Source organism: Salvelinus alpinus, chromosome 18 (genome assembly GCF_045679555.1).
Source record: "Salvelinus alpinus chromosome 18, SLU_Salpinus.1, whole genome shotgun sequence".
Taxonomy (NCBI): Eukaryota; Metazoa; Chordata; class Actinopteri; order Salmoniformes; family Salmonidae; genus Salvelinus; species Salvelinus alpinus.
This window is the reverse complement of record NC_092103.1, coordinates 1-121,504: the sequence shown is the minus strand read 5'-3', so window position 1 is coordinate 121,504 and position 121,504 is coordinate 1. Positions and strand designations below refer to the sequence as shown.

The window sequence follows — 121,504 nt, the reverse complement described above, 5'->3', positions numbered from 1 at the left end:
ATTGTCCAGAGGTGTAAATGATTTACAACTTCAGTAGATGGTATATTTTAGGGATGTCCCCAACGGGAAAAAATCTGGGTTGACTTAGTCTTCCTGTTCTTTCCACCAATCGATTGGTCTAAATGTTAAAATGTATTTTTACATATATAGACACACACCCTATGTGTTTGAAGAAACCCACTAAATATGCACTGAGCTTGTCTGATGCTTAAGCACACTGTTTGATGAATTCATTTTGCTGTTGCATGCTCCATGCTCCATGTCCGGCAGGATCTCCAGCGCCTTCTGGAGCCACTCCACCAACACCTCCTGGTGTTTATCCAACTTTTATCGCCACTTTATCTGGGATTACAGCATCCTTGCCGGCCGCTGACCGGGCATTCCGGGACCTGAAATAGCGCTTCACCACAGCTCTGATCTTGGTTGATCCGGACCCTTCCTGTCAGTTTGTGGTGGATGCTAATGCTTCGGAGTGGGGACTGTTCTGTCGCAACGTTCTGCCCTGGATTGGAAGTTGCATCCCTGCACCGCATTCTCCCACCGCCTCAACGCCACAGAGGAATTATGGCAATGGAGGCACTGGCTTGAAGGGGCGGAGCATCTGTTCATTGTGTGTACAGACCACAAAAATCTATAGTATCTCCACTCCGCCAATCGCCTCAACTCCAGGCAAGCGAAATGGGGGCTGTTTACCCAGTTCAACTTTTCCCCCTTCTACCGGCCTAAGAACGTCAAGCCGAATGTTTTTTCTCACCGCTATAACCCCACTGCTACCACCCCGGAGCCCAAGACAACCCTTCCTACCTCTTGCCTGGCGACGCCACTCAGCTGGGGTATAGGGGAACAGGTCCTAGCCAAAACCTGGGGGGGGTCAAGAACCAGATGTTCGTGTCTAACGCTTTCCGCTCCGCGTTCTTGAGTGGGCCAATTCCTCCAGGCTAGCCTGTCACCCCCACAACCCCTGGTCCAACATATCCCTGGATTTTGTCACCGCACACTTCATTCCTCTCCCCAAACTCCCATTGGCCAAGGAGACGGGCCAGCCCATGGTGTAGCACGTCTTCCGGATCCATGGACTGCCGGTGGACCTGGTCTTTGACCGGAGGCCTCAGTTCTCATCCCGGGTCTGGAAGGCATTCTGTGCCCTCATTGTGTCGTTGGCCAGCCTGTCCTCTGTGTTCCACCCCCAGTCCAATGGCAAGTCGGAGCGAGCAAACCAGGATCTAGAGACTACTCTGCACTGCCTGGTCTCGGCCAACCCCACCACCTGGAGCCAGCAGCTGTTGTGGGTCGAGTACGCCCTCAACACCCTACCCTGCTCTGCCACGGGCCTATCTCCGTTCAAGTGTGTCCTGGGGTATCAGCCTCCGCTCTTCCCCGAGCAGGATGAAGAAGTTGGCATACCTTCTGCCGAGAGGTTTGTCCGCAGCTGTAGTTTTACCTGGAGGAGAGCCCGATTGGCCCTCAATACCCCCTCAAGGTATCGAAGACAAGAGGATCGCTATCGGACCCCAGCTCCCCAGTATCGGCTAGGGCAGAAGGTATGGTTGTCCAACCGGGATCTGCCACTCCGGGTGGATCTCCCAAACTCTCCCCCCAGGTTATTGGCCCATTTCCCATCTCCAAGATTATTAGGTCCTCTGCTGTTCATCTTCTGTTGCTCCGTACTCTTCGTATATATCCCACCATTAATGTTTCCAGAGTTAAACTCATATGTCACAGTTCTTTGTCTCCTGTTTCTGACCTCTGCCTACCCAAAACCTGACCCAAAACCTGAGCCTGCCTGCCGTCCGGTACCGTTGCCACACCTCTGGTTACTGACCGCTGCCTGCCTTGTACTGTCAAATCAAATTGTATTAGTCACATGCGCTGAATACAACAGGTATAGATAGACCTTACAGTGAAATGCTTACTTACGGCCCCTAACCAACTGTGCAGTAAAAAAAAAATACATAAGAATAATAGATAAAAGTAACAAGTAATTAAAGAGCAGCATTAAAAAATAACAATATATACAGGGGGGTGCCGGTACAGAGTCAATGTGCGGGGGCACCGGTTAGTTGAGGTAGTATGTTCATGTAGGTAGAGTTAACTTAAGTTACTATTGCTTGCCCCTGTTTGAGTATTAAACTATTGTTTCTTCGACATGGTCTGCATCTGGGTCTTACCTTCACACCTGATAATTTTGCACATGCTAGTTTAATTTCGATTTAAAAAAACAAGCTATGTTTTTTTGTTGTTGTGACAATTGGTAGCCAGCAGGAAGCCTACATAGCTACAGTAGGTATTTTCCTTTCTGCAACTTCTACAGAGAACGTTAACCATTATATTGATGAAAAGGAATTTGGACACAAAGTTGTTGTTTACCATCAGTGGCATTAAAAAGCCTTAATTACCATAATGGTATAAAGTAATTGACTCATGATTAATGTATTGGAAGACTGTACTAAATGTCTTGATGATGATGCAGCCCAGCCTCACATTCAATTCGCGCATATATGTACATAATGTATTTCAGCAGATTTCGTGCGTTTTTGTGCATTTTTGGGGTGGTTCAATTCGTTTGAAAATACACAAATTTCTGTGCTACTTAATTCGTGCGAAAAGACACGAATTTAACCAGTAGGCGACACACAAGCCGTTGCAACAACCATAGACACGATCGCCTGTATTTATTTATTTTACGTTATGAATATATAGATTTTTTTATTTTTTTTAACCATATAACCATAAGAGGTTATATATATATATATTGTCTTTTTCTAATCCCTATTAAAACATTGTGGTTTTATGCCTATATGTACTGTTTTCGATTTTTCTGAACAGACTTTTCAGTATAGAATGAATGTAAGCAATGCATGATGGTTAATGGTGTTTTATTCTGTTGTAGTTCCATGTATTTCTTAAAAAATAAACGTGTAAACCATTTTTATTGACCAGAATGTAACTGAAAATACAATGGCAGCCTTGCTGTATAACATTTGGGGAAACGTATGCAGTCATTGTAGTCTTACATTTTGTTGGCCAACCAAAATTACCAAAACGTTAACCCGTAATAAGGCTAGGGTGGCTGAGTGTAAATACATGGCTCTGAGTGTAAGCACCTTTTCACTAGAAACGTTCTTGTGTTCAAATTACCGTCAGTGCGAAATAGCTAGAAAGCTTTCATATTTCCACTTGGCTGCACCTACGGTTACGATAACGATAAATCAAGTGCAATACCTGCGTCGACCTGTGTCGAGCAGCAAAACACCGGAAAGCTTCTAGCCTATCGGAAAGTTACAAGAAGAACAAGAACAGTTACCTTATCCGGTCATGTGACACTCTGGATGCCCCCTAAAAGCAATTTCAACCGTTTTGAAAAATGACGCCTGGTAACCCAAAAAAAATACCAGGTGCACGAAAAGTTTGGGACTTAGAATATTTTTTGAAAACCTCCATAAATCACTCAGGCCATTGACTCGAGAAGAAAAAACATAAAATATTTTCCAGAAGAAAAAACATAGAATATTTTTTGAAAACCTCCATAAATCACTCAGGCCAGCACCCATTGATTTGGGGCGGTAGTATAGCGCTCCCAGAGCGGGTATGGAAGTCTGGATCCCCCCTAAAAGCATTTAAGGCTCTGTGTGTCTTTAAGCACCATACTTTTTCACTCCATCATGTGTGTGTGTGTGAGAGAGCTTTTCTTTGACATCTGTTTAGAGAAATTACTGATTTACAATTCATGAGGGTTGACCGATTCACATATTTAAAGTTTTGGAAAAATCTGACTTTTTTAAACCTTCGGAACAGCACCTATGACCCCATTTTAAGGCACTTCCGGTTGGCACAGGAAGCTATAAGTAAATACATATCCTGATCGGTGTATGCTTTTACAGAATCCTGAGTTTTAAGTCTATACGTTAAGAACTGACTGATTTACACAGGGTTGAATGCACTATATATCACAAACTGCAGGTTGGGTATGGCAAACACTTTTAGGGTGATTTAACCACTTCCGGTTGCTCCAGGAAGCTTAGAATCGACACAGGTAGACCTCATAGTGGCCTGATGGATTGTCATCGAAGACAGGTTCATAAGGCATTATTAACCCACATAGGTTTCAGGTTGAATTTAGGGGAGCAGGGAATGTATTCCTATGGGGAGACATGTCATTGTAAACTGTTTGATGTAAACACCTTCTTTTAACTGTTAAGGGTTAATGCCACACGGTCAATGTTGGGCTTGCACAGATCGGGAGGACCTTAGGAACGTTCCTGAGGTCAAATTGTGCTTCTAACCTTAACGGTTCTCTCTCTGTCTCCCCAAAGCAAAACAATATGAAATTGAGGTCAAAGGGTCATTTGGGTCCTTCTTCTTGTCCCTGTCGCTGCACTCAGACCGAGCGAGCTACGGTCAAGCGGGGCATCTCGTTGAACTCGGCACGGCATGTGTCTTTAAGCACCATACTTTTTCACTCCATCCTTTTATCCCCTTTTCTTCATGGTATCCAATCGCTAGTAATTACTATCTTGTCTCATCGCTACAACTCCCGTATGGGCTCAGGAGAGACGAAGGTTGAAAGCCACGCGTCCTCCGAAGCACAACCCAACCAAGCCGCACTGCTTCTTAACACAGCGCGCCTCCAAACCAGAAGCCAGCCTCACCAATGTGTCGGAGGAAACACTGTGCACCTGGCCCCCTTGGCTAGCGCGCACTGCACCCGGCCCACCACAGGAGTCGCCAGAGCGCGATGAGACAAGGGTATCCCTACCAGCCAAACCCTCCCTAACCCGGACGACACTAGGCCAATTGTGCGTCGCCCCACGGACCTCCCGGTCACGTCCGGCTGCGGCAGAGCCCGGGCGCGAACCCAGAGACTCTGGTGGCGCAGCTAGTACTGCAATGCAGTGCCCTAGACCACTGCGCCACCCAGGAGGCAGATCTGACCTTTTTAACCCTTCGAAACTGACCCTATGGCACCATTTGAAGGTACTTCCGGTTGACATAGGAAGCTGAAAGTGAACACATATCCTCCTTGGGGTAGGCTCTTATATAATATTGAGATTTAAGTCTTTATGTTAAGAACTGACTTATTTACAGAGGGTTAAATGAGTGTGTGTTATTTCATAAAATCACATAAAATCACAGAATTCTGGCAGAGCTTCGAGACCCACTTAAAAAATGTTCGTCTGAACACACTGCAACTGGATCTGTAACTTTTTTTTTTTTACTCCTTTTTGTGAACATTACCAATTTGTCGATGTACGATTTCTTTTAAATTACGATAGATAAATGTCTGGTTCTTTTTTTCCTGACACCGTATGCTTATGTACTTTGACGTGAAGCGGTCAAATTAGCACCCTACTGCGTTTTTGACCTTTAATCCCAGAAAAATGGCCATAACTCAAAAAGTGTTGAGGCCTCGACGCCATCTTGTTCGGGCCCAACTGTCCATTACGTCTTCGAAATATTTTCAGTTTCGGAGAAAAGGCCACATGCATTTGCAATGTGCTTGTGCATTTGCAATATTATTTATTTTCCCTCTGGTGGGAATTTCCGAGACTGCGGAAAAATGACCAAAATTTGTTGTTTTTATAAAACGGAAACCGAACGTCCGAGAGATTTCGTTTGATGACTTCCTGAAAGATCTCTCCCCCGCGCACGGCCCGACGCCGTCCGCGAATTTTAGAAACCTTGCAGGTCGTCTAGTAAGGGACCGTACATTTGCAATGTGGCGTTTCTCACTAACCATATGGCGAGTGCTAAAATGTTCCCTTAAGGTATGGAAAGGCCATAAGTGTAAGTCAACATAATTCATTATTTTACATTAACATGTAATACATGCATTATGAAGAAAATGGTGTAATTTAGGCTCCACGAAATATTAAATGGGTTATGAAGAAAATCGTGTATGGTTGCCTACATGACGAAAAGGCGTTCTGATTACAAGTGCACCGATATCCAAAGTATTAAGCGAATTCAAGCACAGAAAACAGCATTGGCATTAATAAAACAATATTTCCCACGAATTAAGTCGCACGTAAATGTGCCTCTTTTCTCAAATTCTGTTCAGCAAGTCTAAAACAGTACATATAGGCATACAACGACACATTTTAAAACATGGTTAAACAAAGACAACATTTCTGTATATTCATGACGTTGAATCAGCCATTAAGAAAAACAAAAATGAAATACTAATTATCGCGTCTATATGGTTGTTGCAAAGGCTTGTGTAGCCTACTGGTTAAATTTGTGTCTTTTCGCACGAATTAAGAAGCACATCAATTCGTGTCTTTTCTCACGAATTAAGCCAGACGAAAACGCACAAAAACGCACGAAATCTGCTGAAATACATTTTGTACATATATGCACAAATTGAATGTGAGACTGTGTTGGATGATGGGATAAGTTATACTATCCTGACTGTATTAGTCTCAACCTACCATTTCTGAATTTAACTATATGGTAAAAAAAATATTTGGTACAAGGTGACTTATATATTTTTACTGTGCTTCGGGAAGTATTCAGACCCCTTGACTTGTTTGACATTTATTTACGTTACAGCCTTCTACAATTGATGACATTGGTTTTCTCACCAATATACACACAATAGCAAACAATGTAAAAGCAAAAGCAGGTTTAGTATAAGAGCAAGGCGAGACCTAGATGCAGACATGGGAGAGAGATGGTTTGAGTCTTGATATTTATTAAACAATCCAAAAGCGCTAGGCAAGAGAATGGTCGTGGAAAGGCAAAATGTCAACCAGTTCAGAGTCCAGGAGGTACAGAGTGGCAGGCAGGCTTGAGGTAAGGGCAGGCAGGCGGGTACGGAGTCCAGAAAACGTGAGGACTAGCAAAAGAGAATAGAAGCAGGAGTAAGGGAAAATGCTGGTTGCCTTGAAATGCATACAAGACAATATATATATACACTAGGGATAATAAGTGACACCTGGAGGGGGTGGAGACAATCACAAGAAAGGTGAAACAGATCAGGGTGTGACATTAAGAAATTATTTCAAATTTATTAAATCAAAATGTGATTAAATTTACATAGGTATTCAGACCCTTTACTCAATACTTTGTTGAAACAGCTTTGGCAGTGATTACAGCCTTGTGTCTGATGCTACAAGCTTGCCACACCTGTATTTGGGGAATTTCTCCCATTCTTCTCTGTAGATCCTCAAGCTCTGTCAATTTCGATGGAGAACGTTGCTGCACAGCTATTTTCAGGTCTCTCCAGAGATGTTAGATTGGGTTCAAGTCAGGGTTTTGGCTGGCCCATTCAAGAAAAGTCAGAGACACCTCCTGAAGCGTAAATACAGGACTAAGATTGAATCCTACTACACCGGCTGTGATGCTTGTTGGATGTGGAAGGGCTTGAAAAATATTCATGACTACAAAGGGAAATCCAGCCACAAGCTGCTCAGTGATGAGAGCCTACCAGATGAGCTAAAAGCCTTTTATGCTCGCTTCGAGCAAAGCAACACTGAAGCATGCATGTGAGCACCAGCTGCTCCGGAAGAATGTCTGATCACGCTCTCCGTAGGCGATGTGCGCAAGACCTTAAAACAAGTAAACATTCCCAAAGAGGCGGGGCCAGACTGATTACCAGGCAAGTGTCTTCACTGACATTTTCCACCTCTCCCTGACCGAGTCTGTAATACCTGCATGTTTCAAACAGACCACCATAGTCCCTGTGCCGAAGAAAGCAAAGGTAACTTGCCTAAATAACAACCGCATCGTAGCACTCACATTGGTAGCCATGAAGTCCTTTGAAAGGCTAGTAATGGCTAACATAAAGCAATCATGCCGGAAACCCTAGACCCACTCCAATTGCCATACTACCCCAACAGATCCACAGATGATGCAATCTCTATTGTACTCCACACTACCCTTTCACATCTGGACAAAAGGATAACCTCTGAGAATGCTGTTGATTGACTACAGCTCAACATTCAACACCATAGTGCCAACAATGCTGATCACTAAGCAAAGGACCCTGGTACTCAACACCTCTCTCTGCAACTGGATCCTGGACTTCCTGACGGGCAGCCCCCAGTTGGTAAGGGTAGGCAACAACACATCTGGCACGCTGATCGTCAACACTAGGGCCACTCAGGGGTGAGTGCTTAGTCCCCTCCTGTACTCCCTGTTCACCCATGACTGCATGGCAAAGCACAACTCCAACACCATTACGTTTGCAGATGACAACAGTGTTAGGCATGATCACCGAAAACGATGAGACAGCCTATAGGGAGGAGGTAAGAGACCTGGCAGTGTGGTGCAAGGACAACAACCTCTCCCTCAACGTGAGCAAGACAAAAGGAGCTGATAGTGGACTATAGGAAAAGGAGGGCAGAATATGACCCCATTAACATGGACAGGCCTGAAGTTGAGAATTTCAGGTTCCTTGGTGTCCACATCCCCAACGAACTATCATAGTCAAAACAAACCAACACAGTTGTGAAGAGGGCATGAAAACACCTTTCCCCCCTCAGGAAACTGAAAACATGGGTCCCCAGATCCTCAAATATACCCCTGCACCATCAAGAGCATCCTGACCGGTTGCATCACCGCCTGGTATGGAAACTACCCGGCATCGGACCGTAAGGCGCTACTGAGGGTGTATCGTCGGACGGGGCCACAGTGTCTCCCGATCACTTCTGTCTCATGCCCCAGTATTTACGTTGCAATAGTTTGTGTAGGGGGGTTAGGGTCAGTCAGTTATACCTGGAGTATTTATCCTGTCTTATCTGGTGTCCTGTGTGAATTTAAGTATGCTCCCTCTAATTCACTCTCTCCCTCTCCCTTCTATCCCGGAGGACCTGAGCCCTGGGACCATGCCTCAGGACTACCTGGCCTGATCACACTGTCCCCAGTCCACCTGGTCGTGCTGCTGCTCCAGTTTAAACTGTTCTGCCTGCGGCTATGGAACCCTGACGTGTTCACCGGACGTGCTACCTTATCCCGGACCTGACATTTACTCTTGAGGTGCTGACCTGTTTCACCCTCTAGAACCACTGTGAATATTATCATTTGAGCCTGCTGGTAATCTATTAACGTTTGGCCATGTTCTGTTATAATCTCCACCCGGCACAGCCAGAAGAGGACTGGCCATGTTCTGTTATAATCTCCACCCGGCACAGCCAGAAGAGGACTGGCCACCCCTCAGAGTCTGGTTCCTCTCAAGGTTACTTCCTAGGTTCCTGCCTTTCTAGGGAGTTTTACCTAGCCACCGTGCATCTGCATTGCTTGCTGTTTTGGGGTTTTAGGCTGGGTTTCTGTATATCACTTTGTGACATAGGCTGATGTTGTAAGGGATTTATGAATAAAATTTGATTGCTTATGTCCGAGTACATCACTGGGTAGAAGCTTCCTGCCATCCAGGACCTACTGTATATACTAGGCGGTGTCAGAGGAAGGGCTAAAAAATAGTGAAAGACTCAAGTCACATTGTAAAGAATGTCATTTCAATAGTGTTGTGGTATCAGATTATGTCATGGAGTAACAATAAACCTTCATTTGCATTTGATACAAACCTTGTCTGCAAAAAGCCAACTTTGACCTGGGGGCATGCTTTGTAGACCATTCAAAAGCGTTCCGATACCTTGTCCCCAAGAAAAAACCCACATGTCATGATAGCTTATAGACAGTAGTAGGCAAATGAAGTGACAAAGTTCCAATATTAAGATTTTTAAATAACATTTCTAGGGTTTATTTGCTGGTAATTGGAAACACGTCCCTTTTGAATTTCGTCCCCCGTTCCTAAACACATCCATCCTATAGTGTAGGTTTTGAAGATTCATAATCTATGTTTGTAGTCATCAGAAGAAGATTGAGGAACGGTTGGTGGACCCAAGAAGTACAAGCCCCCACGCCATTCTCCAACCTCTGAAATGTTGTCTTTGATGTGTGCATTTTGAAGTAGACCTTAACAATTATTCTCTGTCTGTCTGGTAGAGTAGTGGTTATGGTGTTTGCTCCCCATACCAGAGATTGAGAGTTCAAATCTGAGGAGAGCAATTTTTAGAGAGACATTTCTGATGTTGCCTTTTGTTGGCATGAAAGAGCTAACTTGAGGTGTGTAGGGGGGTAGGGGCTATTTCCCATCAAATAGAAGGACTGAAGTGACACCTTGTATAGAATGTCCTTTTAATAGAGTTGTGATAACATACTATGTCGTGGAGTAACAATGTCTGCAAAAAGCCAACTTTGACCTGGGGGCATGCTTTGTAGACCATTCAAAAGCGTTCCGATACCTTGTCCCCAAGAAAAAACCCACATGTCATGATAGCTTATAGACAGTAGTAGGCAAATGAAGTGACAAAGTTCCAATATTAAGATTTTTAAATAACATTTCTAGGGTTTATTTGCTGGTAATTGGAAACACGTCCCTTTTGAATTTCGTCCCCCGTTCCTAAACACATCCATCCTATAGTGTAGGTTTTGAAGATTCATAATCTATGTTTGTAGTCATCAGAAGAAGATTGAGGAACGGTTGGTGGACCCAAGAAGTACAAGCCCCCACGCCATTCTCCAACCTCTGAAATGTTGTCTTTGATGTGTGCATTTTGAAGTAGACCTTAACAATTATTCTCTGTCTGTCTGGTAGAGTAGTGGTTATGGTGTTTGCTCCCCATACCAGAGATTGAGAGTTCAAATCTGAGGAGAGCAATTTTTAGAGAGACATTTCTGATGTTGCCTTTTGTTGGCATGAAAGAGCTAACTTGAGGTGTGTAGGGGGGTAGGGGCTATTTCCCATCAAATAGAAGGACTGAAGTGACACCTTGTATAGAATGTCCTTTTAATAGAGTTGTGATAACATACTATGTCGTGGAGTAACAATGTCTGCAAAAAGCCAACTTTGACCTGGGGGCATGCTTTGTAGACCATTCAAAAGCGTTCCGATACCTTGTCCCCAAGAAAAAACCCACATGTCATGATAGCTTATAGACAGTAGTAGGCAAATGAAGTGACAAAGTTCCAATATTAAGATTTTTAAATAACATTTCTAGGGTTTATTTGCTGGTAATTGGAAACACGTCCCTTTTGAATTTCGTCCCCCGTTCCTAAACACATCCATCCTATAGTGTAGGTTTTGAAGATTCATAATCTATGTTTGTAATCATCAGAAGAAGATTGAGGAACGGTTGGTGGACCCAAGAAGTACAAGCCCCCACGCCATTCTCCAACCTCTGAAATGTTGTCTTTGATGTGTGCATTTTGAAGTAGCCCTTAACAATTATTCTCTGTCTGTCTGGTAGAGTAGTGGTTATGGTGTTTGCTCCCCAAACCAGAGATTGAGAGTTCAAATCTGAGGAGAGCAATTTTTAGAGAGACATTTCTGATGTTGCCTTTTGTTGGCATGAAAGAGCTAACTTGAGGTGTGTAGGGGGGTAGGGGCTATTTCCCATCAAATAGAAGGACTGAAGTGACACCTTGTATAGAATGTCCTTTTAATAGACTTGTGATAACATACTATGTCGTGGAGTAACAATGTCTGCAAAAAGCCAACTTTGACCTGGGGGCATGCTTTGTAGACCATTCAAAAGCGTTCCGATACCTTGTCCCCAAGAAAAAACCCACATGTCATGATAGCTTATAGACAGTAGTAGGCAAATGAAGTGACAAAGTTCCAATATTAAGATTTTTAAATAACATTTCTAGGGTTTATTTGCTGGTAATTGGAAACACGTCCCTTTTGAATTTCGTCCCCCGTTCCTAAACACATCCATCCTATAGTGTAGGTTTTGAAGATTCATAATCTATGTTTGTAATCATCAGAAGAAGATTGAGGAACGGTTGGTGGACCCAAGAAGTACAAGCCCCCACGCCATTCTCCAACCTCTGAAATGTTGTCTTTGATGTGTGCATTTTGAAGTAGCCCTTAACAATTATTCTCTGTCTGTCTGGTAGAGTAGTGGTTATGGTGTTTGCTCCCCAAACCAGAGATTGAGAGTTCAAATCTGAGGAGAGCAATTTTTAGAGAGACATTTCTGATGTTGCCTTTTGTTGGCATGAAAGAGCTAACTTGAGGTGTGTAGGGGGGTAGGGGCTATTTCCCATCAAATAGAAGGACTGAAGTGACACCTTGTATAGAATGTCCTTTTAATAGAGTTGTGATAACATACTATGTCGTGGAGTAACAATGTCTGCAAAAAGCCAACTTTGACCTGGGGGCATGCTTTGTAGACCATTCAAAAGCGTTCCGATACCTTGTCCCCAAGAAAAAACCCACATGTCATGATAGCTTATAGACAGTAGTAGGCAAATGAAGTGACAAAGTTCCAATATTAAGATTTTTAAATAACATTTCTAGGGTTTATTTGCTGGTAATTGGAAACACGTCCCTTTTGAATTTCGTCCCCCGTTCCTAAACACATCCATCCTATAGTGTAGGTTTTGAAGATTCATAATCTATGTTTGTAGTCATCAGAAGAAGATTGAGGAACGGTTGGTGGACCCAAGAAGTACAAGCCCCCACGCCATTCTCCAACCTCTGAAATGTTGTCTTTGATGTGTGCATTTTGAAGTAGACCTTAACAATTATTCTCTGTCTGTCTGGTAGAGTAGTGGTTATGGTGTTTGCTCCCCATACCAGAGATTGAGAGTTCAAATCTGAGGAGAGCAATTTTTAGAGAGACATTTCTGATGTTGCCTTTTGTTGGCATGAAAGAGCTAACTTGAGGTGTGTAGGGGGGTAGGGGCTATTTCCCATCAAATAGAAGGACTGAAGTGACACCTTGTATAGAATGTCCTTTTAATAGAGTTGTGATAACATACTATGTCGTGGAGTAACAATGTCTGCAAAAAGCCAACTTTGACCTGGGGGCATGCTTTGTAGACCATTCAAAAGCGTTCCGATACCTTGTCCCCAAGAAAAAACCCACATGTCATGATAGCTTATAGACAGTAGTAGGCAAATGAAGTGACAAAGTTCCAATATTAAGATTTTTAAATAACATTTCTAGGGTTTATTTGCTGGTAATTGGAAACACGTCCCTTTTGAATTTCGTCCCCCGTTCCTAAACACATCCATCCTATAGTGTAGGTTTTGAAGATTCATAATCTATGTTTGTAATCATCAGAAGAAGATTGAGGAACGGTTGGTGGACCCAAGAAGTACAAGCCCCCACGCCATTCTCCAACCTCTGAAATGTTGTCTTTGATGTGTGCATTTTGAAGTAGCCCTTAACAATTATTCTCTGTCTGTCTGGTAGAGTAGTGGTTATGGTGTTTGCTCCCCAAACCAGAGATTGAGAGTTCAAATCTGAGGAGAGCAATTTTTAGAGAGACATTTCTGATGTTGCCTTTTGTTGGCATGAAAGAGCTAACTTGAGGTGTGTAGGGGGGTAGGGGCTATTTCCCATCAAATAGAAGGACTGAAGTGACACCTTGTATAGAATGTCCTTTTAATAGAGTTGTGATAACATACTATGTCGTGGAGTAACAATGTCTGCAAAAAGCCAACTTTGACCTGGGGGCATGCTTTGTAGACCATTCAAAAGCGTTCCGATACCTTGTCCCCAAGAAAAAACCCACATGTCATGATAGCTTATAGACAGTAGTAGGCAAATGAAGTGACAAAGTTCCAATATTAAGATTTTTAAATAACATTTCTAGGGTTTATTTGCTGGTAATTGGAAACACGTCCCTTTTGAATTTCGTCCCCCGTTCCTAAACACATCCATCCTATAGTGTAGGTTTTGAAGATTCATAATCTATGTTTGTAGTCATCAGAAGAAGATTGAGGAACGGTTGGTGGACCCAAGAAGTACAAGCCCCCACGCCATTCTCCAACCTCTGAAATGTTGTCTTTGATGTGTGCATTTTGAAGTAGACCTTAACAATTATTCTCTGTCTGTCTGGTAGAGTAGTGGTTATGGTGTTTGCTCCCCATACCAGAGATTGAGAGTTCAAATCTGAGGAGAGCAATTTTTAGAGAGACATTTCTGATGTTGCCTTTTGTTGGCATGAAAGAGCTAACTTGAGGTGTGTAGGGGGGTAGGGGCTATTTCCCATCAAATAGAAGGACTGAAGTGACACCTTGTATAGAATGTCCTTTTAATAGAGTTGTGATAACATACTATGTCGTGGAGTAACAATGTCTGCAAAAAGCCAACTTTGACCTGGGGGCATGCTTTGTAGACCATTCAAAAGCGTTCCGATACCTTGTCCCCAAGAAAAAACCCACATGTCATGATAGCTTATAGACAGTAGTAGGCAAATGAAGTGACAAAGTTCCAATATTAAGATTTTTAAATAACATTTCTAGGGTTTATTTGCTGGTAATTGGAAACACGTCCCTTTTGAATTTCGTCCCCCGTTCCTAAACACATCCATCCTATAGTGTAGGTTTTGAAGATTCATAATCTATGTTTGTAATCATCAGAAGAAGATTGAGGAACGGTTGGTGGACCCAAGAAGTACAAGCCCCCACGCCATTCTCCAACCTCTGAAATGTTGTCTTTGATGTGTGCATTTTGAAGTAGCCCTTAACAATTATTCTCTGTCTGTCTGGTAGAGTAGTGGTTATGGTGTTTGCTCCCCAAACCAGAGATTGAGAGTTCAAATCTGAGGAGAGCAATTTTTAGAGAGACATTTCTGATGTTGCCTTTTGTTGGCATGAAAGAGCTAACTTGAGGTGTGTAGGGGGGTAGGGGCTATTTCCCATCAAATAGAAGGACTGAAGTGACACCTTGTATAGAATGTCCTTTTAATAGAGTTGTGATAACATACTATGTCGTGGAGTAACAATGTCTGCAAAAAGCCAACTTTGACCTGGGGGCATGCTTTGTAGACCATTCAAAAGCGTTCCGATACCTTGTCCCCAAGAAAAAACCCACATGTCATGATAGCTTATAGACAGTAGTAGGCAAATGAAGTGACACAGTTCCAATATTAAGATTTTTAAATAACATTTCTAGGGTTTATTTGCTGGTAATTGGAAACACGTCCCTTTTGAATTTCGTCCCCCGTTCCTAAACACATCCATCCTATAGTGTAGGTTTTGAAGATTCATAATCTATGTTTGTAATCATCAGAAGAAGATTGAGGAACGGTTGGTGGACCCAAGAAGTACAAGCCCCCACGCCATTCTCCAACCTCTGAAATGTTGTCTTTGATGTGTGCATTTTGAAGTAGCCCTTAACAATTATTCTCTGTCTGTCTGGTAGAGTAGTGGTTATGGTGTTTGCTCCCCAAACCAGAGATTGAGAGTTCAAATCTGAGGAGAGCAATTTTTAGAGAGACATTTCTGATGTTGCCTTTTGTTGGCATGAAAGAGCTAACTTGAGGTGTGTAGGGGGGTAGGGGCTATTTCCCATCAAATAGAAGGACTGAAGTGACACCTTGTATAGAATGTCCTTTTAATAGAGTTGTGATAACATACTATGTCGTGGAGTAACAATGTCTGCAAAAAGCCAACTTTGACCTGGGGGCATGCTTTGTAGACCATTCAAAAGCGTTCCGATACCTTGTCCCCAAGAAAAAACCCACATGTCATGATAGCTTATAGACAGTAGTAGGCAAATGAAGTGACAAAGTTCCAATATTAAGATTTTTAAATAACATTTCTAGGGTTTATTTGCTGGTAATTGGAAACACGTCCCTTTTGAATTTCGTCCCCCGTTCCTAAACACATCCATCCTATAGTGTAGGTTTTGAAGATTCATAATCTATGTTTGTAGTCATCAGAAGAAGATTGAGGAACGGTTGGTGGACCCAAGAAGTACAAGCCCCCACGCCATTCTCCAACCTCTGAAATGTTGTCTTTGATGTGTGCATTTTGAAGTAGACCTTAACAATTATTCTCTGTCTGTCTGGTAGAGTAGTGGTTATGGTGTTTGCTCCCCATACCAGAGATTGAGAGTTCAAATCTGAGGAGAGCAATTTTTAGAGAGACATTTCTGATGTTGCCTTTTGTTGGCATGAAAGAGCTAACTTGAGGTGTGTAGGGGGGTAGGGGCTATTTCCCATCAAATAGAAGGACTGAAGTGACACCTTGTATAGAATGTCCTTTTAATAGACTTGTGATAACATACTATGTCGTGGAGTAACAATGTCTGCAAAAAGCCAACTTTGACCTGGGGGCATGCTTTGTAGACCATTCAAAAGCGTTCCGATACCTTGTCCCCAAGAAAAAACCCACATGTCATGATAGCTTATAGACAGTAGTAGGCAAATGAAGTGACAAAGTTCCAATATTAAGATTTTTAAATAACATTTCTAGGGTTTATTTGCTGGTAATTGGAAACACGTCCCTTTTGAATTTCGTCCCCCGTTCCTAAACACATCCATCCTATAGTGTAGGTTTTGAAGATTCATAATCTATGTTTGTAGTCATCAGAAGAAGATTGAGGAACGGTTGGTGGACCCAAGAAGTACAAGCCCCCACGCCATTCTCCAACCTCTGAAATGTTGTCTTTGATGTGTGCATTTTGAAGTAGACCTTAACAATTATTCTCTGTCTGTCTGGTAGAGTAGTGGTTATGGTGTTTGCTCCCCATACCAGAGATTGAGAGTTCAAATCTGAGGAGAGCAATTTTTAGAGAGACATTTCTGATGTTGCCTTTTGTTGGCATGAAAGAGCTAACTTGAGGTGTGTAGGGGGGTAGGGGCTATTTCCCATCAAATAGAAGGACTGAAGTGACACCTTGTATAGAATGTCCTTTTAATAGACTTGTGATAACATACTATGTCGTGGAGTAACAATGTCTGCAAAAAGCCAACTTTGACCTGGGGGCATGCTTTGTAGACCATTCAAAAGCGTTCCGATACCTTGTCCCCAAGAAAAAACCCACATGTCATGATAGCTTATAGACAGTAGTAGGCAAATGAAGTGACAAAGTTCCAATATTAAGATTTTTAAATAACATTTCTAGGGTTTATTTGCTGGTAATTGGAAACACGTCCCTTTTGAATTTCGTCCCCCGTTCCTAAACACATCCATCCTATAGTGTAGGTTTTGAAGATTCATAATCTATGCTTGTAGTCATCAGAAGAAGATTGAGGAACGGTTGGTGGACCCAAGAAGTACAAGCCCCCACGCCATTCTCCAACCTCTGAAATGTTGTCTTTGATGTGTGCATTTTCATGTACCCCTTAATATTTAGTCTATGTCTGTCTGCTAGAGTAGTGGTTATGACGTCTACTTCCCGAACCATGGTGGATGCTCCCCAAGCCAGAGTTTGAGAGTTCAAATCCCAGAGAAACAGTTAATGTAGCAACTTCTTTCGTGTTGCCTTTGTGGGCCTGAAAGAGCAAACAAGAGGTATGTAGGGGAAAAGGGGCTAGTTCCCATCAAATAGCAAGAATGAAGTGACACCTTGTTTCAAATGTAATTTCAATAGAGTTGTGATAACATACTATGCTGTGGAGTAACAATACAACCATACTCTGCAAAAGCCAACTTTTACCTGGGGCCATTCTTTGTAGACCATTCAAAGGTGTTCCTAGTCTTGGTCCCCCTGAAGAAAGCCACATGTTAAGATAGTTTAAAAATAGTTGTAGTAGTAGTTATGGTGGTGAATTCCCAAAGGAGAGGTTGTGAGTTAAATTCCTTTCAAGAGCATGCCAACTTGCTTTTGTTGCCTTGACAGAACAATGTTGAGGTGGGGTTCCGGAAGGACATAGACAGCAAGGGAAATTGGATTATAAAATGTTAGGGTACAGCAACTGGTGTTGAGTAGGAGTGCTGATCTATGATCAAACCCACCCCTGTCCATATAATCTCATTCCAGAGACAACTGAGTCAGAATGATCTAGGCAAAGCTGATTGTAAAAAAGTGCTCCTCTGTACGCATTTATGAAATGTCTCAGGCTAAGAGTGCTGAACTGGAATCACTACCCCCCTCCCCCCGTCAAAGTAATGTTATTCATTCTACTCACAAATGCTAAACAGATCCTAGTTCAGCACTCCTACTTCAAGCCACCAAGTGAATGTTGGATATTGGGTGCTAAACGTCTTGAACAGTGGTTGAAAAAGTACCCAATTGTCATACTTGAGTAAAAGTAAAGATATGTTAATAGAAAATGTCTCAAGTAAAAGTCACCCAGTAAAATACTAAGTAAATGTCATTGCTAAAAGATACTTAAGTATCAGTGGTAAAAGTATAAATGATTTGACCTTCCATATATTAAGCCAACCAGACAGCACAATTCTCTTGTATTTTTATTTAAGAAATAGCCATGGGAACACTCATAATTTACAAACGAAGCATGTGTTTAGTGAGTCTGCTAGATCAGAGGCAGTAGGGATGTTCTCTTGATAAGTGTGTGAATTGGACCATTTTCCTGTCCGGCTTAGCATTCAAAATGCAAAAAGTACTTTTGGGTGCCAGGGAAACTGTATGGAGTAAAAAAAATATTATTTTCTTTAGAAATGTGGTGAAGTAAAATATAATGTTCTAAAGAAACAGAAAGAGTAAAAGTACAGATACAAAAAAAAAAAGATATAAACGGAATGTAGTGGAGTAGTTTAAATACATTTTTGTTAAGTAATTTACACCACTGGACTTGAAAGGAACACCTCAATTACCTCGACTAACAGGTGCCCCGACACATTGACTCTGTACCGGTACCCCATGTATATAGGCTCGCTGTTTTTATTTTACTGCTGATCTTTAATTATTTGTTACTTTTATTTCTTATTTTTCTTACAACTAAATTGTTGGTTAAGGGCTTAATTTCAGCATTTCACTGCAAGGTCTACACATGTAGTATTCGGCGCATGTGACAAATACAATTTGATTTGTGACACATGAAAACATGTTGTGAACCTGGTGTGACATTATTGAAGCTGTGCTGACACCTAGTGGACATCAAGAGGACCTACACTACACACACATATACACACACACTATAACCTTAAAACAGATAGGATGCTTTACATACGTTGCTCTTTTTTATTAGACACTAATATATATATCCAATAAACAGACGTTCAAAAGTCGCAATGTAAAGCAAAAACGACTGGAAAGTTATTCAAAAGCAGGTGTAGTGAATCAAGCATCTTGGGGTTACCTGAAATAGGTCAAAGTATATATTTTAAATGTTCTAATTTATTTAATCTTTATTTAACTAGGCAAGATGAACTCAACAACATCGACAGACACAAGTTACCTGCTATATTTGGGAAACAGGATTAACACAGAGAGAACTTGGCAAAATGCATGTTTCTGTAGTAAGAGTAGGTATATACAGTATCATCGGTAACAATTGTGTACAAGCCACCTAGCTACAAAAATACTGGGACTAGCGGTCATTAGTTACATTTCAACCACAGCGATTCCCTAATTGAGGCGCAACAGAGTTCACCGGCAAATGCAGGAACACCGGAAATAATAACTAAACCAACGAACGAGAAATGGTGGAGGCTAGCAGAACGAAGAGACATTTTTCCGAATAAACGTGGTGAGTGAAAAACGTAATTACATAGCTCACTCCCTACCCGGTATGTCATTCTACTGTTATACGACTGTATGCGTTTTTTGTTGGCAACCTTGATATTTACGGAGTTTTTGGAACGGATTCCTGTTGGAACGTTCCACAAATTATACCCACCCGTCTTGCAGCTTTTGAAGATAGTTAGTTAGCTAGCTACCTCTGTACTTTTCGTTCGAGGTCTCAAATATGAACTTGTAAGTCGAAAAACGAATCAGACAATAGAACATGTCAGGTTAGCATTGTAAACAACAGCAGCGAATAACCAGTCAAACATCACATCATCATGGAGGATGAGGAAGATCTCGAGGTACTTGGCGAACAACTGTACGATTTAATTTACCCCAAGCACGCTGAGATCGCCGGGAAACTCACAGGTGAGTCACCCATAACGTTTTACATTTACACTCACATTCAAATGGCAAAGCATTACGCAGCTATGTAGGCATATGCATTACTACCAATATGTTATAGCTAGGTAGTAGATTACATTTTACAACATTGTTTCATGGTATATTGAGATGGCATTGTAATTGGGTCGGAGGCATGTTGCTGGAACTACCTGGTCCTGTCCTGACTCGGATGCAGCAGGATGAAGCTATGCTGACAGAGGCCCTTGAGAAAGCCCTCCGAGCTCTGCAACTACCTCAGGGCCCCAGGTAAGACTGATAATACCACATTCTTAGACGCTAGCGTTAACTACTTTAGCGCCTATTAACGATAGTATCTTCTGATCGGAGGAGTTTTGTTAAGAGACCGGAGTCTTGCTTAAATAGGCTGGACATTACATATTTAACTACGCATTTTTTCAAATAAAAACTTGTTCATTATGTCCGCTGTGGAGCCCAATTTCATAATATTACCATCTGTCCCAACTGCTTGCCGTAGTCTTGAAGTAATCGTGAAAAAACGGGCCTTTTTTAGGGCATTTTTCAACCTGTCAGCACCTATTAGTTATATTGAGCACCGTGGCACCAACTCACCTTCTGAACGTTCTATTCCCAGCTCATTGTTCAATGTCACAATGCCAAATAATAATACTTATTGTGAATTCCAGTACCTAGCTGGTTGATGAATGTGACAATGTATTAACTAGGAAAATGCCCTATTTGTATTTTATTTATTTACATTGATTTAACTAGGCAAGTCAGTTAAGAACAAATTCTTATTTACAATGACGGCCTACCAAAAGACAAAAGGCCTCCTGCGGGGACGGGGGCTGGGATTAAAAATTTGAAAAAAAATATAGGATAAAACACACATCACAACAAGAGAGACAACACTACATAAAGAGAGACCTAAGACAACAACATGGCAAAGCAGCAACATATGACAAAATAGCATGGTAGCAACACAACATAACAACAACATGGTAGCAACACAAAACATGGTGCAAACATTATTGGGCACAGACAACAACACAAAGGGCAAGAAGGTAGAGACAACAATACATCACACAAAGCAGCTACAACTGTCAGTAAGAGTGTCCATGATTGAGTCTTTGAATGAAGAGATTGAGATAAAACTGTCCAGTTTGAGTGTTTGTTGCAGCTCGTTCCAGTCACTAGCTGCAGCAAACTGAAAAGAGGAGCGACGTGTGGGCTTTGGGGACCTTTAACAGAATGTGACTGGCAGAACGGGTGTTGTATGTGGAGGATGAGGGCCGCAGTAGATTATTTAGATAGGGGGGGATTGAGGCCTAAGAGGGTTTTATAAATAAGCATCAGCCAGTGAGTCTTGCGATGGGAATACAGAGATGACCAGTTTACAGAGGAGTATAGAGTGCAGTGATGTGTCCTATAAATAGCATTGGTGGCAAATCTGATGGCCGAATGGTAAAGAACATCTAGCCGCTCAAGAGCACCCTTACCTGCCAAACTATAAATTATGTCTCTGTAATCTAGCATGGTTAGGATGGTCATCTGAATCAGAGTTAGTTTGGCAGCTGGGGTGAAAAAGGAGCGATTGGAGCCTTGGGGTACTCCCTTGGTGACAGGCAGTGGCTGAGATAGCAGATTCTCTGACTTTATTCACTGCACTCTTTGAGAGAAGTAGTTAGCAAACCATGCCAAAGACCCCTCAGAGACACCATTACTCCTTAGCTGGGCCACAAGAATAGAATGATCTACCGTATCAAAAGCTTTGGCCAAGTCAATAAAAATAGCGGCACAATATTGCTTAGAATCAAGGGCAATGGTAACATCATTGTTGTCTTAGGTCTCTCTTTATGTAGTGTTGTGTTGTCTCTCTTGTTGTGATGTGTGCTTTGTTCTATATTTATTTTCACATTTTTAATCCCAGCCCCCGTCCCCACAGGAGGCCTTTTGTCTTTTGGTAGGCCGTCATTGTAAATAAGAATTTGTTCTTAACTGACTTGCCTAGTTAAATAAATGTAAATAAATTAAATAAAAATAGGGCATTAGGCCTTATATCCAAACAGATTACAGAACCATTCTGGAGAGTTCTTGGAAAGAAAGAACATTTCCTCAGTGTTGTGTTGTCTCTCTTGTTGTAATGTGTGTTTTGTCCTATATTTATATATATATATTTTTTAAAGCCCAGGCCCCTGTCCTCGCAGGAGGCCTTTTGCCTTTTGGTAGGCCGTCATTGTAAATAAGAATTTGTTCTTAGCTGACTTGCCTAGTAAAATATAAAAAATAATTTGAAGTGATGCCCCATTTTTTGCATGTTCTGCAGACAGGGTGACCATCTTCGATTAAGTTCCCCTCAGCACTCTTGTAAAACCCAAAATTCAACCACACTTTTTGGTCCAGATTTGGTCCTCTTAGAAGGCTGAAAAATCTCCCGAGCGCTGTCACTTCCTTCCGCCATGTTTTCACACAAAACAAAACCCACGTTGCATGCTGCGCCTGCATCAGACTGTTGCTAACTTTGGTTGATGCTGGACAGTATTTACCGTGAGATTTTCAAACCGTGGTAAGCAAACACGGTTTTAATGATAATTAAAATTTGAAACGGTAACACTAATTGTCAGGGAATTTTATCGTGAAACCAGTAACCATTTCACCCCTGACCTATTTATGCTGTTTAATATGACATGTAGCCTATTTGAAATTATGTGCAAGTCTTACATTCGCCTTTTTCATGTTTATTCAAATACTTTTCATTCAAATTATATGGTTTGGTTTCAATACTTCAAAACCAAATGGTAGGTCCAGGTTGTCGTAAAAATAGATGGGTGTGAAATTGTGATTTTAATTAATTAAGCATATTTGGAGCTGCAGCTTTTTTCCTGTGAGTACAGAGTGGTTTTTAGCTAAGTGGTTGGAAAAAGCCCGGAGTGGTTGGATTTCTAACCACTCAACTCTGCTCACATACCCTGATCTGTAGACACCTCCGCCACACCTTCATTTATTTGATCTCCACCCCAAACAAAGTGTTTTTAAAGGCAGTAAATGAGGCTGAATGTAGAGAGAAAAGTTAATAAAAAGGGAATTGCGCTCCATTTACACATGCTTTTACACATGCTTTTACACATGCATTTACACATGCAACTCGGGTTGAACTCCGCCCCATGTGAGTTTCTGTGTCACAATTTGGTTGAGTTTGATCTTAACTAACCTCCAGAGCCCAGGCTTCTCGTAGTCTAGTCAATGAGACGGATTTGGAAGGATGGCCATGTGAGACTAGACCTGAACTAACTATGATCTCTCCATGACTTCTGTCCTGTCAGCAATACAAGGATGTCAAAGGAGGAAGATGAAGCATCTGCCTCTTCTGACTCGCTTGGGGAACAGCTGTTTGAGCTAGTGGACATCTACAACACTGAACACACACAGAAAATCACTGGTAATCAACCTACTGATCAGTAAGCCAATCATCTCTCCTCCCTCCAAACGTATGATTTATTTTATTTACTTAATCCTTATTTGACCAGATTAGTCTCATTGAGAGAAGAAATCTTGCCAAAAAAGCAACACACAAAGTTTGACACTTTTCTGCTTGACCGAAAAGGTCGACAACCTGAGTTAGGCTCTGCATAAATTAATTCCTTAAATCTCCTCCAATGGCAAACAACTGGTTGTGAGACACTCACTCCCTGCGTGTATTTCAGGGGGAGTTGGATATGCAAGAAATACATTTCCATTACACCCTTCTACAAGTGCTTAACTGGACAAATATAGGCACCCCCCAAATTATTATTATTAGGTGTTAACAAATACCAGGTGTAGGCAACTAGATTCAGCTGCGGGACTATTTTTGTTGGACCTGATTTTTGCTGAATTCCTGGTGATTTTAGTATTTTTTGATCTAAAACTAAAATTCTGTTTTATTTAAAACATTCCATTTTTATTACAAAAATATGTTTGGGACCAAGAAAATCACTTGCTGGCCACCTGTTGCTGACCCCTGCCGTATACAATGCGAATCCACACAGTGCAAGCGCAGGCTGATCCTTTATGAACCAACAGCTTATAATGCTTCCCTAACATGTGCCACTCCAGGCATGCTACTGGAGCAGCATAAAGAAGTGGTGCTGCATCTTCTCTCAGAACCCTCACTACTGGAGGAGCAGGTGAACCTGGCCTTGAAGACACTGCAGGAGTGAGTGTGGAGCTGGACATCATTGTGGGGAAGAAAGATATTATGAAGGACTTTGTTTGTATATCCAGACACAACGCTGATGAACCTCTGAATGGATGGAAACTAGACTGATGAGGCTACTTTCTGTTAATGGCCGTCATTCATTTTAGATCTGTCAGTCAAGCAGACTGAGGCCCTGTCCAAATACATCCCATATTACCCTAGAGTTGGGTAGGTATATGTTAGTAGCCACTGATGAACTAATTATATTTTTCCGCCATATTGGTTACACCTACCGTATCCACACTCAGATCTACCTAAAAGCCTTGAGGATACAGGACTAGGGGTTGTTTCTGAATGGGCCATTGGTCTCGAAAGGAGAGCCTAGAAACCTGACACAGAAGGCTAAGACGGCGTTCCTCACTTATACAGTAATATAACATTATCCATCCATTTTATGGTGTCATTATTGTACATCCAATAGTAAACACATGGTGATACCAGAATAATATCTAACACCTCTCTAGTCGCAGGCCATAACGTGTGGGATACTTAGCCTATAATGTGCAGTTTTTTTAACGATATTCATGGCGTGTTATGTTCCCCCTACCCCGTTTTGCTGTAGGCTGGGTGTGGAAGAGACAGATGCGAGTGACTCATCAGATGCCGATGACACTGAGAGGCTGGAAGAGAGGCTGTTTCTACTGGTGAAGGAGATGAACGCAGTGCACTCAAATGACATTACAGGTTAGCCCTGCCACTAGCCAGTCCCAATTTGATCCCCACTCACCCTTTGGCCCTTCAATATTTGCAGATCTGTAAGGCGGAAAAGCAATATGGTGGCAGCTTTACCACTAAACTGTTTAAACATAAGTCTCTAGAACGAAATGTCTCATTGAGTGAACTGTAATATCACAGATACTGCTAATGCCGTCTTTCATAAACCATTTTAGTGGTCTGTGATGGTTAGAATTGAGAAGGACTCTGTCTCGTAGGCATGCTTTTGGAGATGGACCCTGCCGCTCTCAGACAGATGCTGAGCGACCGCGCCATGTTGGAGGAAGCCGTTCAAAAAGCACAAGCAGCGCTGGTAACCTTCAACCGAAACTACCCACGTCAACATATTGATTGTTTGGTACACTAATTAGTGCCCCGCCCATATGGTCTTATAAGACACTATTTCATCAAGTATGTGTCCACAGAGCACAAAACTAAAAACTACATTTAACCTTATCCCCAGGCTATTGCGCACAGCACATATTATAAGCCTGGGATATCAACGATTCAAAATTGGCCTTAGTGGGAGTGACCTTACTGAGTAAATTATTTGGAGGTAAGACACTTATGGGGGAGGGTAGCCTCAGCACTGTCATAAAACAACCATATGCTCCGGTTTTCAAGGGAAATTGAAGAGAGAGCCTGTGACTCTCGCTTTCAGACGTTAACAAGGCGACACTCCATTTTACTGGATTGGTTGAACACTGCAGAAAAGAACATCGACAGTTTTGTTACTCTCGTCAACAAGAGCAGAATGTGGGGGGGGGGGGGATCTAGTTCCAGGCATTTGTATTACACCTGCCAAGTTAGGAGGAAGGTGCTGTGGGAGATAATTGGTTGGTAGATTAAGCCGATTAAAAGAATGCTGATGCGGAGGTAGTTTATCCCAGCCTTTCTGTTGTGCAATGTCAAAAACTCCCATATACACATGAATTACAATCTAGCTTTGTTAGCCTATAGATTCTAACTACATTTATTTGGGGATTTTTACAGGAAAGCCTTTGGATCCAAGAGGACAAAGAAATCACCAAATCCAAATGAAGTTGGCCCAAATACTGTGACATTTCAGCTGAAGAAAACAAGAACATTTATGTGCCACTAACCCACAGAATCATAGCTGCCATGAAGGGGTGTATGTATATACTGCATTCTAAGTGGCGCTTCCTGATATTTTTCTCACTCTAACTCCCAACACTTGTCAGTGACTTGTTTCGGAGTGCAATGCACTTTAGTTAAGGCCACACTCATGATTGGACAGGAAGGGGAAAATGAGCCAGTGAAGTGTGCTGCGACGCCCTCACACACTTGCTAAAAATAAAACCAGGCACCCTACACTCCTTGAAATATACATGCAAATGCTCCTTTAGACTGCAGACTTCAGGAGTGGAGAATGGAACAGGCCTATAGTCTTTTTTTGTTGTTGCTTCCAATGCTATAGGAGAATTTGACCACTGTCGGGGTTGATTGGATTGTTCTACTTGCCAGAGTTGTCAATGAGGGATAGGTAGTGCTGGTCCAAAATACTTTCATCCTGCAGAAACTACATCTGTAGTGCCACAGTGATGCCAACAGACTTGATATTGCACACATTTTAGGCCCACTGGTAGTTTTGGGGATATTTGTTTGTACTTCACTCAATAATAAAAATGAATTCAGTAACATTACACAAAGATGATAATATTCCATATTCAGACACTGTTGGGATGTACTGCAATAATGTGTGAATAGGAAATGTATTTTGATATGTAGATAAAACACGACACTCCATGATGATCCTTGGATACTAATTAGAATAGAATGCACCCTTCACTAGACATAAAACAAAATTAAACATTCTTTCAAAGTGCTAAAGAGCGCAAAGATATCTTTATTACCATTTTACAGGGTTGAATTCTAAAACAGGAAAAATCAACAGCTTTTCTCAGACAAAAAGGGGACCTTTGGAAAAAATAATTGGGTGTTCAACACAGAAACAAAGTCAAGAACACAAAGGGGAAGCAAGGAATTTTGGATAACAAAATTGACAAAAGCAACAGCAAAAAAGAAAGAAAAGGAAAATGGCAGTTTTGAGTCAAATTTGCTCTCCTTTCACAGATGTATTTAATGATGGGCTAGTTAATCTGCAGAAGCAGCCGATACAAACGTGAATCCAGGTATTATATCATCTATTAATGACATTTCAAAGCTAAATCAGCGAAAACAATAGTTGCTCTCCACACTTTTGCTCATGACTATAGCTCATAAATACAATCGATCAGATAAATATTTGGATAGATTAATGACATTTCAAAATTGTAGTCAAATGACACCATGACTATTCCCTATAAAGTGCACTACTTTTGACCTGAGCCACTTAGTTGTGCACTATATAGGAAATAGGGTGTCATCTGAGACTTGACCGATATAGTCCTGGGGCCTCATTTATAACTGTTCACACATTTCCACATGAGACACATTTCTGAAAATTCAGCGGGAGTACAAAAATATTTAGATTCATACATTTGGTGCACACCCTATATATGCATGATTGTTTCCTGTTTATAAATCGGACCGGTTGTAAAACTGCACGCATTAAAACTCTGCTTGGAAAACACCTCCATTCAACTTTTATGGTGACAATAACACCCTTTATTTGCTGTATAATTTTGAATTAGGCCATGGCAGTATCTAAAATGGGCAATTGCAATTTTGATCACATTTCTGTGGGAAAAATGTTTTGCAGTTATTCAAACTAAACATGCATGTTGCCTATAGCGAGTGCCTGATGTCTGCAAGGTTGATTGTAGCCTATATTTTGAAAACACTTTAAAAGTAGGCTAAATGCTACAGCTCACACTAAAGTGCAAATTAGATACATTTTCAATATTTTGTTTATCAATAGATAGAAACAATGTCGTGCCTTAGTATAGGCTCGGATTAAATTGGCAATGTTGTGCTTCTATCTCACAGCAATACAATAGCTTACCCTTACTCAAATATTTTACATAAACTACTGTGTTGGCAGAATGTTCCAATACAGTTTATGAAAGAGAAAACAAATAGCAAATTGTGGACCTGTCAGCAGAACTTTTAAATTCAATGTTTTGCATCGACTTTTCACCTAAATATGATGGGACTGGCCGTGAATTCTGAAAAATTGTCTAAGGAAGGCTACCAACTTTTTTTTATTACAGTAGCATACATAGGCCTACTTCAATGTAAAAGAAACTGTTCCCCTTTTAAATTTGACTGTAGGCTATATTATTAACCGCACTGCCTATGGGATTGCACAACTTAATACATAGCCTATCTATTTACTAGGCTCCTAGGTCCAATTAAATGAGATGCACATGCTAATTTGTTGTATGGCTACTTCGGGAATATGAACCTATTACGGCTAGAAAAGGTGAGAAATTTATTCTGCAATGGTTATGAAAATAGAAAGATTCAAATGTTTATTTTAGATTAAATAAAGAATTTTGCTCTTCTCACTAATGGCTGCATTTGTGTTAATGTTGTCCTGTTTTTAGTTTTTTTATGAATAAGCTTTTCATCATATCCCCCATTTGCACAAAATACTTACTTGCCAGCTTGCAATACAATATTTCAGCCACTAGTAGATGTGCTTACGCATGGTCTAAACGGGGAGCTGAGCACATTCTCACATCACGTTACATTTTTAGAAATGCCAACTTGATCGTGAAAACTGCCGCATGCACATTTTGGGGTATATTGTATGCACGCACGGTTTATAAATGAGGCCCCTGAATCCCAGCTCACTCCTTGTTCCTCTAAAGGCCTGCTTCTAAACTCAGTTGGGAGAGGAAGCCTAGTTGAGACTTAAGACCTTTGTGCATGATAATGAGGTGTTGGTAGGCAGCAACATTTTATAAATATCTAAAGAACATTCCAACACTCAAACTTCTAAACTCCTAGGGTAGCGAGGCGTGACAGTCACTCCTATTGCCTCTGCTGGACCCCACATCACACCTGAGCACATCTGAATGAGGGAGAGTGAACACAGCAGGCATTGCACTACTGATACTCCACACACATCAGCGCTACAGTACCTTCAGTATCTGTACGGGAACACCGAGGAGCCATATACACTAGTATAAACAAGTGAGCTGAGCTCCCGAAGTGCTACGCTCTTTTACACACTAACACACTTACGTAAGGGGCCAAAGACACACGTAATAGATACAAATAGGACCAGAACAGTCCTATGTCTCAGCATGTGTGTAGAGGGAATGTTGTCTAAGAGCTGAACACACTAGCATGTCTGTCTCCACAGTAGGTTGTCACATACAGTATAATCAAGCTAAGTATGTGCATTAAGATCCATTGTACCAACTAACTCAGTTTGGACACATGAAAAAGCCCTTTATGACAATCTTGCCTGCAAATAATTAACAACTATTCATATATGTTTTTTAATTAGTGAAAGAGTTGTATAGTCTTTTGACGATGATAGTACTGGTGGTAGTGTTCGTCTGGGGTGTAAGGGGGGGTCCATCAGAGGGGGAGTTGAGATGTCTATGCGCTTCCCAGGGGGTGGTTAAACCCATAAAGTCTGTTTTAGGATGAACTAGGCTGGATATCTACTTCAGCACTGGGTATGCCCTCTGGCCGCCCAACCTCCCAGACAGAAGCCGTCCCGATGGAGTACTCGCCTGGGGAGAAGGAGAGAGGGATACAAGGGTTGATTTGACAGTGTTAACATAGCTACTGGTGTGTCCTAGCACCTCAATGGTGGAACAAGCCTTACTTATTTTCTTACTAGCACTGATTTCACAGCTTTATTGAGTCAAGTTTTACTTGCAATGACTGATGTGGTTGTACCTTTCGGCTAAATTACCTTAAATGTAAATGGTGTCATCACAACTTCACTTGAGATCCTCGATTTTTTCCACAGATGTCAACGTACACATTTACATAAGTGTCAAGTCTTATTGGGAACCCTGGCCTAACCGTTTTCAACTAACCTACCTGTGCAAACTGGGCGGGGTTATAGAACGTCACGCCTCCAGAGGGTGGAGCTCCCTGGGGAGGAGGCTGCGGAGTCAGGGGCACCTGGAAGGCATAGATGCAGGAGTTACCATGGTAACCAGGCAGTGAGGCAAGGCAATAATCCCCTTTCCTCCATGGCTACGGAGGACAATCTGTGACCACAGGGTCATGTTCATTAGGGCACACAATGGAAAAGTTTTGCAATGAAAAGCGAAAATGAGCATTTTTTGTTGGACAAGTACAGGTAATGTTTGGTACCTAATGAACATGACCCAGGTTTCCTCTTCTGGGTTAATGATGTAACTATGGGAACAGGCCAGGAGAGGAGCAAGTCTCCAGCATGCCTCTAGTTTGTAATCAAAGGTACTTTATCAGTTTTTGTATTATCGTACTTGTGATATGCACTGAACAAAAATATAAACGCAACATTTTCAAAGATGTACTGAGTTACAATTGACTGATTTCCTTATATGAAGTGTAATAAATAAATTAGGCCCTAATTTATGGATTTCACATGACTGGGAACACAGATATGCATCTGTTGGTCACAGATACCTTTTTAAAAAAGTAGGGGCGTGGCTCAGATAAAGTCAGTATCTGGTGTGACCACCATTTGCCTCGTGCAGCGCAGCACATCTCCTTCGCATAGAGTTGATCAGGCTGTTGATTGTGGCCTGTGGAATGTTTTCGCACTCTCCAATGGCTGTGCGAAATTGCTGCATATTGGCGGATGCTGGAAAACACTGTCGTTTGTGTCAATCTAGAGCATCCCAAACATGCTCAATTTGTGACATGTCTGGTGTTTACGTAGGCCACGGAAGAACGGACATTTTCAGCTTCCAGGAATTGTGTACAGATCCTTGCGACCATTATCATGCTGAAATATGAGGTGATTGCGGCAGATGAATGGCACAACAATGGGCCTCAGGATCTCATCACGGTATCTCTGCATTCAAATTAGCATCGATAAAATGCAATTGTGTTCGTTGTCTGTTGCTTATGCCTGCCCTTACCAGAACCTCACCATGGGGCCCTCTGTTCACAACGTTGACATCAGCAAACCGCTCGCCCACAAGACGCCATACACGCTGTCTGCCATCTGCCCAGTACAGTTGAAACTGGTATTCATCTATGAAGAGCACGTCTCCAGCTTGCCAGTGGCTATTGAAGGTGACCATTTGCCCTCTGAAGTCAGTTACAATGCAGAACTGCAGTCAGGTTAAGACCCTGGTGAGGACGACGAGCACGCAGATGAGCTTCCCTGAGATGGTTTCTGACAGTTTGTGCTGAAATTCTTTGGTTGTGCAAACCCACAGTTTTATCAGCTGTCCGGGTGGCTGGTCTCAGACGATCCTGATGGTGAAGAAGCCGGAGGTGGAAGTCCTGGGCTGGCGCGGTTACACGTAGTCTGCAGTTGTGAGGCCGGTTGGACGTACTACCAAATTCTCTAAAACGACATTGAGGCGGCATATGGTAGAGAAATTAACATTCAATTATCTGGCAACAGCTCTGGTGGGCATTCCTGCAGTCAGCATGCCAATTGCACGCTCCCTTTGCTGTGTGACAAAACTGCACATTTTAAAGTGGCCTTTTATTGTCCCCAGCACAAGGTGCACCTGTGTAATGATCATGCTGTTTAATCAGCTTCTTGATAACCCACACCTGTTAGGTGGATGGATTATCTTGGCAAAAGAGAAATGCTCACTAACAGGGATGTGCACACCTTTTGAGAGAAATAAGCTTTTTGTGCATATGGAACATTTCTGGGATCCTTCAGCTCATAAAACCAACACTTTACATGTTGCGTTTATATTTTTGTTCAGTGTAGTATCTTAACATTTCAAAATTGAGTCAGACACCATCAGAACAGCTCTAATTGGCTGCATTCTCCTCCAATCTGAGGGATGTTGAGGGATACCTCCAATCGGTTGAGAGAGTTCAGTGTGTCAAATCGGAGGGCATGTTGTCCGGACCTCTGTCAGTCTCTATGGGGATACCACAGGGTTCAATTCTCGGGCCGTCTCTTTTCTCTGTATATATCAATGATGTCGCTCTTGCTGCGGGCGATTCCCTGATCCACCTCCACGCAAACAACACCATTCTGTATACTTCTGGCCCTTCCTTGGACACTGTGCTAACTAACCGCCAAACGAGCTTCAATGCCATAAAACACTCCTAACATGGCCTCCAACTGCTCTTAAACGCTAGTAAAACCAAATGCATGCTTTTCAACCGTTCGCTGCCCGCACCCGCCCGACTAGCATCATCACCCTGGACGGTTCTGACCTAGAATATGTGGACAACTATAAATACCTAGGTGTCTGGCTAGACTGTAAACTCTCCTTCCAGACTCATATTAAACATCTCCAATCCAAAATCAAATCTAGAATCGGCTTTCTATTTCGCAACAAAGTCTCCTTCACTCACGCCGCCGAACTTACCCTAGTAAAACTGACTATCCTGCCGATCCTCGACTTCGGCGATGTCATCCACAAAATAGCTTCCAATACTCTACTCAGTAAACTGGATGCAGTCTATCAGTGCCATTCGTTTTGTTACCAAATTACCTTATACCACCCACCTGTATGCTCTAGTCGGCTGGCCCTCGCTACATATTCGTCGCCAGACCCACTGGCTCGAGGTCATCTATAAGTCTATGCTAGGTAAAGCTCCGCCTTATCTCAGTTCCTTGGTCACGATAACAACACCCACCCGTAGCACATGTTCCAGCAGGTATATCTCACTGATCATCCACAAAGCCAACACCTCATTTGGCCGCCTTTCCTTCCAGTTCTCTGCTGCCAGTGACTGGAACGAATGATAAAAATCACTGAAGCTGGAGACTTATTTCCCTCACCAACTTTAAACATCAGCTATCTGAGCAGCTAACCGATCGCTGTACATTGTCCATCTGTAAATAGCACACCCAATCTACCTAACTCATCCCCATACTGTTTTTATTTACTTTTCTGCTCTTTTGCACACCAGTATCTCCACTTGCACATCATCATCTGCTCATTTATCACTCCAGTGTTAATCTGCTAAATTGTAATTCTTCGCTACTATGGCCTATTTATTGCCTACCTCATGCCTTTTGCACACACTGTATTAGACTTTCTTTTTTTTCCTACTGTGTCATTGACTTGTTTGTGTTATTGGCTTGTTTATTGTTTATCCCATGTGTAACTCTGTGTTGTCTGTGTCACACTGCTTTGCTTTATCTTGGCCAGGTCGCAGTTGTAAATGAGAACTCGTTCTCAACTAGCCTACCTGGTTAAATAAAGGTGAAGTAAAAAATTTGAAAATGTGAGTCTTTTACATGTCGTCCTGCCCAGGTGTTAGCATGGTTATGAGGCCCACACAGGAAAATAAAGGCTGGAAGTTGAAACATGCTCCCACAAACAAACACGCACGTACCAACCATCACTCAACCAAGCTAGATGACTGTTAAAAGTGGAAGGTCATTTGTTTCAATGGGGGGCATGAGGGTTTATGATAGAGTAGCAGGGGTGTATTACAGTCCTCTAGGAGGATCGAGGTGCTTCTACCTCTCCTGGCGGGGACCCAGCGGCAATAGGAGGCCCCACTGGACCGGGCGGTAACAATGTTGGGTTGAACATCTGGACAGATCAAACATCTTAATTCAGTCTAATCTGATGGTCAGTTGGTGTGAAATCTAGTATATACAACTATAACCATCACTGGGAGTGTAATACGGTACCTGTGGCACAGCACTGGGGTTAGGGTCGCTCTGTTCCTGGTTCCCTCCTGTCTCTGGGACATTACCCTCCATGGGCTGCTGTTCCTCTGGAGCCAGACAGGAGAGAACACATTAGATTACAAATACAGTACACTCACACACCGGTATCAAAACAACACGCAAACAAACTAATATCCCCAACCCAGTCACACTCATAAAGACCTATGATGACCATCGCTAGAGTACATTGATATATTTATTCAAAAGGTTAGCATACCTGCTCCGGGCACAAACAGGTTGGCTGGCATGGGCATGGGAGCCAACGGGGCAAAGAAGTCTGACGGGGCAGGTGCCGATCCACCGGGCTTGGCACGGGGTCCACCTGGGTTCAGGACATCCACGTAGCGGCTCTTTGTACCTGAGATGGGTGAGAACATACTTTTTTTGATCTGCTAAAAAAAATCCCCCAGAAAATCTGACGTGCCAAAATGACACGCACTATTAGTGTGGTTCCTAGAGGTTTGTAGCGGTTTCAAGTGCAATGTGACATGTATCATTATTTTCCTTCACATTCCCGAAAGCCAGGAACATGCACCTGCCTCTATTTCCCTCTACAATGCTCACAATTCATGCAGGACTTGCTAGAACTGGGAGTGTGACAAACACACCTGGCTAATTCAAAGCATACTCCCTTCAGACAATATCCTGGTTGCCAAGTGTGAGCAGGGAGTGATGCGCTCCCATAGTAGTCAATGAAACCTGATACACTGGTCATCTGAGCAGCAGCACAAGTGAAATGTAGCCGTAAGAGTTTTGCAGCACTGCATTGAATCTAAAACCTGTATCAGCTAAAAACCCACAATGAGGGGCTGCTTACGTCATGCCAACACGTGTAAATCTCACCTGCTCTCCTGGAGAACATGTTGACAGGCGGCCCACCAGTAGGGGGACCTCCAGGACCCCCTTGTCCCGGTATGGGTCCCAGCATCTTAGGGAAGCCCGAGGGAGGAGGAGGAGGGGGCTTGTACTGGTTACACAGACACAAACACACATCAATACTTTATTATTAGGATCAATGATATCTCTGTGTTAGTATGATAAACCAAAATACTGTATAAATACAGATGGTCATACACGTGCTAGGACACTGATATAAACCTCTTATTATGAGGACTAGGAATGCACATTTTGGGAAATGTTGCTGCCGACTAACCGACCCTCATTAAACGGTCAACAAACGGTTAAATTTTTTCCAAACAGTGATTTGATGTGACCAATTTGTAAGTCGCTCTGGATAAGAGCGTCTGCTAAATGACTTAAATGTAAATGTAAATCAACGGGAAATACTACGCATGCATGCAAGGAACGGACGTTTTTCATTAAGAGCATAATGGAAGCATGCAACAATAGCACGCCTATCGTCTTCCAGTCAAAAGGCTATATAGCCTATTATTCGACATGCAACTCCTGTAATGAAGCAGCTAATAAAACATAATTTCAAACATTTACCAAAATGCAATTTGTGGGAAAACACTGTTCTAAACAGAGATCCTAATGCGAGCGGTTCCGTATGTGACAGAGACGACAACACTGTTCTAAACAGAGCACCTAATGCGAGCGGTTCCGTATGTGACAGAGATAACACTGTTCTAAACAGAGCACCTAATGCGAGCGGTTCCGTATGTGACAGAGATGAAAACACTGTTCTAAACAGAGCACCTAATGCGAGCGGTTCCGTATGTGACAGAGATGAAAACACTGTTCTAAACAGAGCACCTAATGCGAGCGGTTCCGTATGTAACAGAGATGAAAACACTGTTCTAAACAGAGCACCTAATGCGAGCGGTTCCGTATGTGACAGAGATGAAAATCTGTTAGAAACTTAGAAAGAGCGGGAATCTAAAGATGCAATAACTAGGTCGAGTTGCTAATATGACCAGGATTGTGCCATTGGCATGTAGAAGTCTTTATAACTTTTTGATGGATGGATTTTGGCTAGGCTACATTGATGCAAGGTAAGACATGCTTCATTATTTGAAGTGAAGTAAAATAGGTTGCAAACAATTATACTGCCTCACACTCACATTGCAAAGTTTAACATGTGATTGCATGTCGAATTGTTATTTGTTGCGCAGTGGGTGGGCTTCTAAAAAAATACATTTCACTCCAGTACCAGCTTTTTGAGGAGCTGCTGTTGCGCTGTCTGACAGGAGATAGGCTATTCTGCTCTTCAAACTAGGCTCTGTAGCTGTACGCGTATGATAAATAAGATACATGAAGACTAACAGAAAATACACGCTGCAATTTAAACCACTAAATTATGCATATTAACCTATAGACCGATAAGCATGACCGGTCAAATTAAGTTTCGCCAACTACCGATGAACAGATAACCGTTAACATCCCTAATGAGGACTAATAAAAACAACAATACATATAGACATGCTAATCATAATGGCTGGAACGCACGCACACAAAAAACTAACCTCCTCCTCTGGCTCATCCAAGTTGACCCATTTCTGTTTCTTCTCGTCCCAGACAATCTGACAGAACAGACCAGTCAACTGAAACCACTCATCAGCTCCAATACACACACACACACACACACATACTGACCACACTGCCATGTATAAACTGTGAGCTTTTACAGACAGGACTCAGTATAGTAAGGAAGAGTATGTACAAAAATGACTGGAAAACAAGGAGTGTTGAAGAGTTGACTTACAGATTTGTTCTTGTCATCCGGAAGGTGGGCTTCATTCTTCCCCTTCCTATAGAGCCAGTTGAGCCAACCGCCACCACCACCCCCCCCTCCCTGAGAGAGAGAAAAATAAAATCAGAAATGGTTACAGAAATAAAGAGCATTTATATGTGTGTGTGTGTAAGAGCTGAAATGATCAACCGAAAATAACCAACACCAACCACTAATCAAAGACATCTTGCTGATATCAATAATTACTATAATTAGCCTATATTAAAAAAAATAGCTATTCTGGGCGATTGCTAACGGGACAATTGATAGCTACAAAATTCAAAGTAGTAGTAGTTTTAAGTAAGTAAGTAGCCTTGCATGAGACTTGGCTTATACCAGCTGTAGCGCGAGGCAGCTTGATGTACAAGTACACCCCCTGGACAGGACGCTAGTCTAACACAGGGCCTTACCCACAATCCATCTCCTTAATGCTGAACTCACAACATTCCAATCTCAGGATGGACACTAACCACAAGGCCATTGGGGTAATAATAAAAAGTAACTGTGGCGTGTGTGGGATTGTGTGTGAAAAGGACACAATACGTAGTGTGTGTCTGCATAACCTTTTTAGGTGAGTCCTTCTTGGCCTGCTCAGGGATGGAGGGTGGAGGCGGAGAGGACTGCTTGGCTGCCGAGTTGCTCCTCTCTCGTCCTCCGGAGTGTGTGGAAGATTCCGACATGGTGCGGGAGCGGCGACCTGGAGGCTGCTGCAGACAAAACAGAGCCAGTCAGACTAACACATGCACACACACTGCCAATGGTAACAGTGACCTGACACACACGCATGCACACACCCTACCATTTGCATTGAGGACTGTGAAGTAGTCCTGGATCTTCTTCCTGGGCCCTGTGCAAACAAGACAAGAGTTAGTGACATCAGCATATCTCCTCAAACTATTCAAACAAGGCTGAATGCACGTAACACACACACCATGTGAGCCATTTGGTCATAGAAGTCCATCTGAGGCGTGAAGGTGTTCCTCTGTGGAGAGGTGGACATGGGAGGAGGCTGTAGTTCCGGTGGACCCGTCAGCTGATAATCGTCAGAGGGCATCTTTTGTGGCTGCTGCATTTGTGGGGGCATCATTTGTTGCTGATGCTGTGGTGGGGGCATCATCTGTTGCTGATGCTGTGGTGGCGCCATCTGCTGGTGCTGGGCTCCAGGAAACATGTCATTTTTGTCCGGTTGGGGCTGCTGGGGTTGGTAAGGTTGTACAAAGCCAGAGCCTTGGGGAGGGAACCCTGATAAAGGGATCTGGCCAGGTGGTCCAGGGAGACTGGGGGGTACTGGGTAAAACTGGACCCCCTCGTTGGGGTGTGGTGGCTGGGAGACCATTCCGTCCTGGAGGATAGTTGGGGGAGCTAGATGGGAGGAGAACGTTTCTGTGTTTAGTGGTGGCTGCTTAGATTTGTGAATTGCTTTGGGACAGTGGTCATTGCATTGATTAGGAGTCAACAAGATCTAAAACATACATGAACAAACACACACCTATCGTGTTACAAGGTGGGCTTGTTGCTCACCTGGAGGCATCAGCTGCACCCCTTGCTGAGGCGGTCCAGGCATGAGTGATGTCATCAGAGGGTTGTCAGAGGTGTGGCCAACCATGTCCAGAGGCTGAGCATATGGCTCAGGCGGGCTGGTCTGGTCTAACTCAGAATTGGGGGTGCTGCAGTCATACTGCTGAGGAGTATCCCTGTCTGCATTGTATGCAATCACTCCAGTCTATGGGGGAAACAAGAACAGCCCAGTCAGTTACAGACACACTTACAGCAACATGAATAGGCTTCTCATACACATTAATAAACACACACACCCTCATCTGCCCATCCAGCTGTCTCAGATGAATCAGCCACTCTGGCTCGTTGAAGAGCTCCTGATCTGCCTTCTCCTTCAGTTGTGGATCGAAGAATCGCATCTTCTCAGACATCTATAATTAACAGCAGACCAGACATTCAAAATTCTCACACATAGTAACAATCAACACCTAAGAGATAGGTGTGTGTGAGAGTGAGTGAGTGATTGAGTGTGAGAGAGTGTGAGTGAATAAGAGAGAGAGAGAGACTCTGCGTGTATGAATGAGGGTGTGTGTGTGTGTGTGTGTGTGTGTGTGTGTGTGTGTGTGTGTGTGTGTGCGCGCACGTTTGTATTTGTGTGCAAGTATGAGTGAGTAAGTACATGTGTGTGACATTGCGCTTGTGTGCGTGTTGTGAGAGCGATTGTATGTGGGTGTGTCTACCTGTATCAGCTGACTGGTGAACACAGGAGAGTGGTAGGACGGCTGCATGAGCACGCTCCTGGAGATAACCTCACAGTAATGGAAGGCCTGAGCACACAGGCCGGCCTCGGCCAGGCGACACGCATAGATCAGCTTGAACACCTAGAGGGAGACAGGAGGAAGAAAGGGCAAAGGTCATGATAGCTGATTTCATCGCACAGAGGCCGGGCACATTCACTTTACATTAGGAGTGAAGAGGAAGAAATTCAGCATCTCTTGGAGGGTGGCGGAAGTTGATCAAAATGCTTCTTTAATGATAAAACCAATGTGTTTCATCCCTTCACATCAGGGTTTTACTTAAGTTCAGAGAACAGGGATCAGACGGCACTACTCATAGAAATAGAATGACTAGAAGACATTTCTATGCAGCTACTGCCATGCTATACAGCATCTCTAGATGACCATTCAGTCCATTTCTGTAATATCAAAGGGGGAAAGCTTCAGGAGGTATGTCTATGGTGTGTGCTCAAGTTCAGATGTTTGATATGTGTGTGTACTCACCTGGAAGTTGGGCAGGGAGCAGGGCTGGGAGCCCAGAGACTGGGCATACTCATAGGCCTCCGTCCTCTGGATCGCTTCGTTAGACGCAAACTGGAAGAACGACAGACTAGCAAGAAAGAGGTCATTAAAGCCTTTGTATGCCATATGCATGAAAGTTCATATTTCTATGTAAGATTATATGCCTGTGAGTTTGTTCCACAGTGTGGCAGCGAAAGCAGAGCAGAGATGTGTGTGTGAGAGAGTGAGAAAACTGACTGTCCGTGTCCAAATATCCATACCTGCATTCTAAATAATAGGCATTTTGGTTATGTAAGAAAAGATTGTTTTACATTGTGAAATTTCAAAAAATGTGTATGTGTTAAATGCCAGGATGTCATACTCATTTCAGCTATTCATCTAGTAGAATTCACTGTACACCATTGAGGAAGAGAATAGTCTTTCGAGCCTCAAATGTGTTTGACAACAGCTGATAATCAGCTGAGGGGACGCGCTATTCCCAAATTAACGAATGGCGGGAATCAACGCAATATGTAGTATGTAGTCTGATTACTACACAGTAAGCAGTTTAAGTAGTAGGGAAGACATTTCCACAACGGCCAACAAGTGAGGAAGGGACAGAGCAGCAGATGTCTAACCTGTGGTTTGAGCCGATTAGAACCATCTTGGTGCTCTTTTTGGTGAACACCCCCAAACCAACCTGGGCCATCAGGTAACAGAAGTGGGCCGCATCGGTTAGCCCCTTGGAAGCTGTAACACACGTCAATGGACTGTTGAAAAGAGCCTGACTACCTCAAATTCAACTCAATTTATGAATAACGCAGAACTATGTTCTGACTGTTTTCGGTCAGGATTGCAGCAGGTAGTTATATTGCATTTATTATCATAATATATAGTTTGTCATCATCATAACCATTAGTGATGGGTGGGGGAAAAAAACGATAGTTACATATCGCAATATTACTTTGACCAATATCATATAGATACTTTGACTCCAAGTAATGATTTGTAAAAAGGTAGCGTTAGCTAGCGCTAGTCGGATGTACCTGCGTCAATATGCTGGTATTTTTCATCCTATAGCTTGGTCTCCATCTTTCCCAAAAAATTATAGTACGCCAACATGTTTTCAGCACTTTTTATTTTCGTGACTGATCAAAACTTGTTTATTATGGCTCTTGTCTCTGCAGCAGACATATAGTGAGCAATATGTTTGGAACATCAAATCACAAAATCAAATGGCAACAATGGAGGCTCCTCAGAAGAGGAAGGAGAGGACCATCCTACTCAGTGAATTTAAGAGAAATAAAAAGTGAAACATTAAAAGTTATTAAATTTACTACACTACCAAAAGTACCAAAAACACTAACAAAAGACAGCTGCTCGTCGAACATCTCATTCAAAAAAATTATGGAGTCAGTCGCTCATTTGCTGCTATAACAGCCTCCCACTCTTTTGCGAAGGCTTTCCACTAGATGTTGGAACATTGCTGCGGGGACTTGCTTCCATTCAGCTACAAGATCATTAGTGAGGTCGGGCACTGATGTTGGCCGATTAGACCTGGCTCGCAGTCAGCGTTCCAAATCATACCAAATGTGTTCGATGGGGTTAGACATCGCTTTGTGCACAGGGGCATTATCATGATGAAACAGGAAGGGGCCTTCCCCAAACTGTTGCCACGAAGTCCAGAATATCATTGTATGCTGTAGTGTTAGGATTTCCCTTCACTGGAACTAAGGGGCCTAGCCCGAACCATAAAAAACAGCCCCAGAACATGATTCCTCCTCCTTTACAGTTGGCACTACGCATTGGGCAGGTAGTGTTCTCCTAGCATCCACCAAACCCAGATTCGTCTGTCAGTGTGTGTGATTCATCAATCCCGAGAACGAATTTCCACTGCTCAAGTCCCCAATGACGGCGAGCTTTACACCACTCCAGCCGACGCTTGGCATTGCACATGGTGATCTTATGCTTGTGTGCGGCTGCTCGGCCATGGAAACCCATTGCTTGAAGCTCCCGACGAACAGTTATTGTGCTGACGTTGCTTCCAGAGATAGTTTGGAACTCGGTTGTGAATGTTGCAAAAGAGGACAGGCGATTTTTACGTGTTATGCGCTTCAGCACTCGGCGGTCCCGGTCTTTGAGCTTGTCTGGCCTACCACTTCGCGGCTGAGCTGTTGTTGCTCCTAGACATTAACACCTCACAATAACAGCACTTACAGTTGACCGGAGCAGCTCTAGCAGGGCAGAAATTTGACGAACTGACTTGCTGGAAAGGTCAGATTTTCTAAAATAGCCGAATCCACTAATTCTTCCACATACTTTTATATATATTAGTGTATATTCACGTCACCAAATAACTGATTAAAACACACCGTTTTTGCAATGAAGGTCTACAGTAGCCTCAACAGCACCCTCTATGGTAGCACCATGGTGTAGCCGGAGAATAGCTATTTTCAGTTCTCTGGGTACATTGATATCAATACAAAACCTAGGAGGCTCATGGTTCTCACCCCCTTCCATAGGTACACAGAAATTATGACGTCTTCTGGAGCATTATGACGTCTTCTGTTTATTGCAACACGTAGACATTTGTTTCATGTTTAATAGGCATACGATATATTTTCATTTAGCCAACCATTTATTAGCCTGCTATGAGTGGACACAATGTTTATAGTGCACATGAATGTTAGCAAGACTCATGAGGTAGAAGTTCTGTTCATTTGATTCAATGTATGGTTTCCTTTGTTCATATTTCCTGTGTTATGTCAGAGTTCCTCGTGTCTGTGTCCTACAGTGCATTCGGAAAGTATTCAGATGCTTTCACTTTTTCCACATTTTCCAGTATTATTCTAAAATGTATTAAATCATTTTCCCCCTTCAATCTACACACAATACCCCATAACGACAGAGCAAAAACATTTTTTTAATTTTTTTTGCTAATTTAAATATCATATTTACATATGTATTCAGCTCTTTTACTCAGTACTTTGTTGAATAATTTTTTGCAGTCATTACAGCCTTGAGTATGACGCTACAAGCTTGGCATACCTGTATTTGGGGAGTTTCTCCCCAAATGACAAGTAATTTTTCCAACAATTGTTTACAGATTATTTCACTTACAATTCACTGTATCGCAATTCCAGTGGGTGGATCAGACGTTTACATACACTAAGTTGAATGTGCCTTTAAACAGCTTGGAAAATTCCAGAAAATTATGTAATGGCTTTAGAAGCTTCTGATAGGCTAATTGACATCGTTTGAGTCAATTGGAGGTGTACCTGTGGATGTATTTCAAGGCCTACCTTCAAACTCAGTGCTTCCTTACTTGACATTATGGGAAAATCAAAAGAAATGAGCCAAGACCTCAGAAAAATAATTGTAGACCTCCACAAGCCCAATTCAGGCAATTTCCAAACACCTGAAGGTACCACGTTCATCTGCACAAACAATAGTATGCAAGTATAAACACCATGGGACCACCCACCCGTCATACCGCTCAGGAAGGAGATGCGTTCTGTCTCGTAGAGATTAATGTACTGTGGAGCGAAAAGTGCAAATCAATCCCAGAACAACAGCTAAGGACCTTGTGAATATGCTGGAGGAAACAGGTACAAAAGTATCTCTATCCACAGTAAAACGAGTCCTATATAGCGACATAACCTGAAAGGCCGCTCAGCAAGGAAGAAGCCACTGCTTCAAAACCGCCACAAAAAAAGCCAGACTAGGGTTTGCAACTGCACATGGGGACAAAGATCGTACTTTTTGGAGAAATATCCTCTGGCCTGATGAAACAAAAATAGAACTGTTTGGCCATCATGACCATCATTATGTTTGGAGGAAAAAGGGGGATGCTTGCAAGCCGAAGAACACCATCCCAACCGTGAAGCACGGGGGTGGCAGCATCATGTTGCTTTGCTGCAGGAGGGACTGGTGCACTTCACAAAATAGATGGCATCATGAGGAAAGAAAATTATGTAGATATATTGAAGCAACATCAAGACATCAGTCAGGAAGTTAAAGCTTGGTCACAAATGGGTCTTCCAAATGGACATTGACCCCAAGCATACTTCCAAAGTTGTGGCAAAATGGCTTAAGGACAACAAAGTCAAGGTATTGGAGTGGCCATCACAAAGCCCTGACCTCAATCCTACAGCAAAATGTTGGGCAGAACTGAGAAAACGTGTGCGAGCAAGGAGGCCTACAAACCTGCCTCAGTTACACCAGCTCTGTCAGGAGGAATAGGCCAAAATTCACCCAACTTATTGTGGGAAGCTTGTGGAAGGCTACCCGAAACATTTGACCCAAGTTAAACAATTTAAAGGCAATGCTACCAAATACTAATTGAGTGTATGTAAACTTCTGACCCACTGGGAATGTGATGAAAGAAATAAAAGCTGAAATAAATCCTTCTCTCTACTATTATTCTGACATTTCACATTCTTAAAATAAAGTGGTGGTCCTAACTAACCTAAGACAGGGAATTTTTACTAGGATTACATGTTAGGAATTGTGAAAAACTGAGTTTAAATGTATTTGGCTAAGGTGTATGTAAACTTCCGACTTCAACTATGTTTTTTAAATTTATTTAACTAGGCAAGTCAGTTAAGAACACATTTTCATTTACAATGACAGCCTATTGGGGGAACAGTGAGTTAACTGCTTTGTTCAGGGGCAGAACGACATATTTTTACTTTTCAGCTCAGCGATTCTATCCAGCAACCCTTAGTTTACTGGCCTGCCGCCCCAAAATAAGGTATCCGTTTTTTATTTTTAATACATTTGCAAAAATGTCTAAAAAACTATTTTGCTTTGTCATTATGGGGTATTGTGTGTAGATTGATGAGGGAAAACATTTAATACATTTTAGAGTAAGGCTGTAACGTAACAAAATGTTGAAAAAGTGAAGGGGCCTGAAAAATTTCCGAATGCACTGTATGTTTCTATAATTTTTGTCGTGCGTAATAGGAGGACGTGCTACCCAGTGCGCATAGAAATAGGCTACGTGGCCTACACTCCACACTATAATAGAAAAGTATTGTTCCCATGTATGCATGGTGTTGAAATATCAATAATCATCATCACGTCTGATTAAGACGAATGTACCAATGTAACAATGGATGTCGAAACTGCCTTTTACATTGTAGAACCAGTTTATTGGTTGCAATTGCCAAATTGGGTAATTGTATGGTCCTGGGGTCCAAGTGCTTATGTTATTGTAGGCCTACCTGTTTGAGCTCCTGTTAGACAGATTCGATTTGGTTTCTCAAGGGGAGTCTGTACATTCTAGCCCTCTACCGGTGTCCGTTCAGATAGGACAGGTTAAGCCTGATACAGAGGCTATTTCTTTTGGGGGCCCATGTATATTTGGGGGCCCAGAGGCCCATGTATATTTGGTAAATCTACTTGTATATTTTGTTTGGTTTGGTGCTTTCACCATTGGATCACCAATACTACATGTCAACCTGCCTTACCTTCTGCTGATTTCAGGCCATTACAACTGCTACAAGGTCCCCATTTTACAATTACATAGGTTAATCAAAATGTGTTGTAGACAAAATAATGAAAATGGCTGTCTGGTAGCCTCAATAAATAGACAAAGATTTATAGTTGAACAAGCATGTATAGATTAGTTTTTTAGACTCAACTTGAAAACTTGACTCAACTTGATTGGCTCTTAGAATGGGTGACTTGGACTTGACTCCAGTCTTGACCTGTTCTACTTGGGACTCGACTTGAGACTCGGACCTTGTGACTTGAGTCTTGCTTGTGACTCAAATAATAGTGAGTGACTTGGTCCCACCTCTTTCTGCCGGTGTAACTGCTAGCTGTACAGTGTACTGCGTGATAGTAAACCCACAATCCAATCGGTGTACAAATGCGTTAGTTCCAGTTTGTTGACTATAACGTTGAAATGGTGACAGTATAGGCTGTGTAGCGGTTAGCGGCTATGGTTTGAAGAGGTTTTTGTGCCTGATCACAAACAGCTGTTTTGTTGTGCACTGAAGTCCACAAGCGAAGGGAAAAGTTGAGGAGAGCCCATAGATGCAAGGAATTATACACAAGCAAAGTGGTAATGCTGTGGCTGCAATGAAAGTGAACTGTGTGTGCGGATGATCAGCGGTGTATTAATTTAGCCGATTCTGTTGCAAAACGTTTTGCAAACGGAAGCAAACGGAATGAAACGGGGAGAGATCTACTTGAATTTGTCCAATAGAAACTATCGTTTTAGTTGGAAAACTGAGTGTTTTTGCAACTGTTTGGACTAATGATTACACCCTAGGTCACCTAGATGCAGGCAAGAGTGTGCAAGGCGATATTGAATGTGTCACTGTCTGTCACCTTGATTAGTTCAATGTCTCTCAAATCAAATATTTTTTGTCATATGCACAGAATACAACAGTGAAATGCTTAATTACAAGCCCTTAACCAACAATGCAGTTCAAGAAATAAAGTTAAGAAAATAATTAATAAATAAAATAAAAAGTAACAATAAAATAACAAATGAGGCTATATACAGGGGGTACAGGTACAGAGTCAATGTGTGGGGGTACAGGTTAGTCGAGGAAATTTGTACAACTTCTGGGATGCCTACAAGGCCCTCCCCCGCCCTCCCTTCGACAAATCTGATCACTAATTTATTTTGCTCCTCCCTTCCTAGAGGCAGAAATTCAAAACAGGAAGTACCCGTGCTAAGGACAATTCAACGCCGGTCTGACCAATTGGAATCAACTTTTCAATATTGTTTTGATCACACGGACTGGGATATGTTCCGGGTAGCCTCCGAGAATAACATTGACGAATACATATATACGGTGACTGAGTTTATCAGGAAGTGTATAGGAGATGTTGTACCCACTGTGCCTATTAAATCCTACCCTAACCAGAAACCGTGGATAGATGGCAGCAATTGTGCAAAACTGAAAGTGCGAACCATTGCATTTAAACATGGCAAGGTGACTGGGAATATGGCTGAATACAAACAGTGTAGTTATTCCCTACGTAAGGCAATCAAACAGGCAAAACGTCAGTATAGAGACAAAGTGGAGTCGCAATTCACCAGCTCAGAAACAAGACATTTGTGGCAGGGTCTACCGATAATCACGGACTACAAAAGGAAAACCAGTCACGTCGCGGACACGAACAAGCTAAACACCTTCTTCGCTCGCTTTGAGGATAACACAGTGTGCCACTAACGCGGCCTGCAACCAAGGACTGTGGGCTCTCCGTCTCCATGGCCGACCTGAGTAAGCCATTTAAGCGTGTTAACCCTCACAAGGCTGCAGGCCCAGACGGCATCCCTAGCCGCGTCCTCAGAGCATGCGCAGACCAGCTGGCTGGAGTGTTTACGAACATATTCAATCTCTCCCTATCCCAGTCTGCTGTCCCCACATGCTTCAAGATGGCCAACATTGTTCCTGTACCCAAGAAAGCAAAGGTAACTGAACTAAATGACTATCGCCCTGTAGCACTCACTTCTGTCATCATGAAGTGCTTTGAGAGGCTAGTCAAGGATCATATCACCTCACCTGACACCCTAGATCCACTTCAATTTGCTTACCGCCCCAATAGATCCACAAACGATGCAATCGCACTGCACACTGCCCTATTCATAGGCTAGGTTGTAGCAACCTCCTGATGGGTATAGGGAAAATTAGAGTATCATGTAGTAACCTAAATCTATCGATGTTACATTAGGCTGGGTGAATGGAATAAGAATGACAGTCATCCAAATTATGCTGTAATAGAAATAAGTCCATGCTTATAAAATGAATAAATAATCGCCCTCCCTAAGCTTAAAAACAGCACTGACCACCACTGAATCGCAATACATATAGTACAATGAGGTTCGCCATACATATTGTACCGGCACCTAAGTATTGTGATCATATCCTAAGGTCCCTAGCAATTCCCAGCCCTAATAACCATCATAATTCTCATGATGATGACGGTCATGGTTGATGACAAACTATTATATACTATGATGATAAATCTTCATCTTATATTCATGATAGGGAACATTTAGATTACATTTTCACTTGTCAGCGTACAAGAGTTCAGCAACAAACATCCTCCATACATCCTATGCATTTAATGTGATTAAGGACCAGAGTTTCTCCTGACCACATGTGACCTAACCAAGAAAACTATGGTCAGGTTACGTGGTCAGGGAAAACTTCTGGCCCATAAACGTGTCCTTTGATGTCTCACCCAGAGTGTCTCCCATGGTGGTGATGGTACGTGTGTCCAGGTCCAAAGTGTGGGTCAGGTTGGACAGCACCATGGCCAGATGGGGGCGCCAGTCGCCCCACTTCTCATCTCCACAGCACTGCAGAAACACTTATGTAACTTTTACAGTATAGTGCTAACACCAAATTTACTTTTTTGATCCGTTCTTCAATAAGTGCAGTTCAGTATTGAACAGCCAACTTTAATTTCGCATTGCTTAAAGATCACTTTTTTATGACTTGAAAATGTTCATTAAGCTACAAGAACAATTTAATTTTAAACATTTAATGTTAAAGGTCAAATGCAGCCGTTTTAATCTAATATCATATAATACCTGGGTAACAATTAAGTAACTTACTATGATTGTTTTCAAATGAAATGGTCAAAAAGAAACAAAAATAGGTTAGCAAAGAGCAATTTCTTATGCAAGAATTTTGCTAGGACTGAGTGGGGAAGGGAAAACTGAAATCTAACAGAGGTTTGGAATTCTCTCTTATTGGTCTATTAACTAATTTACCACCTGGTGATGTCACCAGGCAAGCCAAAACTCCATCCCACCAAAACAGAATGAACTTCCAGGCAACCTTTTCAAAAAGCTATTACACTAAAAGGGCATCGTCATAATTTCCCCAATTTCACAGTATTATTCCAACCTTATAGTGTGGAAATATATATTAAACACAAGACAGTCTCATTTTTGAGATTGGGCCTTTAAATCTAAATTCCTGTTAAATTAATAACGAATTTAATAAATTTAAATAAATTTAAAAAAATCCTCCTTTTTGATGAATTTAAAAAAAATCCTCCCTTTTGTTTCTCAAAATTGTAATTCCTAAAACAAGAGAAGTGTGGTTCTGTTATCAAATTAGAAAAGGTATCACAGGGTCATACTCACAGTGGCTGAGGCGGGCATCCTCCCAGACATCAGTTGGTACACTGTCTGCAGAGGATCGTTGATGGGCAGACTGTTCGCAAACCTGACCACCCCAAGAAAAAAGGATCACAAGTTTCATATTTTTCGGTCAATACATTCACCTCTTTTTTTGGATAGCTAACGTCTTCTGGCCTCCTGACTAATTTTTCCTGCCATTTTGTGTGTTTTTTCTACGTTGAGCAACTTTTTTGTACATACAATGCCTTCAGAGAGTATTCCTACCCCTTGACTTATTCCACATTTTGCTGTGTTACAACCTGAATTCAAAATGGATTGAATATATTTTCTTCTCCCCATCTACACACAATATCCCATAACGACAAAGAGAAAAATGTTTAGAAATTAGCACATTTATTGAAAACGAAATACAAAAATAAACTAAATGACCAAAAGCTTGTGGACACCTGCTCGTCCAACATCTCATTCCAAAATCATGGGCATTAATATGGAGTTGGTCCCCCCTTTGCTGCTATAAAGCCTCCACCCTTCTGGGGAGGACCTTCCACTAGATGTTGGAACATTGTTGTGGGGACCTGCTCCTATTCAGCCACAAGCGCATTAGTGAGGTCGGGCACTAGCTCAGTCGGTGTTCCAATTTATCCTAAAGGTGTTCGATGGGGTGGAGGTCAGGGCTCTAGGCAGGCCAGTCAAGTTCTTCCACACCGATCCCGACATACCATTTCTGTATGGACCTCGCTTTGTGCACGGGGGCATTGTCATGCTGAAACAGGAAAGGGCCTTCCAAACTGATGCCACAAAGTTGGAAGCACAGAATCCTTTAGAATGTCATTGTATACTGTAGCGTTAAGATTTCCCTTCACTGGAACTAAGGGGCCTAGTCCGAACCATGAAAAACAACAGCCCCAGACCATTATTACTCCTCCATCAAACTTTACAGTTGGCACTATGCATTGGGCAGGTAGCGTTCTCCTGGCACCCGCCAAACCCATATTCATCTGCCGGACTGCCAGATGCTGAAGCGTGATTCATCACTCCCGAGAATGCGTTTCCACTGCTCCTGAGTCCAATGGCGGCGAGCTTTACACCACTCCAGAGCTGAAGCTTGGCATTGCGCATGGCGATCTTAGGCTTGTGTGCGGCTGCTCGGCTATGGAAACCCATTTCATGAAGTTCCCGACGAACAGTTAATGTGCTGATGTTGATCCAGAGGTAGTTTGGAACTCGGTTGTGAATGTTGCAACTGAGGAAAGACAATTTTTACATGCTTTGTGCTTTAGCACTCAGCGGTCCTGTTCTGTGAGCTTGTGTGACCTACCACTTGAGCCGTTGGTGCTCCTAGACGTTTTCACTCCACAATAACAGCACTTACAGTTGACTGGGGCAGCTATAGCAGGGCAGATATTTGACGAACTGATTTGTTAGAAAGGTGGCATCCTATGACGGTGCCTCGTTGAAGGTCACTGAGCGTTCCATTAAGGTCAAGCTACTGTCAATGTTTGTCTTAAATAGTACCCGCAAAACACCAGTCTCAACGTCAACAGTGAAGAGGCAACTCCGGGATGTTGGCCTTCTTGGCAGAGTTGCAAAGAAAAACCATTCTCTGTCCAGTGTTTGTTCTTTTGCCCATCTTAATCTTCTCTTTTTATTGGCCAGTCTGAGATATGGCTTTTTCTTTGCAACTCTACCTAGAAGGCCAGCATCCTGGAGTCGCCTCTTCACCATTGAGACTGGTGTTTTGGGGGTACTATTTAATGAAGTTGCCAGTTGAGGAGTTGTGAGGCATCTGTTTCTCAAACTAGACACTCTAATCTACTTGTCCTCTTGCTCAGTTGTGTACTGGGGCCTCCCACTCTTTCTATTCTGATTAGAGCCAGTTTGCGCTGTTCTGTGAAGGGAGTAGTACACACCATTGTACGAGATCTTCAGTTTCTTGGCAATTTCTCGCATGGAATAGCCTTCATTTCTCAGAACAAGAATATACTGAAGAAAGTGATTTGATTCGGGCCATTTTGAGCCTGTAATCGAACCCACAAATGCTGATGCTCCAGATACTCAACTAGTCTAAAGGACAGTTTTATTGCTTCTTTAAATCAGAACAGTTTTCAGCTGTGCTAACAATTGCAAAAGGGTTTTCTAATGATCAATTAGACTTTTAAATGATAAACTTGGATTAGCTAACACAACGTGCCATTGGAACACAGGAGTGATGGTTGCTGATAATGGGCCTCTGTACGCCTATGTAGATATTCCATAAAAGATTTGCCGTGTTCCAGCTACAATAGTCATTTACAACAATGTCTACACTGTATTTCTGATCAATTTGATTATTATTTTAATGGACTTTTTTTTTTGCTTTTCTTTCAAAAACAAGGACATTTCTAATTGACCCCAAACCTTTGAACAGTAGTGAATATTTTCAAGGAAGCATGGATCATAATTATTTTGACCGTATAGGTCAACAAGCCATATCTGTTTATGGTCCAATAACATATTTAAAATCATCCATCTACCTTCAGGATATGTTTGCACATTTGATAAAAATGTATGTTAATTAATATCACCCCCTTTGCCCATGGTGGTTGAATCGGTACAGAGATGAGGTAGTCATTCAAAAATCATTCTAAACACTATTATTGCACACAAAGTGAGTCAATGCATCTTATTATGTGACTTGTTAAGCAAATGTTTACTCCTGAACTTATTTAGGCTTGCCATTGTTGGATTCGGGGCAAACTTTGAACATTGTTATTAGAGGTCGACCGATTAATCGGAATGGACGATTAATTAGGGCCGATTTCAAGTTTTCATAACAAATCGGAAATCTTTTTTTTTTTTTAACACCTTTATTTAACTAGGCAAGTCAGTTAAGAACACATTCATATTTTCAATGACGGCCTAGGAACGGTGAGTTAAATGCCTTGTTCAGGGGCAGAACGACAGATTTTTACCTTGTCAGCTCGGGGATTCGTTTTTGCAACCTTCCGGTTACTAGTCCAACGCTCTAACCACCTGCCTTACATTGCACTCCACGAGGAGCCTGCGTGGCAGGCTGACTACCTGTTACGCGAGGGCAGCAAGAAGCCAAGGAAAGTTGCTAGCTAGCATTAAACTTACAAAAAACAATCAATCTTCACATAATCACTAGTTAACTACACATGGTTGATGATATTACTAGTTTATCTAGCGTGTCCTGCGTTGCATATAATCGATGCGGTGCCTGTTAATTTCTCAACGAATCACAGCCTACTTCGCCAAACGGTGATGATTTAGCACTGTCATTGCACCAAACCTAACCATAAATATCAATGCCTTCCTTTAAAATCAATACACAAGTATATATTTTTTAACCTGCATATTTAGTTAATATTGCCTGCTAACATGAATTTCTTATAATTAGGGAAATTGTGTCACTTCTCTTGCGTTCCGTGCAAGCAGTCAGGGTATATGCAGCAGTTCGGGCCGCCTGGCTCGTTGCGAACTGTGTTTAGCACATTTATTCCTAACAAAGACCGTAATTAAATTGCCAGAATTGTACATATTTATGACATAACATTGAAGGTTGTACAATGTAACAGCAATATTTAGACTTAGGGATGCCACCCGTTTTTCACTGAATAAACGTTTTGTTTTCGAAATGATAGTTTCCGGATTCGACCTTATTAATGACCAAAGGCTCGTATTTCTGTGTGTTATTATGTTATAATTAAGTCTATGATTTGATATTTGATAGAGCAGTCTGACTGAGCGATGGTAGGCAGCAGCAGGCTTGTACGCATTCATTCAAACAGCACTTTCGTGCGTTTTGCCAGCAGCTCTTCGCAATGCTTCAAGCATTGAGCTGTTTATGACTTCAAGCCTATCAACTCCCAAGATTAGGCTGGTGTAACCGATGTGAAATGGCTAGCTAGTTAGCGGGGTGCGCGCTAATAGCGTTTCAAATCGGTGACGCCACTCGCTCTGAGACTTGGAGTAGTTGTTCCCCTTGCTCTGCAAGGGCCGCGGCTTTTGTGGAGCTATGCTTCGAGGGTGGCTGTTGTCGATGTGTTCCTGGTTCGAGCCCAGGTAGGGGCGAGGAGAGGGACGGAAGCTATACTGTTACACTGGCAATACTAAAGTGCCTATAAGAACATCCAAGAGTCAAAGGTATATGAAATACAAATGGTATAGAGAGAAATAGTACTATAATTCCTATAATAACTACAACCTAAAACTTCTTTCCTGGGAACATTGAAAACTCATGTTAAAATGAACCACCAGCTTTCATATGTTCTCATGTTCTGAGCAAGGAACTTAAACATTAGCTTTCTTACATGGCACATATTGCACTTTTACTTTCGCCAACACTTTGTTTTTGCATTATTTAAACCAAATTGAACATGTTTCATTATTTATTTGAGGCTAAATTAATTTTATTGATGTATTATATTAAGTTCAAATAAGTGTTCATTCAGTATTGTTGTAATTGTCATTATAACAACAACAAATTTTCCACAAAAACGTTTTATTTATTTTTTTATAAATAAATAAAATCGGCCGATTAATCGGCATCAGCTTTATTTGGTCCTCCAATAATCGGGAAAAATCATAATCGGTCGACCTCTAATTGTTATACGCATAAGCATAATACAGTATATCAAAAAAGTGGAAGAGACTGGTTTTTATGTCAGAGGTTAATGGTTCTCTGTAGAAAGACCGATGGCTTCGGAATGTGTTGGGTGGACGGGAGGAAGTAACAGGATTGCTATAGGGGAAGCGGATGGACATCTGTGGATTAGGCGAAGGAGGGGTTGAGGTCAGGTCAAATCCCCTGAAGGGAGAAAGTATGGTTTATTATCCTATTACCCTCTTCCTGTCAAACCATAAAATGTAAGGATTGGAGAGAAGGAGGAGTGCCTAAAGTGGAAAATGGGGGGTGTTGAGCCATGACCAGCCTTTCATAGCTACAGATTTGAGTGCTACGGGGCGATAGTCATTTAGACAGGTTACTTTGCGTTCTTGGGCGCAGGGCCTATAGTGGTCTGCTTGAAACATGCAGGTATTACAGACTGGGTCAGGAAGAGGTTGAAAATGGCAGTGAAGACATTTGCCAGCTGGTCAGCACATGCTCCGAGTAAGCATCCTGGTAATCCGTCTGGCCCTGCAGCCTTGTGATTGTTAATCTGTTTAAAAGGTCTTATTCACATTGCCTACATTGGCTATGGAGAGAGTGATCACACAGTTGTCCGGAACAGCTGGTGCTTTCACGCATGGTTCAGTGTTACTTGCCTCGAAGCGGGGATAGAAGGTATTTTTCTAGTCGGGTAGGCTCGCGTCACTGGGCAGCTCGTGGCTGGGATTCCCTTTGTAATCCGTGATAGTTTGCAAGCCGTGCCACATCCGACGAGTGTCAGAGACGGTGTAGTAGATTGGATCTCAGTCGTAGAGATGCTTTGCCTGTTTGATGGTTCGTCGAAGGATTTCTTTTAAGAGTCCAGATTAGTGTCCCGCTCCTTGAAAGCGGCAACTTTAGCCAAATAGTAAAAAATGTATAAATAGCTATTTGGTAATTTCACCTTTATTTAACCAGGTAAGCCAGTTGAGAACAAGTTCTCATTCACAACTGTGACCTGGCCAAGATAAAGTAAAGCAGTGCGACACAAACAACACAGAGTTACACATGGAATTAAGAAACGTACAGCCAATAACACAATAGAAAAGTCTATATACAGTGTATGCAAATGAAATAAGATTAGGGAGGTAAGGCAATAAATAGGCCGTAGTGGCGAAATAATTACAAATACACAAATAAACACTGGAGTGATAGATGTGTAGAAGATGAATGTGCAAGTAGAGATACTGGGTTGCAAAGGCGCAAAAAAAATAAAATAACAATATGGGGATGAGGTAGTTGGATGGGCTATTTACAGATGGGCTATGTACAGGTGCAATGATCTGTAAGCTGTTCTGATAGCTGATGCTTAAAGTTAGTTAGGGAGATATGAGTCTCCAGCTTCAGTGATTTTTGCAATTCGTTCCAGTCATTGGCAGCAGAGAACTGTAAGGAAAGGCGGCCAAAATATGAATTGGCTTTGGGGGTGACCAGTGAAATATACCTGCTGGAGCGCGTGCTACGGGTGGGTGCTGCTATGGTGAGCTGAGATCAGGCAGGGCTTTACCGAGCAACGACTTACAGATGACCTGGAGCCAGTGGGTTTGGCGACGAATATGAAGCGAGGGCCAGCCAACGAGAGCATACAGGTCGCAGTGGTGGGTAGTATATGGGGCTTTGGTGACGAAACGGATGGCACTGTGATAGACTGCATCCAATTTGCTGAGTAGAGTGTTGGAGGCTATTTTGTAAATGACATCGCCGAAGTCGAGGATCGGTAGGATAGTCAGTTTTACGAGGGTGTTTGGCAGCATGAGTGAAGGATGCTTTGTTGCGAATTAGGAAGCCGATTCTCGATTTAATTTTGGATTGGAGATGCTTAATATGAGTCTGTAAGGAGAGTTTACAGTCTAGCCAGACACCTAGGTATTTGTAGTTGTCCACATATTTTAAGTCAGAACCATACAGAGTAGTGATGCTAGCCGGGCGGGCAGGTGAGGGCAGCGATCGGTTGAAGAGCATGCATTTAGTTTTACTTGCATTTAAGAGCAGTTGGAGGCCACGGAAGGAGAGTTGTACAGTGTCCAAAGAAGGGCCAGAAGAATACAGAATGTTGTCGTCTGCGTAGATAGAGGTGGCTCAGAGAATCACCAGCCGCAAGAGCGACATCATTGATGTATACAGAGAAAAGAGTCGGGGCCCAAGAATTGAACCCTGTGGCACCCCCATAGAGACTGCTAGAGGTCCGGATAACAGGCCCTCCGATTTGACATACTGAACTCTGTCTGAGAAGTAGTTGGTGAACCAGGCGAGGCCGTCATTTGAGAAACTAAGGCTGTTGAGTCTGCCGATAAGAAAAGGGTGATTGACAGAGTCGAAAGCCTTGGCCAGGTCTATGAATACAGCTGCACAGTACTGTCTTTTGTCGATGGAGATTATGATATCGTTTAGGACCTTGAGTGTGGCTGAGGTGCACCCATGACCAGCTCGGAAACCAGATTGCATAGCGGAGAAGGTACGGTGGGATTCGAAATGGTCGGTGATCTGTTTGTTAACTTGGCTTTCGAAGACCTTAGAAAGGCAGGGTAGGATAGATATAGGTCTAACAGTTTGGGTTTAGAGTGTCTCGCCCTTTGAAGAGGGGGATGACCGCGGCAGCTTTCCAATATTTGGGGATCTCAAACGATACGAAAGAGGTTGAACAGGCTAGTAATAGGGGTTGCAACAATTGCGGCGGATCATTTTAGAAAGAGGGTCTAGATTGTCTAGCCCAGCTGATTTGTACGGGTCCAGATTTTGCAGCTCTTTCAGAACATCAACTATCTGGATTTGGGTGAAGGAGAAATGGGGAGGCTTGGGCAAGTTGCTGTGGGGTGCGCAGAGCTGTCGACCGGGGTAGGGGTAGCCAGGAGGAAAGCATGGCCAGCCGTAGAAAATTGCTTATTGAAATTCTCAATAATCTTAGATTTATCAGTGGTGACAGTGTTTCCTAGCCTCAGTGCAGTGGGCAGCTGGGAGGAGGTGCTCTTATTCTCCATGGACTTTACAGTGTCCCAGAACTTTTTGGAGATTGTGTTACAGGATGCAAATGTCTGCTTGAAAAAGCTAGCCTTTGCTTTCCTAACTTCCCTGAAAAGTTGCATATCGCGGGGGCTATTCGATGCTAATGCAGTAACGCCACAGGATGTTTTTGTGCTGGTCAAGGGCAGTCAGGTCTGGAGTGAACTAAGGGCTATATCTGTTCCTGGTTCTACATTTTTGGAATGGGGCATGCTTATTTAAGATGGTGAGGAAAGCACTTTTAAAGAATAGCCAGGTATCCTCTACTGACGGAATGAGGTCTGTAACAAGCGGCAACAGTTAGAGACTTATTTCTGGAAAGGTGGATTTTAAAAGTAGAAGCTCGAACTGTTTGGGCACAGACCTGAATAGCATGACAGAACTCTGCAGGCTGTCTCTGCAGTAGATTGTAGATTGGCAGTTCTATCTTGGCGGAAAATGTTATAGATGGGGTGGAAATTTCTGAATTTTTGGTGGCCTTCCTAAGCCAGGACTCAGACACGGCTAGGACATCAGGTTTGGCGGAGTGTGCTAAAGCAGTGAATAAAACAAACTTAGAGAGGAGGCTTCTGATGTTAACATGCATGAAACCAAGGCTTTTACTTTTACAGAAGTCAACATATGAGAGCACCTGGGGAATAGGAGTGGAGCTAGGCACTGCAGGTCCTGGATTAACCTCTACATCACCAGAGGAGGAGTAGGATAAGGGTACGGCTAAAGGCTATAAGAACCGGTCGTCTAGTGCGTTGGGGACAGAATAAAAGGAGCAGATTTCTGGGATGTGGTAGAATAGATTCAAGGCATAATGTACAGACAAGGGTATGGTAGGATGTGAGTACAGTGGAGGTAAACCTATGCGTTGCGTGATGAGAGGTTTAGTCTCTGGAGTTATCAATTAACATAGGTGAGGTCTCCACGTGTGTGTGTGTGTGGGGGGGGGGGGGCGAAAGAGCTATCTAAGGCAATTTGAGTGGGACTCAGGGCTCTACAGTGAAATAAAGCCATAAAAACTAGCCAAGACAGCAGTACACAAGCAGTAGACATATTGACAGAGAGAGGCATAAAGCAATCACAGGTGTTGATCAGGAGAGCTAAGACAACAACGGGTAAATGGCGAAGAAAGGGCAGAGCGGGTCAGTTAGATACATACAGGACCTGAGTTTGAGACTGGGGCCGACACGTAAACAAAATGAGGTACCGTGTTATTGAAACAGTCCAGGGGGCATCAGCTGTGTAGCCGAGTGATCATAGGGTCAAAGGAAGCAATAGGTGAGACAGGGTGCTATACGATATTCACTACTACACTGGGCGAGCAGGGGACACAGCATTCAGAAAAAGCTAACAGGCCGGGGCTAGTAGATGGTTTTGTGGCGATATCGTAACAGAATAGATGTTGTTGTTGAGACCACATCGGGCGATCACGTCGGCAGTCCAGTCGTGATGGATCGGCGGGGCTCCGTGCCGACAATAAAGGGTTCAGGCCAATTGGCAAAGGAGGTAATTGTAGCCCTAGAATTAGTTGGTATATGGCCTCGCTCGGGGCTAGCTGGTGCATGTTTTGGGACAGAGGCGTTAGCTAACAGTAGCCACTTGTTTGCAGCTAGCTAGGAGTAATGATCCAGTGTAATGATCCAGGGCGGCAAGAATCCGGTGATATGGTAGAGAGACGCAGTCCGATGTGATCTGGGTTGATACCGCGCTGTGCAGACTGGCAGGTAATTGTCCGAGCTAAGGCTGGCTGATTCCGGGGAAAAAAGGCGAGGACAGCTAGCTAACAAAGACTAGTAGCTAGTTAGCTGGCTAGCTCCCAATGGAAGTTCCATTTATAAGGAAAAAAAATAACAGATCCGCACCACACTGGGTGAGGCGGGTTGCAGGAATCCAGTGATATCATAGAGAAGCAGTCCGATATGCTCTGTGGGTTGCGCTGTGCAGACTGGCAGGTAATTGTCCGAGCTAAGGCTGGCTGATTCCGGGGAAAAAAGGCGAGGACAGTTAGCCATGGCTAACAAAGACTAGTAGCTAGTTAGCTGGCTAGCTCCTGATGGAAGTTCCAGTTATAAGGAATGAAGCAGATCCGTACCACATTGGGTGAGGCGGGTTGCAGGAAAGTATATTTAGTTCGTAGATAGAAGTGAGATTAAGATATATACAAAATAACAGGCTATTTACAAGCGATAAGACAAAGACAGATATACACGTCCTACTGCCCTGCCATCTTGGTTTACCCTGACTATCTGTAGTAACCTCTTTGCACTCACTTTTGGCTCATCACATATGCTGCTGCTCCTGTTAATTATCTATCCTGTTGTCATGACGTGCCCCTTTCTGGGTGTAGATCCCAGCTGTCAGGTTTACATTTAAATATTGTGAAAAGTATGTGATTAAACATGAAACTATTGGTGAAAAGATATGTGATATTAACCTTCTAAATGAGAATATGGATTTTCATATAAAGATTAACTAGTCAGTGGCCACACCCCCGTGAGCCCAGACATCACATTAGGCGTCATGGATCGCCCTTTTCTATTGCAATGTATAAAACCCACTCCTGATGAAATTCACACCAGACCACGCAAACCATGGTGTAAACTAAGGTTGCAAATGGTTGTATTTCTAAGACCAAAATATGCCGGGTGACGCTGGCGTGTGAAGTGGTTTAAACTACAACTCTACCAAAAGGACAAGACTATACCAAGTGGAGCATTGGCTACACGGCTGGAAATGGTTAAACTCTGAGACTATCGATCCCTACAGAATAAGAGAAAATCTTAGACACGAATTACTAGTCTGCAGCTAGAAATTACATAAACCTGGAACGAGAATACAGACAACCGCCGAAACATCTATTCTATGAGAACATTTTTGAACGTACTCTGAAATATCCATTCTAACCACCTACAACCACGAAAAACAGACTGACTTTTCCTTTGTATCATTGTTAGTAACCAATATCTACTTTTTGTTATGTATTTCTGTGATTATTTAGTTAGTTAGTAAATAAATAATTAAGCCAATTTGTATATTGCTGATTCATAATTTATGCTAGGGTTCGTACAGATAACCAAGAATTTTATGACGTTTGGAATGAGACTAACAAGGCAATTAATAATCATTAATGGAAGACTGTAATTGATAAGATATTAAAATACCTGAAGAGTTCTAGTCGGAAAATTATTACTCTAAACATTTTCCCGTGGTGCACCGACTTCCTAGTTAATTAATGATTACAGGATTAGTTTAATCGCGTAATAATTAAACCTAGAGAACTGATTTGATAAAATAACAGTCTTCACATTTAATGATAGTAAAGACACAACACTGTTGCCTAGTCACTTATCCCCTACCTAAATGTACATATCTACCTCAATTACCTCATACGACTCGGTACTCGTACCCCGTGTATACACTGCATTTGGAAAGAATTCAGACCCCTTGAATTTTTTGTGAGATTACAGCCTTATTCTAAAATTGATTAAATCAATCTACACAGAACACCCCAAAATGACAGAGCAAAAACAGGTTTTTAGAATGTTTTTGCTAAATTTGGTAAAAATAAAAACAAATGCTTTACATACAGTGAGGGAAAAAAGTATTTGATCCCCTGCTGATTTTGTACGTTTGCCCACTGACAAAGAAATTATCAGTCTGTAATTTTAATGGTAGGTTTATTTGAACAGTGAGAGACAGAATATCAACAAAAAAATCCAGAAAAACGCATGTCAAAAATTTTATAAATTGATTTGCATTTTAATGAGGGAAATAAGTATTTGACCCCTCTGCAAAACATGACTTAGTACTTGGTGGCAAAACCCTTGTTGGCAATCACAGAGGTCAGATGTTTCTTGTAGTTGGCCACCAGGTTTGCACACATCTCAGGAGAGATTTTGTCCCACTCCTCTTTGCAGATCTTCTTCAAGTCATTAAGGTTTCGAGACTGACGTTTGGCAACTCGAACCTTCAGCTCCCTCCACAGATTTTCTATGGGATTAAGGTCTGGAGACTGGCTAGGCCACTCCAGGACCTTAATGTGCTTTTTCTTGAGCCACTCCTTTGTTGCCTTGGCCGTGTGTTTTGGGTCATTGTCATGCTGGAATACCCATCCACAACCCATTTTCAATACCCTGGCTGAGGGAAGGAGGTTTTCACCCAAGATTTGACGGTACATGGCCCCGTCCATCGTCCCTTTGATGCGGTGAAGTTGTCCTGTCCCCTTAGCAGAAAAACACCCCCAAAGCATAATGTTTCCACCGCCATGTTTGACGGTGGGGATGGTTTCTTGGGGTCATAGGCAGCATTCCTCCTCCTCCAAACACGGCAAGTTGAGTTGATGCCAAAGAACTCCATTTTGGTCTCATCTGACCACAACACGTTCACCCAGTTGTCCTCTGAATCATTCAGATGTTCATTGGCAAACTTCAGACGGGCATGTATATGTGCTTTCTTGAGCAGGGGGACCTTGCGGGCGCTGCAGGATTTCAGTCCTTCACGGCGTAGTGTGTTACCAATTGTTTTCTTGGTGACTATGGTCCCAGCTGCCTTGAGATCATTGACAAGATCCTCCTGTGTAGTTCTGGGCTGACTCCTCACCATTCTCATGATCATTGCAACTCCACGAGGTGAGATCTTGCATGGAGCCCTAGGCCAAGGGAGTTTGACAGTTCTTTTGTGTTTCTTCCATTTGCGAATAATAGCACCAACTGTTGTCACCTTCTCACCAAGCTGCTTGGCAATGGTCTTGTAGCCCATTCCAGCCTTGTGTAGATCTACAATCTTGTCCCTGACATCCTTGGAGAGCTCTTTGGTCTTGGCCATGGTGGAGAGTTTGGAATCTGATTGATTGATTGCTTCTGTGGACAGGTGTCTTTTATACAGGTAAGAAACTGAGATTAGGAGCACTCCCTTTAAGAGTGTGCTCCTAATCTCAGCTCGTTACCTGTATGAAAGACACCTGGGAGCCAGAAATCTTTCTGATTGAGAGGGGGTCAAATACTTATTTCCCTCATTAAAATGCAAATCAATTTATAACGTTTTTGACATGCGTTTTTCTGGATTTTTTTGTTGTTATTCTGTCTCTCACTGTTCAAATAAACCTACCATTAAAATTATAGACTGATCACTTCTTTGTCAGTAGGCAAACGTACAAAATCAGCAGGGGATCAAATACTTTTTTCCCTCACTGTAAGTATTCAGATCCTTTGCTATAAGACTCGAAATTGAGCTCCAGTGCATCCTTCTTCCATTGATCATCCTTGAGATGTTTCTACAACTTGGACTCCACCTGTGGTAGATTCAATTGATTGGACATGATTTGCAAAGACACACACACCTGTCTATATAAAAAGAACCACAGTTGACAAATGCTTGTCAGAGCCAAAACCAAGCTATGAGGTCGAAGGAATTGTTCGTAGAGCTCCGAGATGGGATTGTGTCGAGGCAGATCTGGGGAAGGATACCACACGATGGTCACTCTAGAGTTCCTCTGTGGTGATGGGAGAACCTTCCAGAAGGACAATCATCTCTGCAGCACATCACCATTCAGGCCTTTATGGTAGTGGCCAGATGGAAGCCACTTCTCAGCAAAAGGCACATGACAGCCCGCTTGGAGTTTTCCAAAAGGCACCTAAAGAACTCTCAGACCATGAGAAAACAAAGATCGAACTCTTTGGCCTGAATGCCAAGCGTCACGCCTGGAGGACACCTGGCACCATCCCTACGGTGAAGCATGGGTGGCAGCATCATGCTGTGGGGATGTTTTTCAGCGGCAGAGACTGGGAGAGTAGTCAGCATCGAGGGAAAGATGAACGGAGCAAAGTACAGAGAGATCCTTGATGAAAACCTGCTCCAGAGCGCTCAGGATCTCAGACTGGGGCGAAGGTTAACCTTCCAACAGGACAACAACCCTAAGCACACAGCCAAGACAACGCAGGAGTGGCTTCGGGACAAATCTCTGAATGTCCTTGAGTGGCCCAGCCAGAACCCGGACTTGAACCCGATCGAACATCTCTGGGGAGACCTGAAAATAGCTGTGCAGCGACACTCCCCATCCAACCTGACAAAGCTTGAGAGGAACTGCAGAGAAGAATGGGAGAAACTCCCCAAATACAGGTGTGCCAAGCTTCTCGTCATACCCAAGAAGACTTGAAGCTGTAATCACTGACAAAGGGTGCTTCAATAAAGTACTGAGTAAAGAGTATGAATACTTATGTATATGTGATATTCTTTGGGCTCCCGAGTGGCGCAGCAATCTATCTCAGTGCTAGAGGCATCACTACAGACCATGGTTCGATCTCGGGCTGTATCACAACCGGCTGTGATTGGGAGTTCCATAGGGCGGCGCAGAATTGGCCCAGCATCGTCAGGGTTAGGGGAGGGTTTGGTCGGGGTTGGCCGTCATCGTAAAGTAAGAATTTGTTCTTAACTGACTTGTCGAGTTCAATAAAAGGTTAAAATAAATATAAATAAATATACAGTACCAGTCAAAGGTTTGGACACACCTATTCATTCCAGGGTTTTTCTTTATTTACTATTTTCTACATTGTAGAATCAAAACTATGAAATAACACATATGGAATCGTGTAGTGACCAACAAAGTGTTAAAGTGTTAAACAAATCAAAATATATTTTATATATGAGATTCTTAAGATTCTTAAGAACCTAAGTGTTTGAGCTTCGAGTTGAGGACCAAACAAATTAGATTCCCTCCATCTCGCAAAGAGTGCATCATCCCTTCATTCTCCAGACCATTTTTGAGGAAGACAAATTAAACATTTCAAATGGTGTGTTAAAAATAGTTGTATCCAAATACAAAATCACACCACCCATTTATGACAGGGTGAATATGAAACTTAAACCGCAATGAAACTTTCATATAACTTAATACAAAAAAAATCTTGATAGAGGGGATAAAGGTGCTTGTGCATTTCACACCAAAGACGGCATTAATGACACGAGGAATAAAAGAAAGAGTGCTCTTCTAGTAGCCTATTTCCCACCTTAGCCTGCTGAATAACTTTTTTTTTTTTTTTTTCGTAAAGAGTTTGGCGTTTGACTAGCTGGGGTGTCCACGTGCAACATGTATGCACAGTTACAAGCATGGCCGAGTTCTACTCAAGCTAGCGGTAGCTGAAGGATCACTATCCATCCACCTTCGTAACATGGATGAAGCTAACTGAAGCTGGCTAGCTTTAGAAAACGCTGAGTAGATCTAGCTAGATTCCTAGTATACACTCTGGTCCCAGATCTGTTGCTGTATAGCCAACTCCTATAATCGTTATCATGCCATGTTTGGCAGATCTGGGACCAGGCTAGCAGCATAGATCTGTGTTTAGAATCTTCTTTTTTTGCTGAAGCCCCTGACTAAAGCCATTCGATGTGCATGGGTTGCATGCGTTCTCTTCACCCACCTGGTCATGACGCGAGCGTGTGTCCGGCTGTCCATCTTACTGGCCAGCAGCAGGGCGTGGCCCCACAGAGCTCCCTTCATGGCTGCCTCCAGGGCATCCTACACAAGCACAGGTAGTAAAAAGGATAACACACATATAGCTATAGTACACGTAATCACACCACAGTCAAAATTTCTAAATATGCACTAAGTGGGTTAACTAAGTTCCCATACAATCACATTCTGCAATTTTATCCTGCTTGCATTGCATTTTAGAAGTAATGAAAGTTCTCATAGGATTCTGTTACAATGTCGCAAAGCATGTTTTTCACATTGTCTCCTAAAAAGATGAATTTCCTCCTACTCTCGCACTTAACATAAACCAGTAAATTCAAGGTAGATTCATACCTTCTTGCGACCAAATAGCAGCAGTTCCCTGAAGCGCTCCGTTTCCTTGCCTACGTTCTCGGGGACAGTCATGAAGGTGTCTGATAGGAGGGACAGTGGTCCCGTCCCAGGCTCCTCCTCGGCCCGCGCCAGTGGCTCGTTGTTGAAGTCAATCAGGTTGGCCTCGTTAGGTGACTTGCCAGGCAACCACACTGAGCGATGCTCCTTCAGCAACAGATCAGCTATGTCAGTCCCAACCACGGTCTGGGAGAAAAGGGAAGATCGAGGAAGAGGGAGAAAGAGGATTGTTTAGATATATGCCTACACCACAGTCGTGACCAAAATTATTGGCACCCTTGATAAAGATGAGCAAAAATTACTATAAAAATATAGAACACTGAGCTATATTGCATGCAACAAAAAATTAACATTAGAATTATTTTATACTAATACAAATTGCTGGAGGCTGAATCTTGGTCGCAAGTTGATCTTCCAGCAAGACAATTACCCCAAGCCACTGCTGGGCTATATGGCCTAAAAATCATATCTTGATTCTTTCAAACTTATGGGTGGGTCACGATATACATCTACATTTTTTTCATTTTTTTTCCTAAATAAACTTTGTTGCACAATTAAAGGTCAATATACTACATTTCTAACAGTCAGGAATAATCTAATGCTATGCGCGTCAGAAACTGAGCATACATTTTCCACAACATGTTCATTGATACTCTCGTTTTATTAAGGTCTGCTTTGTTCTACATTTTGAGTTGTGACATAAAAAGGGTATCGTTAGAAAGGTTAAGTTCTCATCTATTACAGTAAAATAATGTCTAAGCAATTCAGTGTTCATATGACGACTCAGTTGGACCAAACCTCAAATGCAAATGGCGAGTTTAAACTGCTTGTCAGAGAGTAAAAAGTGTCTGTGTGCGAGTGGGAAAGTGCACAGTGCACACAGCACAGAAGGAGCGAAGGAGACGAGTCCAACAAGACATAGAACGCTCATAAAAACAAGAAACTTGATTCTTGCAATAAAGGCATTTGGGACATTGCGCTAAAACATGAATTCAAATTAATTCTATATAAAATCACCCAGCCCTACCCCAAGCACACATCAAAATCCACAAAGAAATGGTTAATTGACCACAAAATCAACATTTTGCAATGGCCATCTCAGTCTCCGGACTTGAACCACATTGAAGACCTGTGGATTGAATTAAAGAGGGCAGTCCATAAGCGCAAATAAAGAATATCAACCGTCTGGAAAGATTCTGTATGGAGGAATGGTCTAAAATCCCTCCTAATATGTTCTCCAATCTCATAGAACATTTTAGAAAAAGGCTCAGTGCCATTATCCTCACAAGTACAGGGTGTAGGAGTCTTGAAAGAAAGGGTGCCAATCATTTTGACCACTATCTTTGAGAAAAAAAAGATTACTTGTTAAACAAAATGTCTTTCTCTGAGCATTTGTATAAAATAACAAACTACCAATTTTTGGGGGGATACAAAATAGCTCAGTATTTGTATTATACAGTCTTTTTTTGCTCATCTTTTTCAAAATGGTGCAAATAATTTCAGTCATGACTGTGCAAACCAAGAAATACTGTCAGTCACACACTATCCCCACTGCTTGATAGACTAGACCTCAAGAGAAGTAGACTTTTGCCATAGACACACAAATGAAAACACATACACTCTCACCCTCATAAAGAACCATACTGACACACAAACACAGTCACCACACAAAAACACCAAAGAGTATGTGGTCTTCACAATCGTCTGATGTCTATGTCTGATGCAACGGTCTGTGTTTGATTTGATTTATTAGGATCCCAATTAGAGACTGCTTGTCTTACTGGGGTCTGACACATAAGAAAAATACATTAGACCAGACTTTACAATTGACATACATTTAAAAACATTAACATGTAGTGTTACACATACAGAGCCTTCGGAAAGTATTCAGACCCCTTGACTTACTCCACATTTTGTCACGCAGCAGCATTATTCTAAAATTGATTAAATCATTTCCCCCCTCCTCAATCTACAGACAATAACCCATGACAAAGCAATTTATTTATATATTTTTGAAATATGGAAATATCACATTTACATAAGAATTCAGACCCTTTACTCAGCACTTTTGGCAGCGATTACAGCCTTGAGATATTTTTAATTAATTTTTTTTAATTTAACCTTTATTTAACCAGGTAGGCTAGTTGAGAACAAGTTCTCATTTACAACTGCGACCTGGCCAAGATAAAGCAAAGCGACAGATGGAATAAACAAGCGTACAGTCAATAACACAATAGGAAAAAAAGTCTATATACAGTGTGCGCAAATGACATGACGAGGTAAGGCAATAAATAGGCCATAGTAGCAAAGTAATTACAATTTAGCACTGGAGTGATAGATGAGCAGATGATGATAAGGTGTAAGTAGTGATACTGGTGTGCAAAAGAGCAGCAAAGTAAATAAAAACAATATGGGGGATGAGGTAGGTAGATTGGGTGGGCTATTTACAGATAGACTATGTACAGCTGCAGCGATCGGTTAGCTGCTCAGATAGCTGATGTTTAAAGTTAGTGAGGGAAATGTAAGTCTCCAGCTTGAGTCCTCTTGGGTATGACACTACAAGCTTGGCACACCTGTATTTTGGGAGTTTCTCCCATTCTTCACTGCAGATCCTCTCAAGCTCTGTCAGGTAGAATGGGGAGAGTCGCTACACAGCTATTTTCAGGTCTCTCCAGAGATGTTCGATCAGGTTCAAGTCCGGGCTCTGGCTGGGCCACTCAAGAACATTCAGAGACTTGTTCCGAAGCCACTCCTGCATTGTCTTGGCTGTGTGATTAGGGTCGTTGTCCTGCTGGAAGGTGTCCTGAGGTCCTGAGTGTTCTGGAGCAGGTTTTCATCAAGGATCTCTGTACTTTGCTACGTTCATCTTTCCCTTGATTCTGGCTAGTCTCCCAGTCCCTGCCGCTGAAAATCAAGTCTCCCAGTCTCCCATTTCTAAAAACATGTTTTTGCTTTGTCATTATGGGGTATTGTGTGTAGATTGATGAGGAAAACATTTTATTTCATCAATTTTAAAATAAGGCAGAAACGTAACAAAATGTGAATACTTTCTGAATGGACTATACACACAACAAGTATGTCTGATGCAACGGTCTATAACAGGGGTATTTAAATACGACCCTGAAGGGTCCAGTGTACTGCTGGCTTTCTGTTTTGCCTGATAAATGGCACCCACCTGGTGTCCCAGGTCTAAATCAGTCACTTATTAGAAGGGAAGAATGAAAAAAAGCAGTGAAACTGGCTTCAAGGTCCACATTTGAATTTGAGGGGTCTACACCATGTTTATATTTTTGTTGTCTTTTAATGCATCTGTGATACAGACAATGAAACTTAAATAACATAAGAGTCTTGTCCCACCTCCGACCACCAGTCTTACCCCGTTCTGCCTACACAGCAGCACGATGAAGTCCCAGAGGAGGGCAGCCGAGTCCTTGTCCAGGAGGTCGTTGTTGCGGGCACACTCCAGGCCTTTGTTCTGGGAGAACTTTATCACGTCGACCTTGTGAGTCTCCTCCCTTTGAGAAGTAACACACAGCTTGCTTGAGGGAACCAGTTTGAGCAAGGCGAAGCACAGAATTGCTCATTTTTATCACAGAATTTGGGATACAAGGGGATTTGTAGATCAATCCTTCTGCATAGTCTGCCTGCAATGTAGTCAATCTCACACAGACAGACAAGCAGGTAGCACACGTAGCTAAGCAGTTGGGTATGAAAATAGCTAGGATGTAGCCTAATCTTTATCTCATTCTAGGAGACTAGGCATCAGGGGTTAAGGGTGAAAGGTCAAAACGCTCTTACTTCAAAAGCGGTCCGGGGAAGGAGCGCAGCTCGGATTGGTCTGGTGTGTCCTGCAGCATCGTCTGTAGGAAAACCATAGATGGTCAAGAAATACACTTCAAAAGGCCATTTAATGGTCATCATTTCACAATCTATTCAAATTGTTTTTTCCTATGGTGTATAATAAAACAATGACCTTGTTTAGCATTTCTATTGCCTAATTTATAAAAGCCTAGTTTATTAGCTATGCAAAATGGGCGTCACAAATATACACACAAGTGTGCAGGTCAAAATCTGTAACATGATGCAACTACGGAAGAAAGCAATTTTGCTAAGCGTACTTACGTTGGGTATAAAATATGCTTTATACAGAAACCAGCTGTGGTAAACCCTTCATGCATGTTCAGTTCTGTATCGGTCTGATGATACATGAGCTGCAAGTGAACTGCCATCTCCTCTAGTGATTGCCAATCTCAATCCATTCGCTTCCTTACACCCATGTGCTAAAATGCTGATCATAACTCACACCTTCTCACAACAATCAATGACAGACCCCCAGTTAAGGATGTCTTACACAGACTAGCTAACTCATCAGAAGCATCAACACCACCGAAGCAGACGGTGAAACACCAGGGTCATGTTCAGCACCTAGCTGACGTAAAACAAGAGCCCATAGCGCAACTACCTAGAGTACTGCTGGTTTTCTGTTTTACCTGATAATTAATTGCACCCACTTGGTGTTCCAGGTCTAAAGTCCCTGATTCGAGGGGAAGAATGAAACTCAGCAGTGGAACTGGCTTCAAGTTCCAGATTTGAATTTGCCTGAACTGCGACATTCTTCTCAGCAAAATTATGCTATATTGGAGATATCAACCTCATTATGGCCAACACACTTCACAAGCTACTTGGTGGACATCCCATCACCTCCCTGTGTATTTAAAGGTTGACATCACATGGATATTACCATGGGATATTATTGACACAAAGCCACACCCATACTTCAAATATTTGAATCCCAATCAACCACAGTATAGATTGATTATTTCTAGTGCTCTTTGAAACGCTATCGATGACAACTGAATTCCGGCCTTAGCCGATTAGAAGGCTGGGTTGTGGGTTGGGTTCTCAGGGTTACCTCCATGTTGTGGATCTCCACTAGAGCAGGCTGGCCGGCCGAGGGGAGGTTGGGCAGGACCTGGATCAGCTGACCACCTGGCCCGAAGCGGGCACAGCGGTGGGATACCGAGTACTTCTCTGGAGTAATGGGACGAGGAGGAGCTGAGGGGGGAGAGGGAGAACTTTATAAACAATCCAAAATCTGAACAGACTGAAAATTCTGTCCCAATTTCCACAAGGACATTTCAAGAATCAGATAAGGTCAGCAATCAGGAAAATCCCCAGATCAGTCAGAATAACTCATGAGACTCAACAACTTCTGGTTCTTTCTTCTGTTCTGCAAACCAGAAATGACAAATGAATGTTACCAGTAACAATGTTCTTACGCTGCTCAGCGACGACCCAGGTGCTGTCGTCTGCCTGGTAGCCCGAGGTGTAGGGGTACTGGCTGAAGCTCTGTCCGGGATCCGTCTGCTCTGGGTATTGCCCATAGGAGTAGTCCACAGGCAGGGTAGAAACAGCGGGGTCGTAAACCGCTGTCAGGTCAGGCTGAGACCTGTACACCTCACTCTACAGGGCAGAGGGGGGGGGTACATAAGTTAATATTTTGGATGGTTTGAAGAAACTACAACACCCAAGTTATTCACACACTGACGTGATGATCCATACTAAAAACAAATAAAAAAGTACCAACACTGGAAGGAAATTAAGACAGTCTTTCGCAAATCCATATAGACACACACCTGTTGTGAGCGGGAGCTAAAGCTGCTGCGACGGCTGCGATGGCTTTGGGAGCTGTGTAGACTGTGGGCCGACTGTTCGCTGTGGACGCTCCGTCGGTCAAAATCGTCCCTGTACTGGTCCTTCTGCCGCCGGTAGTCATCGTCAAAACTGGCATCGTAACCAGGATAGTAGCGCCACTTGTCGTCATAGCCCGGTGGCCTACACACAGAAACTCCATTAGAACTGGACTTGGCCATGTTAGGCGTCACAACACTGACATCAAACTGGGGGGTGATTACTAACACTGAGATTGGAATGCAGAACAATCATTTCAGGGCTTGTCTCTCATTAAAGGGGTAGTTCACCCCAAAAGTTAGGTGGTGGCAGTGGCTATGTAAACAAACCTAATCGATGGATGTCCTTGTCCATAAATTGCTTATAAGGCAAAGAAACAAATATGTAATTTTGTAATTGAGTGAACCATCCCTTCAACATAAATATATGATATGCATCAAAGTCAAGCTTGATGGACGCTACAAGTTTGTTGTAGATGAGGCGAGTTTAGCAAAATAGAAAATGTTACTATGACTGAGTATCTGGAAGTGCTAATGAAGCCATAGTCTGGTTTAGTGGTAGCACTCCTAATTCTGGACCACACATTGCCCCTTGCGGCATGGGTTCAAACCCTGCACCTTCATTCTGTATTCCTCTACCCATCTGTCTTTCCCTATCATTAGTGACATATCTCAATGAAAAACAATCAAGGCTGTATAAATGACATATGTCAATGAAAAACAATCAAGGCTGTTTAAGCGAATACCTGGCGGTAGCGGCAGGGTACTGCTGGGTGGGCTGCTGGTTGTAGTAGGCTGCCTCCCTGCCCCGGTAGGCCTCAGGGTTGTAGTTGTACCAGTAGTTCTGGTCGTAGTAGTCTCTGTAGCGGGGGTCATAAGTGCCTGCTGAAGCATTGTAGCCCTCCCACCTGCTCCGGTCTGAACAAACACAGACAGGTGTAGACCATCAGGATTACGTCAACGTTAGCTAACACTACATTAGAGTTTTAATTAGTTATTATATCATTGTTCTTGCAATTAATCCTGATGTTTACTGTATTTATATTGTCAAATCTGTATGTACATTTTTTATGTCGACTTTGTGTCTGTATTGTTTGTACATTGCCTACTGCTGGCAGCACCTATTCACTAAGCGCCCGATTCAGACTTAAGAAATGTACGCCTTTCCTACGCACTTCTCCGCAGTTGGTATTCAGGTGCATAACAGGCTTTGCAGGCGTGGTTCCCTAGTGTGTGCTAAATACATTTAATTAAACCGCTAAAAACCCTGCCACTTCCTGGAAAACAGACTTTCTCATGGAGTTTTCATTGAATAAGGTTTTCAGTCCATTTATTTAAAGCCATCCCTTTAAATTTGGTGTACCTTTAACTAGAATGTTCAACAGACTCACTAGAATATGGAGAGAATGGTTAGGGATCAATGAAAGAAAGCGATGCAAATACACATTTTCTCCTTTTCAGCACCAATTGGTACATTTTAAAATACTCTGATCTTGTATATTATTTAGGAAAGTATTGATGCAAATAAAACAACGGTTGGAGAGCCTTTACATATTAAATATATTTGTGCATAAAAAAACTGGTTTGATTCATCCTGAAAGTTGCCATATTGAAATTGTTCAATCTATGAAATAGGTTTAAAAAGTATAAAATAGGGGTTGAACTGTAGTCCTATAAATGGAATTGTGATGACAACGCTCCAGTCGTCGTGAACCCTGCGCCAGGCTTAAAACTGCTACATATGGTCTGCGTTCCATAATGATTCAACTAGGTTACATGTCCCAAATTATTGCACAACTTGTAATGGCCTACGTTAGCCTAATATGACCCACTTTTGCTAGCGATCCTCAGGAAGAACCACACAAATGTGACAGAGGAAAGAAAGGTAAACTAACAATGTGTTGTAATGGAAAAGAAAAAGCCATATCTCAGACTGGCCAATAAAAATAAAAAATTAAGATGGGCAAAAGAACAGACACTGGACAGAGGAAGATTGGAAAAGTGTTACGGACAGACGAATCTAAGTTCAAACACCTCGAACACAAAGAAGAACATTCATGAGATGCAGAAAAAATTAGGATGCTGGATGCTGACCATTTTTTTGTTATTTTGGTTCTGTACTCTAGCACTTTGAGTTTGAAAGGATACAATGCCAATGAGGGTGAAGTGCAGACTATCAGCTTTAATTTGAGGGTATTTTCATACATATCGGATGAACCGTTTAGAAATTACATCGACATCACCAGACGCTGGGTATCTTCCCTGGTGATGCTCTGCCAGGCCTGTACGGCAGCCATCTTCAGTTCCTGCTTGTTTCGGGGACTTACTGCCTTCAGTCTCCTCTTCAGCATGTAAAATGCATGTTCAATTGGATTCAGATCCGGTGATTGACTCAGCCAGTCAAGGATTTTCCATCAAAAACCCCTTTGTTGCTCTAGCAGTATGTTTAGGTTCATTGTCTTGTTGCATGATGAAGTGCCGTCCAATGAGTTTAGGCATTTGGTTTTATCTGAGCAGATAAAATATTTCTGTAGACTTCAGAATTCATTGTTCTAATTCTGTCTGCAGTCACATCATCAATGAAGACAAGTGAGCCTGTTCCACTGGCAGCAACAGGCCCAAACCATAATGCTTTGGATCATGGCCATATCTTTTTTTTCTCCACACTTTCCTGTTTCCATCACTCTGGTAAATGTTAATCTTTGTCTCATCTGTCCACAATACTTTTTTCCAGAACTCTTGGGGCTCTTTTAGGTGCTTTTTAGCAAAATGTAAACACACCTTTGTGTTCTTCATGCTTATCAGTGGTTTGCATCTTGTAGTGTACCTTCTGTAGTCCTGCTGGTGTAGTCTTCTACGTATGGTAGACTTTGACACATCTACACCTGCATCCAGGAGAGTGTTTTTGATCTGTTGGGCTGTTGTCAGGGGGGTTTTCTTCACCATAGAGAGTATTCTCCGGTCATCCACTACAGTGGTCTTCCTCAGTCTACCGATTCTTTTGACATAATTGAGTTCACCGGTTGTTTTTTTCTTGTTATTGATGAACCAAACTGTTGACTTGGGCATGCCCAGGGTTTTTGCAACGTTCCTGATTGATTGATTTTCATTTCTGAGCCTTATGACGGCCAGCTTCATTTGCATCGACACTGCCGTCTTCCTCATGTTGTCACACCTCAACAACAAACTCCAAAGGCAATAGCAAAGTCTAGAATCAATACTATTCAACAGCTCTCCTGCATTCACTAACGACACAAATGAATACACCTGCCTAACGATACACATCTGTGAAGCCAATTCAACAAATACTTGTAGTACCTTAAAATGGGGGGACCATGTACAAAAAGGTGCTGTCATTTCTAAACGGTTCATCCGATATGTATGAAAATACCCTCAAATTAAAGCTGACAGTCTGCACTTCACCCTCATTGTATCCTTTCAAACTCAGTGCTAGAGTACAGAACCAAAATTACAAAAAAATGGTCACTGTCGAATGAATTATTGGTTTCACTGTATAAGGTCAGCATTTCAAAAACTTCACTGTGGAAAAGGCGATATGTTAATATGCTTCAGTTCACCGCCATATGACTGGTTTCACATTTGTCTCCAGTGATAAGGTAAGATAGATCTAAAACAATTATCATTTATCTTTATAATCTCCTTATCCAAATGGCGTACCTAGCTCTTATCAATATCTCTTCTCTATTTGTAAATTGCAGTGCATAGATAATGGTGTTATTTCTATCTGAAAAAGAAAGTAGATGTTGTTCCACTTGGAACCCGATGGGTTGCTCAATTTTATTAATCGTTTCATCACGTGCAATGGTGGTGAAATGAAGTCAGGGTATCTGTAGACACACATCCACCACACTTTCATGTTTCTCATGCTTAAGTTCAAGGTCAGAATACGCGTACCGAGAAAAGTGCAGAAAAAGGGAATTCTGTTGCATTTACGCACATTATTCTGAAAACCTGGTGAAAAAAAGTATTTTAATAATTTGATGTTACACTGTTTTCACAGCAGTGACCCTAACCCAGGAGTGGGAAAACTTTTTGGCTCGAGGACCAAAAAGGAGGGCTGCACAGATTTTCTAGGGACCAATTACCCTCGTAAAACTGACCATTCTACCAATCCTCGACTTCGGTGATGTCATCTATAAAATAGCCTCCAACACTCTACTTAACAAACTGGATGCAGTCTATCACAGTGCCATCCGTTTTGTCACCAAAGCCTCATACACTACCTACCATTGCGACCTGTACGATCTCGTTGGTTGGTCCTCGCTTCATACTCGTCGCCAAACCCACTGGCTACAGGTTATCTACAAGTCTCTGCTAGGTAAAGCCCTGCCTTATCTCAGCTCACTGATCACCATAGCAGCACCCACTCGTAGCACGCGCTCCAGCAGGTATATCTCACTGGTCACCCCCAAAGCCAATTCCTCCTTTGGCCGCCTCTCCTTCCAGTTCTCTCCTGCCAATGACTGGAACGAACTGCAAAAATCTCTGAAGCTGGAGACTCATATCTCCCTCACTAGCTTTAAGCACCAGCTGTCAGAGCAGCTCACAGATCACTGCACCTGTACATAGCCCATCTGTAAACAGCCCATCTATCTACCTACCTCATCCCCATACTATATTTATTTATCTTACTCCTTTGCACCCCAGTATCTCTACTTGCACATTCATCTTCTGCACATCTACCATTCCAGTGTTTAATTGCTATATTGTAATTACTTCGCCACCATGGCCTATTTATTGCCTTAACTCCCGTATCTTACCTCATTTGCACTCACTGTATATAGACTTTTTGTTTTCTTTTGTTCTACTGTATTATTGACTATGGTTTGTTTATTCCATGTGTAACTCTGTGTTGTTGTATGTGTCAAATTGCTATGCTTTATCTTGGCCAGGTCGCATTTGCAAATGAGAACTTGTTCTCAACTAGCCTACCTGGTTAAATAACGGTGAAATAAAAAATGAAATAAAAAATAAGTTCATCAAAATCAATTTGTGAGCCAGAAAAAGGGCAGTTATTTCATTATCATTTTTACATACTTTCTAGCGGGTTTTAGACATTAAAATTAGGGATGCACTTATGTGGAAGTTCTGCACCAATACAGATATCCATTTTTGTATAATTTTATGGTGTTTTTAACCATTCTTGCACAGATAGAAACTGCAACAAAGTTTCTATGTTCATAAGGCTATTTTGAAAATGTCAAAGACTTGAATATAGGAAAGGTGTAACAATGTGCATCACAAAGTGAGTGAAATGCATTAGAAAGGTATTGAAAAGTTCAGGAAAACATCAGGGAAGATCAGGAAATAGACGGAGAAGGGCGACATCTTACAAGTTCCTACCCAACTTTGCTATTTAGAGACTTTTAACGCGTTTACCTTTTTTTTGTACAGAAAGTTCATACTATTATCACATGACCGCTAAGCACTTCTGGACATCAGATCGACAATTACTAACCTCGATTTCAACTCTGGCTCATCTGTTCCACTGTTCATACCGGACCTTATTCCTTTGTTCCATGGGCTACCAAAATGCCGCAGGCGTAAACGCGGTAGACCAGGTGGAGTCCTGGTGAAATTGAGGCGAAGAGAAAAACCGAACGGCGCTCTCCTCCGTTCTATTGGCAAATGTCCAGTCACTCGAGAATAAGATGGATGAGCTTCATTCGAGTCTCCTATCATAGAGACTAGAAAAGATTCAATATTATATGTCTTACTGAAACGTGGCTGGATGATGCCACTACACACGTAGTACTCGGTGGATTTTCCATGCAGCAGCAGGATCGCACGGCGGCTTCGGGGAAAACGAAAGGAGTCGCTGCGTGTTTTTTCATAAATAACAACTGGTGTGCTGTGTGAAGTGTGAAGGAAATCGCAAGCTTTTCTCACCTGATATAGAATACCTCAATGTAAGCTGCAGAGCCTTTAATCTACCAAGAGAGTTCTCATCTATAATCATCATGGCGGTCTACATTCCTCCACAAGCCAACACCACTTGTTTGTTTATGGGTCCATAAACAAACAAGAAACCGCTCACCCAGAGGCAGCGTTCTTGGTGGGCAGAGACTTCTCTAATTTCTACCAACACAAACTGTAGACCACTTTTATTCTACCCACAAAAACACACATAAGGTCCTCCCTTTGGCGAATCTGACCATGACACCATTCTCCTGCTTCCTGTTTACAAACTAAAATTCAAACAGGAAGTACAAGTGACGCGCTCAATACGGAAGTGGCCAGACAAAGCAGACAAGGCTACAAGACTGTTTTGCTAGTACAGACTGGGATATGTTCCAGGATTCATCAAATAACATTGAGGAGTTTACCACAACAGTCATGGGCTTCATCAATAAGTGCATAGACAACGTCGTCCCCACAGTGACTAAGAACATATCCCAACCAAAAGCCATGGAATAAGGGCAACATCTGAGCTGGGCTAAAGGCTTGAGCTACCACTTACAATGAACGGGACATGGACGCATACAAGAAATGCCGATACGACCTCCAATGAGACATCAATCATGCGAAAGGAAAATATAGGAAGAAGGTGGAATCCTTTTACATCAGCTACGACGCCCGTCGTACATGGCAGGGCTTGCAAACGATAATGAATTACAAAGACAAACCCAGCGACGCAGAACTCCCAAATTGCCTTTTAGTCTCGCTTCGAGGAATATAACTGTGCCTTGTGTGAAAGCCCCTTTTCCCGATGACTGTATGGCCTCGCTCTCCGAAGCTGATGTGAGCAAAACTTTTAAACAGGTTAACAATCCCAAGGCCGCCATAATCATTGGCTCTCGGACCAACAGGCTCCGAGACAGCTTCTACCCCCAAGCCATAAGACTGCTAAAATGGCCAGACTGCTGAAGTCAACTAATGGTACCAGAACTATCTACACTGACTATTTTGCACTGACCCTACGCACTCACTAGACTTTGTATACACACACACACACACAAATCACTCACACACACATACCGACAACCCAAACAAACATACACTTTTACACTCATCATTTGCAGCTGCTACTCTGTTCTTTATTTTACCCTTATTATCATCATCATCATCTCTCCGGATGCCTAGTGACGTTACCCTGCATTCATGTACATACAGTGCATTCGGAAAGTATTCAGACCCCTTGGCGTTTTTCAACATTTTGTTACGTTACAGCCTTATTCTAAAATGGTTATAGTCACAGCTGTATATTCCCCCTCAAGCCGATACCACGACAGCCCTCAAAGAACTTCACTGGACTTTATGCAAACTGGAAACAACATATCCTGAGGCCACATTTATTGTAGCTGGGTATTTTAACAATGCAAATTTGAGTAAAACGCTACCAAAGTTCTACCAACACTTTGACTGTAGCACTCGCTCTGAGAAAACAGACCACTGCTACTCAGATTTTCAAAATGCCTACAAGGTCCTCCCCCGCCCTCCATTCGGCAAATTTGATCACGACTCCATTTTGCTCCTCCCTTCCTATAGGCAGAAACTCAAACAGGAAGTACCCATGCTAAGGACTATTCAATGATCCGGGTAGCCTCTAAGAATAACATTGACGAATACACGTAAACGGTGACTGAGTTTATCAGGAAGTGTATAGGAGACGTTGTACCCACTGACTATTAAAAGCTAACCAAACCAGAAACCATGGATAAATGGCAGCATTCGCGCAAAACTGAAAACATGAACCACCACATTTAACCATGGTAAGGTGACTGGGAATATGGCCGGATACAAACAGTGTAGATGCTCCCTCCGTAAGGCAATCAAACCGGCAAAACGTCAGTACAGAGAAAAAGTGGAGTCACAATTCAACGGCTCAGAAACGAGACGTATGTGGCAGGTTCTACAGACAATAACGGATTACAAAGGGAAACCAGCCACGTCGCGGACACCGACGTCTTGCTTCCGGACAAGCTAAACACCTTCTTCACCCTATTTGAGGATAACAGTGCCACCGACACGGCCCGCTACCAAGGACTGCGGGCTTTCCTTCTCCGTGGTTGACGTAAGACAATTAAACGTGTTAACCCTCGCAAGGCTGCGAGACAAGACGGTATCCCGAGCCGCATCCTCAGAACATGTGCAGACCAGCTGGCTGCAGTGTTTATGGACATATTCAATCTCTCCCTATCCCAGTCTGCTGTCCACCATTGTTTGTATACCCAAGAAAGCAAAAGTATCTGAAATAAATGACTATCGCCCCGTAGCACTCACTTCTGTCATCATGAAGTGCTTTGAGAGGCTAGTTAAGGATCATATCACCTCTACCTTACCTGACCCCCTAGACCCACTTCAATTTGCTTACAGCCCCAATAGATCCACAGACGATGCCATCGCACTGCACACGGCCCTATCCCATCTGGATAAATCAAATCAAACTTTATTTGCCACCTGCGCCAAATACAACAAGTGTTGACCTTACCGCGAAATGCTTACTTACAAGCCATTAACCAACAGTGCAGTAAATAGTTTAGTGGCCAATGTATTAATTGTTTAGCAGTCTTATGGCTTGGGGCTAAAAGCTGTTAAGGAGCCTGTTGGTCCTAGACTTGGCGCTACGGTACTGGTTGCCGTGCGGTAGCAGAGAAAACAGTTTATGACTTGGGTGCCCGGAGTCTGACAATTTTATGGGCTTTCCTCTGACACGATCTATAATGTAGGTCCTAGATGGCAGGAAGCTTAGCCCCAGCGATGTATGGGCCGTATGCACTACCCTCTGTAGTGCCTTGTGGTTGGAGGCCGAGCAGTTGCCATACCAGGCAGTGATGCAACCTGTCAGGATGCTCTCGATCGTGCAGCTGTATAACTTTTTGAGGACCATTGCCAAATCTTTTCAATCTCCTGAGGGGGAATAGGTTTTGTCGTGCCCTCTTCACGACTTGTCTTGGTGTGTTTGGACCATAATAGTTTGTTGGTGATGTGGACACCAAGGAACTTAAAACTCTCGAACCGCTCAACTACAGGCCCGTCAATGTTAATGGGGGCCTGTTCGGCCCGCTTTCTCTTGTAGCCCACGACCAGCTTCTTTGTCTTGCTCACATCGAGGGAGCGGTTGTAGTCCTGGCACCACACTGCCAGTTCTCTGACCTCCTCCCTATATGCTGTCTCATCATTGTCTGTGATAAGGCCTACCACTGTTGTGTTGTCAGCAAACTTAATGATGGTGTTGGAGTAAGTAAGCATTTCACAGTAACGTCTATAACTGTTGTATTCGGCGCACGTGACAAATAAACTTTGCTTTGAGTCGTGCTTGGCCACGCAGTCATGGGTGAACAGGGAGTACAGGAGGAGACTAAGTACACACCCGAGGGGCCCCAGTGTTGAGGATCAGCGTGGCAGACGTGTTGTTGCCTACCCTTACTACCTGGGGGCGGCCCGTCAAGAAGTCCAGGATCCAGTTGCAGAGGGAGGTGTTAAGTCCCAGTGTCCTTAGCTTAGTGATGAGCTTCATGGGCACTATGATGTTGAACACTGAGCTGTAGTCAACGAACAGCATTCTCACATAGGTGTTCCTTTTGTCCAGGTGGGAAAGGGCAGTGTTGAGTGCGACTGAGATTGCGTCATCTGTGGATCTGTTGCGGCGGTGTGGTTGTTGGATTGGCCCTAGTGTATCCTGGAGGATGCTGTTGATGTGAGCCATGACCAGCCTTTCAAAGCACTTCATGGCTACCGATGTGAGTGCTACGGGGCAGTAAGAGAGGAGGTGAGGGCCCTGGGAATGTGGTACCAGGAAAATAATCTCTCACTCAATGTCGACAAAACAAAAGGATCGTGGACTTCAGGAAACAGCAGAAGAAGCACGCCCCTATCCACATCCGCAGTGAAGCAGGTGGAAAGACTCAAGTTACTCCGCATACACATCACTGGCGATCTGAAATGGTCCACCCACACAGACAGCATGGTGAAGGAGCAACAGTGCCTCTTCAACCTCAGGAGGTTGAACCTTAGGAGGTTGAAGAAATTTGGCTTGGCACATAAAACCCTCGAACTTTTACAGATGCACAATTGAGAGCAACCTGTCGGGCTGTATCACCGACTGGTACGGCAACTGCACCGCCCGCAACCGCAAACCTCTCCAGAGGGTGGTGCGGTCTCGCCAACGCATCATCGGGGGCAAACTACCTGCCCTCCAGGACACCTACAGCACCCGATGTCACAGGAAGGTCAAAAAGATCATCAAGGGCAAAACCACCCAAGCCACTGCCTGTTCACCCCGCTATCATCCAGGGGTCAGTACAGGTGCATCAAAGCTGGGACCAAGAGACTGAAAAACATCTATCTCAAGGCCATCAGACTTAAAAAGCCATCACTAGGCGGCTTCAACCCAGTTACGTAACCCTGCACCTTAGAGCCTGCTGCCACATATACATAGACTTGAAATCACTGGCCACTTCAATAATGGAACACTAGAAGGGTAGGTAACAACACATCCGCGACGCTTATCCTCAACATAGGGGCCCCTCAGGTGCGTGCTCAACTATGACAGACAAAATGAGAAAAGAAAATCCAGAAAATCACATTGTAGGATTTTTTATGAATTTGCAAATTATGGTGGAAAATAAGTATTTGGTCAATAACAAAAGTTTCTCAATACTTTGTTATATACCCTTTGTTGGCAATGACAGAGGTCAAACGTTTTCTGTAAGTCTTCACAAGGTTTTCACACACTGTTGCTGGTATTTTGGACCAGTCCTCCATGCAGATCTCCTCTAGAGCAGTGATGTTTTGGGGCTGTTGCTGGGCAACACGGACTTTCAACTCCCTCCAAAGATATTCTATGGGGTTGAGATCTGGAGACTGGCTAGGCCACTCCAGGACCTTGAAATGCTTTTTAAGAAGCCACTCCTTCGCCCGGGCGGTGTGTTTGGGATCATTGTCATGCTGAAAGACCCAGCCACGTTTCATCTTCAATGCCCTTGCTGATGGTAGGCTTTGTTACTTTGGTCCCAGCTCTCTGCAGGTCATTCACTAGGTCCCCCCGTGTGGTTCTGGGATTTTTGCTCACCGTTCTTGTGATCATTTTGACCCCACGGGGTGAGATCTTGCGTGGAGCCCCAGATCGAGGGAGATTATCAGTGATGTTGTATGTCTTCCATTTCCTAATAATTGCTCCCACAGTTGATTTCTTCAAACCAAGCTGCTTACCTATTGCAGATTCAGTCTTCCCAGCCTGGTGCTGGTCTACAATTTTGTTTCTGGTGTCCTTTGACAGCTCTTTGGTCTTGGCCATAGTGGAGTTTGGAGTGTGACTGTTTGAGGTTGTGGACAGGTGTCTTTTATACTGATAACAAGTTCAAACAGGTGCCATTAATACAGGTAACGAGTGGAGGACAGAGGAGCCTCTTAAAGAAGAAGTTACAGGTCTGTGAGAGCCAGAAATCTTACTTGTTTGTAGGTGACCAAATACTTATTTTCCACCATAATTTGCAAATAAATTCATAAAAAATCCAACAATGTGCTTTTCTGGATTTTTTTCCCTCATTTTGTCTGTCATAGTTGAAGTGTACCTATGATGAAAATTCCAGGCCTCTCATCTTTTTAAGTGGGAGAACTTGCACAATTGGTGGCTGACTAAATACTTTTTTGCCCCATTGTATGTGACAAATAAAATTTGATTTGGACCAAGACCTGATGGACAATCTGACAGAGCTCCAGAGTTCATCAGAGGAGATGGGAGAACCTTCAAGAAGGACAAACATCTCTGCAGCACTCCACCAATCAGGCCTTTATGGTAGAGTGGTCAGACGGAAGCCACTCAGAAAAAGGCACATGACAGCCTGCTTGGAGTTTGCCAAAAGGCACCTGAAGGACTCTCAGGGCATGAGAAACAAGATTCTCTGGTCTAATGAAACCAAGACTGAACTCCTTGGCCTGAATGCCAAGCGTCACGTCTGGAGGAAACCTGGCACCATCTCTACGGTGAAGCATGGTGGTAGAAGCATTATGCTGTGGGGATATTTTTCAGCTGCAGACTGGCAGACTAGTCAGGATCGAGGGAAAGATGAACAGAGCAAAGTACAGAGAGATCCTTGATGAAAACCTGCTCTAAAGCGCTCAGGACCTCAGACTGGGGCGAAGGTTCACCTTCCAACAGGACAACAACCCTAAGCACACAGCCAGGACAACGCAGGAATGGTTTCGGGAGTCTCTGAATGTCCTTGAGTGGCCCAGACAGAGCCCGAACTTCAAACATCTCTGGAGACCTGAAAACAGCTGTGCAGCGACGCTTCCCCTCCAACCTGACAGAGCTTGAGTAGAATGGGAGAAACTCCCCCAATACAGGTGTGCCAAGCTTGTAGCGTCATACCCAAGAAGACTCTCGAGGCTCTAATCGCTGCAAAAGGTGCTTCAACAAAGTACTAAGTAAAGGGTTTGAATACATATGTAAATGTAATATTTCAGGGCCTCCCAAGTGGCGCGGTGATCTAAGGCACTGCATCGCAGTGCTAGCTGTGCCACTAGAGATTCTGGCTCGAGTCCAGGCTCTGTCGCAGCCGGCCACGACCGGGAGACCCATGGGGCGGCACACAGTTGGCCCAGCTTCGTCCGGGTTAGGGGAGGGTTTGGCCGGGCAGCGATGTTCTTGTCCCATCGCGCACTAGTGACTCCTGTGGAGGGCCGGGCGCAATGCACGCTGACACGGTCGCCATGTGTACGGTGTTTCCTCCGACACATTGGTGCGGCTGGCTTCCGGGTTAAGCGGACATTGTGTCAAGTAGCAGTGCGGCTCGGCTGGCTTGTGTTTCGGAGGAGGTTGTAACTACCAACTGGATACCACGAAATTGGGGGGGGAAAAGAGGGAAAAGTTTTTTTTTTTTTTAAGTTCATTAAAGCTTTTTATTTTATACATTTGCAAAAAACAACCTGTTTTTGCTTCATCATAATGGGGTATTGTGTGTGGATTGATGAGGGAAAAAAAAAACAATTTAATACATTTTAGAATAAGGCTGTAACGTAACAAAATGTGGAAAAAGTCAAGAGGTTAGAATACTTTCCGAATGCACTGTAGGTCCATGCCCCGACGAATTGAGGCTGTTCTGAGGGCAGCAGGGTGGAGTGGAACTCAATATTCGGAAGGTGTTTTTAAGGTTTTGTACACTCAGTGTAAGTTAGGAATAACCCAATGTGCATTACTTTGTATAGTAATAATTGTAGGTTTTGTAAGTTTTACCTAACATTCTACCATAGTTATCACAATGTAACTAAGTCATTGGTGGTTGGTACTGTGGCTCTTACCTCCGTACTGGTTTTTGTAATACTCTGCATAGTAGTCATCATAAGCACTTCGGTTAGCTCTCTGATAGTCTTCGGGGGGGAAACCTTGCCTGGGATAAGCAGAACACAGGGAGGATTGAGTGTCCACAAGCTCACGGAGGGATGGTCAAAAAGGTTAGGCCCTAAAGCAAACGTTAGGCCCTAAAGCAACTACACACACAAACACATCAGACAAAGGCTTTTCCAGTCCCAAACTGTCAATGGAGGTGTGTGGGATTTTTGACCATCCAACCCACCCACGTAAACAGTACAGCTGTAACACGCACACAATGCACACACTTACTTCTCCATAGTTTGCACTGGTAATAGGGTACTGTTACTGGTACTAGTGTAACTCTCCGCTGACCTGGAGGAGGGTCTGTCTGAGTACTGGCTGGTTCTGGAGCTGGGTCTCTCTGGCGGGGGCTCTCTGTATGGGGGGTAGGCCGGGTTGGCTCCTTCATATCTGCCGTAGCGAGGGTCCGCTATCATGTATGGGTCATCCTGAGGGACAAAAAACATGGTCAAATTGGAATGTGAAAGGACATGCACAAGGGAGCATGGCTGTCTTGTTTTTAGCAAGCACCTGTGTGAGAAATACAGGATCTGGGTACGCTGATGTGACAGTACCCAGCCCTAACTATCTCAAATTCATTTGAATGTACAATACCAATCACAAGTTTAGACACACCTACTCATTCCATTTTTTTTAAAACTATTTTTTACATTGTAGAATAATAGTGAAGACATCAAAACTATTAAAAAAAACACATATGGAATCATGTAGTAACAAAAAAAAGTGTTAAACAAATCAAAATATATTTTATATTTGAGATTCTTCCAAGTAGCCACCCTTTGCCTTGATGACAGCGTCACACACGCCTGGCATTTTCTCAACCAGCTTCATGAGGTAGTCACCTGGAATGCATTTCTTAACAGGTGTGCCTTGTTAAAAGTTCATTTGTGGAATTTCTTTCCTTCTTAATGCATTTGAGCAAATCAGTTGGTTTGTGACAAGTTAGGGTTGGTATACAAGGTAGGGGTGGTATTCAAGGTAGGGGTGGTACTGTGTACAGAAGATCGCCCTATTTGGTAAAAGACCAAGTCCATATTATGGCAAGAAAAAGCTCAAATAAGCAAAGAGAAACTACAGTCAATCATTAATCATTAAGACACGAAGGTCAGAACACGGAAAATGAATAACTTAGAAAGTTTCTTCAAGTGCAGTCGCAAAAACCATCAAGTGACACAGTGGTTCCTCCTTTAAAAGTTGTGTCATACTGTGGCACACCTTGCGGGCTGCTGCAGCATTCTTTGGCACATTATCTATTTGACAGCCATTTTTTCTGTTAATGCAAGTTATTGCTAGTTTGACCACCAGATGACATCTCTGAGAAGCATTTGATAGTCTTCCATATTGGCATTAACAGAGAATTTAAAACCTTTTTTGTAATAACATAGTATATGGGATTGATTAAGAAATGTGTATAACGGAAGGAAGGAGTAGGCTGTCCTTGTAAATAAGAATTTGTTCTTAACTGATTTACCTAGTTAAATAAAGGTTACACTAAGAGCATAACATTTCTGCACCCTAATTTTCTAAATCTTGTCTAACCAATACCCAACCAGAGATTAAGTGAAAATAAAAATATCATTGATTTATCAAGACCAGTCCCCATGCTTGCCTCAGAGCAGTGCGAAACGGTGCTAAAATAAAAGCTTTTGCTTCTAACTTCAATATGCTCTATAAATAAATAAGACCTATACCATTTTGAACAGCACTACTCAACACTAGTGAGACTCCTTTCGCCTATGGTAGGCCTACAGTATATCGAAAACAATTACATTTAGAGGATTGGAGGCCTCTAAATAAATATCTAAGGTGCATTTTCCGTTAGATATTCTCAGATATTCTCACAGATCCTAAGGGGCTTTTATATCATTCTAAATGAATTAATGATAATAAATTGCTTTGTTTTCATTTAACCTAGAGTGAGTGAGAAAAAGGCAATTCTTGAACATGGGGTGAGACATTCTCACTAATTTGTAAATAAAGCCAGTTTGTTATTTAGAATTGTTTATTTATGGAGAAACCTAACTTGATTATTTAGCAGATATCACTTGCTTATATTCATGAAGATGAGCAATCGGCCAAGGCAATCTAATCTGCTGACATCACATCAACATCGCTCTAATTACAGTCAGAAGACAGTTGAAGAAACTTGCGTGGACTTATGGAAAGGCCCGGTAAGAAATGTTTATACATAAATATATATTTTTTTAATTATCAGAACATTAACAATATGTGTTCGCTTATTTTGTACTGTTCTGTAGTTTTGACCCAATGATTCGTCTGACAAACAAAGGACTTTGCGTCCTGCAGGCCCAGGCATGGATCAAAGCTGGCGAGACATTCAATGATGTCATCTTCACAGACGAATCAACCATGGCCCTTGAGCAATTTGCTCAAAGTTGCTACAGAAAAAAAGGAAGACGGTCAAGCAAGCCGAGTCCCAAGCATCCCCTCAAATTCCATGGGTGGGGGGCAATTTCTCGCCAGGGACCAGGCACATATTTGATTTTTGATGGTAAGTTTGGCTATTTACAAAGCAAAAAGTACAGAAAATATTGTAGCCTACACCCCACAGAATGTTATGTGTTGCACAATAATTCACTCTTGCCTCCTTTTTCAGGTATCATGGCACGAGATCTCTTTGAGGAAGAAATCATCAAGAGATATGCTGGACCCAACATTTCTTTCAAGGTAGGATTATAGCAATATTTTGTTACGTTTAGGCCTATTTACATGTATATTTCTATTATTGTACCTAATTTTGGCTGCTAGGATAAATGTATTTTCTTTCTTCTCCAAATGCAGACAATGACCCAAAACACACTGCTGCCCAGGTTTGCATTGCAAATGAGGACATAAACTGGGTCAAAACACCAGCAGAGTAAGTAGACCTTTATGTAGTAAAATAAAGGTTAAATAAAAGTAAATAACACCTACAACACTTTCGGTAGGCCTAAACTATATATATATTTTTTTAAATCCAAAAATCTCTAAATCAAATCTAATTTTATTGGTCACATACACATGGTTAGCAGATGTTAATGCGAGTGTAGCGAAATGCTTGTGCTTCTAGTTCCGACCATGCAGTAGTATCTAGCAATTTCACAACAACTACCTTATACACACAAGTGTAAAGGAATGAATAAGAATATGTACATATAAATATATGGATGAGCGATGGCCGAACGGCATAGGCAAGATGCAGTAGATGGTATAGAGTACAGTTTATATATACCCTACTTGTATGTAAACATTATATAAAGTGGCATTGTTTAAAGTGACTAGTGATACATTTATTACATCCAATTTTTAATTGTTAAAGTGGCTAGAGATTTGAGTCAGTATGTTGGCAGCAGACACTCAATGTTAGTGATGGCTGTTTAACAGTCTGAGATTGAAAAACAGCTTCTGTCTCTCAGTCCCAGCTTTGATGCACCTGTACTGACCTCGCCGTCTGGATGATAGCGGGGTGAACAGGCAGTGGCTCGGGTGGTTGTGGTCCTTGATTATCTTTTTGGCCTTCCTGTGACATCGGGTGGTGTAGGTGTCCTGGAGGGCAGGTAGTTTGCCCCCGGTGATGCGTTGTGCAGACCTCACTACCCTCTGGAGAGCCTTACGGTTGTGTAGTTGCCGTACCAGGTGGTGATACAGCCCGACAGGATGCTCTTGATTGTGCATCTGTAAAAGTTTGTGAGTGTTTTTGGTGACAAGCCAGCGCTGTCTGTGTGGGTGGACCATTTCAGTTTGTCAGTGATGTGTACGCCGAGGCACTTAAAACGTTCCACCCTCTCCGCTACTGTTCCGTCGATGTGGATAGGGGGCTGCTCCCTCTGCTGTTTCCTGAAGTCCACGATCATCTACTTTGATTTGTTGATGTTGAGCGTGAGGCTATTTTCCTGACGCCACACTCCGAGGGCCCTCACCTCCTCCCTGTAGGCCGTCTCGTCGTTGTTGGTAATCAAGCCTACCACTGTTGTGTCGTTTGCAAACTTGATGATTGAGTTGGAGGTGTGCTTGCCCACGCAGTCATGAGTGAACAGGGAGTACAGGAGAGGGCTGAGAACGCACCCTTGTGGGGCCCCAGTGTTGAGGATCAGCGGGGTGGAGATGTTTCCTACCCTCACCACCTGGGGGTGTCCCGTCAGAAAGTCCAGGACCCAGTTGCACAGGGCGGGGTCGAGACCCAGGGTCTCGAGCTTAATGACGAGTTTGGAGGGTACTATGGTATTAAATGCTGAGCTGTAGTCGATTAACAGCATTCTTACATAGGTATTCCTCTTGTCCAGATGGGTTAGGGCAGTGTGCAGCGTGATTGCGATTGCGTCGTCTGTGGACCTATTGGGGCGGTAAGCAAATTGGAGTGGGTCTAGGGTGTCAGGTAGGGTGGAGGTGAGATCATCCTTGAATAGTCTCTCAAAGCACTTCATGATGACAGAAGTGAGTGCTACGGGGTGATAGTCATTTAGTTCAGTTCAGTTACAACTTTGCATTATTGGGAAAAGGAACAATGGTGGCCCTCTTGAAGTATGTGGGAACAGCAGACTGGGACAGGGATTGATTGAATATGTCCGTAAACACACCAGCCAGCTGGTCTGCGCATGCTCTGAGGACGCGGCTAGGGATGCCTTCTGGGCCGGCAGCCTTGCGAGGGTTAACACATTTAAATGTTTTACTCACGTTGGCTGCGGTGAAGGACAGCCCGCAGGTTTTGGTAGCGGGCCATGTCGGTGGCACTGTATTGTCCTCAAAGCGAGCAAAGAAGTTGTTAAGTTTGTCTTGCTCCCAGACATCGGGGTCTGCGACGGGGCTGGTTTTCTTTTTGTAGTCGGTGATTGTAGACCCTGCCACATAAGTCTTGTGTCTGAGCCGTTGAATTGCAACTCTACTTTGTCTCTATACTGACGCTTAGCTTGTTTGATTGCCTTGCGGAAGGAATAGCTACACGTAGGTCTCCTGTTTTAAACCCGATCGAACTTGTTTGGCATCAACTGAAAACATTCATCCATAACTCTGCCAAGCCGACAGGCAAAGATGAACTGGTCAAGGCCATCAAGATTTTTTGTCTAGAGAAATTGACGATACAACAACGTAACAAATACATTGATCATCTCAGCAAGGTTTTACCTGTGGTTGTGGAGCTGGGTGGAAATGTGACTAAAATCAAGTTAATATAAACATTCACATTTGAATGTCTTTTCTCGTTATTTTATTAACAAAAGCATAAAGATGTTGATGAATAAATACTGTACTGCTGTTTTGAGTTAGAAATGTAACACTTGAGTACATAAGCATCAAATACATTGCAAGTTGAGGAATTTTCACAACAGTAGCCAGGTCATAAATAGTCCATTGTCCTACTAATAGGAAACAATTGCATGATGGGCTACACCTGCTACAGTTGTGATGTCTTCAGTATTATTCTACAATGTAGAAAATAGTAAAAATATAGAAAAATCCTGGAATGAGTAGGTGTGTCAACTTTTGACTGGTACTTGCTTAATTTGATTAATATTATGGTGTTTCTATTCCATAAAAAATAAAATAAAACTGGGTTTCTGTTAGGATGGAACGGAAAATATGGCGCTGTACAACGTGACGGTCGGCAGTACAGTACTGGACTATTTAGCTGAAGAATCCCTGTGCCGTGCGGACGGGAGACCGGCTGCAATTGTAAGTCGGCCTAATAAAAAAAAATCCTACTTCTATTAGGCTGTTAAGCCTCATAACTGGCTGTGGTAGGCTGTGTTACTTAATTTAGGTATAGGCTCCGAAGAAATAGACTCCAATTACGCCCTCTTGTTGTCTGTAAAGTCATATTAAAATGAAGATTATTGTTGAAATTAATTGCTCGACTGGTGTTGGTTTTCTCCATCTGTTGGTGTGCAACACTTACATAACAAGTTAGCAATATTTTTAGCACCAGTCACTGTTCACCTCCAATTGATTGCTCTGCAGTTGCCGCCAGTTGTTTAAAAAAAATGTATCCTTTATTTAACTAGGCAACTCAGGTAAGAACAAATTCTTATTTACAATGAAGGCCTACCCCGGATGACGCCGGGCCAATTGTGCGCCACCCTATGGCACTCCCAATCACAGTCAGATGTGATACAGCCTGAATTCAAACCAGGGACTGTAGTAAAGCCTCTTGCACCGAGATGCAGTGCCTTATACCGCTGCGCCTAAATCGGGAGCCATGACCAATATATATATATATTTTTCAGAACATTAACCGTGTGTAGGTAGATGTGTGTATGTAGATGTGGAAAGATAAATACAAATTATTTGTTACAAGTTGGGGATTGGGGGGGGGGGGGTCACACACACCTAGCTCAGCTATTAGACAAATCTTTAGTAAAGGTTGAAAAGTCTATTCAGCTAATAGCCCATCCTGCTACACTTGTGAAAAACTAATAATACTTTTTCCCCTTTCCACGTGTTAGATTCCAATTGATAAAGTGTTTTTAGCCACAATCGGCCTCAACCCCAATTAATACATTTGAGCACAATCGATAGCGTGCTGGACTTCGGGCTAGAATGTTGAGGGTTCGAAACCTGCTCCCTGCTTGTTTCATTACATTATTATGCCGGTCTCAGAGCAAATAGCCTAGATTGTTACTCCCATCTCGTTCCTGCTATCTTCCACGCATAATTCTCCACCTGAGTGGCTCGCTTGTGGGTGTGCTGGCAGGATGTACTGTTTTTTATTCTGTATATATGAATTACAAATCAGCCTTTACTTAAATCATGTTCCATCTATTGCATAGTTACAATGTGTAATCATTGATGTCCCAAGAGCGGTAAACACTGTTGAAGTGTATAATTGTAATTCATACATGCAGACACAGCATCATTCAAAGAATGGAGTTTGATACACCTGGTATTGGATATGACTGAACCCCCCAAAAATTGCTCAATACCGATTTTCGTAAATTAACTTGATGACAACAAAATATGCACAATCGTTTGTCTCTAACATATTCATTTCAACTGTAAATGTTTTTCTTGACTCGTTATGACGTTATAATTACTTAAATTAGCGTTCACCATAATGTTTTGTCAGCCATCTTCGCTGAAGAAAGTCACCAGGGACAGGTGGCTCGCGTCAAATTCGTCATTCGAACCACTCGATATGATTGGTTATATTAAAACCTTGGGACCCAAATGCATAATGAGTGCTCTAACTCTCCCTTGCGGTGGTCTGGAGCAATGAAGCCCTGATGCTGGGTACCTCTAAATCCCGCGGTGTAAGCTCGCAAGGTTTAAAGGAGGAACCACTGTATGATGAAACTGGCTCTCATGAGGCCCAACACAGGAATGGAAGACCCAGAGTTACCTGTGCTGCAGAGGATGAGAATTAACTGCACCTCAGATTGCAGCCCAAATAAATGCTTCACAGAGTTCAAGTAACAGACACATCTCAACATCAACTATTCAGAGACTACTACGTGAATCAGGCCTTCATGATTGAATTTCTGCAAAGAAACCATTACTAAAGGACACCAATAAGAAGAAGAGACTTGCTTTGGCAAAGAAACAAAAGCAATGGACATTAGACCGGTGGAAATCTGTCTTTTGGTCTGATGAGTCCAAATGTGAGATTTTTCTTGTCTTTATGAGACACAGAGTAGGTGAACGGATGATCTCCACATCTGTGGTCCCCACAGTGAAGCATGGAGGGGGTGTGATGGGAGTGGGGTTGAAATTTTTTCAGCCTGTGATTGTCAAACAAATAACTGCCGGTCTCACAGTAATTGATCGTTAATTAACATAAACACATTCTGCATCTCCTGGCTTCCACACTTCCCTACAAGCCACTGATGCAAACCTCTGGAACATCGACATTCTAAAAAGTCTAATAAAACCATGCAATATAGCCTACACCATCACAATAAATCTATAATTTATTTTAGATAGGTCTGAAGAAACATGATATGAAGAAAATGTAGTCTATTTCAGAAGAACAGAATAGCACTCTGCGTTGTCCTTATATTAGGCCCTGATATGGCTATGCCATATGGCTGTGGGTTACACTAGTTCATTTAGCAGACAAGATTTGCTTAGAATTAGGTGGCATTATTTTATAATATGAAGAATATAACTGAACCCAGCTGAATAAAATAGAAAGGGTATTTCCTCCAAACGATTTGAGGGAGTGCGGACATGCGGCTATTCTGTGTTGAGCGGTTAACAAAGTAACAGTTACTCTTATTTGCTTAATTTAGAGTTATTTAACTGTAGTTGTGATACAAATGTTGGGCTATATGTTTAGATTTTTAATACATTCTAAGGCTACATGATGCGACTCTAATGATGATTCGAAAATGTTGCATGAAAGGCATGAGCTCTTTGTTTTTTTGCGCAGGCTGTACACACTTCAGTCTCTCATTCACAATTGACAAGCACTTGATAATGGCTCAAATTTCCAAGCTGCATCCCCTTTGTGTGGCCATAATCCCCCTAAAAAATCCATGCATTTTGTGGTTGTGCCCTTGGGCTGCATATAATAATTATAATTCCCTTCTCCCCGCTGTATGCCAAAGCACCTCTCACTCACATGGTTCTCAGTCACGTGATCCGGTCTTTCTCACAGGCTACAAGTTAAGACACATCGGGGACGCAACTAAGCGTGTCCTAATCCAATTCCGAGGCGCATACTGAAGATATTGGAAGAACTGTTCACATTTACTTTTTTGTATTGTTAGCTAGCTAGCCTAACAAACAGCAAAAGCACGAGCCTATGTCAACCTAATATCCCCCATAGTACAAAAGTTGACATTCTATTCTGTGCAAGATTTTTTTCTTTCTTCAAACATAGCCCGGGACATTCTCAAAAGTGACCACAAATGTGATTATGCATGTAATGCTTTTATTATAAAAAAGGTGCATTTTGGTGAAAATGATCTTCCCAAAACGTTAAACTCACGTGCTGCGTATGTATGCCAGCTAGGCTTTACAAACATTGTAAAGCGATTAACGTGCTTCATTTTAAGAAGTTATGTCCACTTTAGTGTTTGATGCAAACCTTATCAAAACATATAGGCCTATGGGCTAGGCTACATGGGGTGTGCAACTATGATTTGAAAAAGTCGCAAAAAAAGGGCATGCCTTATTGGCATCATTCACTAGGCATCACTGGGCATCATTCACAAGTCATAGGCTTATATTGTCACCTATCACACTATTCTTGATTTAATCTTGTCTTTAAATATACTAAATAATATATGTGTGAAATTTGTTTTGATTTAGAATGGACCATTATCATTCACCTGTCTCGAAACAGGGGGGGAAAATATGTAATCCTTGCACTTAAATAGCGAATGGAGTACGCTTTTCCCGTAGTTAATTTTCATGCCAGCCAGGTAGGCTGTAATCCTGTTGTAAAGAGAAGAAATGTGCTTAAATTTAGGAAAGTTGAGAAATTAATATCGTAGGCCTAGCCTATAGAAAGCTGATGGAATACTCCTCTTTTTCATAGGGGTCATCACTCTGTTTTCTTGCACAATTGCATAGCCTATAGAAATGTTGCACAACATGAGCTCATGGGCTCTCATGAAGTGTTTGATTCGATTTTCAATTACATTTGCATTGATGTCAGACTGATTAGAGGGATAATAGTGCGTGGTACCAGTGCGTGGTACCAGGCAGTTAGCAAGTTTGGAAGGCTACTAATGACCATCAGCAACATCAGAGCTTGGAGAAGCCTAATTACCGTGACTAAATGGTCACGTGGAATTTGACTGCCATCATGACTCGCGACAGTGGGTGTGGCGGTAATTCGGTCACCGTTACAGCCCTAGTCCTGACTACAGCTCTGTCTTCTGTGGCAAAAGCAGTCTCGGCTGGTTGAAGCGGAGTGGGAAGGATAATTTTTAGTGTTTCAGTTTTCCATGAATCATCATAATCCATACAAAGAGTTTACAGTTAAAATGCCAAAATAGCTACATGTGCAAACGTTATCGTCTCAACTGTATCAAAAAGTAGTTTCCATTGCTAGCTATTGTTAGCTAGCCAGCCAAATGCAAACAGGTAACGTTATAGCCAGTTAGCTAGATGAGCTAGCTAGCTGAGCTGGTCAGTTGCATTCTGCTGTTAATGTTGATTGCTGATGTGCTAAACCATTCATGATGATAATCTTTTTCATGTTTGTCAGTTTGTCATGATTAACTAGCTAGCTACTGAAAATTGCTACTGTGGTGCGAATGCTAATCAAACTCCATGTTTTTAGGTATAGGGACACATGCTAAGTTGGCTAGGCAGCCATGATGAAATATTAGCTAAATAGCTAGCTAGCTATTGGATTATAGATTGAGGTCGTTTTTTTTGCACGTTCAACTAGCTGGCTAGCTAGCTGAATACCATTTACATCTAGCCAGCTAGTAAATATGAAGCTAAATATATACTGAACAAAAATATAAAAACGCATCATGTAGTGTTGGTTCCATGTTTCATGAGCTGAAATAAAAGGATCCAGAAATGTTCCATACGCACAAAAAGCTCTCAAATAGTGCACAAACTTGTTTACATCCCTGTTAGTGCGCATTTCTCCTTTGCCAAGATAATCCATCCACCTGACAGGTTTGGCATATCGAGAAGCTGATTAAACAGCATGATCATTACACAGATGCATATTGTGCTGCGGACAATAAAAAGCCACTCTAAATTGTGCAGTTTTGTCACACAACGCCACAGATTGGCATGCTGACCGCAGGAATGTCCACCAGAGCGGTTTCCAGATAATTGAATGTTAATTTCTCTACAATAAGCCGCCTCTAACATTGTTTAGAGAATTTGGCAGTACGTTCAACCGGCCTCACAACCGCAGACCACATGTAAAAACGCCAGCCCAGGACCTCCACATCTGGACAGCTAATGTAATTGAGGAGAATTTATATCTGTAAAAAAGCCCTTTTGTGGGGAAAAACTCATTCTGATTGGCTGGGCCTGGTTCCGGCTTCCAAATGGGTGGGCCTGGCTCCCAGGTGGGTGGGCCTATCCCCTCCCAAGCCCACTCATGGCTGCGCCCCATAGATTCGGGCCTAATTTATTTATTTAAATTGACTGATTTCCTTATATGAACTGTAACTCAGTAAAATCGTTGAAATTGTTGCGTTTATATTTTTGTTCAGTATAGATAGTTATCTTGTGTCTGCATTGTTTGGTTGGAAGCAGGTTGAGTGTGTACCAGAGGAGGCCGGTGGGAGGAGGTATAAGAGGACGGACTCAATGAATTGTCAGGAATGGAAAAAAATTGAACGTTATTCAAACACATGGAAACCACGTTTTTCCTCTGTTCCATTCCAGACGTTAGAATGAGCCCTTCCTCGTATAGCGCCTCATACTAACCTACACTGGTGTGTAAAGGGCATTTTAGTACAGCTGTAGCAGTCAACAGGCAACAACAAGCTATAGGGGATTAATTAATTCATGTTTTAACCTATTCTTCTGGAATTTGTCTTTCAGCATAAACCTGCTGTCACCACAAGTAGGAGATGAGCAAGGGAGAACAAGAAAAAAATACAGGTATTTTGTCTTTGTACTTTTAGCTTATTGCTTGAAATTGGGGGTCAATAAATGTTATTTTGTCATGCTAAGTTTCAATATTTGGTCTATTTTTGTTTGATTTCATCCTTTACAGCTTCTATTGTCTGTAGCCTGCTGGATATTGGTGGGAACTGGAATGCGCTGTTGAGCCAGAGCATCCCAAACCTGCTCAATGGGTGACGTCTGGTGAGTATGCAGGCCATGGAAGAACTGGACATTTTCAGCTTCCAGGATTTGTGTAAAGATCCTTGAGACATGGGGCCATGCATTATCATGCTGAAACATGAGGTTATGGCGGCGGATAAATGGCATGACAATGGGCCTCAGGATCTCGTCACGGTGTGCACTCTGTGCATTCAAATGGAGATCGATAAAATGCAATTGTGTACATTGTCCATAGGTTATGCCTGCCCATACCATAACCCCACAGCCACCATGGGCACTCTGTTCAAAGCGTTGACATCAGCAAACCGCTGGACAACAACACCTGCAATCTGTCCAGTACAGTTGAAACCGGGAAGAGCACACTTCTCTAGCATGCCAGTGGCCATCGAAGGTGAGCATTTGCCCACTGAAGTCAGTTATGACGCCGAACTGAAGTCAGGTTAAGACCCTGGTGAGGAAAATGAGCATGCAGATGAGCTTCCCTGAGACAATTCCTGACAGTTTGTGCAGAAATTCTTCGGTTGATCAAACCTACAGATTTATCAGCTTCCTGGTATGACATGGCGCCAGTTGAGATGGCTGCCGTTTTACAGACTTCTAACCAAATGTGCTATTGTGTGTGTTTCTGCCACAGTCTCATATGACCGAAAAGTGCTTCTGGATATCAGGGCAGCGATTACTCACCTCATACTGGACAAATATTTTTTTCTTTAACAAGTCGGATGCGAAAGATTTACTTCAGACATCCGACAAGGCCCAAATCCTCGTCATTCGCATGAGAAAGAGACATATCAGGGACGTAGTTCGGGGTGCCTTGTAAGGATCCGACGGCGAGTGGGTAATCTGCCTCTACCATCAGTCCTATTAGCCAACGTACAATCATTGGATAACAAAATAGATGAGTTACGTCCACGAATATCCTACCAATGGGACATTAAAAACTGGAATATCTTGTGTTTCATCGAGTTGTGGCAAAACGATGACATGGATAACATACAGGTGGCGAGGTTTACGCTGCATCAGCAAGATAGAACAGTTGCCTCCGGTAAGACAGGGGGTGGTCTGTGCACAAAATCGAATATTAAGGAAGTCTCGAGGTTTTACTCACCTGAGGTAGAGTATCTCATGATAAGCTGTAGACCACACTATTTACCAAGACAGTTTTTAATCTATATTTTTCGTAGCTGTCTATTTACCACCATAAACCGATGTTGGCACTAAGACCGCACTCAATGAGCTGCATAAGACCATAAGCAAACAGGAAAACACTCATCCAGAGGTGGCGATCCTAGTGGCTGGGGACTTTAATGCAGGGAAACTTTAATCCGTTTTACCTCATTTCTACCAGCATGTTAAATGTGCAACCAGAGGGAAAAAAACTCTAAACCACCTTTATGCCACATTCAGAGACGCATACAAAGCTCTCCCTCGCCCTCCATTTGGCAAATCTGACCATAATTCTATCCTCCTGATTCCCACTTAGAAGCAAAAACTAAAGCAGGAAGCACAAGTGACTCACTCAATAAGGAAGTGGTCAGATGAAGCAGATGCTAAGCTAAAGGACTGTTTTGCTACCACAGACTGGAATATGTTCCGGGATTCCTCCAATGGCATTGAGGAGTACACCACATCAGTCACTGGCTTCATCAATAAGTGCATTGATAACGTTGTTCCCACAGTGACCATACGTACATACCCCAACCAACTGGATTACAGGCAACATCCACACTGAGGTAAAGGGTACAGCTGCCTCTTTCAAGGAGCGGGACTCTAACCCGGAAGCTTATAAGAAATCCGGCTACACCCTCCAACAAACAGGCAAAGCATCAATACAGGACTAAGATTGAATTGTACTACACCGGCACCGACTGCAAACTATTACAGACTACAAAAGGGAAGCACAGCCGCGAGCTGCCCAGTGACACGAGCCAACCAGACGAGCTAAATTACTTCTATGCTCGCTTCGAGGCAAGCAAAACTGAAGCATGCATGGAAGGATTGTCTTGGCAAAGGAGAAATGCTAACTAACAAGGATGTAAACAAATTTGTGCACATCATTTGAGAGAAATAAGCTTTTGGTATATATGGAACATTTCTGGGATCTTTTCTTTCAGCTCATGAAATGTGAGATCAAACCATTTACTGTTGTGTTGATACAGTGCATTCGAAAAGTATTCAGACCACTTGACTTTTTCCACATTTTGTTACGTTACAGCCTTATACTAAAATGTATTTTAAAACTCCTCATTAATCTACACATAATACCCCAAAATGACAAAGCAAAAACAGGTTTTTAGAATTTTTTGTAAATGTATTAACAATAAAAACAGAAATAACTTATTTACAGTGGGGAGAACAAGTATTTGATACACTGCCGATTTTGCAGGTTTTCCTACTTACAAAGCATGTAGAGGTCTGTAATTTTTATCATAGGTACACTTCAACTATGAGAGACGGAATCTAAAACAAAAATCCAGAAAATCACATTGTATGATTTTTAAATAATTAATTTGCATTTTATTGCATGACATAAGTATTTGATACATCAGAAAAGCAGAACTTAATATTTGGTACAGAAACCTTTGTTTGCAATTACAGAGGTCATACGTTTCCTGTAGTTCTTGACCAGGTTTGCACACACTGCAGCAGGGATTTTGGCCCACTCCTCCATACAGACCTTCTCCAGATCCTTCAGGTTTCGGGGCTGTCGCTGGGCAATACGGACTTTCAGCTCCCTCCAAAGATTTTCTATTGGGTTCAGGTCTGGAGACTGGCTAGGCCACTCCAGGACCTTGAGATGCTTCTTACGGAGCCACTCCTTTGTTGCCCTGGCTGTGTGTTTCGGGTCGTTGTCATGCTGGAAGACCCAGCCACGACCCATCTTCAATGCTCTTACTGAGGGTAGGAGGTTGTTGGCCAAGATCTCGCGATGCATGGCCCCATCCATCCTCCCCTCAATACGGTGCAGTCGTCCTGTCCCCTTTGCAGATAGCATCCCCAAAGAATGATGTTTCCACCTCCATGCTTCACGGTTGGGATGGTGTTCTTGGGGTTGTACTCATCCTTCTTCCTCCTCCAAACACGGCGAGTGGAGTTTAGACCAAAAAGCTCTATTTTTGTCTCATCAGACCACATGACCTTCTCCCATTCCTCCTCTGGATCATCCAGATGGTCATTGGCAAACTTCAGACGGGCCTGGACATGCGCTGGCTTGAGCAGGGGGACCTTGCGTGCGCTGCAGGATTTTAATCCATGACGGCGTAGTGTGTTACTAATGGTTTTCTTTGAGACTGTGGTCCCAGCTCTCTTCAGGTCATTGACCAGGTCCTGCTGTGTAGTTCTGGGCTGATCCCTCACCTTCCTCATGATCATTGATGCCCCACGAGGTGAGATCTTGCATGGAGCCCCAGACCGAGGGTGATTGACCGTCATCTTGAACTTCTTCCATTTTCTAATAATTGCGCCAACAGTTGTTGCCTTCTCACCAAGCTGCCTGCCTATTGTCCTGTAGCCCATCCCAGCCTTGTGCAGGCCTACAATTTTTTCCCTGATGTCCTTACACAGCTCTCTGGTCTTGGCCATTGTGGAGAGGTTGGAGTCTGTTTGATTGAGTGTGTGGACAGGTGTCTTTTATACAGGTAACGAGTTCAAACAGGTGCAGTTAATACAGGTAATGAGTGGAGAACAGCAGGGCTTCTTAAAGAAAAACTAACAGGTCTGTGAGAGCCGGAATTCTTACTGGTTGGTAGGTGATCAAATACTTATGTCATGCAATAAAATGCAAATTAATTACTTAAAAATCATACAATGTGATTTTCTGGATTTTTGTTTTAGATTCCGTCTCTCATAGTTGAAGTGTACCTATGATAAAAATTACAGACCTCTACATGCTTTGTAAGTAGGAAAACCTGCAAAATCGGCAGTGTATCAAATACTTGTTCTCCCCACTGTATATATCCCAGAGTTGACAGTGCATGTCAGAGCAAAAACCAGGCCATGAGTTCGAAGGAATTGTCTGTAGAGATTCGAGACAGGATTGTGTCGAGGCACAGCTCTGGGGAAGGGCACCAAAACATTTCTTCAGTATAGAAGGCCCCCCAAGAACACAGTGGCCTCCATCATTCTTAAATTGAAGAAGCTTGGAACCACCAAAACCCTTCCTAGAGCTGGCTGCCCGGCCAAACTGAGCAATTGGGGGAGAAGGGCCTCGGTCAGGGAGGTGACCAAGAACCCAATGGTCACTCTGACAGAGCTCTAGAGTTACTCTGTGGAGATGGGAGAACCTTCCAGAAGGACAAACATCTCTGCAGAACTCCACCAATCAGGCTTTTATGGTAAAGTGGCCAGACGAAAACCACTCCTCAGTAAAAGGCACATAACAGCCCACTTGGAGTTTGCCAAAAGGCACTTGAAGGACTCTTAGACCATGAGAAACAATATTTTATGTGTCACGAATGGAGGAAACCTGGCACCATCCATACGCTGAAGCATGGTGGTGACAGCATCATGATGTGGGGATGTTTTTCAGCGACAGGGACTGGGAGAGTAGTCAGGATCGAGGGAAAGATAGATCCTTGATAAAAACCTGCTCCTTAGCGCTCAGGACCTCAAACTTGGGCGAAGGTTCACCTACCAACAGGACAACGACCTTAAGCACACAGCCAAGACAATGCAGGAGTGGCTTCGACACAAGTCTCAATGTCCCAGCCAGAGCCCGGACTCCATCGAACATCTATGGAGAGACCTGAAAAAAAGCTCTGCAGCGACGCTCCCCAGCCAACCTGACAGCGCTTGAGAGGATATGCAGATAATGGGTAACTCCCCAAATACAGGTGTGCCAAGCTTGTAGCGTCATACCCAAGAACACTCGAGGCTATAATCGCTGCCCAAGGTGTTTCAACAAAGTACTGTGTAAAGGGTCTGATTAATTATGTAAATGTTTTTTCAGGTACATTTTTTATTCATTTGCAAACATTTTTAAAAACCTGTTTTTGCTTTGTCATTATGGGGTATTGGGTGTAGATTAATTAGGAAAAACATGATTTAATCAATTTTAGAATAAGGCTGCAATGTAACAAATTGTGTTAAAAGTACTGAGTACTTTCCAAATGCACTGTATTTTTGTTCAGTATATTTTTGAGAAGATCCGGGCTTTTGCAATGAAAAGGCCATGGACAGTACATGTCCTGCTCTAAAGGGCTGGACAGAAATATGTTCTCAGGCTAGATTCCTTTGTTCATATCATTACCTGAACCAAAGTCACTCAAATAATCTTATGATACAGACCTAGGTAGTGTTTTTACCTAAGCCTTTGTTTTTTAAGTTTTTCCTAATTGTAGGCTACTACCTTTAGTTAATAAAGTATTTTAATGTTGAAATATTTTCTTTGTTTTTTAAGTACTTACAATGTGAATTCTTTAAGAGAATGTAGTCTAAAGCTTTAGACTACAGGGTATGAACGACGCTAAATGGGTGTACACAAAGAGCAGCACTGTAGCTGTTCAATGTGAAAGGTTATCTTTATTATACAATAGGCAATGTAATACTGTTAATGGTTTGCCTAATGGAGGAACTTGGTGAGCTAATGTTCAGAAAATCCAATTTGGCAAAAGTATTCCTTTTGTAAATATTAGTGCTGAGCGATTAGTGCTTTTTGAGGTTGGTTCGGTTTCGGTTCGATTATTAAAAAAATAACATTTCAATTTCGATAAAACTTAACATTAAATGCACTATGCATTATGTGGGTTGAATGCTGTAACAGAATAAAACAATGAATAAAAGTCTGATTACCGCTTATCACTTATTTACCATAATTAATTCACATTACTTTAATAAAATAATTCAGTTGTGTACATTTCATTTGATGACTATTACTTCATTCCAAGTCATCATCTCATCTCTATAGAGCTACTGCATATGATATCTGTTACATCCGAGAAGTTAGCATTATTAGTGAATGTGCATGGTTCTGGTTAAACTTGTAACAGAACGTTTGAAAGACATAAGTGATTAAACTATTTTGATAAAATAATATAATGATTAGTGGGTCTCAATGTTGTGGTAGGCTTATATTTAGCCTAGGTATAATTTCACAAGCCCTGAATTCATTAGATTACTCCTGACTGTTTGAAATGCAGTGTACTTAACGTTTATTTGTGCAAGAAATCTTATTTAGAGAAAACGTAAAAATTCCGATAAATATTGTGAATCGCTCATAAGTTTGAAAAAAAGATAGATATGATTTTTAGGCCATATCACCCAGACCTACAGAGTACTCCCCCACCCTAAACTCCATTACATCCCACAGGCAAATTAAACCATACAAATACTGTAGCTTCACTCCACAATAGTTTATTGTGAAATATACGGTCTCAAGAGAACCAGATACCTTAGACCTGTGATTCAACATATAACCTGCTGCAAGCAACACTAATTGACTAGTGAGTATGTGTACCTGATAATACTGCTGTGCTCTGGGGTCCACAGGTGCGGGTGGGTACTGAGCAGGAAGATATGATCCTCTGCCATCTGGGTACTCCGGGTAGGCACCTCCGTAGTATCCCCCATACACCTGCCCTGGAGGAGGTGGGCCGTACCCCAGCTGGCTTCCCAGAGACGAGGGAGGTCGCTGTGGGTCTGTAGGGGCTGGCTGGGCTGGAGGAACCCCGGTTCCTGGTGGAGGGGGGTTGGCTAGAGGCACATGTCCCCGAGGTCCAGGGTAAGCCGCAGAGGGGGTGGGTGCATTCCCCGTGGCAGGACCCTGCATTGGGGGTGGGTACTGCTCTTGCGGTGGTGGTGCTCCACTGAGAGGGGCTGCAGGGTCATCTCCTTGGCCTTGGTGACCAGGCTGGGGCACAATGGGTGGCTCAGAGGGTGGTTGTTGGGTGTTTGGGGCCACTGGGGGGGACATGGGTTCGGCAGGTATCTGTGTTGTGGAGGCGTCCTCGTTGCCTCTACCCACCTGCTGAGCATCTTTGGTGACCTGCAGGTAAAACCCAGGAGCGTTACTCGCCAGGGGCGGGCCCTGCTGGAGGGAGAGAGGTGGCAGCCCTGCGGCTTGGTTTGGGATCTGAGATTGGTGCATAGAAAAATCAAGCAGCTCGTAATTTGAGAGCTGATTATAATTGGCGGCACCAGGAGCAGCAGGAAGAGGAGCCTGCAAATTAACAGGTAGAGAAGAATGGTTGTTTCCGCACATTGATTGGACCTTTGAGAGAGGGGACCGAGCAGGCTGGGACAGGGATGGTGGGGGCGTGATCTCTGGTTTAACCCCTTCCCTGTCATCCCAAACAAGATTGAGGGGGCTCTGGCTAGAGGCGGCGCTGAAGCTCATTGGTGTAGGGGTAAATAATGGGTTCTGATTGGAGCGCAAGGGAGGACCGGGCTGTGCGGCACTGGCCCCTTGAGCCTGCGAGGGCGGCCTCACAGGTACTGTGGCCTCCCTGGGGCTGATCTGATTGGCTGCGAATGCAGGGTTACTGGGAGGAATCACACTGTAATTGGAGGTGGGTGGGGCAATCAACACGGGCTGGTGAAGCGATTCAGACACCAGGAGAGAGGCATAGCCCAGATTGGGCTGCGAGTCAGACGTGTCCCCCTCACTCACCTTAGGAGGGTTCTCCAGGTTCTCCGAGGGGTGCTGGGAGGGCGGAGGGGCGCATTGAGGGGGCTGAAGGTCCAGGGAGCCATCCTCGGGGGGCTGGATGACCTCGGCACTGGGCTCTCGCAGTGGGGCAAGGACCGGAGGGGCAGCGGGGACCAGCAGGATGTTGGTTCCCAGGCTAGCGGGGTCATGTTGGGCCCACAGGGTGGTGGCAGGGCTCTCACAGGGCCGGTGGGCCACATGAGCCCGGGACGAGGGCCTGGAGTGGGAGTGACTCAGAGGGTATGCAAGAGGAGGTGCTCCAGCTCCATCCCCAGCTTGAGTGTGCCCTGTAGCTGCTCCGTAGACATTCTCAAGGTTGTCTGGAGGCTGCTCCAGGTTCCCAGGCAGAGAGTCAGAGCCCCTCTCCGCCACCATCCGGGCACGGTCCACCTCCGCCGGGCGCACTGCGACACTGTGTGAGCGCACAGGCTCAAAGGAGGAGTTGGCACTAGCCTGGAAAATGCCGGTGGGTTTGGGAGGACTGGGCGTAGGGGGTTGGCTGTGGCACATTCTCTCCGGGATGCTCTGGTAAGCAGCGGCCATATTCCCGGCCGGAGAGGTGTCAATCTGCTCAAAGTAGCCTCCGGCAGCGGCTGAGGAGAATGCGTCCTCTGAGGGACGAGGGCTCTCCTGCTGGATGAAGGTGCCCACCACTCCTTGGTGCCGGCGTGGAACTGTACCAGTGCCGCTGCCGTGGCTCAAGTTGCTGTAGCTCGAGGACACGCTGGCAGAACGTATGGGCCGGGGGACAGAGTCGGGGGTCTCCAGATTGGGGCCTGCCTCGTAGCAATCTCCCCCGTGGGCGGCTGCTGCAGCAGGGCTGTTCTGGTGCTCGCTGGGTAGGACCTCCTGGTTGGGCACACACTCCAGGTTCTCCACATGGTCAAACTGGGCCTCAGCAGGTTTCTGCTGGATGGGTTTGCCAGCTCCAGGAAAGTTACCATCGTTCATGTAGGTTAATGATTGGCCAGCTTGTGGGGGGGGCCCACGGTAACTGTGGGTGGCCTCTGCACCTGCCACCGGGTTGGGTTGGGGTTGAGGGGATGACATCTGCTGGTGATTATGGGAGGGCTGGAAGTCCTGGAGACCATTCACTGCTCCGGCTCCCTCTCCGGCGAGGGTCTCCTCGTTCTCCACGTCGTTTCCTTTGAAAAACATGGAGATGGTGCCGTCTGGGATGAAGGGGACCGGCGCTGGGCCAGGGGTTGATGCATGGTAAGTTCCATAGTGGGATCCATGGTGAGACCCGGCCGAGTCGTGCCGATAGTGAGATCTGGCTGAGTCGGGCCGAGCCAGGCCAGGACCAGCACCCATCTGGTGGTAGACCAGGTCCTGGGGGTGCTGGTTGAACCAGGAGTCCAGGGTGGCTGAGCTCTGGCTGAAGTAGGTCTGAGCCTGAAAATGGGCGTTGTGTTGCTGGGGTGTGTTCGCACCTGCCAGGTCAGGCCACTGGGAGCTAGTTGGCCTGTCTGGGTGCTGAGGAGGTGGTTGGGGCTGGTGTTGCTGCTGGGGGTGTGTTGGAGGGGTGCTGTGGGGCAAGGGTGTGTGTGGAGATATCTGGGACTGGGGAGCGGCATTACAAACCTGGGGTAGAGGATCACTAGTGGGTTGGAAATAGTTCTGAACCGACGGGGGGCGGCTCCCATGGTCGGGCACCCACTGAGACAAAACGGGAGGCACAGGCTTAAAGAGCATCGCCTGAGGGTGATGGTCTCCTCCGTGGTCCTGGCCATAAGGCGCTTGGCCAGACATAGGGGCTGAGGCCATGGGAAGGTGTCCTGGGGTCATCGAGGGTGCTGGCTCCCTAGAGTTAAAATAGCCCTGCTCTGCACTTGGTGGTGCATGGCCTGGCGGGCCAGGTAGCTGTCCAGGAAAAGGGACAGGGGACGCAGTACCGTGAGGGGTTAAGATGCTTACCCCTGGGGTAGAGGGCGGTGGTGGGCCAAGGGGCACAGCCCCAGCCTGTGCACTATCCAGTGGTTGTGGTTGGTGCAGCCCCTGACCCATGCCAGCCTGGTGGTACATACTGGGAGGCGGGGCTTGCATAGGCAGAGGGCTGCTATTGGGTGGCGGCGGGTGACCACCTGTAGCCATAGGAGGAGGGGCTTGCCTGCCAAATGCGAAGGGGTCTGTCATGGGCTGGGCAGGTAGTCCCGCCATGACCGCTGCTCCTGTATGCTTGTGGGGCCTTGTCCTCCGGAAGGCATTGGGCCCAACGCTGGCAGGAGGGGGGCCGGATGCACCAGGGGGGCCGGTCCGAGGAGGGGGCTGCATGGCTGCAGTTCTGACAGGTCCAAGGACCAGGCCACTCGATAGTGACGTCACTGAAGAGGTTGAGCTCAGACTTGGCTGTAGGGAGAAGAGAGAAAACAGTAGGGTTATTACTGTGCTTTTGTTGGACTGACCCACCACACCCATATTTGCTCCAAGCTATGTACCTAACCATCTTGTACAGCGTGGCAGTTCTAATGTAAGCCTGATAACAGGCTAAAGATTCTAGAAGATTGTGGAGCTCCAGAACAAAAGCATTGAATTCCAGAACACAAGCACCCCACTTTCCTTGACCAACAGGATTGCATTTGTTACATCCGATTCTCTGCAGCACCCTGAAGTCCATTCTAGCAATTTGGCCATATTTCTGCTAGTGTACAGGAAATGCAGAAATTCCTGAGTAGCTTAAGGATTTAAGGAGGATAAACCTTTTACACCCGCTTATCCACACAAACAGACCAAGATATTTATTTGTGTATAGGTGAAGTTGTGTATGTGCGGTATCTCACTGTACCGTGTAGCTCAGTTGTTGGAGCATGGCGCTTGCCATTCCAGGGTTGTGAGTTCAATTCCCCAGTGCAAAAAAGTAATGAAAATGTATTCACTCACTATTGTATGTCGCTGTGGATAAGAGCGTGTGCTAAATGACAAAAATGTATCTCCAACAACCGCTTGACTTCATCAAGGCAAACTGAGCATATTTAAAAGGCTTTTGTGGTGAGTGTGCTACATCCTAAAAGCAAATTGTGTGGCAGCGATAAAGACTGCTAATCTCGCATTGAACTTTGGAGTTATGGTCATTTTCACAACAGGAAAATAAAGCATTTTACAACATCCAGAGCCATGTTAGCTATGCATATGAGCAAATAATACCTAATTAATTAGATTTTCCACAGACCTATACTAAGGGAATTTCAGAACACTCATGAATCCTTATATTCCAAACATTACTGAGAGAGGAGCGTGTTGCGTTGGGATATCTACTGCCACTATATGTCTGTTTGTCATAATATGACACTTGTCACTGAGGGAGCATGGCGAGGGGTTTGCTGACATAAGCAGCTGAAATGTCAGTATGCAAGAGGATTAGCGAACGGAACTCTGATCGGCCAGATCTAGCTAGCTTTTGTTGGACGACCACTTTGCGCCTTGTATGCGCCACTGCTGTCACGACCTAGAAGGCAATCGTAGCTATATAGCTTGTTCCAGTCGCTGGGTTTCATCATGAAAGCTAGGTAGGATCCTAGCTTGCTCGCTTCCATGGATTAAACATCAAGGACGACAGACGGCAAATTTCAATTTGGAGACATCGTAGATAAATATTGCATAACGACGTTAGCAATAGGTTATGAAAGCGGAAAAGGACCCTAGAGCTTTTGTGCTAAGCGTCAGTGCTATCCGGAATCCTTGGGACGTCCCTACCAATTTTAAATGTCAACTTCAATGGGATAGGGACGTCCCAAGGATCCCGGTTAGTACCGGGATGTGTCAAGTGTCAACGTCAAACTGAGCTGCATTCTAGCTAGCCAACTAGGCTACCACTATGAAATAGATAGCAACAAGCTAACTGCAATAAAATATAGTTAGCTAGCTAAAGTACTGTCCTATCCTTGACAAACCACCAGGTTACATCCTTCGGACAACGTGTCCAATGTTAGTTAGCTATTTAACAACACAACTTCGTGAGTGAATAATTTTGATAGTCCGTACAGCTACCGGACATTGGCGTCTACAGAAGCTAGCTACCTACCTAACGTTAGCTATCCAATTTAGCTAACGTTAGTTAACTGATTTATTGCAGCCAACATTTGTTCACAGATTGAGAGAGCAGCACATCAAATGGATGACACAAAACGTGTTGATTAACTTAGATAACATACAGAATATTACAGGATTGGATGTGTAGCATCAATACGCTGTTATTACAAGACTTAGCTACAAATCCGGTATCAGGAACTTCGGATATAGCTAGCTATAGCCTTTTCACGATTTACTTGATGACTGACAGGTAAGTTATAGCTAGCCAACATGTACTTAAATAGCGAATTATTTCTACAATACTCTGAATACCAAAATACTGACCATTAGTCCTTACGAACAACACATTATCTTACCTCTTTACGATAAAATAAAAGATGAAATGAAGGATTAAATAGGAAGTTCTTACAAATGTACAGGACAGTGAGGCTGAAACACAGCCGCCATATTCGATAAACACATCCTACTAGGCTACGTGTATGCTACCAGCAACGTCACTCTTGTGCCACGTTCAAAACAACTAGGAATTAAAAAATCTCCGACTTCAGTGCGTTCAAAACAACTAGGAACTCTGAAAAAAAACGAGTCCGTCTGGGAAAATTCGATTTGAACGGTCATCCAAGTCATAATTCCAACTCCGGAACTCGAGCATCTTTCTAGAGCTCCGACCTCAAGATCGCTGATGTCATGATTTGACCTTGTATTTTTCGGAGTTCCAGTTGTTTTGAATGCGGCATAATAACAAACACAGTTGCCTCAAGGGGGCAGGGTTCCGGTCTAGAATCACGGTTTCGACTGATCCTACAGTCTTGCTTCTTTACTGCAGTTTAACTGAAGCCCGGCCCAGAAAGACAATAGAGCCCCACAGTGGAGGTGTCATAATACTCATGAAAACCTAGTGGTCAAGCGAAAATGGTTCCAAACGTTTTTCCACCATTAATTGTCCCGAATGGGGTTTTAGAAACACTTAAAATAAGGGCTGTGTTTCGTGTAAGCTTCCCCTGGAGTGACGATTTGATAGCAAAGTAAATCTCTTTCGGACAAGGTGACTTTTATCAATATATTCAGCTCTATTTACTCAAAGATTAGAAAATGAAAATTATCATCAAAATAGAAATCATGCAAAACTACAAATCCCTGCAAGCTCCTGCACATAATCTCTAGCTGACACCTTTGCAAACAGGTATTGTGTCAATTTAAAACCAGCAGAAGACTGTTCACAGAATTGTCCATTTTAAGAAATGTAGCCAATTTATTCATTACTACATTTACCTAACATTAGATAGTTAATCCAGAGGTTCTTAGCCTTGTACTACATTTACCTAACATTAGATAGTTAATCCAGAGGTTCTTAGCCTTGCCTCGATATAGCAGTCTAGTCCAGATCATCATTGTAGTTCTTTATGATAGCCACATTAGCAGTGAATTAGCATTTCATTTTTGGGGGGTAAATAGAGGCAAATATATTGCTATATATTCCCGTATGGGAAATATGAATGGTGGAAAAACGAGTGGAACCATTTCCCTGTTTGACCACTTGGTTTTATGGGTATTAACTCATACTATGGCACTCTATTTTCATAGATAGCCACATCACCCGATTAGTATACAAACAGGGATGGGCAAAAATGTAAAAATACAATGAGAAAATACAGATACAAAATACCATAAAGAAATGTATTAACATAAACTACAAAATACATGTATTTTGTATTTTAAAATACAAAAATGTATTTGCAAGTAGCCGGCCTGAACAGCAACAACATTCTCAGTAACGGTTATGAAAACGTTTTACTAGTTATTGTAGTATAAAGGACCGCGCACTTCATCTGAAAGGAGTTACGGTCTTGAAGCTACTGATGAGTTGTGATCTAAAGTCTGTTAATAAACCTTGTTATTTTATATTTTAAGTTATGTTTCACTAGTCATCTATATACCCACCTAGTCAACTAGTCCTCCGGTCATAAGAAACTACAACATGTTATCAGAAGATGGTCCGGTTTCATCACTTTGTCAAGCACAATCAACAGAGCTAGCATGAAAATGGCGCCAAACCGAAGTTGAGAGTGAGCTAGCTTACTGAATTCTCCTCAGAGCTAGCAGCAAGTGTGACAGCGCAAAGTTACTGACGACAACCAATGAGTTTTAATCAGTCAGTAAAAGTGATCCTAAATACTGAAGATGTACTTCAAGTTACCACTAGGGCTGTTACAGGTGACCATATTACTGCCACACCAGCGGTTACAAGTCATGATGGCAGTCAAATTCCACGTGACCATTTAGTCACGGTAATTAGGCTTCTCCAAGCTCTGATGCTGTTGATGGTCATTTGTAGCCTACCAAACTTGCTAACTGCCAGGTACTCAGCACTCTATTGTCCCTCTAATCACTCTGACATCAATGTAAATGTTATCGAAAATCTAATCAAACACTTCATGAGAGCCCATGAGCTCATGTTGTGCAACATTTCTATAGGCTATGCAATTGTGCAAGAAAACAGAGTGATGACCCCTATGAAAAAGAGGTGTAATTCCATCAGCTTTCTATAGGCTAGGCCTACTATATTAATTTCTCAACTTTCCTAAATTTAAGCACATTTCTTCTCTTTACAACAGGATTACAGCCTACCTGGCTGGCATGAAAATGAACTACGGGAAAAGCGTACTCCATTCGCTATTTAAGTGCAAGGATTACATATATTTTTTCCGAGACAGGTGAATGATAATGGTCCATTCTAAATCAAATCAAATTTCACACATATATTATTTAGTATATTTAAAGACAAGATTAAATCAAGAATAGTGTGATGGGTGACAATATTAGCCTATCACTTATTTATTTATTTATTTGTTTACCCCCTTTTTTCTCCCCAATTTCATGGTATCCAATTGTTAGTAGTCACTGTTTTGTCTCATCGCTACAACTCCCGTACGAGCTCGGGAGAGACGAAGGTCGAGAGCCATGCGTCCTCCGAAACACAACCCAACCAAGCCGCACTGCTTCTTAACATAGCAAGCATCCAACCCGGAAGCCAGCCGCACCAATATGTCGGAGGAAACACTGTGCCCGCCTGCCACAGGAGTTGCTAGTGCGCGATGAGACAAGGATATCCCTACCGGCCAAACCCTCCCTAACCCGGACGACGCTAGGCCATTTGTGCGTCGCCCCATGGACCTCCCGGTCGCGGCCGGCTGCGACAGAGCCTGGGCTCGAACCCAGAGTCTCTGGTGGTACAGCTAGCACTGCGATGCAGTGAGCCTATCACTAATTAATGATAAATGATCACTTGTGAATGATGCCCAGTTTAAGGCATGCCATTTTTTGCGACTTTTTCAAATCATAGTTGCACACCTCATGTAGCCTAGCCCATACGCCTATATGTTTTGATAAGGTTTGCATCCAACACTAAAGTGGACAGATAACTTCTAAAAATGAAGCACATTAATCCGCTTTACAATGGGTGTAGAGCCCAACTGGCACCGAAGATGTGGATGTCGATTATGACAGCCCCCCGCACCTCTCTGATTCAGAGGAGTTGGGTTAAATGTGGAAGACACATTTCAGTTGAAATATTTCAGTTGTACAACTGACTATGTATCCCCCTTTCCCCTTACACATTGTGTGAGTTTAAAGTTTGGGGAAGATAATTTTCGCAATACAAATGCACCTTTATGATAAAAGCATTACATGCATAATCGCATTTGCTGTCACTTTTGAGAATGGTGTTTTCCGCTAATGGAGTATTCATGGTTATAGCCTACTGCCCTGTGGGCATTGCTGCACTCATAATGGGAAGAAATAGCCTAATAGTTTGTCAACATTTTAAGCTAAACTTTCTGATCTGTTGCATCAGGCTCATTGCTTAAAACAGTTTTTTTGATGCTAGTGTTTGTATTAATTTGGGATCTATCGCATCCCACAGCTGTCCCAGACTATGTTTGGAATATATATTTCTCGCACAGAATAGGTAAACATTTGTACAATGGGGGATAGTATATTGACATAGGCTAGTGCTTTTACTGTTCTTAGCTGACGAAAAGTAAATGTGGATAGTACTTCCAATATCTTCAATATGCACCTTGGAATTGCGCATGCAGCTGGGAGAAGGGAATTATAATTATTATTTTCAGCCCAAGGGCACAACGGCCACTGGCCGAAAAAGTAGCATGGATTTTTTAGGGAGGCCGCAGCCGGAAATTTGAGGCATTATCAAGTGCTTGTCAAATTGTGAATGAGTAGACTGATGAAGTGTGTACAGCCTGCGCAAAAAAACAAAGCTGAGCTCATGCCTTTCATGCACCATTTTCGAATCATCATTAGAGTCGCATCATGTAGCCTTAGAATGTATTAAACATCTAAACAGATAGCCCAACATTTGTATCACAACTACAGTAAATAACTCTAAATTAAGCAAATAAGAGTAACTGTTACTTTGTTAACCGCTCAACACAGAATAGCCGCATGTCCGCACTCCCTCAAATCGTTTGGAGAAAATACCCTTTCTATTTTATTCAGCTGGGTTCAGTTATATTCTTCATATTATAAAATAGTATAAAATAATGCCACCTAATTCTAAGCAAATCTTGTCTGCTAAATGAACTAGTGTAACCCACAGCCATATGGCATAGCCATATCAGGGCCTAATATCAGGGCGTCACTTGAGTGGGTTGAGTCGCTGACGTGATCTTCCTGTTTGGGTTGGCGCCTCCCCTTGGGTTGTGCCGTGGCAGAGATCTTTGTGGGCTATACTCAGCCTTGTCTCAGGATGGTAAGTTGGTGGTTGAAGATATTCCTCTAGAGGTGTGGGGGCTGTGCTTTGGCAAAGTGGGTGGGGTTATATCCTTCCTGTTTGGCCCTGTCCGGGGGTATCATCGGATGGGGGCCACAGAGTCTCCTGACCCCTCCTGTCTCAGCCTCCAGTATTTATGCTGCAGTAGTTTATGTGTCGGGGGGCTAGGGTCAGTCTGTTATATCTGGAGTACTTCTCCTGTCTTATCCGGTGTCCTGTGTGAATTTAAGTATGCTATCTCTAATTCTCTCTTTCTCTCTTTCTTTCTCTCTCTCGGAGGACCTGAGCCCTAGGACCATGCCTCAGGACTACCTGGCATGATGACTCCTTGCTGTCCCCAGTCCACCTGGCCGTGCTGCTGCTCCAGTTTCAACTGTTCTGCCTGCGGCTATGGAACCCTGATCTGTTAACCGGACGTGCTACCTGTCCCAGACCTGCTGTTTTCAACTCTCTAGAGGCAGCAGGAGCGGTAGAGATACTCTCAATGATCGGCTATGAAAAGCCAACTGACATTTACTCCTGAGGTTCTGACTTGTTGCACCCTCGACAACTACTGTGATTATTATTATTTGACCATGCTGGTAATTTATGAACATTTTAACATCTTGGCAATGTTCTATTATAATCTCCACCCGGCACAGCCAGAAGAGGACTGGCCACCCCTCATAGCCTGGTTCCTCTCTAGGTTTCTTCCTAGGTTTTGGCCTTCCTAGGGAGTTTTTCCTAGCCACTGTGCTTCTACACCTGCATTGCTTGCTGTTTGGGGTTTTAGGCTGGGTTTCTGTACAGCACTTTGAGATATCAGCTGATGTAAGAAGGGCTATGTAAATACATTTGATTTGATTTGATTTGATAAGGACAACGCAGAGTATGCTATTCTGTTCTTCTGAAATAGACTACATTTTCTTCATATCATGTTTCTTCAGACCTATCTAAAATAAATTATAGATTTATTGTGATGGTGAAGGCTATATTGCATGGTTTTATTAGACTTTTTAGAATGTAGATGTTCCAGAGGTCTGCATCAGTGGCTTGTAGGGAAGTGTGGAAGCCAGGAGATGCAAAATGTGTTTATGTTAATTAACAATCAATTACTGTGAGACCGGCAGTTATTTGCCTGACAATCACCTGTGGACAAAATTTTATGACCGCCACAGCCCTAGTTACCACCACCGTTAGTGCTATCAGGCAATTTGTGGAGAAAACTGGACAAGATGGGAACAACGCTTCCAGATCTACATGACGGCTAGTGCGTCACACACTAGAAGAGGATGCACTATAAGTGTACAACAAACTGTATATTGACTATGTTGGTGAAGATATAACAGTGGACAAGATTTTGGATGTTTTTAAACAGTATTGTTTACCAAATAGGAACATTGTGTTCGAAAGGCACCAGTTCTGGGCTCATGCAATGGCTGAATCAGTTAGCATAGACAGTTAGCATGTGACCGAGCTAAAGCAGAAGAGCAAGGACTGTGAGTTAAGCAGATCAGAGAATGACATGATCAGAGACAAGATTGTGTTCAGCAATAATGATCAGCCCCTAAAAGAGAGACCGTTAAGAGAATCAGACCTCACACTTGAGAAAGCCATGGGCATTTGTAGAGCAGCAGAGACAGCCAGAACGCAGATTCAAGCTATGGGTGCAGCTGACCAAGACAGAACAGTGCATGCAGTGCATAGGAAAATGTATGACAGGAAGCATGACACAGATCGCTGGCAGCAAGGACCAAAATAGACTGGCCAACTAAGAGTGAGTACTTCACATGGGAACACATACAACAAATGTGGGAAGTCTCATCAGCCACGTCAATGTCCAGCATATGGGGTCACATGTCACACATGTGGGCGATACAACCTCTATGCTAAAATGTGCAGAGCTGCAAAAGCTACTGGAAGATCAGTGCATGAGATACAGCCAGATGTTGACACATTGTTCATTGGGACTGTGAATGTTGATCAGTTAGTCACCAATAGATACACATCATGGTACAAAGACTTTAGTATTGATGTGTCTGTGAAGTTAAAGTTGAACACAGGTGCTGAGGCCAACGTCCTGCCACTGTCCACATATAGAACACTACGAGGTCAAGAGCAGGTGACACCTACAAAGACAATGCCAGTAGCATATGAAGGGATGAGACTGAAGCCAGAGGGTTATTGCCACACTGCAGTGCATCACACCTAAAGTTAAGGTCAGTCTACCGTTCTACATCACCAAGCACTCTACATCGATCCTAGGGAGAGAAGCATGTGAGAAAATGCAGCTAGTGAAAAGAGTTGAGTCACTGAGCGTGAAGCTCCCAGCCACAAAGGAGGAACTAGTAGCTCAACACCCATCTCTGTTTGAAGGTCTAGGGGAGTTTCCTGGAGAACAATACATCCATGTGAACCCAGAAATCACACCTATCATACATGGCTGCAGAAAGATTCCAATGGCAGTAATGGACAGACTGAATAACTCACTGAATCAGCTACTGGAGGCTGATGTCATCGACCTTGTGACAGAACCCACTGCATGGGTCAGCAGTCTGGTAATCACAGAGAAGAAAAATAGGAAACTGCAGGTCTGCTTGGATCCCCGCGACCTAAACAGAACTGTTCTCCAGTAGCACTATTCCAACCCCACTACAGAGGACGTGCTGGGTAAGCTGGCTAGAAAGACGATATTTACCATCTTGGAAGACAAGGATGGCTACTGGCATGTTAAGTGGGCTCCTGAGTGGCGCAGTGGACTAAGGCACTGCATCTCAGTGCAAGAGGCGTCACGACAGTCCCTGGTTTGATTCCAGGATGTATTACATCCTGCTGTGATTGGGAGTCCAATTGGGCGGTGCACAATTGGGGCGGGGTAGGCCGTCATTGTAAATAAGAATTTGTTCTTAACCGACTTGCCTAGTTAAATAAAATGTAAAAAGTGAAGTTAGACAAGGAGTTATCACGGCTGTGTACATTAAACACTCCATAGGTAAGATACAGGTTCCAACGCCTACCTTTCAGGATCAAATCAGCTAAATATTCCAGCAATTTAACTTTGACATCAAAGGTGTTCACATCATCGCAGATGGCATTATCATTGCTGAGTTCTGGCGCCGACAGAGATGGCTGCCTCGCTTCACGTTCCTAGGAAACTATGCAGTATTTTTTTTTTTACGTGTTTTTTCTGACATTGTTAACCCAGGAAATTTTAGGTTTTATTACATACAGTCGGGAGGGACTATCGGATATAAGAGCAACGTCAACTCACCAACATTACGACCAGGAATACGACTTTCCCGAAGCAGATCCTCTGTTTGGCCCACCACCCAGGACAATGGATCGGATCCCAGCCGGCGACCCAAAACAACGGCGCCGCAGAAGGGGCAGACGGAGCGGTCTTCTGGTCAGGCTACGTAGACAGGCAAATCGCTCCCCGCTTCCAAGCATACTACTCGCCCATGTCCAGTCTCTTGACAACAAGGTAGATGAAATCCAAGCAAGGGTTGCCTTCCAGAGAGACATCAGAGACTGTAACGTTCTTTGTTTCACGGAAACATGGCTCACTCGAGACATGCTATCGGAGTCGTTACAGCCACCTGGGATCTTTTCGCATCGCGCCGACAGAAACAAGCATCTCTCTGGTAAGAAGAAGGGCGGGGGTGTATGCCTGATGATTAACGAGATGTGGTGTGATCGTAACAACATACAGGAACTCAAGTTCTTTTGTTCATCTGACTTAGAATTCCTCACAATAAAATGTCGACCGCATTATCTACCAAAATAATTCTCTTCGATCATAATCACAGTCGTTGTCACGCCCTGACCTTAGAGAGCCTTTTTATGTCTCTATTTGGTTTGGTCAGGGTGTGATTTGAGGTGGGCATTCTATGTTTTGTTTTCTATGATTTTGTGTTTCTATGTTTTGGCCGGGTATGGTTCTCAATCAGGGACAGCTGTCTATCGTTGTCTCTGATTGGGAACCATAATTAGGTAGCTCTTTTTCCATCCTTTCGTTGTGGGTAGTTGTCTTTGTTTGTGGCACTATAGCCCTTAAAAGCTTCACGTCGTTTTTGTATTGTTTATTTGTTTTGTTGGCGTCATTCTCAAATAAAAGTAATGTACGCTCACCACGCTGCACCTTGGTCCGCTTCATCCAGCATCGGCCGTGACCAACCAAGCAGCGTGGTCAGGAGGAGAGGACAGGACGGAAACCCGAGAGGCAGCCCCAAATATGTTTGGGGGGGGGCACATGACGTGGGCGTCAGTGCTGAGTGGTGAGTCCGAGACCGAGGAGGAATTCTTGGACGGTTTGAACGAGGAGTGGTTTGCAGTGGAGAGGGACGAAAGAGTTTGGAGGGGTTGGAGTCTGGAGCAAGATAGTTGCTTTGAGGAGCGTGGTCCTGGTTAGGCACCGTGTTATGTGGTGAAGCGCACGGTGTCTCCAGTTCGCTATCATAGCCCGGTGCGCTACATCCCAGCTCTATGCATCTGCCGGGTTAGGGTGAGCATCCAGCCAGGACGGGTTGTGCAGGCTCTACGCTCGAGACCTCCAGTGCGCCTCCACGGCCCAGTGTATCCGGTGCCTCCGCCAAGAACCAAGCCTCCAGTATGTCTCCCCAGCCTGGTGAGTCCTGTGCCTGCCCCCAGAACCAGGCCTCCAGTATGTCTCCCCAGCCTGGTGAGTCCTGTGCCTGCTGCCAGAACCAGGCCTCCTGTATGTCTCCCCAGCCTGGTGAGACCTGTGGCAGCTCCACATACCAGACTGCCCATACGTCTCCTCACTCCAGTGATGATCCAAGGCACGAAGCCTCCAGTGATGATCCATGGCAAGAAGCTTCCAGTGATGATCCATGGCATGAAGCCTCCAGTGATGATCCATGGCAAGAAGCCTACAGTGATGATCCATGGCACGAAGCCTCCAGTGAGGAGTCATGGCACGAAGCCTCCAACGACGGCCTCCAGTCCGTAGCCCCCAGCGACGGTCTCCAGTCCGGAACCTCCAGCAACGGTGCCCAGTCCGGAGCCTCCAGCGAGGGTGCCCAGCCCGGGGCCCGCAACGAGGGTGCCCAGTACGGGGCCCGCAGCGAGGGTGCCCATTCCGGGGCCCGCAGCGAGGGTGCCCAGTCCGGGGGCCGCAACGAGGGTGTCCAGTCCAGCTCTATCAGAACTATCAAGTTCATGTGCCATGTGATCACACCAGACAGAAAGGAAGCGGATGAATGGAAGGTGCTGACAAAGCAGCGCTAAATCGACTGCTGGGCATGACAAAGTATCTCACACCGCACATCCCTGGTGAAGCATCACTCACAGCACTGCTACGCATGGACTGGCAATGGCAGCACGAGCATGAGGAAGCTTTGAAGAACCTCAAAACCGCTCTGATCCATGCGCCAAAACTCATGTTATTCGATCCACAGAATCAACTCATCATACATGCTGACGCTGTCTAAAGACAGACTATGGGGATGATCGATCGCCTATTCGTCAAGAGCACTGACAGACAATAAAACTATGCCCAAATAGAGAAGGAGCTGTTAGCCATTGTGTTCTCTGCCAAAAGGTTCCATCAGTATGTGTACAGGGTGAATGTGAACTTCCAGTCCGACCACAAGCCGCTAGAGTCCATTCTCAAGGAGCCAGTGGGTAAAGCACCATCCAGACTCCAGAGGATGCTCCTGCAGCTGCAGAGGTATGACCTGAACATATCCTACACACCTAGGAAAGACATGCTGATCGCTGACACACTGTCATGAGCGGTCGTGGAGAGTCAACACACAGAGACTGATGAACTCACAGATGAGAAAAATCATCTACATTCTGGAGGCAACAGATGCCCTGTGTGAAGGCATGCTGAAACAGCTCAATGAGACAACGCAGAAAGATGACACACTACAACTGCTACATGTCATGCACTGACCTTAGAGAGCCGTTTTATTTCTCTATTTTGTTAGGTCAGGGTGTGATGTGGGGTGGGCATTCTATGTTTTGTACTTCTGTGTGTTTGGCCGAGTGTGGTTCCCAATCAGAGGCAGCTGTCTATCGTTGTCTCTTATTGGGAATCATACATAAGCAGCCTGTTTTGCCACCTTAGTTGTGGGTAGTTGTCTTTGTTAGTGGCCTGTATAGCCCTCGTAAGCTTCATGTTCGTTTTTGGTGTTTCTTGTTTTGTTGGCGACATTCTTAATAAAGTAAAATGTACGCTCACCACGCCGCACCTTGGGACCCTGGGCAAAGACTGGAAAGTATTTGCCAGGCGAAAGTAACCATCCAGCCAGGACGGGTTGTGCCAGCTCTACGCTTGCGACCTCCAGTGCGCCTCCTCGGCCCAGTAAATCCTGCGTCGGCCCTACGCACAGTGTCTCCGGTGCGCTTTCACAGCCCAGTGCATCCTGTGTCAACGCCCCGCAGTTGCCGGGCCAAAGTGGGTATCTAGCCAGGACGAGTGGTGCCAGCTCTGCGCTCTACACCTCCAGTACACCTCCAGAGTCCAGTACGTCCTGTTCCTCCTCTCCGCACTCGCCCTGAGGTGCGTGTCATCAGCCCGGTTCCACCGGTACCGGTCCCACGCATCAGACCCCCAGTACGCCTCCACACTCCAGTACGTCCTGTGCCTCCTCTCCGCATTCGTCCTGAGGTGCGGGTCATCAGCCCGGTGCCACCGGTACCGGTCCCACGCATCAAGCCTCCAGTGCGTCTCCACAGTCCAGAGCTTCCGGCGACAGTTCCCAGTCCAGAGCTTCCGGCGAATGTTCCCAGTCCAGAGCTTCCGGCGACAGTTCCCAGTCAAGAGCTTCCGGCGACAGTTCCCAGAGCTTCCGGCGACAGTTCCCAGTCCAGAGCTTCCGGCGACAGTTCCCAGTCCAGAGCTTCCGGCGACAGTTCCCAGAGCTTCCGGCGACAGTTCCCAGTCCAGAGCTTCCGGCGACGTTTCACAGTCCGGAACCTCCAACGACGGGCCACAGTCTGGAACCTCCAACGACGGGCCGACGAACCCTCGCCTGAAGCGAGGGTTCCCAGTCCGGGGCCTGCAACGAGGGTCCTCCAACCAGGGCCTGCAGCGAGGGTTCCCAGTCCGGGGCCTGCAACGAGGGTCCACAGTCCGGGGTCTGTGGCAAGGGTCCCCAGTTCAGGGCCTGTGGCGAGGGTCCCCGCACCAGAGGCGCTACCAAAGTGGGGTGAGCCAGAGGTGGAGCGGGGTCTGCGTCCCGCCTTGCATTATTTGCATTGAGGAAGTATGGAGTTCTCCCTAGCACAGATCCTCATGGGCAGAGTACTTACTGTAGGAGCACTCTTCAAAGCTCCAGCATGGTCCTCCAACCTGCAATACCACAATGTGTTCACACAACGCTGCAGCATCTAAAAGGGCGACAAACACACCACTACAACAGAGGTGCAAAACCACTCCTAGAGCTGCAACTAGGTGCTACAGTGCACATGGAGACTCCACGAGGATGGCGTCCAGCTGTAGTCGTGGCCCAGAGAAGTGATCATCAGGTCAGCAGTGTAGACGCAACAGGAGACACCTGAGAAAAACACCAAGCAACACATACATGTATACTGACGAACATGAAGGAGAGCCACACATCACATCCACCACAGTGTGAGAACACAGAACTCTCACTCACCACAAGCACCACACACACCAGAAGTGGCAGAGAAATCAAGCCACCGGTGGTTTAGATAGGTGGTGGTATAGCAGCGGTGGTATAGCAGCCTGGGGACAGACAATTGTAAATGGTTTAGATAGGACTTTACATGAATCAACCCACCTTTGATTCATGTAAAGTCCTATCTAAACCATTTACAATTGTCTGTCCCCAGGCTGCTATATAGTCCCAGTTTGACAGGGTACTTGCCTCAATTTCAGACTGTTACCATGGTTACTCTATCGCTATCAGTCTGAAAGAAGTCACTGTAAAGAAGACGCAATAGTCTCTACAAGGCAGAATGTTGAATAAAATGATATGAGGATACCTTACTGGTTGTACATGCTGTTGGTCCTTTTGGCGGTAGGAGGTGGAGATAGGGTATCCACAGGAAAGTGTTGTTTACCTGACTTTCTGCGGCGCCGGTAGTGGTTTCTCCTAACCAACCTTGGGCTCCCAGTCGGCCCGAAGGTTATCTTAAGAGCAGTTGAGGTGGCGATGATGGGACTGGCTTCCTCTCTAACATCAAAACATACCTGCAGACGAGAGACAGATGGATAGAGAGAGAGCATGGTTAAGCTTAGTTTTTTTTATTCTAACATGGTCAGTCATCATAATCATCAGGAGGTGACATGCAAAACTGACCTTAGATCATTAACTCTGGGACTACTAGGTCTCCATCTGTATTTCAATGTAAAGCCTCTCTTTAATAATACTTCCTGTATAATATAAGTATAATATCCCTTATAACAAATCATGATAACATTGGATAGATACATGTGCATGTGTAGCATGTGACAATAGCAGGATCATATCAAGGATAGCGTCACAAATGAATACATAAATACCACTTGAAGCTTGATGATGACTTGATCATTTGAATCAGCTGTGTAGTGCAAAGGCAAAAACAGAAATGTGCACCCCTTTATGTCCCAAGGACCAGGACTGAGAACCGCTGCTCTTCAATGGGACCTCTTAATCTGCAGGACAGGCTTTCACAGCTCTCTGTAACAGAGGACAGAAAACCTCACAAGAAATAGACTACACAAAAGTTCCTGCTCTATCCAGAATAGCCTACTCTCTCACTTTGACAGCTGGGCCTGCTATCCTTTCATCCTCCTCCAAATTATTTTTGTTTTGTTGCCATTATCAAAAGTGGCACTGGGGCTAAAACAATATCCTACATAGTGTGGGAGGACTGCACCTAAAAGGCTGGAGACTCATAACTAATCGAAGAGCATATGTCCTGACCAAAAGATGAGGAGTCATTGGTAGAGTTCACTTGACGTTGCAGCACAGCAAGATTCTCAGTAGACAGGGCATGGGATGTCAGGAACAATGACCCAATTGTCAGTGTTTCCAGATTATCCTCCTTATAAAGCAGGTCCTCCACCTGCTGAATCTGGAATGCTCAAAAGAAACAAATCTGTATTAGTGACAATACATTTAAAGGGAGATCTGTCAAGCCATTCACATATCACATATCACACAGACACATACCTCTGCATAGTCTGGCTCAGACACAGGTGTTTGGAGCATTCCTATATGCCACAGCTGGTGAGGTGTCAGGTACGCCTCTGTACTTAAAGGGTAATTATTCCAACTCTCTGTGAAATGTTGCAGATCTGCCCGCAGACGTGGTAGGAACACATATCCCACACAGAAGATGTGCATAGAATTCGACAGGTCAAGGTAGCCTTCTTCCTCCAAACTGTGCAGCAAGGTGTAGTACTGACATGTCACAGCACTCCAAACATCTCTCCATAAGTGTTCCACTCTAACAGAGAGAAAGAAAAAGGTTTTGTGGGGGGGAGGAATCTTATCTCTGAGGTCCTGTGGTCTTCCTCCATGAATAGTGAACACTGGGGTGGGTCCGAGGTTATAGAAATGCAAGTTGTGTGTGCCTCTGTGAGTGGTTACTGACTATGTGACGCAGACACCTATCTGAGTGTACCTGAAACATTTAAATATAGAGGGCTATGTGTCTCACCACTTGGTAATTGCAAGGCTAACCCCCAGGGAAATCCGTGGTTCCATGTACCACTAGACAGGCAGAGAGGAAGAGAGAAAAAGAACACAGAACAGTTTAATTACATCTGGTTATGGACCCTTTTGCCAGCAATAAAGCTTCCACGGCCTGTTCCTCGGACAGTGAACATACATTTGGCAATATCTACATTTTCAACCCCTTGATCAGCTCGCACTCTGAAAGTACAGAAAATTGCTTATTTTTTGTTGATATGTAAACAATAACAGAGATATGACCGTTCAATCTAAAGCAGCAGATGTAATTTTCAGGATACGTCAATACAGCACAGAAAGCAATCTTAGGAGGTTTGATGAGGAAGATGTCAAGATTTTTAATACAGAAAGTAACTCCTCACAAGATGTTACAATATGCATAATACAAGTAATAATTTTTTTCATTCTAATATTTCAATATTTACCTTGAAGGCCATCCATTTCTGCCGACTCCATCCATAAAGTATCCAAAAGCAGTTGCTGCTTTGTTATTGGCCACAGTGTCTAGATAGAACATCTATACAAGAGGTAGCCTACGCTTAACACCAGACAGGTATTGTGGTTGTTCATTTGGTGATGGGAAATATGCAAAATGCATACAAAATAATATACTTACCTTCCTTGAAAATCCATCTATACCGCCAAAGATGACAATGTTGTATCTTGAAAAAAGGCAGTGGAATTAAAAGTGAAATGTTTAACCTGCTTCATTATTTATGTATTACCAGTTGAAGAACAACTCCAATACATAATTGAAAATGTGTCCACGAATAAGTAAGAATAAAAAAGCTTAAATTACTTCTTAGATTTGATGGAGACATTATACTTCTTAGTACCTTATCAATTTATGATTTGTATCAATGTGGATGAGAGACAGGGGAGCAGGAACAGAGTATCTTCGCCGAGCAATACAATGAAGCTGGATCATTCTGGCAATGATACCTGCACCATCTACACGCTGCAAAGACTCCCTAACTCTTCGCCATTGTACACGATGGCCCATTGCTCAGAGACTTCCTTTGACCATTCTAAAGCCCGCATGGGGCATCCTTGCC

At 43.5% G+C, this 121,504-nt stretch overlaps 2 protein-coding genes across 8 annotated transcripts; one reads left to right on the top strand and one right to left on the bottom strand.

Annotated features, from left to right (window-relative positions):
* Window positions 1–18,963: 18,963 nt before the first annotated feature.
* LOC139544463 (uncharacterized) lies at window positions 18,964–28,224 on the top strand. 3 transcript variants are annotated; one of them, XM_071351586.1, is made up of 7 exons: window positions 18,965–19,805; window positions 19,950–20,087; window positions 23,123–23,238; window positions 23,895–23,994; window positions 24,599–24,720; window positions 24,969–25,063; window positions 25,744–28,224. In XM_071351586.1, exons 2-7 carry the CDS (start codon window positions 19,975–19,977, stop codon window positions 25,789–25,791), a joined length of 594 nt encoding a protein of 197 aa, XP_071207687.1. In that variant the 5' UTR covers window positions 18,965–19,805; window positions 19,950–19,974; the 3' UTR covers window positions 25,792–28,224. The 3 variants fall into 3 exon arrangements, with proteins under 3 accessions (XP_071207686.1, XP_071207687.1, XP_071207685.1); XM_071351584.1 differs by having other exon boundaries at window positions 18,967–19,805; window positions 19,973–20,087; XM_071351585.1 differs by lacking the exon at window positions 23,895–23,994 and having other exon boundaries at window positions 18,964–19,805; window positions 19,973–20,087; window positions 23,123–23,257.
* Window positions 26,598–106,695, bottom strand: sec16a (SEC16 homolog A, endoplasmic reticulum export factor). Of its 5 annotated transcripts, XM_071351583.1 has the most exons (31): window positions 106,367–106,683; window positions 101,943–104,330; window positions 100,791–101,318; window positions 82,862–83,061; window positions 82,540–82,628; window positions 70,020–70,191; window positions 69,220–69,418; window positions 68,863–69,046; window positions 68,496–68,638; window positions 67,382–67,443; window positions 66,960–67,098; window positions 63,527–63,769; window positions 63,141–63,238; window positions 48,087–48,168; window positions 47,174–47,291; window positions 39,604–39,715; window positions 38,969–39,074; window positions 38,429–38,569; window positions 38,006–38,119; window positions 37,713–37,914; window positions 37,123–37,553; window positions 36,991–37,038; window positions 36,755–36,898; window positions 36,165–36,254; window positions 35,926–35,982; window positions 34,343–34,466; window positions 33,717–33,857; window positions 33,461–33,546; window positions 33,288–33,359; window positions 29,719–29,802; window positions 26,598–29,402 (listed from the first exon to the last, which is right to left on the bottom strand). In XM_071351583.1, the coding sequence occupies exons 2-31, from the start codon at window positions 104,253–104,255 to the stop codon at window positions 29,331–29,333; spliced, it is 6,594 nt and encodes a 2,197-aa protein (XP_071207684.1). In that variant the 5' UTR covers window positions 104,256–104,330; window positions 106,367–106,683; the 3' UTR covers window positions 26,598–29,330. The 5 variants fall into 5 exon arrangements, with proteins under 5 accessions (XP_071207684.1, XP_071207680.1, XP_071207679.1 ...); XM_071351579.1 differs by having other exon boundaries at window positions 100,791–104,330; window positions 106,420–106,695; XM_071351578.1 differs by having other exon boundaries at window positions 100,791–104,330; window positions 106,367–106,694.
* Between the last annotated feature and the right edge of the window lie 14,809 nt (window positions 106,696–121,504).

What these genes read in the sequence shown, in the direction of transcription:
- LOC139544463 (XM_071351584.1), top strand. Translation starts at nt 19,715, where the DNA reads ATGGAGGATGAGGAAGATCTCGAGGTACTTGGCGAACAACTGTACGAT. An exon ending in CAACTACCTCAGGGCCCCAG is followed by an intron (nt 20,088 to 23,122) that starts GTAAGACTGATA and finishes CTGTCCTGTCAG; the next exon opens with CAATACAAGGATGTCAAAGG. An exon ending in ACACACACAGAAAATCACTG is followed by an intron (nt 23,239 to 23,894) that starts GTAATCAACCTA and finishes GTGCCACTCCAG; the next exon opens with GCATGCTACTGGAGCAGCAT.
- sec16a (XM_071351579.1), bottom strand. Translation starts at nt 104,255, where the DNA reads ATGCAGCCCCCTCCTCGGACCGGCCCCCCTGGTGCATCCGGCCCCCCT. An exon ending in GAGCACAGCAGTATTATCAG is followed by an intron (nt 83,062 to 100,790) that starts GTACACATACTC and finishes TTTGTCCCTCAG; the next exon opens with GATGACCCATACATGATAGC. An exon ending in CTGGGTCCCCGCCAGGAGAG is followed by an intron (nt 29,803 to 33,287) that starts GTAGAAGCACCT and finishes TATGCCTTCCAG; the next exon opens with GTGCCCCTGACTCCGCAGCC.